The 144,179-nt window shown below is 41.1% G+C and overlaps 2 protein-coding genes and 1 pseudogene across 2 annotated transcripts; 2 read left to right on the forward strand and 1 right to left on the reverse strand.

Annotated features, from left to right (window-relative positions):
- Positions 1-5,309: 5,309 nt before the first annotated feature.
- BAZ1A (bromodomain adjacent to zinc finger domain 1A) lies at positions 5,310-95,414 on the forward strand. Its single transcript, XM_049766950.1, is given in 30 exon segments — positions 5,310-5,422; positions 24,804-25,082; positions 41,332-41,475; positions 45,364-45,465; positions 47,632-47,719; positions 51,438-51,572; positions 52,700-52,799; positions 54,216-54,382; positions 57,075-57,170; positions 59,625-59,763; positions 61,212-61,358; positions 65,888-65,983; positions 66,105-66,329; positions 66,617-66,618; positions 67,434-67,511; positions 67,513-67,563; positions 67,565-67,599; positions 67,857-67,970; positions 68,400-68,506; positions 68,509-68,523; positions 71,137-71,730; positions 76,493-76,656; positions 77,866-78,020; positions 80,210-80,358; positions 85,234-85,481; positions 85,580-85,806; positions 89,022-89,488; positions 89,934-90,073; positions 92,348-92,435; positions 94,437-95,414. Coding segments are annotated over 30 exon segments (4,662 nt in total). The 3' UTR covers positions 94,634-95,414.
- LOC125998872 (60S ribosomal protein L27-like) lies at positions 75,714-76,336 on the reverse strand (annotated as a pseudogene).
- A 19,598-nt stretch (positions 95,415-115,012) lies between the features above and the next one.
- CFL2 (cofilin 2) lies at positions 115,013-118,157 on the forward strand. The gene is made up of 4 exons (XM_049766883.1): positions 115,013-115,086; positions 116,593-116,900; positions 117,018-117,094; positions 117,185-118,157. Exons 1-4 carry the CDS (start codon positions 115,084-115,086, stop codon positions 117,295-117,297), a joined length of 501 nt encoding a protein of 166 aa, XP_049622840.1. The 5' UTR covers positions 115,013-115,083; the 3' UTR covers positions 117,298-118,157.
- Positions 118,158-144,179: the final 26,022 nt, after the last annotated feature.

Below are 144,179 nucleotides of genomic sequence, written 5' to 3' on the forward strand. Positions count from 1 at the left end.
TTTATTTAAAGAAATGTGATTTACAGGCTTTTGTTTTGTTTTGGGGCACTCAGCCGTTACTCTTGGCTCTCTGCTCAGAAATATTCCTGGCAGGTTCAGGGGACCAAATGGGATGCTGGGGATCAAATCTAGGCCGAAAATACCCTACCCATACACTAGTTCTGTGGTTACAGGTTAGATTTCATGTTTTTAGTATTATTGAGACTGTGCTTTGAATATATAGCTAAACCACTCTCCCATAGGTGGGGAGAATTTTTAATATCTACTTTCAGAAACTTTTAAATATACAATACAGTATTAATTATCTTTACATGATGTATACTAGATTCTCATGACATTTATTTTATAATGGCAAGTTTGTACCTTTTTTTTTGGGGGGGTTTTTTGGGCCACACCCGGCGGTGCTCAGGGGTTACTCCTGGCTGTCTGCTCAGAAATAGCTCCTGGCAGGCACGGGGGACCATATGGGACATCGGGATTCGAACCAACCACCTTAGGTCCTGGATCGGCTGCTTGCAAGGCAAACACTGCTGTGCTATCTCTCCGGACCCAAGTTTGTACCTTTTGACCTCTTTCACTCATGATTCTTATTTTTCCAAATGCTACATAGAGGCAAAGGAAACAAAGTATTTATATTTATTGGCTGTATTCATAATGGAAGTACAGAGAGGACTCTCAGCTGTTCCGTACAAAAATTGACATGGTTAACTCCATTATTTTCTTACATAATTCTCAAAACAAAGTTATAACTTTTGAGTAATAAATCTTATCCCCTTGTGCATTTAAGTAGTTTGGGAAGAATTTGGAATAACATTTTATCTATTTTATAGACATATTGTGAGTGGAATATACAAGGTAATTGAATATCATCTAACCAAAAAAAAAAAGAAAAAAAGAAAAGAAAATGTGGTCTATGAAGATAGAAGGCCTAGAGTCCAGCTCCTAAGCTTTAATTTCCTCAGCTACAAAATGAATGAAACCTCCAAAGATTTCTTTCAGCTCTGAGTCTCTCTTTTTTTTATCTATTCTTATTGAGGATCTATGATTTACAAAACTGTTAATGGTGTTTTCTGATGTACATCATGTATATAATACCAACACCTCCGTGACTTGTGTACTCACCATTCTCCCCCAAGGACCCTAGTGCTCCTCCCTCTCAAACACTCCAAAGGGCCTTCCCAAATTTTTTTGTGCAGATCAGTTCTTCCCACTGCTTTGCCTTTTGCTTTTTATTGCTGCCTTGCAGTATATCCATAAAGTACATTTTTAGTAAGTCAATAGGAGTCAGGAAAATTATTCCAGCTCAAGGGTTTTTGTTGTTTTGATTTGTTCGGAGTCTATATCTAGCTGTGTTCTGATCTTCTGTGTTCAGGGATCACGACTGGTGGTGCACAGGGGACTTAAGCAATGCAGAGAATGAAGCCAGTGTAGGCCTGAGTAAAGCAAGAGCCTTAATCCCCTGTACAATCTCTCTGTCCCTTTAGCTCAAACTTATGTGTATTTCATAAGATTGTTTTTGTCTTGACCTAAGATAATTGACTTCTCAACTTTGAGATTTTTAACAATCTAAAATCTTGATGACACTAGAACTAATATACGTATGTTCTACTGGCTAGTATGTTTACACTTAACACTTAAGCAGAGGTCATTAGTGACTTCACTCAGAGGTATGACTAAAGGAAGGTTAGGGAGCTGCATTCTGAGATACACAAGTGTATGTTGATATATTTTCTTAATACCCAGGGACTATTTTGATTTGAATTGATCCTTGGTTCCATCTATATTTTTTGTGTCCTGCTTTTATTTCGCATTGTGCTATAGCAATTACTACCCATATATCTCTTATTTGTTGTTATAAATAACAAAGTTAGACACTTTTGAGATTAGGATATGTGTATATGTATATACATATATATTTCAATGTGTGTGTGTATATATATATATATATATATATATATATATATATATATAGTCCTTTTAGGAGCTAGGACAGTGTCCTGGCACATAAATATAACTTCAGGGGCCAGAGCAACTGTACAGTGGGTAGGGCATTTACGTTGCATGCGGTGGACCCAGGTTCAATCCCCAACATCCCATATAGTTCCTCCAGTTCGCCAGGAATGATTCATGAGTTCAAAGTCAGGAATACCCCCTGAGCATCACTGGCGTGGCCCCAAAACAACAAATAACACTCAACTTATTAATGTTTCACAGAATTAAATTAGTAATTATTGTGTTATTCATTGTATGTCTAAAACCCAACTATGAATAATTTTGTAAATCACAGTGATTTGAATTGTAAAAAAAGAAATTATCTTGATTTCATTATTTCCTCTTCTTTGCCTGTGGTAATGGCCATAGTTTCCTTTACAATATTTACAATTTTGTGGGGGGGGCGCTCAGGGGTTGCTCCTGACTCTGTGCTCAGAAATCGCTCCTGGCAGGCATGAGATTCGAACTACTGTCTGTCCTGGATCTGCTGTGTGCAAGGCAAATGCCCTATCACTGTACTATCTCTCTGGCCCCTGAAGTTTTACGGAGTTTTTTTTTTTAAAAACAAAGTCTTATTCCATAAGAATATCCTTTAATGGACGGTGGTTCGAATCCCGGCATCCCATATGGTCCCCTGAGCCTGCCAGAAGTGATTTCTGAGCATAAAGCCAGGAGTAACCCCTGAGCGCTGTTGGGTGTGACCCAAAAAACAAAACAAAACAAAAATATCCTTTAACTACTTTTTCAATACAAAAATAAGCTTTGCACTTTCAAAAACCTTGAAGTGGTTAACAAATGAAGCAAGAAAGTAATCATGCTACCAGCATACAGAAATATTCAAAAATGTTAATTATATGTTAATGTAAATTATAATTTATTAAGCTTACCTTATACAAAGTTAAAATAAGTATCAATAAGTTAACAAATGTCATTAAAATAAGTTTTCTATGTAACTGAGATAATTATTTATGATACTACTATGATTTTAATGTGGTAGTAGAGAAACTGAGTAGAGTAGTAGTTTGATGGAGAAAATAAAACTTAAAGTTAGTACCAAAGAGCTCAACTGTTCATCATTACTTCTTTTAAACATATTAACAAATAATTTTTCCCACCCGCCCCTTAACAAATAATTTTAACAACTTATCAAATAGCTCTATATATATGAAATATAAATATTTCATAGACAGACAACTTCAATTTTTAATTTAGCAAGTTTTGTGGGATTTTGAATTTGGGTAATGTTTTGATCGGTGGAAAGTGATTCGTCCTTTTGACTCTCCCTTTGTGGCCTCCAAATTTTTCACAAGGATTATTAAACCTACTAGGTAAGGAATTATAAATTATCACTATATTTTAGCTGGAGACCAATTTAAACCACCTTTTAGGAAGCTGTCATTCAAGCTTAAGGATATACTTATGACTCAAAGCATTTCCAAGCTTTTGTGACTTCTTTTTTTTGACTTCTCTATTGGTACAGTAAGGTACACGATTTTACTAATGACTTCTTATTGCTCAAAGAATATGGCGCCTCTCCCAATATTTATCTTGCTAGTTGCATGTAAAAAATAATCTAAAAGTTTAACAGTGATAAAAGTTGAAATTTGGGTAGATTCCTCAGCTTATCGTATGACCAAGTACACACGTATTTTTGTTGGCCATAGCGTGTTACCATAAGTACATTTCACAATTTGGGTAATGAGCAATGTCCTTTGTTAAAACACGGGTCTTCAAACTGTCTTATAGGTGATTCTTACAAGTAGTCTGCAAATGAGTACACAGATGTTAAGGGCAGCAGTAAAAAGGACCATTCAAAAATAAAGGCTGGAACATTCTCCACTATCTGTAAGAATATTTTTAATTCCAAAGTCACATTCGTTTGTCCATTGAATTGAGTTTCACATATGAAAACGATCCTTTTAGGAGACATTTCCCTAGCAAATCCGTAATCCATAAAATCCTAAGCGACAAATATTGATCATTTATTTATTTTAAGCGATGATCGGGAAAAAAAATTTCTCTTTACAATGGTTATTTTAAGTTTTAAAAACGTGTGTGTGTGTGAGTGTCCCGGGGTGGAAGGGAGTCCTAAGGCATGATGGTCTCTTTTCAAACATACTCCTTTTTTTTTTTTTTGGTCCTTTTTCCTGATTTAGTCTCAGCATATAAGAGAACCGCTGTCCAAAAGGGTGTTTTATTTCCCCCCAAGCAAACTTTTAACCAAGAAGAAATTCTCATCTTGAAGAAGCACATCAAAAAACTAACAAACAAACCAACTTTTCCTTCCTGATTCCTTATTCCCAGTTCCCTTCTTGCAAATAGCCATGAAATCGTCCTTGGAACCTTTTCTCCCCCCTTGTGCTTGCAAGCTAACGATGGGTCTTAGCCTTGAAGATGCAACTTCACTCGGTGAGCCGCCGTATCTGCAAAAAACAAAAACAAACCGCACGGCTTGCCCCGGCCCCGATCTTCCTCTTTCTTGGCTTGTTTTATTTTGGCTGCCAATCTCCAACATGGAGGATGCTTCAGATCGTCGGCGAGGGGTTGCTCCATTAATTAATAATGTAGCTCGCTCTCCCAGGCTCGGCCGGCGCTTCCTGTGCCGGTGACAGGCTGTAAAAGTCACCGGGCGGCCAATGAGCTGCCGGGGGCCGGAGCAAGAGGCGCCGGCTCCGCCCGACGAGCTCTTCCTTTCTCGGGGAGCCCCAGTCGCTCGGCAAGAAACTTCCCAGGAGCTGCGGGCGGCGGGGAAGTGGCGGCGGGACGGCCGCGAGCCTTGGCCCCGAGCACCCCAGGCGGGCCGCGGAAGAGCCCGGGCAGGGATCCCGGGGCCGGGGAGGGGAAGCGGAGGACGGGGCCGGGGCCGGGGCCGGGGCCGGGGCCGGGGCCGAGCGGCCGCCTTAGGGGTTGGCAGGTGAGGCGGGGGCCCGGGGCGCGAGGCCGGCCGGCCGGGAGGGAGGGACGGACGGACGGAGGGACGTTTGCGGGGTGCTCGCGGGGGCGGAACAAAGCGGGGCGCCCGCACTCGGGGAGCGCACGCGGGCCTGGCTCGCGCCGGCGGGCGGGCGGGCGCTCGGCTCGGCTCAACGGAGCCCAACGAGGCTCCAGCGGGCGAGCACGTTGCGAGCGGCGCTGGGGGAGGGGGCGCCGGCCTCGGGGTGCAAGAGAGCCAGGCAGGGCGCCCCGGTTCTTGCACCCGGGAAGAGACGGCCGGCCGCCCCCCGCCTGAGCGGCTCCCCTGCGCTTTTCTTTCCCGCCCCGCCAGGGACTCTGCGGGGCTCGCGCGCTGCGCTGGGCCGGCCCGACCCGACCCGGAGATGCCGCTGCTGCACCGAAAGCCGTTCGAGCGCCGGGCGCCGCCGGCCGACCTGCGGCCCGAAGAGGAAGTTTTCTACTGTCGAGTCACCCGCGAGATCTTCCGCCGCTACGAGTGAGGAGGAAGGGCGGGCGGGCGGGCGCGGTGCGGTGCGGTGGATGGGGTGGGGCCCCCCGTGGGGGTGCGGGGGGCGCGGGGCTTCTTTCCCTCCTTTTGTCCCTTACGGCTGCGCTGCTGGGCCCGGCTGGGAAGTGGACGGCCGGCGCGACCCCGGCGCGCCTTGAGAGCCCCCCCGCCCCAGCCCACGCCGCCGGCTGTCCGGTGCGGTGCGCTGCGCGTCGGTTCGGGCCGCCCCGAGTTAGCTGCGGCGCCGGGCGGGAGGCGCCCGGGATGGATGCGGTGGGGCTGTGGGGGGGCTCTCCGGCGGAAACTTCCCGTCCGCCCGCCCGCCCGCCCGCCTCCCCTCTCCCGCCCCGCCCGCCGCCGCGGCCACACGCGCGCTCCGGGAGCAGTTCCGGGATCCCCGCCCGGCGGCTCCGGGGATCCCCTCCTGGCCGCGCGCTCGGCCGCCCCCCGGGCCTCGGAGGGAATCCCCGCCCGGAGACGGCCACGGCCGCCCGGCCGGCCGGACGCACGCGCGCGCTGGGGGAGCCCGGGCTGGGCCACTCGGGCCGAGCGGAGGACACTCGGGGGACGGAGTTCGGGGCTCCCGGGGACCCGGGTTGGTCTCTCGCTCTCCAGCACATTTCTCTTTCTCTCTCTCGCTGTAACTCTGTCTCTCTTCCCTCTCCTCTTCTCTCCTCTCTCTTTCTCTTCTCTTCTCTCCTCTCTTCTTTCTCTTCTCTTTCTCTCTCCTGTCTCTCCTCTTTCTCCTTTCCTTTTTCCTCTCTTCTCTCTCTCCTCCTTTTTCTCTTCTCTCTCCTCTCTCCCCCTTTCTCCTTTGCTCTCTCTGTCTCTTTCTGTCTCTGTCTCTCTTCTTTCTTCTCTCTCCTTTTTTCTTTTCTCCCCTTTCCTCTCTCCTCTTTCCTTCCTCTCTCTTCCCTCTCCTCCTCTCTCTCTCTGTCTCTCTCTGTCTCTCTCTCTCTCTGTCTCTCTCTGTCTCTCTCTGTCTCTGTCTGTCTCTGTCTCTCTCTCTGTCTCTCTCTCTCTCTCTCTCTCTCTCTCTCTCTCTCTCTCTCTCTCTCTCTCTCTCTCTCTCTCTCTCTCTTCCTTTCTCTTCCCCCCCTCCACCCTCCCGGGTGTTTAGGCCCCGCGCGCGCGCTCTGTCACCGCCTCTTCTCTTCTCGGTGACTAACTCCGGGCCCTGGGGAACTCGGCGTCTCCGCCCCCGGGAGAGGAGAGGAGGGCGAGGCAGAAGCCGGGGATGGGGGGTGGGGAGAAGCGAGTGAAAGGTGGGGGGGGGGGGTTCATGTGCACCCGGGATTTCACTTTCAGGTCCCCCGGGCGGACGGGCAGGCGGGGTGTGGGGTTCAGGCAAGTTCAACTCCAGCGGCCGCTCGGCTCTTTATCCCCCGGTGCACGGGGGCCGCCTGACATGTGCCACTCGCTTTTGTTTTGATAAGGAGGAGGCGGCGCGGCTTGCGGGTGCACTTTTCCACCCCTTGTATTTCCTCCCCGCACCCGGGTTGATCCCCTCCTGGAGATCACTCAGTCCCCGCACTCCCAAATGAGCGGGTTTGGAGATCTGTAGGGAAACAGCTCTATCTCCTCTGGGGGTGATCTGAATCCTTCCCCCTGAAACACACCCGAGCCTGGCTTTTTCTTCTCCTGCTTCATTCATCCTCTGGGGATGTTCTCCGAGGGGGACTCCCTTTGTGAACCAGATCTGTCAGACTGGAGGCACCTCTTCTCAGCGGGGGCCTTGGAGGAAGGGAGGCCCTCAGCCAACTGCACCTGTCCGAGAAACTGGGCAGTGTTACCAGAAGAGGCAGTCGTTTTGGGCTTTTGTTTTAAATCAGCCTCCCCTTTGCTTCAGCTCTTGGGAAACTTAACGCACGAACATGTTATATCTCGAGAAGTTTTTTTTTTTTTTTTTTTTCCTTCCAGCAGGCAGTACTTTTTAAAATAGGATTGCACATCTTACTCGGTTCCTGTACAGACTTGTTTTGTTACTCAAAATTGAGTTCACTCTTGTAACAGTTTAAGAGAATCTGGATTAGGTAATTTAGCAAGGATAGTAACCCCCCCTTTTCTTCGCTACTTAAGCTAAAATTCTTGGCATTTCTGAAACTTAAAATTGTGTATGCGAGAATGCCAACACGCTTGAATTGCAAATGTGTGTTCTCCTTTGATAGAAGCGATCTTATTTTTATTTCCAGTTTTTATGGGTGCACTGGGGTTTACTATACTGTTAATGATAGTTTTGCGCATATGTTAAATGTAAGTAGCCTTTGAAAGAGGCTCTTCTCACTTTTGAAGGGATATGAAGGGATAATGAAAGATTTGTTACATTTTTTTGAATCAAACACTTCAGATACTTTGTTGCATTATTCCAGTGGAAAAGTCGGAAGTTCTTTTTTTTTTTTTTTTTTTTTTTTTTTTTTTTTTTTTTTTTTTTTTTTGGTTTTTGGGCCACACCCGGCGGTGCTCAGGGGTTACTCCTGGCTGTCTGCTCAGAAATAGCTCCTGGCAGGCACGGGGGACCATATGGGACACCGGGATTCGAACCAACCACCTTTGGTCCTGGATTGGCTGCTTGCAAGGCAAACACCGCTGTGCTATCTCTCCGGGCCCGGAAGTTCTGAAATATTTGCTATTCCACACTGCCATTGCACATAGTGAGGAACTGCATGTTTTGAAATAGTGTGTCCTTTAAAAGAGACTTTAAGGGGCCGTTGCAATAGCACAGTGAGTAGGGCCTTTGCCTTGCATACATCCGACCTGGGATCAATTCCTGGCATCTCACGTGGTTCCCAGAGCTGCCAGCAGTAATTTCAAAGCCCGAGTGCCACTGAATGTGGCCCAGAAACCAAAAAAAGAAGAAAAGACTACCGTATTTTCCGGCGTATAAGACAACTTTTTAAATTAAAAAAAAAAAAAGTCAACCGAAAATCGGGGGTCGTCTTATACGCCGAGTATATCCCGAAAAATGTTTCAATATGCCGCTAAACGAAAATTGTCTGAATATTGCCACAAACGAATTTTCCCACTCGATCCTGCACCAATCACTGCAAGGTTGCTCCAACCGCCTCTCTAACTCAGCCAATCCAAGCAGGATTAGACATGCATGCAAATTAGACAATGTTGGACCCGAATCTACACTGTCAAAAGCCTGCTGAGATTGGCCAGAGTCAGAGAGGAAGTCTGTTACAGTATAACCTTTGAACCTTTGCTTGTGATTGGCTCACTGTGCTACATACAGTTGCAGCACAGGAATGTTCTGTCTGATACAGTGAATATAGGCCTAAACCTATGTTTTAACTGTAAAATTAGGGGGTTTTCTTATATGCCCAGTCGTTTTATACGCCGGAAAATACGGTAGTAACTAGGATTTTTGTTTTTGTTTTCCCATGCTGTTGTGTTTAGGTTTTGGAAATCACAAGCAGTTCAAGAGTTGATTGCTTTGGGAGTAAGATGGAGATTATTGACCCCCAAAACCACAACAACTGGGGCCTGAGATTATTGAACCCCAAAAACACAACAAGTGGGGCTGAAGAGATAGCACAGTAGTAGGACATTTGCCTTGCACGCAGCCAACCCAAGATAGTGGTTCAAATTCTGGCATCCCATATGGTCCTCCAAGCCTGCCAGGAGCAAATTCTGAGCCAGGAGCCAGGAGCAACTCCTGAGCACCGCTGGGTGTGACCTAGAAACCAAAAACCAAAAAAAGAAAAAGAAAAGTAAAAAAAAAAAGGGGGGGGGGGGGGGAAGGTGGCACTAGAGGTAAGGTGCCTGCCTTGCAAGCGCTAGCATAGGACGGACCGAGGTTCGATTCCCCCCCCCCCCCCGCCGTCCCATATGGTCCCCCCAAGCCAGGGGCGATTTCTGAGCTCATAGCCAGGAGTAACCCCTGAGTGTCAAACGGGTGTGGCAAAAAAAAAAAGAAAGAAAGAAAAGAAAGGAAAAACATAACTACTGGGATTCTTAGGTATTATTTACTATATCACTTTGAATTGACAGTATTGGAAATAGACTATCATTTAGTTGTTAAATTTTTATTACTTTGAGAATGACAGAAGGATCATTAATGACTGTCTATAATGAATATGGTGGTCTGCAGTATCATGATAATGTCCTGGCACACTGGAGATGCTATTAGGAAAAACCTGTTCTTATTCATTAAATCCCTATTGGCTTTGTAAATTTGTTTGAAAACTATGCTTCAGTTGCCTTGTTTTAAACACTTTCATGTTTATCTGAAGGCCACAATGCTTACCTATTTGCTCCAACTTAAATTTTTTTCTGTTTAGTCTCAAAGAGATTTCCTTTTTTGTTCACTTTTCCAACTTAATACTAAGTAACTTTGTTTCTGAACTGTTTAGTATAGGGTTGCGGGGGATCTTTTTTTCTAGAGGTAAGGGTATACCTAATAGTGCTCTAGACTTACTCCTAGTTCAATGCTCAGGGATAACCCTGACAGTGCTCAGTGCACCGTATGGGATGAAGGGAATCAAATCCCGGTCAGCTGTGTGCAAGCCAAGTACCTTACTGCTGTACTCTCTGACCCCAAGCAGGGTATCTTTGACTATTTTGGTTTATGTCCATCTTACTTAATAGTATAACCTAACACTTCCTCCTTTGTCTAATGATCAGTGCTAATCTCTCCATATTAGGTAGTACAACATGTTATACTGTATTGCAATGGATCTGTTGCCTCACATCTTCTCTTTTCTAAGGCCTTGGATTATTTGATATAGGTCCCAAGACCAATGTGAATCCTTAGTGATTCTATGGTACAAAAATCTTTATTTTGTTTGAATTACATACTCTTAAATGCTATAACTCTTTTGAATTGCTTTAAAAAATAAGACTCATTAAAATAGCACCCTGTCTAAAATTGCATAAGCTAAAGGTATATTGTTAATTTCTTAAAATTATTGTTTTTTGGCTAGCTGACAAATTTGATTTTTAGTTTGATTGTTCACAATGATAGTGTGAACAAATCAAATTGGATTGTTCATAATAAACGTGTCAGGTCTGACTACCAGGAGTTCTAGAGATGTGTGGCTAGGAAAATAATTTAATGTGATGTCCTCTTCTAATTTTTTTTCTTTTGGTTTTTGTTTTCTGGGCCAAATCCGGCAGCGCTAAAGGTTCCTCCTGGCTCTACGCTCAGAAATCGCTCCTGGCAGGCTCGTGGGAACATATGAGATGCCGGGATTCAAACCCACCGCGTCCTTCTTCATGCAAGGCAAATGCCTTACTTCCATGCTATTTCTCCAGCCCCTATGTCCTCTTCTAAATAAAATTATTTTTGTAGCCATTTAAATTTTTTAATTCTTGACATTGGAGTATATTTACCTTTTTTTTTTTTTTTTTTTTTTTTGGTTTTTGGGCCACACCCAGCGGTGCTCAGGGGTTACTCCTGGCTGTCTGCTCAGAAATAGCTCCTGGCAGGTATGGGGGACCATATGGGACACCAGGATTCGAACTAACCACCTTTGGTCCTGGATCGGCTGCTTGCAAAGCAAACGCCGCTGTGCTATCTCTCCGGGCTCATATTTACCATTTTTAATTAAAACCTTTCATTCAGGATCTGGGAATCTTTTTCACATACTTAATGTTTAATCTTGTCATTTCAGTGAAAGGGCTTTAATTTATAAGATATTTATTATCATTGTTTAACTCATCACTTGTTATTTTAATCTTCTCAACAGCCTGTTTTAAAATTTAACAGATAAGGAAACTGGTATAGGATAAATTCCAAAATGAATATCCAAATCTACATTATCTAGTAATTTAGTGAATACTCATGAGTCAAAGAGTCTAGAGATAAAAAAAAATATCACAAAGTGCTTATAAGAAAGAATTCTTGGGGCCTGAGAGATAGCATGGAGGTAAGGCATTGCCTTTCATGCAAAAGGTCCTTAGTTCGAATCCTGGCATCCCATATGGTCCCCTGAGCCTGCCAGGAGCGATTTCTGAGCATGGAGCCAAGAGTGGCCCCTTAGCGTTGCCGGGTGTGACCCAAAAACCCAAAAAAAAAAACAAAAAATTCTTAGTATATATTTATTTTGAATTTGGAGCCTCTCCTGGCAGTGCTCAGGGCTTACTCTATTCAACACTGAGGAATCATTCCGGGAGTTTGGGGGGGCTCAGATGTAGTTTCAGAGATCAAACCAGCATAACATACTTGCAAGGCAATCTTCCCAGCCTTTCTTAGTATTTAATGAAATTTGTAGGGGCATATACCAAACACCAAGGATTTTGCTTGGAATTCAGGCTGACTGTGTAGGTCTTTGTTTTGGCATTATGTTCTACTACCTGATTTCTTTACTATATCTTGAAATTATTAAACTCTCTATAATAAATGTACAAATTAAAATGCTATTTGTTTAGAATGAGGAAAAGTACCTTTCATAATGTTCCCATATTATTAGTTATAAGGAATATAATTATTATCAAATGTCATTTGTTGAGTGTTGAATTTTCAAGGAACATTGGATAATTTTGGTGGTGTCAATCTGCCACTTAGCCCAGAATTTTTGTTTTACCTTTTTTTTTTTTTTTTTTTGGTTTTTGGGTCACACCCGGCATCACTCAGGGGTTACTCCTGGCTCCATGCTCAGAAATTGCTCCTGGCAGGCTCAGGGGACCATATGGGACTCTGGAATTCGAACTGATGACCTTCTGCATGAAATGCAAATGCTTTACCTCCATGCTATCTCTCCAGGCCCTTTGTTTTACCTTTTTTATATTTTTTGTAAGTTAATCTTGTTTTTTTCTTTTTGTTTTTTTGTTTTGTTTTGTTTTGTTTTTTTGTTTTTTGGGCCACACGCTCAGGGGTTATTCCTGTGGCACACCAGGTGATCGAACCACGGTCCGTCCTAGGCTAGCACTGTCAAGGCAGACACCTTACCTCTAGCACCACTGCGCCGGCCCCATTAATCTTGTTTTTAATTTATTCTTAAGACAATATAGGGGCCGGGCGGTGGCGCTAAAGGTAAGGTGCCTGCCTGCGCTAGCCTTGGACGGACCGCGGTTCGATCCCCCGGTGTCCCATATGGCCCCCCAAGCCAGGAGCAACTTCTGAGCACATAGCCAGGAGTAACCCCTGAGCGTTACCGGGTGTGGCCCAAAAACAAAAACAAAACAAAAACAAACAAACAAAAAAAAGACAATATAGATACGTATGTGTGGATGTGTGGTATTATAATGTAACAAGTCTTAAAAATTCACTGCCCCATAAATTGCATATTTAGTTAGTCTAGCCTCATGTCAGCAATGAGTGTCAACTAATTTAGTTGCAGTCCACTGAAGGTGGGTAGGTACGGGCAGGATGGAATTAAGGTGGCCTCAGTCATGTGAAGGACATAGGTGGGATAGTTTTTCTCTCTGTATATATGTTTATTTTTTCCAACCTGTTGAAGTATTGACAAATCTCTAAGTGTAAACATGATTCAGAATACTGAAATGACTTTTCTTTTTTTTTTTTTTGGCCACACCCGTTTGATGCTCAGGGGTTATTCCTGAAGCTCTCAAAAATTGCCCCTGGCTTGGGGGACCATATGGGACACTGTGGGATCGAACCGAGGTCCTTCCTTGGCTAGCGCTTGCAAGGCAGACACCTTACCTCTAGTGCCACCTCACCGGCCCCAAGAAATAGCTCCTGGCAGGCACAGGGGGACCATATGGAATACCAGGATTCAAACCAACCACCTTAGGTCCTAGATTGGCTCCTTGCAAGGCAGACGCTGCTGTGCTATCTCTCGGGCCTGAAATGACTTTTCTAACAGTGTATTCTTTCATCCTTAGGAAGTTAGCATGGATCACATGTTGGTTCTAAGATTAAAATGGAAGTATTTTTGTATTACATTTTTGTATTACACTGACCAAAGCAAATTTCAAAGCCATTTCAGATACAAGAGGTGGTAATATACTTTGTGAGATTATTATGTTCATATTTATTTTATTACTTTTATTCTTTTTGTTTTGTTTTGGTTTTTTTTTGGGGGGGGGGTCACACCTGGCAGCGCTCAGGGGTTACTCCTGGCTTTAGGCTCAGAAATCGCTCCTGGCAGGCTCAGGGGACCATATAGGATGCTGGGATTCGTCCTTCTGTATGCAAGGCAAACACCCTACCTCCATGCTATCTTTCCCGTCCCTTTTTTCTATATTTTGATGGGTACTTCCTATGTAGGATTCAGGAAGCTGAGGGACCCCTCAGTAATTCTCAGAGATTGGGCCAGCAATTCAGTGAGAGAGCCAGGTACTGCTGCTTGTCCCATAAATATCACGTGGTCCATCTTCAGTGCTTTAGGATGGGGTCCTCTAGGGCCACATTCTTCAATGCTCAGGGGTCTCCAGGGTTATACCTAGCTGTGCTCGGGGCACTCTGCAGTCCCATTCAGGGATTGAATTGGCATGAATATTAAGCATGGCATGTACTTTATCTTTGTATTTTTTTCTAGTCCCCATAGTCTTATTTCTGGTTTTTATTTTAATTCTTCTTTGTGTGTTTGTGTATATGGAAGGGGGTGAGGGTGGGGAAGACTCAAACAATCCTCAGAAGACCTGGAGGGGCCTTGTTGGGGATTCAAATAGTGAAGCTGGATTCATACAGATTCTTTTCTATTTTCTTCCTATTCATGTGTATACTTTATCTTAGATAATATGTTCTGTCAAAGAGTATACTTGTACATTCTTTTTGATTTTGTTTTGGGAGGGCACACCTCAGGGCTTACTTTTGCCTCTGTACTTGGGTGACTCCTGATGAGGTTAGGGGAGTGGTGGGTATCAAAGGTCAGCTATGTGTAAGTCAAGTATCCTACCTGCTATACTATCATTCTGACTTTTTTTAAAATTCTTTTTGGGAGGGGCTTTGGGTCACACCTGGTGGTGCTCAGGGGTTACTCCTGGCTCTGCACTTGAAGTCACTCCTGGCAGCCTCAGGGGACCATATTGGATGCTGGGAATCAAAATAGGGTCCATCCTGTATTGGCCGAGTGCATAGTAAACATCCTACCACTGTGCTATTTCTCTGGCCCCTGTTTGTTTATTCTTAGCATCTTACTTTGGAGAATTCTTGAAGACGCTGAGGTGATTTGTTTTTTTAGTAAGAATTGAATGTATGTTCCCAACATTAGTGACTTAAGCCTCATTTGTGTTACAAGAGCCTAGAAAAGTGGAGTTGATAACTCTTAGGCAAATGAGAAAATTGCCAAATAGGAAATAGTATCTGAGGTGTAGCGTGAAAGATGAGGAAAAGGGGACATTATACTAAAGGACATTAAAGGACGTTCTAAATACTGTTGAGCAGGGGAAACTACATAAAAGTACAAAGATGTGGGGCTGGAGAGATAGCACAGTGGTAGGGCATTTGCCTTGCATGCGGCCCACCCGGCAGAGACCCGGTTCAATTCCCAGCATCCCAATGGTCCCCCAGCCTGCCAGGGGCGATTTCTGAGTGCAGAGCCAGGAGTAACCCCTAGCGCTGCTGTATATGACCCCCCCCCAAAAAAAAAGTATACAGTAACAGAAATATACATTAGTTTTTAAAGTATATAAAATATATATTATGGGGCCAGAGCGAGATAAGTGTGCAAAGCTGATAGGCATTTGCCTTGCAATCAGTGGAACTGGGTTCTATCTCTGGCACCCCATATGGTCCCCTGTGCACCACCAGGAGTAATTCCTAAGTTCATACTCAGGAGTAAACCCTGTGACCACCTGGTGTGACCAGAAAACCAAACCAAAACAAAAAATATATACATTATAATTTAAAGGTATATAAATGGATACATTATATTCTTTGTAACCCAAACTGTTTTTTCAGTTACTTGAAATTTTCTCCTGGTTACTTAGAAGTGTGATTCTCATCTTGCTGTTATTTTTTTTTCTATAATATAAGGCCTATACATCAGTCTTGTTCATAATTGCCTCTTTTACTGCTTTTGTGCCCCTGTCAATAAAGGAAATGCTTAGAACATGTCTTAGTCTTCCATCTTTGCTTCCTTCCTTCCTTCCTTCCTTCCTTCCTTCCTTCCTTCCTTCCTTCCTTCCTTCCTTCCTTCCTTCCTTCCTTCCTTCCTTCCTTCCTTCCTTCCTTCCTTCCTTCCTTCCTTCCTTCCTTCCTTCCTTCCTTTTCTCCCTCCCTCCTTCCCTTCTTAAATTAGTTATCTATGGGGCCAGAGAGATAGCATGGAGGTAAGGCATTTGCCTTTCATACAGGAGGTCATCGGTTCGAATCCCGGTGTCCCATATGGTCCCCCATGCCTGCCAGGAGCAATTTCTGAGCCTGGAGCCAGGAATAACCCCTGAGCACTGCCGGGTGTGACCCAAAAACCACACACACACACACACACAAATTAGTTATCTACAATTGAAATTTAGGAAGATGTGAGTAGAGAAAGAGGAGAGATGTATTCAAGAGAGAATACAGGCAGCCAAAAAACTGAGACATGCAAGTGAAATACATGTTCAAGGGACAATGCAGGCTTGAACAGTAAACTCCAAATGGCTTTCAGAAGAAACTTTTACACATTTTTTTCAAATAGGTTGTTCTGGAGTTTTGTATACATAAAAGTTAATCTGTATGTTACAGGAGAGCCTTGCACTGTTGATGGCCTTATCTCTTGTAGGGTTAATGGTCTTTTCAATGAATTCCTCTGAAAGCTTTTCTAAATTTCTGAGTCATACATCCATCTCTCTTTTTTTTTTTTTTTTTTTGGGCTACACCCGGCATTGCTCAGGGGTTACTCCTGGCTGTCTGCTCAGAAATAGCTCCTGGCAGGCATGGGGGACCATATGGGACACCGGGATTCGAACCAACCACCTTTGGTCCTTGGATCGGCTGCTTGCAAGGCAAACGCCGCTATGCTATCTCTCCGGGCCCATACAGCCATCTCTTGCATACATTTGATATGTCTCTGTTTAGGTGATAAATTGTTAGGTTTTGTTTTGTTTTTGGATTTTGGGCCATTCCTGGTGATGCTCAGGGCTTACTCCTGGCTATGCGCTCAGAAATTGCTCTTGGCTTGGGGAAACCATATGGGAGGCCAGGGGATCGAACTGTAGCCCGTCCTGATTCAGCCGCGTGCAGCCCTACTGCTGCGCCATCACTTCAGCCCCTAAATCATTAGTTTTTAACCAACAACTTAATTTCTCAGAACTCTGATGTGTGATGAGTATTTTCTGTCCCCTCATCTTTTTTGATGAATTGTTCTGTTTCTTGGAGCATGGTGAGCCACACTGGTGGTACTCAGGGATTACTTCTAGCTCTTCAGTTAGAAATTACTCCTGGCAGGCTCAGGGAACCTGATGAAACAGGGAATCGAATGTGGGTCTGCTGAATGCAAGGCAAATTGCCCTAGCTCTGGCCCCGACACTGTTTCTTATACCTAGAGTTTTGGATAATAAAGTATAATACACTTTGTGTTTATCTTTTCTTTTGTGGGGGGTTGGGACCACACTGGTGATGCTCAGGGGTTACTCCTAGCTATGTGCTCAGAAATCACTCCTGGCTTGGGGGGGACCATATGGGATGCCAGGGGATTGAACCACTGCCCATGCTGGATCAGCCATATGCAAGGCAAATGCCCTTTCTGATTTTTTATTGTTTATATTCTGATAGTTTATTTTCTCTTTTTTTTTTTTGTGGTTTTTGGGTCACACCCGGCAGTGCTCAGGGGTTACTCCTGGCTCCATGCTCAGAAATTGCTCCTAGCAGGCACAGGGGACCATATGGGACGCTGGGATTCGAACCGATGACCTCTTGCATGAAAGGCAAACGCCTTACCTCCATGCTATCTCTCCAGCCCCTATTTTCTCATTTTTATATCTTTTGTTCTTTTTTTTTTTTTTTGGGGGGGGGGTCACACCTGGCGGTGCTCAGGGGTTACTCCTGGCTGTCTGCTCAGAAATAGCTCCTGGCAGGCACGGGGAACCATATGGGACACCGGGATTCGAACCAACCACCTTTGGTCCTAGATCAGCTGCTTGCAAGGCAAACGCTGCTGTGCTATCTCTCCGGGCCCATATCTTTTGTTCTTAATTTTATTCTGGAGGCTTTAAAAAATTTTTTTTATGGTAGTCACCTCAAGTGACAGTGTTTGGGAAGACCCAGAGATCATACCCTTAGTGCTTGATTACTGGTGTGGGCCTTGATAATTTGAGCTTAGAAGGGAAGGGTCACCAGGGCCACTTCTGGCAGGGCCCAGAGATTTTATGAGGTAACTCAGATTTTGGCTTTTAGTTTCTCCAGTACTCAGCATCATGTTGCTTTTAGTTCCCCAGTTTGTTCACCAGAGGTTGCCTTTATATTAGAGTTGTGTTCTCATTAGTATTCAACCTACTACTTTGAAGTTGTTTTTCCTCAAAAAGAAGTAGCACAACAAACTAAGTGCTTGTTTTGCTTCAGGTTCAATTCCCAGCAACTTAATACTATCCAAGTAGTCCCTGAGCCCAGAGCTGGAATAGGTCCTGCACACTATTGGATGTACCTTATCTGAAAAAAAATTACAAAAGAAATAAAAGTAAGAAAAAAGAAAAAAGAGAGAAAAAAAAAAAAAAAAAAGCAAAAGAAATAAAAGTAATTAATAATATAAGTCTCAAACTTTTTTCAATATTTTAGGCTTTGGAGAACCAGAGGGTCTGTTGTACCTACTCAATTCTGCAGAGGTAGTGAGAAAGGAGTCTCTAATAATATGTAAAGATATGGGTGCAAACATGATATAGCAAAACTACCAGACTCTATTGAATCTCTGTCTGAGACTATTACCCATCTCTGGTAAAGAAGATTGTTATTGAAGACAATCATAAATTGTAGACATAATCTATATTAGCTTCTTTATAAACTTGACTTTATATGAAATATTTTATATTTTATAATTTTTAAATGGGTCATACCCATTTTACCTTTTATTTTATTTTATTTTATTTTTGTTTTTTGGGTCACACTCGGCAGTGCTCAGGGGTTATTCCTGGCTCTATGTTCAGAAATCGCTCCTGGCAGGCTCAGGGGATCACATGGGATGCTGGGATTCGAACCACCGATCTTCTGCATGAAAGGCAAATGCCTTACCTCATTGCTATCTCTCCGACCCCTACCTTTTATTTTTTACCAGATTACCATTACCAATACATAGAAGTGCTTGGGAATCATGCAGTACCCAGGATCAAACTTGCCCTCACACATAAAAGATTCGTGTTCTGCCACTTAAGCTACATCTCTAGCCACTGTACTCTAAAGATTTTTACTCAAAATAGGGAAATGTATCTCTTAACAATGTCAGCATTTTATTTCTTATAAAATAGCACTAATCCACACCTTAGAGTTTAGTTTTTGTACAATTCTGTACATTTAAATGTGTGTGATGAAAGGTGAGAACAGAATTACAGCTAGAGGAGAAAGTGAAAATGTCTAAAGAGATGGCAACCCGCTGGGTGCTAAGTGTAGAGAAATTGCCCTTGGCCTTTCCCCCTCGCTTGAAATGGTCCCTGTGGTGGGGTGCCCCGCCCCCTTCCTCCTGGGGCTAGATCTCGGTACCCAGCAGGACTATAATGTAACAATCTCTTTGTAGAGCTCACAGACACAAAGGAAACAGCGCCCTAGAGTTGTAGGCTTAGAAACCTGGCCTGGAAGAACTAAATGTTATTCCTTGCTGTTTGTGCTCGCTCTCCCTACCCCTCCCCTGAACTATCTTCCTCCCTTAGCACCAAACACTTCCATTTTGAACACTTAACTCCCCAAATAGAAAAGATGATTAATGTACAACCTATCTGGGTTTGAAATATTTTTTTAAATACTGGGCATAATTTAAATTACTAGAACTATTACTCATTTATATTATGTGTTATGTTAGGTGAGCTTGAGAAGTTCAATCTTATAAAATGTTTTTTTGGGAAAATGTAAACTTTATAAAACTATAGATTTAGGCAGTAAATATTATATATAATTTTTAAACTCTATCCGCTTGTTTATTCATTATTTTCTGTACAATTGATAACCACCTGTTTTGTATATTTGTTGCCTCTCAAATAATAATTTATTTTATTTTTGCTTTATTTTTTTTTTTTTGTTTTTTTCGGGCCACACCCATTAGATGCTCAGGGGTTACTCCTGGCTACGCGCTCAGAAATTGCCCCTGGCTTGGGGGGACCATATGGGACGCCGGGGGATCGAACCGTGGTCCTTTCCTTGGCTAGCGCTTGCAAGGCAGACACCTTACCTCTAGCGCCACCTCGCTGGCCCCTATTTTTGCTTTATTTTGTTTTGTTTTTGGGCCATACCTGGTGATGTTCAGGGGTTATTCTACTCCTACTAGATGCTCAGAAATTGCTCCTGGCTTGGGGGACCACGTGGATGCTGGAGGATCGAACTGCAGTCCATCCTAGGTTAGGGCATGCAAGGCACACGCCCTACCGCTTGCACCACTGCACCAGCTATTTGATAAATTTTTCTTCAAAGAACCACATTATATTTATCTTCTCTCTCTCTTTGGTTTAACTTTTGGGGGGGGGGGTTGGGGCCACACCGGTGATGCTCAGGGGTTACTCTTGGCTATGTACTCAGAAATCGCTCCTGGCTTGTGGAGACCATATGGGATGCCAGGGGATTGAACCGTTGTCCATCCTGGATCAGCCACGTGCAAGGCAAATGCCTTATCGCTATGCCATTGCTCCGGCCCCCTTTTATTTTTTAATAGGAGGCATGACTAGCAATGCTTAGGGAAGGCCGTGTAATGTCAGTGATCAAATTCAAGGCTGTATACATGTTAAGTGTGTACTCTATAAAATGCAATATAGAGTCTAAAATCAATTAAGTACAATATGGAATGCCGGGAGATTGAACCGTGGTCCGTCCTAGATCAGCTGTGTGCAAGGCAAATGCCCTACTGCTGTGCCAGCACTCTGGCCCCTTCTCTGGCTTAACTTTTAAGGCCACTTTCTAACAAACTACTGTTCGCTAATCTTTTCCCCTTTATATTATGAGTTCCCAAAGGTTTTCTGCCTCTATCTTAAAATTATTTGTACCTTAATGTTATATATATATATACGATCTATTTAAAGATTGCATACTTCAAAAGATCATCTTTATATGGAATTTGAGTTGTGTAACATAACAACTTTTTAGATTTTATTTATGTCAAAGTACAGTTAATTTTTCTTTATTCATATTCTTAGAGTACATTTCTTGGCACAATTCTTTTTTTATTTTATTTATTGATTGATTGGTTGGTTGGTTGGTTTTGGGGGTCACACCTGGCGGTGCTCAGTGGTTACTCCTGGTTCTGCACTCTGAAATCACCCCTGGTAGGCTGAGGGACCAGATGAGATGCCTAGAACCCAACCAGGTCCCTCCTGGGTCAACTGCATGCAAGGCAAAAGCCCCACCATTGTGCTATATCTCTGGCCCAATTCTTTGGCAGAATTCTATAAATGAATATATAAATAAAATAAATGTAATAGAATTATCCTAATTCATCCTATGACCAGACTATTATGGCAATAACCTAGACAGATTTATAAACCGGGAAATTTACACACTGCAGCTTTAATACTTTTGAGAAGGATGAAAAAAGGAAGGAGAGCTTTCAGGAGAGAAACTTTTTTTTTTTTTTTTTTTTTTTAGGAGGGAAACTTTCTAACAGTAAGCATTATATGTGGCCAGTTTCATCCTCAGCACTTCAAATGGTTCCCTTAAGTACAGCCATGACTTACTCCTACTCATAGATCAAAGTACATCCCCAGAGCACTATAAGTATTGCTAAACAACCCCCTTAAGTGTAAATTGATTACATATAGTTATTGAAAAGTAGACCAAAGTAATAGAAAATATCTGCCCTATCTTTACACTGTGAAACAACTAATGGTAATATGTGGAACTTTTTGATTTAAAAAAAATATATATATTTTTTTTTTGGTTTTTGGGCCACACCCGGTGATGCTCAGGGGTTACTCCTGGCTGTCTGCTCAGAAATAGCTCCTGGCAGGCACGGGGGACCATATGGGACACCGGGATTTGAACCAACCACCTTAGGTCCTGGATTGGCTGCTTGCAAGGCAAACACCGCTGTGCTATCTCTCCGGGCCCTGATTTAAAAAATTTATAGATGGGACCGGTGATGTGGCTCTAGAGGTAAGGTGTCTGTCTGCCTTGTAAGCGCTAGCCAAGGAAAGACCGCGTTTCGATCCCCCAGCATCCCATATGGTCACCCCAAGCCAGGGGCGATTTCTGAGCGCTTAGCCAGGAGTAACCCCTGAGCATCAAACGGGTGTGGCCCCAAAAACCAAAAAAAAATTATAGAGGGGCCGGAGAGATAACTCAGTGGTAAAGCGTTTGTCTTGTACCCAGCTGACTCAGGACCAATGGTGTTGTAAGAAGGGCCGCAAACAGCCTGCGGGCCACGAGTTTGAGACCCCTGAGTTAGAGGGAAACAAAGACATAGAATGATTGCATTTGTTTGTGGGATATATAAAAAATATGGTAAAAATATCCAGAGACATAGAAATGAGGCCAGGACGACCAGTCCATGGTCCAAAGCTTGCCACACATAGTGGGGAGTGCAGTTAAGGCAGAGAAGGGGCCTCTGTGTCAGTGATAGTTGGAAATGATCACTCTGGGCAAAATTTTTATTTTATTAGTATGGAATTTCAGGCTAACATCATACCCCTTTCGGAAGGGATGGGGTATCAATCAACCGTATTTGGGCTACTCCCAGTTCAGTGTCTGAGGATTGCTTCTGCTAATTCTTATGAGACCATGTTATACTAGATATAGGTGCTAGTGATCAGTTTTGGGCATCAAACCCAGGCTTCTTGATGCAAAACAAGTATGCCAATCTGTTAAGATCTCCCTGTCCCTTGCTTCACACCCCTAACTATGTGTGATTTTCATGATGCCCAAACCAAAATGACACCTTCCTCTTCCTTTTCCTTTTTGGTAGCCATAATAGTTTTTTGTTTGTTTCGTTTTAATTTTTTTTTTTCCAAGTTTAGAAGTTACTTTTTTTTTTTTTTGGTTTTTGGGCCACACCCGGTGACGCTCAGGGGTTACTCCTGGCTATGTGCTCAGAAGTCACTCCTGGCTTGGGGGACCATATGGGACGCTGGGGGAATCCAAGTGCGGTCCGTCTTAGGCTATCGCTCGCAAGGCAGACACCTTACCTCTAGCGCCACCATCCCGGCCCCAGAAGTTACTTTTATTATTTGCCAGCTCACTTCGTATCATATAAGTGAAACCATATCATTGTCTTTTACTTATTTTGCTTAGCATTGTCAACTCAAGGTTCAGTCAGTTTTTTCTACAGGGCATAACTTTTTAAATAGCAGAACATTATGAAATTGATTTCTCACGGTCGGAGCGTTGGTGCTAGTGGTAAGGCATCTGCCTAATCCCCGCTAGCCTAGGACAGACAGCCGTTTGATCCCTCAGTGCCCCATATGGTCCCCCAAGCCAGGAGTAATCGATTTCTGAGCACATAGGAGTGATTTCTGAGCGTCGCCAGGTGTGACCCCAAAACCAAAAAAAAACCAAACTTGAGTTCTCACTTTATAGATTGTAGAATTTAAAAATGTTAATTGTTGGGGCCGGGAAGGTGGCGCTAGAGGTAAGGTGTCTGCCTTACAAGCGCTAGCCAAGGAACGGACCGCGGTTCGATCCCCCGGTGTCCCATATGGTCCCCCCAAGCCAGGGGCGATTTCTGAGCACATAGCCAGGAGTAACCCCTGAGCGTCAAACGGGTGTGACCCAAAAACCAAAAAAAAAAAAAATGTTAATTGTTGCTAAGATAAGGAAATTACAGCCCTGCAGAAAAGCACTGAGTAGAATGATCCTTCAGATGTGTCTGTACATTGTAACTATTAATCTTTGTCAGAGGGTGAGGGATAGACATAGGGATAGACATAGAATAATCTCACTCATTTGTGGGATATAAGAAAAAAGAGAGATAATATGGCAATAATATCCAGAAACAATAGAGAAAATTCAAAGTTAAGATATCAGCAAGGGGACTTCTGAGAATTCTGTTTATGGTCCTTCCACTGTAACTTTACCTTGTCCTCTTTCTTTGCATCTTTGTTCTCATAATTAAAATAAAAATTTAAAAAAAAAGACAATTATAGTTGGAACTGATCACTCTGGACAAAAAATGGGGTACTAAAAGTAGATAGTGATGTGCATGCTACACACCTCTTTATTAACAGTTATTAAACCACAGTGTCATAAATGGAGAGACAGAGAAGTAAAATGTCTGCCAAGAGGCAAGGGAAAGAGTGGGAGGGAAACTGGGGACCTGGGTGGCAGGAAATCTGCACGGGTGAAGGGTGCTGCTGTACATGTATGACTGAATTCAGTCATGAACAGTTTTGTAACCAAGGTACTTAAGTAAAGTATTCAAAAAAGTTAAACTAAACAATTACTGCAGTCTGTAGTTTAACTTTATTCCTTAATAAAATATATGAAAAAAATATATTGAAAAAAAAAAAGAAAATATAGAATAAAATTGGTATTTGGTTAGTTAGTTTGGCCACATCTGGCAGTGTTCAGAGGTAGCTCTTTGCTCTGACCTCAGAAATCACTCCTATCATTCTCTGGGAACCGACCATATGAGATGCCTGGGATTAAACCTTGGTCAACCAATGCAAGGCAAGCACCCTACCTGCTGTACTATTGCTCTGGCCCAAATTGACAATTCTTTAAAATTAGTATTAATATATTATTTATGGAGCTGGAACAATAATAGTACAGTAGTTAAGGTGCTTGCCTTGCATGCGACTGAGTCAGATTCGATCCCAGCATCCCATTTGATCTCTGAATACCGGTAGGAGTGATTCCTGTGTGCACAGCTAAGAGTAATTCCTGAGCAATGCTGGGTGGGACCCAAAAGCAAAAAATAATTTAGTATTAACATATTATTTAAGAAGACCTATACTGTTTAATGTATGATTTTTGTTCATTTTGTGAAATACTGTTATTTATTTTAACATTCTTCTGTTGGTGCTTTGTTGTCCCTGTTTTTCATTATGTTAAAAAACTTTTCCTTTAATATATAAGCTCTTAAATTAACTCCAATATTTTGATTCCTTTGAAATAAAAAAACTTAAGAATTAGGAAACAAATGAAAGGTTGAGTTTATTTTCAGTAGACAACCTATTTCAAAAGTAAAAAGAGATTAGAGTCCAATTTTGGCTGAACATACCCTTGAAATTACAAAGCACTAAATGCTTAGTCTAAAAGTATTTTTGTAGTTTTATATTATGTAAAGTGACTAGTAAAAAAATCTTAGATAATTTTATGATAATTTGTAAAATTTTTCAATAAAGGCACAATCCCTTTATCAACTATTGAAATGATAGATAATGAATTTTTGTTTTTTTTTGTTTTTTTTTTAATCAGTGACTTTTTTGAACGAACCATACTGTGCAACAGTCTTGTGTGGAGTTGTGCCGTGACGGGTAGACCTGGACTGACTTATCAGGAAGCACTTGAGTCAGAAAAAAAAGCAAGACAGAATCTTCAGAGTTTTCCAGAACCACTAATTATTCCAGTTTTATACTTGACCAACCTTACCCATCGTTCACGCTTGCATGAAATTTGTGATGATATTTTTGCATATATCAAGGACCGATATTTTGTTGAAGAAATTGTGGAAGTCATTAGGAACAATGGTGCAAGGTAAAGTACTTTTAATTTTTCTTTCATAAGTATCTTTATAGAGTTTTCAAAATTTAGAATGCACAAAATGGTAGACAGAAGAGTTTAACCTTTTTTTAGCCAACCTGTTACCCTTCCCACAGAGTGTTTGTATTTTTTATGTATTTTTCCAAAGTTTATTTTTATATAAACCACCAAATACATATACATAATTATACATTTCACACACACACACACATTTCTCTTAACTCTTGGAATGCAAAAGATGGCAAGTTGTGTATCATGCCTTTCAGACCTAAAATATCTTGAAGAGCAATCTTTTATTATATAAATCACCTCATAATAGTCTGAATATATGTTTTTCTTGCTGTGTTATAGTAATTCCCTTGATAAAATAAGATTGAGTTTTATATAATATGCTAGGTTTTTTTCTATTTTACCCTGATCATTAAAAAAATGGACTTTTAGGGGCCGGAGAGATAGCATGGAGGTAAGATGTTTGCCTTGTATGCAGAAGGATGATGGTTCGAATCCCGGCATCCCATATGGTCCCCTGAGTCTGCCAGGAGCGATTTCTGAGCATAGAGCCAGGAGTAACCCCTGAGCACTGCCGGGTGTGACTCAAAAACTTAAAAAAAAAAGGACTTTTATATATGAAAATATGAAAACTTTAACATGCATTGAACACTGCTGGGATAGCTAAAAGGGGAGGTTCAGGGGCATAAGGCGTCTTCTGCCTTGCAAGCGCTAGCCTAGGACGGACTGCGGTTCTATCCCCCAGCCGTCCCATATGGTCCCCCAAGCCAGGAGTGATTTCTGAGCACATAGCCAGGAGTAACCCCTGAGCATCACAGGGTGTGGCCCCAAAACAAAACAAAAAAAAAAGATTTACTAAGTATAGTATCATGTCATCTGCAAAGAATGAGAGCTTGACTTCTTTGTTTCCTATCTAAATACCCTTGATATTTTTTTGTTGCCTAATTGCTATGGCAAATACTTCTAGTACTATATTGAATAGAAGTGATGAGAGGGGGAAATTTTGTCTTTGTCAGGTACCAGTTTTGAGAGGAAAGGCTTTTAGTTTTTTCTCATTATGTTTGCCATGGGCTTGTGGTAAATGGCTTGGACTATATTGAAGAAAGTTCTTTCAATTCCCATGTTGTTGATTTTTTATCATGAATGGGTGTGGGACCTTGTCAGCTGCTTTCTATGCATCTATTGTTATCATATAATTTTTATATTTTCTTTTATTGATATGGCATATTATATTGATTGACTTGCATATGCTTGTATGTTTGGAATAAATCCTACTTGGTCATGGTGTATGACCTTCTTGATGAATTGTTGGATTCTATTTGCTCGTATTTTGTTGAGGATATTTGCATCTTTATTCATAAAGGAGATCAGCCTATAATTCTTGAAATACCATCTCATACCACAGAAACTGGGACACATCACAAAGAACAAGAACAAGCAGTGCTGACACTGATTCAGGGAGAAATTCATTGAATTCACTTATTCACTGCTGATATAAATGCAGATTGGTCCAGCCCTTTTGGAAAACAATATGAATATTTCTCAGAAAACTAGAAATTGAGCTTCCATGTAATCCAGCAATACCACTCCTAGGGATATATCCTACAATACTCCTGGGAGCAGTATATCCCTACAATACACAACACAATACAGAAATTCCCTCTGCATTCCTATGTTCATTGTGGCACTATTTACAATAGCAAAAATCTGGAACCAACCCAAGTGCCTAAGAACAGAAGCGTGGCTAAAGAAACTGGTACATCTATGCAATGAAATATTACACAGCTGTTAGGAAAAATGAAGTAATGAACTTTGCTTGTACATGGAGGGATATGGAGACTATGCTGTGTGTAGTGAGTCAGAGAGAGGGATAGGCATAGAATAATCTCCCTCATTTATGGGGTATTTTAAAAAAAACTGTTTGGTAACAATGTCCAGAGATGATAGAGAGGAGGGTCAGGAGGACCAGTCCATAATTGGAAGCTTGCCACAAATAGTAGAGTAGCGCATTTAGGCCAGAGAAGGGAACACTATTACAATGATAGTCAGAATTGATCACTCTGGACAATAACTGGGTGTTGGACAATGGACAATGTGATATGCACAGTACCCCTTCATTAACAATAGTGCAAACCACGGTGTCTAAAAGAAAAATAAGAGAAAGAGAGGATTTAAATTCCTTCTCAGGCAGTCAGGAGCAGGGTGGGAGGTAAATTGAGGGCATTGGTGGTGAGAAATGTTTATGGGTGAAAGGTAGTGTATATTATAAGATTGAAACTCAATCATGAACAAGTTTGCGATCATTGTGTTTAAATAAAAGGGAGAAAAAGAAAATCATCATAGATTTTTAAAAAAGAGAAATATTTGTATTAAAATCTAAATACCTGGGCCAAGGGCCAGACCAATAGTATAGTGGATAGGGCATTTGCCTTGTATATGGATTACTGGAGTTTGATCCCTGGTTTCCCATAAGGTTTCTCAAGCCGCCTAAGAGTTATTTCTGAGCACAGGGCCAAGAGTAAGTTCTGAGTACTACTGTGTCCCAAAAACAACAAAAATGAGTAAGTAAATAAATATCTGGGCCTGGGAGATAAATTATGGTATAGAACATGCCTTGCATATGTGAAGGCCCACTTTGAAGCTTGGCTCTGTATGCATTCCTGCTTCTACACTGCTGTATATAAGCTCTGATGGTTTCCAAACAGCACTGGTGGTAACTTAAAGTTTTTTAATTATATTTTAAAGAGTTTATGGTTTGGGGGCCATACCCAGAAGTGTTCTGGATTTAATCCTGTCAAGAATTACCCCTGACAAGATCAGGGGACCATCTGGGGTGTCTGTCATGCTTCAAACCTGGTTTAGCGGGTCCCTCTTCGTTGGGTTCAAAATCACTCACTTTGAAAATTACCAGTATAGGGCCTGGAGAGATAGCACAGCAGCATTTGCCTTGCAAGCAGCTGATCCAGGACCAAAGGTGATTGGTTCGAATCCCGGTGTCCTATATGGTCCCCCGTGCCTGCCAGGAGCTATTTCTGAGCAGACAGCCAGGAGTAACCCCTGAGCACCGTTGGGTGTGGCCCAAAAACAAAACAAAAAAACAAAAACTAAACAAAACAAAAATTAAACCTGGTTTAGCTATGTGCAAGGTTAGCACCATATAAACCATATTCTCTTCAGTTCCAGTTTCAGTATTTTTTGCATGCTTTTTCTGTTGTATCTTAAAAATGTACTTCAGATATCTGTAGTTGTTGGTTAAGATTAAGTGTAGAAATAGAAGTCTGACAATACCCTGGGCATTTCTGAGTCTGACCTCCAAGCCAATAAAATAGTAAAAAATAAATGAAGTATAGAATTTAGTGAGTTTGAATATATTCACAAGGTTATGCTACTGTCACCACTATCTACAGGGTTTTTTTTCACCCCAGTTCTCCATAATCATTCACTCCCATGTCACTTTTCTTTGCCACTTTCAATTATTAATTTATTTTCTGTCTCTGAATTTCTGTATGAACATTTTATATAAATGGAGTCATGTAATATATAACCGTTGCATTTTAATGTTTTACTTACTATAAGGTTTTTAGCATTGATACATGTTGTAACATGCATCAATACCTTTTTTCACTCGTGTTTTGGGCCACACTCAGCAGTATGGGGACTGCTGTGGGTGGATGGTTCTTGGTGCATCATGTGTTGCCAGGGATTGAACTGGGGCTTCTGCATGCAAAATTTGTGCTCCAGTCCATTGAGCTATCTCTTCAGCCTAGATATTAAATCAGTTATTTTTTCAAATAAATGTTGAGTGAATCGATCATATTATCTATGTGCTCTTTACTTGATGAACATTTGAGTTGTTTCCATTTTGAGACTGTCATACATGGTATTACAAAACCTGTTTAAAAAGGTTTGGTTTTGTCTCTTTATGTTTGTGCATAGTTTTCAGTTCTCGATATAAATCTAGATCTAAAATAGTTTGTTTCTCTTTTGGGGCCACACATGGTGCTCAGGGCTCAGTTCTTGTTCTATCCTCAGAAATCATTCCTGGCAGTGTTTGGAGGACCTTATGAAGTGCCAGGGATCAAACTAGGGTCAGCAGCATATAAAGCAAATGCCTTATACAGGAGTGATTCCTGAACACAGAGCTAGGAGGATGACTTTGAGTACTTCTGCATGTGACTTCAACCCTCTTTCCTCCTCCATTAAAAATAAAAAGAGGTTTATAATTTAAAAAAATGATTTTGCAGGCCCGGAGAGATAGCACAGTGGCTTTTGCCTTGCAAGCAGCCGATCCAGGACCAAAGGTGGTTGGTTCTAATCCCGGTGTCCCATATGGTCCCCCGTGCCTGCCAGGAGCTATTTCTGAGCAGACAGGCAGGAGTAACCCCTGAGCACCGCCGGGTGTGGCCCAAAAACAAAACAAAAAACAAAAAATGATTTTGCTTTTCTCTAAAAGTTAAAGAGTGGTATTAGAGAAAGCAGGAAAGGTAAATTCTGGAGTCCAAAATGATTTCCACTGTTAAAAAAAATTTAGTGCCTGGGCTGGGCCTGAGAAGATTGTAACTTAGAGGACATTGAATGCACTAGACCTTAAGTTCATACCCTGAAATATGTGGCCTTTTGGGCATCACCAGGGATAGGCCTGGTAGTCCCTCAGCACCAGTGAGCCCAAATAGTACTGCATCACTGGACCTGACCATTGGCTGGTCAGCCACACATAGCTGTCCAAGTATGGTTGGGAAACCTCCAAAAGTAGCAGCAGAAAAAGAAAAAAAAATCACATAGTTTTTTTTTCAGTTTCCCCATGTTAAAAAAAAACTTGTGACAGAAATTGTATAGAGGTTAAGGTTAATCCCTAGCTTAATCCAAACTACCACATATGGTCTCCTGAGCCCCACTGGGAGTGGCTCAAAGCCTTTCTCCCTAAAAAATAAATTGTATGCAGTCTTTTCATTTAGTTAATTGTTTGGTTTCTTTTTTTTTTTTTTTCTTTTGGTTTTTGGGTCATATCTGGTGGCACTTAGTGTGACTCCTGGCTCTGCACTCAGAAACTGCCCCTGGCAGGCTCAGGGTTTCATATGGGATGCCAGGAATCAAAGCACCTTTGGTCCTGAGTCAGCTGTGTGCAAGGCATACATCCTAATGCTGTGCTATCTCTCCTGCCCCTATTTGGTTTCCTTTTAAATAACAAATCACATAAATATGTACCATTTTATTTTAAATATATATATTTATTTAAAGAAAATGTATCACTGGTTGACATAACTGACCATAATACATTTGATTCAAGATGACAGAAAGCAAAGTTATTAAAAAAAGATAGAGGGGTCTCAGTGTAATTGAGAACAATAAGAGAATTGAATTTGTACCAGGGCTTCATTTTTAGCTAGTTTTCTTTTTTCTAAATATTCCCATATTATTTAGGTTTAAAGTTCACAAAATCGGGACCAGAGAATACCGAGTATAGGGTGCTTACTTGCACTTAGCCAACCAGGTTTGATTTAGCAGCACCACAAATGGTCCCATGAGCCCTGCCAGGAGTGATCTCAGAGCAGAACCAGAAGTAAGCCCTGAGTACTGCTGGGTATGGCCCTCAAATATAAATAATAAATTTTTTTTTTTTTTTTTAGTTTTTGGGTCATACCCGACATTGCTCAGGGGTTACTCCTGGCTGTCTGCTCAGAAATAGCTCCGGGCAGGCACGGGGGACCATATGGGACACCGGGATTCGAACCAACCACCTTTGGTCCTGGATCAGCTGCTTGCAAGGCAAACACCGCTGAGCTATCTCTCCGGGCCCATAAATAATAAAATTTATAAAATATTAACAAAAAGTAAAGAAACTAGTTGAAATTGTTTTTTTAAATTGTCTAGTTAAGTAAAGATCAGTCTTATTTTTCATCTTAAAAGCAAATATCAGGGGCCAAAGAGATAGCATGGAGGCAAGGTGTTTGCCTTTCATGCAGAAGGTCAGTGGTTCGAATTCCGGAATCCCCTATGGTCCCCTGAGCCTGCCAGGAGCGATTTCTGAGTCTAGAGCCAGGAGTGACCCCTGAGCACTGCCGGGTGTGACACAAAAACAAATAAAAAAAGCAAATATCAATCTGAATATCAAATAATGTGCAACTAACCAGGACTTCTGTTTATTAAAATATATTCCCTGAAGGTTTCTGTTTCATTGGAGGAATACTTTAAATACTTGATCTAGTGAAGAGTGTAGGAACTTTATATATATTAGGATTAGAATGAGAACATAAGGCCATCTCTCTTCAAGCCTATAGTTCTCCCTTGAACATTTATCTCATTTACTTGTCTTTTTTTAAAACTTCATTTATTGATTGATTGATTGATTGATTGGTTTTGGGGCCACACCTGGCTCTGCACTCAGAAATCGATCCTGGCAGGCTCTGATGACCATTTGGGATGCCAGGAAACAAAAGTGGGACCCTCCCGGTTTGGCCGCATGCAATGCGGCAAATGTCCTACCGCTGTGCTATCTCTCCGGACCCTCATTTACTTATCTTGATGTCTTTTTGCTTGCTTGTTTGTACTTTGGAGAAGCCTGTGTTCTCTTTCAAACAATACTTCTCCTTTCTTTCTCACATCCTTTTAAATAAGTTTTGATAAAAGTTTTGCTTCACTTAAAAAAAAAACGAGAACATAAACTTTCAGTATTGCTAGCCTATATGGTATTAGTGAATCATATCTGAAATGCATCAATTTTGAGAGCAATAGGGGAATAATTAATTAAGAAAGATAAAATAGACATAAATGATACACGGGAGAAACTTATTGTTATTTAACTACATGAGTATGTGAATGGGTGTGTGTGTTGGTGACTGGGTTTAGTAAGAGTTTTTACAAAAAAGTTACTTGAGGGGTTGGAGTGATAGCATAGTTGTAGGATGTTTGCCTTGCATTCGGCCAACCGTGAAGGACTCTAGTTTGATTCCTGGCATCCCATATAGTTATCCAAGCCGGCCAGGAGTGACTTCTGAGCAGGAGTAGGAGTAGGAGCAGGAGTAGCCCCTGAGCACCGCAGGGTGTGTCCCCAAAACAAAAAAAAAAAAATTACTTTAATAGAAATTTGAAATCAGGGGCTGGAGAGATAGCATGGAGGTAGGGCATTTGCCTCACATGCAGAAGGACGGTGGTTCGAATCCCGGCATCCCATATGGTCCCTGAGCCTGCCAGGAACAATTTCTGAGCGTAGAGCCAGGAGGAACCCCTGAGCGCTGCTGGGTGTGACCCAAACACCTCCCCCCCCCCAAAAAAAAATTGAAGGCAATAAAAATATAGATAAGCTGAATGGCATTGAGGATGAAGTTTTAGTTAGGTCCAAAGATGGATTTTTAGCAACAATTAATAGCACCTTTTCAGAAAGGCCTTCATTTAGTCGGTTACTCTATTTATCTTAGTAGCTTTAAAGTTTTATTTTCAGTCAAGGAAATCGCTCAGTTTCATCTCCCAATTACTTTTTTATTTTATTCTTGGTGAGTCTAATATATTGATATAGATATAGATATTTGATATAGATATAGATAATATATTGAAAAGAAAGTAGGAGGCTATTTGGAATATTTCTTGCTTTTTGAAAATTTCAGAGTGGAACCATGCTCTGAGATATATATTGGTTTTTGACTGGAATGTTCATAAACTAGATTCAGTCTGGTATAACTATATTCAGAGGATTGTCTTCCGTCTCTAACTCATACATACATCCTAAACCTCAGGCTTGGGTGACTTTTCACTGACCTCTCTCACTTCTCAGGGTTCTTATCCACACATCATCCCAGAATCTAGTAGGGTTCCCAGCAGCAAGAGAGGGCAAGCTCCAACCAGTGTGTGAACACCCTTTTCAAGCCTTAGCATGCTCTCTGCTGGCTAGTATTGCATTGGTCAAAGCAAGTCACAGGAACAAAACCAGGCAGTATGGGAGGGGATAAGAAGGGTGTTGTTCAGTCAGGGCTGTAACTGTAGCAATTTACCACAGTGATTATTTGTTTAGGAACCCAAAGCTCTGCCAGGCACATATAGTACTTAGCAGATATTAAATCTTTCCTGACATGTCAGAAGCAAGTGAAGGGTCAGACAGCTGTGTTTAGTTATCTGTTTTGTAATCCGTTCCTAATTTTTTAATTTCATAATATTGTTCTTGGGAGTATGCTATACATTATTTTAGATGATGGCAGTATTGGTTTTAAAAGTTTTTCTTTATGCTAGAAACATTTCTGGCTTTTTATGTTACTATTTTATTCAGTCACTGGCAATAACCATATGTGATAGGAACTCACATATTCATTGTACCTTTAAAGAATTTCTACACCGAGGTTAAATTAATTAGAATTTTCACAAGGTCACACAAACAGATGGTGAAGCTTTAGAGAAGAAATCTGCATGTGAAAGGAAATACTAAAAGTGTAATTGAGAGAGTACTGGATAATGATTACCCTCTATTTACTTTTTACTTGAGCATTTTATAGATTCTGATAAGTATCAAGACAGAGGACTATTGTGTACATGTGGTTAAATTTAAATGAGCTGGGTCATATTTAGAGGTTAGCATCTTCTGGAGGGAAATGGCGCTAGTATTTAAATAGGTTCCCCTTTTACTTAAGTTCTTAACCATTGTACTTATCAGAGGGTGACATAATTCTTTTGCTTCTGTACTTGATTTAAGATTTCCTTTTATATATTTTGTAGATGAAAGTATGCTATCTAGTGGCTACGAAAGGTGAATGCAGGCACGGAGCAAGGAGGGTAAAGAAGTTTTGGTTTTGTTTGTTTTTAATTTGGTCTATTTTTTCAGAATACTTCAAAGAATGAAAAGAAAATGTTTTTCCTTGCAGGTGCTAGGATATATTGACTTAATAATTGAAATAAATGTATACTAAACTATTTTTTTTTGTTTTTTGTTTTTTTACTAAATCAAATTTTGTGATTGCTTCAGTATGATTAGATACTCAGTATTCTTGTACTTGTTGGGAAGTGATTAGAGACTACAGAAGGAGAAACAGTGATAGAAAATTTCTAGATATTCAACAGTGCTATAAAAACAAATTTTTTGGGACCGGAGAGACAGCAGAACGGTAGGGCATTTGCCTTGCATGCTACTGACTCTGGACAGACCGTGGTTCGACTCCCGGCATTCCATATGGTCCCCCGAGCCTGCCAGAACCGATTTCTGAGCACAGAGCCAGGAATACTTCTGAGTGCCACCCGGTGTGGCCCCCCCCAAAAAAAAACAAACAACTTTTTGTTTTTGGGAGGATTGGGACTACACCAAGCAGTAGTCAGGTTACTCCTAGCTCTGCACTCAGAAATCTCTCCTGGCAAGCTTTGGGGGGGGACCATATGTGATCCTGAGGATTGAACCTGGATGGGCCACATATGAGGCAAGCACCCTACACACTGTATTATTGCTCCAGCCCACAAAACTCTTTTGTTTAGTTTATTTTATCACCATGCATTACCAAATTACAAAGTTATTCATGATTGTTTCAGGTATACAATGTACTCAGTGATCAAGCACCAGTGTCTCCTGCCCTCCATCAATTCCCCAGTTTCCCTCCCATCCCATTTCTGCCTCTATGGCAGGCACCCTTTTTGGGCCACACCCAGTGACACTCAAGGGTAATTCCTGGCTGTGAGCTCAGAAATCGCTCCTGGCTTGGGGAACCATTTGGGATGCTGGGGGATTGAACCCTGGTTTATCCTAAGTCAGCGTGTGCAAGGCAAACACCCTACCACTTGCGCCACCACTCCGGCCACATCCATCCTCTTTTTTTTTTTTTTTCTTTCCCGGCGGTGCTCAGGGGTTACTCCTGGCTCTACGTTCAGAAATAGCTCCTGGCAGGCACGGGGGACCATATGGGACACCGGGATTCGAACCAACCACCTTTGGTCCTGGATCGGCTGCTTGCAAGGCAAACGCCGCTGTGCTATCTCTCCGGGCCCAATCATCCTCTTTTTTCTAACTCCCACTCCCTCCTCCTTGAATTCTTTCTTTACCTGTCCTTTCTGTGCTCAGTATCAAAGGTAATCTAGGTATCCCCCTTTAATACCTTGTATAACCTCATTCTATTATTCTGTATGTCACAAATAAGTGAGGTCATCTTATTTGTCCATCTACTGCTGATTTTCTCACTCAATATGGTGTCCTCCAGTTCTATCCAAGCTGCAGTGCACTACATAATTTTATTGTTCCTTGTAGTGTCATAGTATTGCATTGTGTGTGTATATACACACCTTCATCATCCATTCTTCTGTTGATTCCATAGCCTAACTATTGTGCTGAGGGCTACAATGAATAATGGTGTACACATGTCCTTTAGAAGGAATGTTTTTGTGTCCTGGGGATACTCAGAAGTGGGATTGCTCTGTTGTATGGAATCTCATTTCTTACTTTCTTGATAAGTATATAGTTTTCAAATGGGTTGAACCAAACAAGACTCCAACCACCAGTGATTGAGAGTTCCTTTTTTACCACATCCTCACCAACATAGATTGGTTCGAATCCTCAAATCCCCTATGGTCCCCTGAGACTGCCAGAGAGATTTCTGAGCATAAAGTCAGGAGTAACCCCTGAGCACTGCCGGGTGTGACCCAAAAACCAAAAATAAATAAATAAATAATAAATAAAAAGAAACTTATTTTTTGTTGTGTTTTGTTTTTTTGTTTTGATGAGTGGAGGCCTCACCTAGCAATGTTTTTGTTTGTTTGTTTGTTTGTTTGGGTTTTTTGTTGTTCTTGTTGTTTTGCCACACCAGGTGATGCTCAGGGATTAACTCCTGACTGTGTGCTCAGAAATCACTCCTGGCTTGGGGGACCATATGGGATGCCGGGGGATCGAACTAAGGTTAGCGTGTGCAAGACAAATGCCCTACCGCTTGTGCCACCGCTCCACCCCCATCCTAGCAGTGTTTTAGGTCAGCCACTGGAATGTGGCTCAGTGTTAAGGAGCAGCATCAGATTCTCAGTGTGAGCTCTGGCACCCAAAAAGAACAAAATGAAACATCATATAAACCAAATACTAATGGCAAATATTCTATGACTCTATTTATGTGGAATGTCTAGAACAGAAAAATTCAGAGACAGAAAGTAAAATAAAGGTTACCAGGGGCTGGAGAAAGTAAAGGAAAAATAATGAGTTAAAGCCTAATGAGTACAGAGTTTCTATTTAAGATGATGAAAGAGTTTTAGAAATAGCAGTGATGATTACACAATATTGTGAATGTATTTAATGGCAATAAAGTCAATATTTGAAAATGATTGAAATAGTATAATGTGTCGTGTTTACCATAATCAAAGGTTTTTGTGCTGTAATCATGAAGTTTAAGAAAATTCAATAACCAAATAAAAACTGTGTTGAAAACACAGCAGACTTTCACCACTGGCTGACAGAAACCAACCTGTATTTCTAAAGAGGAACAGCTACAGGAGTCATATTGAAGCCTATTAGATAATAATGTATTCTAGTGATAAAAAGATACTATAATTTAGTGCTATGAACTAAAAAATAGAAGAGGAATAATAAAATGAACTCAACTTGAAGGGCCTAGATATGAATTCCGGGGATTATATTTCTTGGGATTTCATGAGGTTAGGAAGGAAGCTCTTCAGTGAATCTATGACAAAGTTTTCACATTAGAAAAGGATGGATTAGAAGCTGGACTGGAAAAATATTTTGCTTTTGTTTTTTAGTAAATCCTCTTGATGCTCAGTATTTCTCCTAGTTCTGCACTCAGGGATCACACCTGTCAGGGAGAAAGATAATATTTTGACTAACAAAATAAGAATCTTTCTAAGGGTTTGTATGATTATAGCAGTGCTACCAATTTAGGTGAAAAAGTGGAGTCTGGGAAGAATGAAGTTCTTTATTATTTTTTTATTTTTGGGCCACACCTGTGCATGCTCAGGGATTACTCCTGGCTCTACACTAAGAAAACAGTCTCCGGGGCCATATGGAGTGCAGGGGATCAAACACAGGTCGACCACATGCAAGGTAAATCTGTACTTTCCCTCCAGCCCCCACAATTAAGTTATTTTGAAGAATGGGGCTGGTGAACAGACAGGGAATTTTGTGATACCCACAATATGTCAGAACTTGTTTATGGTATGGAATGACCATTTGAATGATGTCTTAAACATATTGGGCAGGACTCAGGACTTACTCTTGACACTTGCTCACAAACCATTTTTGGAACTCTAAATATATGGCTGTTTTGATCAAAGTTGTTTAATTTTTTGTGTAGCAGTGATTATCATACTTTAATAACCTTTTGAATTTCTATAGAATCAGTTACAACTTCACTATAATTTCTGATTCTTTTCATCAGTTTTTCCTCTTTTTTGTGAGTTCAGTGAGGCATTTCACAATTTATTATTATTACTTTTAAATGACCTCCCAAACTCTCATTTACTGCTGATGGAAATACAGACTGGTCCAGCCATTTTGGAAAACAGTATGAATATTCCTTAAAAAGCTAGAAATTGAGCTCATATATGATTCAGCAATACCACTCTTTGGGATATACCTTAGGAAAACACACACACACACACAATACAAAGATGCCCTCTGCATCCTCTTGTTTATCACAGCACTACATACAACAGCTAGAATTGGAAAACAGCCCAGGTGCCTGACAACCGATGAGTAGCTAAAGAAATTGTGATACAGCTATGCAATAGAATACTATGCAGCTGTTAGGAAAAATTAAGTAATGAAATTTTCTTATACATGGATGGATATGGAGATTATTATTATTATTATTATTATTATTATGCTGAGTGAAATGAGTCAGAGTGAGAGGGATAGACATAGAATAATCTCATTCATTTGTGAAATATAAGAAAAATGAAAGACAGTGTGGTAATAAAATCCAGAGACAATAAAGATGAGGGTCAGGACTTCCAGTCCATGATATTAAGCTTGACGCAAAGAGCAGTGTATACAGTTAGAGAAAAGAAGGGTCCACTGTGACAATGATAGTTGGAACTGATCACTCTGGACAAGAAATGGGTGCTGAAAGGAGATAGAGTGACATGCATGGCACTCCATCATTAACAGTAGTGCAAACCACAGTCCCAAAAAAGGTGGGGAGAGGAGAGAGAGGCTCAAAATGCCCGCCCCAGAGACTGGCGGAGGTGGGTGGTTAAGCGGGAAATGGAGGACATTGATGTCAGGAAAGGTGCACTGGTGAGAAGGGGTGTGTACATTGTATGACAAAAGCCAAACTATGAACAATTCTGTAACCACAGTTCTTAAATAAAGCAATATAAATAAACAAGCAAATAAATATATAAACAAACAAATAAATGACCTCCCAAGCAGTGCTCAGGACCTTAAGGACCAAAAACAGAGATGCTCAGAAGGCCAGTGGTGCCAGGGATCAAACACTCATGTTGGGTGCATACTGTAAAACATATGCCCTTTATTGTCTCAACACTTCAATTTCATTGTTCATTTTTAAAGAGTCAGTTCTTCCTTTTATTAACCCTACATATTGAATTTTTGATTTCAGCTTATTTCTTCTGTATTTTATGTTATTTTCTATTTGTTATGCTATTTGTTGTCCTAATTTCTTTAGATATTGGGTTAAGTTTGTGAGACTTTTATTCTATTCATGTGAGTTTAATTGCTATAAACTTACCTTTGATTTTGTTATTCACTTAGAAACTTTTGATATGATCAAAATCAAACATGACTTTCGCAGTGCTAGATCATTATGAGAGAAAGACTATTCCTGATGGTGCTAGAAAGCTGGAGATGATGTAAAAAAAACTTTCTAGGACACTGAATAGCGTGTCTTTTTTTTTTTTAAATACATATCTTTAAGAACCATGATTACAAACATGTTTGTAGTTGAGTTTCAGTTATATATAAAAAAGAACACCTCCCCCCTTACTAGTGCAACATTTCCACTACCAATGCCCTCCACCTCCCTTCTCCCCCATCCCTTGCCTGCATTCAAGATAGCATTCTGGGGGCCGGAGAGATAGCATGGAGGTAAGGCGTTTGCCTTTCATGCAGAAGGTCATCGGTTCGAATCCCGGCGTCCCATATGGTCCCCCGTGCCTGCCAGGAGCAATTTCTGAGCATGGAGCCAGGAATAACCCCTGAGCACTGCCGGGTGTCACCCAAAAAAAAAAAAAACCCACAAAAAAGATAGCATTCTGTTTCTCACAATACCATTGTCATGGTAGTTGTCAGTGTAGTTATTTCTCCAACTGAACTCACCAGTCTTTGTGGCAAGCTTCATATCGTGGGCTGGACCTTCCAGCCCTCATTTCTATTGTCTCTGTGTATTATTCCAATAATACACATAGATGAGAGAGACTATTCTTTGTCTATCTGTCTCCTTCTTACTTATTTCAGTCAGCATAATAGATTCCATGTACAACCATGTATACGAAAATTTCATGACCTTGTTTCTTGCTGCATAGTATTCCATTGTATGTATGTACCACAATTTCTTTAGCCACTTATCTGTTGTCGGGCATCTGGATTGTTTCTAGATTTTGGCTATTGTAAATAGTGCTGCAATGAATAATGTGCAGAAGGCATTTTTGTGTTGTGTTTTTGTGTTCCAAGGGTATATACCTAGGAGTGGTATAGATTGTGTGGCAGCTCAATTTCCAGTTTTTTTGAGAAATCTCCATATTGTTTTCCATAAGGGCTGAACTAGATGGCATTCCTGCAGCAGTGGATGAGAGTTCATTTCTCCCAACATCCCGCCAACATTGATTGTTCTTGTTCTTTGTGATATATGCCAGTCTCTGTGGTGTGAGATGGTACCTGATTGTTGTTTTGATTTGCATCTCCATGATGGTTAATGATGTGGAGCAATTTTTCATGTGTCTTTTGGCCATTTGTATTTTTCTTTGAGGAATTGTCTGTTCATTTCTTCTCCATTTTTTGTTTTTGTTTTTGTTTTTGGGACACACCCAGCAATGCTCAGGGGTTACTCCTGGCTCTACACTCAGAAATTGCTCCTGGCAGGCTCGGGGGTGGGGACGGACCCCATACAGGATGGTGGGATTTGAACCACCAACTTATTCCATTCAAGGCAAATGCCTTACCTGCATCCTATTTCTCCGGCCCCTTCTCCCTATTTTTTAATGGGGTTAGATTTTTAATGAGGTTATTCTTGTTAAGTTCTGTCAGTACTTTGTATATCTAGATATTAGCCCCTAATTGCATGCATCTTAATAGAAGATGACAGAAGCCACCTAATGAAAAGATGAAACAGGATAAAAAAAAAAGGAGGGTTATGAGCCATTTTTGCAAAATTTGTTGGTAAAAGGAAATTAGAGACCTAAATTGGTATCCTTTCATAAATTCATACATTATTCATAGTCCCCTGAGCATCTGGAGACTCCTGGAAAGGCCTTGGTAGGCCTCTGTCAAACAGCCTCTGGCCTATTGAGCCACCAGCCAGGATGACCCAAGATTCAAGAGTGGGACCCCTAGACCACCTGAACACTACATGGGAAGCCTCTCCACCAAAAAATAAGTAATTTCTTGGAGCTGAGAATATGGCCTGAAGGGCTGGAGCTCATGTTTTGCATCTTTATGTTCTGCAATACTAAGTACTCCCTGACCATTATCAGGAGTGTTCTATGTCCTCAAAATAAACCAAAACATAAGTTACTTTTGATAAATTTACCTTTAAAATAATTTTGTAAAGGCAGAGAGATAGTATAGAAGGTAAGGCACTTTCCTTATGTCTGTAACATCTAACTCTGACTCAGTCCCTGACATTGCATATGGTCCCCCAACATTGCCAGGACTAATCACTCCCTGAGCACAGAGCCAGGAAAAGCTCCCAAGCATCTTAAGGTTCAGCTCTCAAACTCCAAAATTAAAAAAAAATTAATCTTTTGTTACTTTAAATTATAGCTAAGTTTTACTTTAATTGACTATTACATGTTTTCTTCCTGATTAAATTCTCTCAATAGTTTTTATCAATAGCTTTTCGCTGAAAATTGATTGTTCTGAAATGTTTGATAATAAAGTATTAAAGGATTTGTACATTTAAATGTGCTGTTTGGAAGCAAGAATAAACCACACCCAGCAGTGGTCAAGAAATATTCCTGGCTGCTCAACAGTGATCCCTGGCAGTGCTTAGGTGACAATATGCAATGCTCAGGATCAACCAGTGTCGACTGCATCTAAGGCAGTCACCTCATTCCCTGAACTATTTCTGCAGCGTCTCAATGTGCCATTTTATTTCAGGTTACAGTGTAGGATTTTGGAAGTCCTTCCTCCATCACATCAAAATGGTTTTGCTAATGGACATGCCAGCAGTACAGATGGAGAAACTATTATTATAAGTGATAGTGATGATTCAGAAACACAAAGCAGTTCTTTTCAAAATGGGTGAGTAATTTTAATTTATTTTTTCAATATTTACCAGGTTGAATAATTAAATACTACTGATTTAGTCCCTTATATTCTGGAATTAGCTGTGGTACAAACAGTATGATTCAACATGTATTAGAATTCAAAAATTGAAACATGTTTAGATAACTCTAGGTTGCTAAAGGACAACCGAAGCTTTCTTCATCTACTTAAATTATTCCAGATATAGTTACTTGGAGAAATTTATTTATTTACTTATTTATTTATTTTGGTTTTTGGGTTATACCCAGCAGCACTCAGGGGTTACTCCTGTCTATGCTCAGAAATCATCCCTGGCAGGCTCAGGGGACCATATGGGACGCCGGGATTCGAACCACCAACCTTCTGCATGCAAGGCAAATGCCTTACCTCCATGCTATGTCTCCCGTCCCTATTTATTTTTTGTTTTGTTTTGTTGTTGTTGTTGTTGTTATTGTTTTGGTTTTGGGTCACACCCGGCAGCACTCATTCCTGGCTCTATGCTCAGAAGTCGTTCCTATCAGGCACGGGGTACCATATGGGATTTCGGGATTTGAACCACCGTCCTTCTGCATGCAAGGCAAACTCCCTACCTCCAGACTATCTCTCTGGCCCCTACTTGGAAAAATTTATACTGTTCTGTTTTGTTTTAGTTTTTGAGCCACACACCTGGTGATGCTTAGGGTCATTCCTTCTGGAAGTGCTCAGGGTACCATATAGGATACTGGGTCAGCTGTGTGCAAGACAAGTGCCCTACCCACTTTATATCTCTCTAATACAAAAATTAATTTTGAGGGGCCAGAGAGATAGCATAGCAGTAGGGCTTTTGCCTTGCATGCAGCCAACCCAGGTCTGATGGTGGTTCGAGTCCTGGTATCCCATATGGTCTCCTGAGTCTGCCAGGTGTGACCCAAAAATAAAAAAAAATTTTTTTAATTTTGTACTGTAAATGAATTCACCTATGATTACCATGTTTAAAAAATAACCTGTAGGGGCTTAAGAGATATCATGGAGGTAGGGTGTTTGCCTTAAAATCAGAAGGACAGCGGTTCGAATCTCAGCATCCTATATGGGCCTGCCAGGAGTGATTTCTGAGTGTAGCCCCTAAGTGCTGTGTGGGTACGACCCAAAAAATAAATAAATAACCTGTAACCTGAAATTAAGAAGCCTAAATTAGCTATGCTCTTGGAGAAAAGTCACATAAAACTAAGGAGGTTGACACAGATACTTTTGTTTGGGGGGTCACACCCAGCAGTGCTCAGGGGTTACTCCTGTTCTGGCTCTGCTTTTAGGCACCTTAAATATAAAAAAAATTTTTTCCTAGCCTGTCTTGCCTTTCTCTTTAACTTTATTTGTGTCTAATTAAATATAATAAAGCTTGGTGTAAAAATCAATGGATATTTTTAAAATTAGTGGCTAATGAATATTCATTAGTCTCTGACAGTAGTTAATTTTTGTTTGGATTTTATTAAAGATTGCCATCCTTAAATAAGTGTAGTTATATATCATATGAATCTTGAAGGATTAAATAACAGATTTTATACTTAAAAAATCATTATCAGCCCATTCAAAATCCTCAAGTACCAGAAAAAAAATCCTCAAGTACATCCTTTTTTTGTTTTGTTTGGGGGCCACAGTGCTCCTAACTCTGCATTTAGAAATTACTTCTGCACTGTTCAGGGGACCATATGGGATACAGAGGACTAAAACTAAGTCAGCCATGTCCAAAGCAAGTCCCCTACCCACTGTCCTATCACTCTGGCTCTAGTACAGTCTTTTTTTTTTTTTTTTTTTTGAGGTGGGGGTTGTTTATTTGTTTTTGGGCCATGCCCAGTGACACTCGGGTTACTCCTTGTTCTGCACTCAGAAATCACTCCTGGCAGGCTCAGGGGACCATATAGGATGTCACAATTCAAACCAGGGCTTGGCCTGTATAGGCCATGTGCAAGGCAAATGCCTTACCACTATGCTATCACTCCAGCCCCTCTAGTGCAGTCTTCATCTTGTTCTGTCTCTGATTTAATCTTCTTATCTTCTGCTGCTTTTTATGCAAACCAAGCATAGTTTCATCCAGGGCCTTAAATACCCTTTTCTCTGTATTTAAACTATTTTCCTTAAGATTTCTTCATGGTCTGCTCCTCCATTCCCCTCTTCATCTTGAAAGGCCTGTTTGGCCAACTTCTCACACTCTCTATAATGTATACTCTTTAGGGACAGGAGAGATAGTACAGCAGGTAGGGTCCTTCCCTTACATATGGATGACCTATGTTCAGTCTCTGGCACCTCATTATGGTACCCTAAGCCCTGCCAGGATAATACCTGAGCACTATTGTGGTATGCCCTGAGCACTATTAGATTCACAAAGTCAATAAAATAAAATGCATACTCTTTACCAAGCATTTTATTTTTTTCATGGTTCTTACCATTTACCCTGTTGTTTTCTTTTTCTTTTTTTTCTTTTTTTTTGGATTTTGGGCCACACCTGATATTGCTCAGGGGCTACTCCCAGCTTTGTGCTCAGAAATCACTCCTGGCTTGGGGGACCTTGGGGGACACCAAGATCGAACCCAGGTTTGTCCTAGGTCAGCCACTTGCCAGGCAAACACCCTACTGCTGCGCTATTGCTCAGGCCCCTCTACTGTTTTTTTTTGTTTGATATTTAATACACTTTTAGCTATTAACTATACATTGACTAAACAGATGATTGGATGGATGGATGAAGAGTGAATAAATGCAGGTAAAGGGCAGAAAAGATGAAAAGTTGAGTAGGGGGAAAAGGAGATTTTAATGTGTAACCACTACCAATTCTTAAAACATGGAGGTGCTGCTTTCACTCTTAGATTAGATAACTGAAGAAAATAAGCATAAAAGCAAATCCAAGAATTGTTTGTTTGGTTTAATGTAAATTAAGTCATCTGTGCTTATAATATCTTTTTTGTTGTTATTTTTTGTTTTTGTTTCTGGCCCACACACAGTGGTGTTAACTAGTAACTAGTAGTTACTCCTGGCTATGTGCTCAGAAATCACTCCTGGCAGGCTTGAGGGACCATATGGAATGCTGGGGATCAAACCCGAGTAGGCTGCACTGAAGGCAAACGTACTACCTGCTCTGTGCTATCGCTCTGACCCCTGTGCTTATAATAAATTTCTTTACCCAAAGAAAAAAATTTTTGTTTTTGTTTTTGGGTCACACCCGGTGATGCTTAGGGATTACTCCTGCTGTCTGCTCAGAAATAGCTCCTGGCAGGCACGGGGGACCATATGGGACACCGGGATTCGAACCAACCACCTTTGGTCCTGGATCGGCTGCTTGCAAGGCAAACGCCACTGTGTTATCTCTCCGGGCCCCAAAGAAAATATTTTGAGGGGCCGGGAAAGTGGCGCTAGAGGTAAGGTGTCTGCCTTGCAAGCGCTAGCTTAGGACAGACCATGGTTTGATTCCCCGGCGTCCCATATGGTTCCCCCAAGCCAGGGGCGATTTCTGAGCGCATAGCCAGGAGTAACCCCTGAGCGTCAAACGGGTGTGGCCCAAAAATCAAAAAAAAAAAAAGAAAGAAAGAAAATATTTTGAATTAGTGTATATGCAAAATAAAATAAATGCATTGGGTTTCATAACAGCCTATTTTTAGAAACTACATTTTCATTTTAAACGCATACATTTTGGCCCAACTATAGTACAGTGGTTAGGGTGTTTGTGTTGTATGTGGCCAACCAGTTTTGATCCCCAGCATTTCATATGGTCCCAGAGCCCTGTCAATAGTGATCCCTGTGCACAGAGCCAGGAGTTAGTCCTGAACACTGCTAGATAGATGTGATCCAAAATCCATAAAACAAAATGTCTCTATTTCCAATAAAAATTTTATTGACTTATGTCTTTGGTGTTTTCAGGAAGAAAAAAGATGCACTTGATCCTTTATTATTCAAGTACAAGGTACAACCCACTAAAAAAGAATTATATGAATGTGCTGTCGTTAAAGCAACACAAATAAGGTAAAGCTTGGTATCTTCTCAATGGTGGTTTATAGTAGAATAAGTGTATATATATATATATAACTTTCATATGTCTCAGCAAGTTAATTTTCTGGCATTTGTCCTAGTAACACAAAAGTATGAATATGTAAACATACATGCACACCTGTTAGTTGCCACTGTATTTGCAATACTCAGGAAGAACAAGAAATCACCCAAAAGCCCAAGATGAGTGGATAAAAGAGGTTGTTGTAGCATATATACACAGTGAAATATTTCTCAGCTCTGAGCAAAAATAAAATATACTGTTCTGCTTTAACTTGGTTGGAATTGGACATTGTTTTGCTCAGTGATCAAATGGAGAAAGATAAATAATCTGATCTTGCTTACATATGGAGTATCAAGAAACAAAGCAAAGGAATTGACAACATCTGATAGAAACACATCATGAGATGTTCCAACAGAAAATTGAGAATTGGGGCCAGAGAGATAGCATGGAGGTAAGGCGTTTGCCTTTCATGCAGAAGGTCGGTGGCTCAAATCCCAGCATCCCATATGGTCCCCTGAGCCTGCCAGGAGTGATTTCTGAGCATAGAGCCAGGAGTAACCCCTGAGTACTGTCAGGTGTGACCCAAAAACAAAAAAAAATAGAAAATTGAGAATTGAGGCTGCCAAGTTGGGATGGGATATCTGGGGGAAGGAATCTAGAGATGGTGGTTTAAGAGATACTGACTCTAGGGTCAGGTATGGTATAGAAGCATTATAAACAAATAATATAAACCATGGTATCACAATTAAGAAGAAAAAGACAAGAGAAAGATGTGTTGTACAATGAAATACTCAGCTATAAAAAGATTTTAAAAAATCACCATTTGCAACAAAAACTGAGGGAATTATGTGAAAGAAAATAAGCCAGAAGGATATAGTGTTTGTTTTATTTCAGCCATGGGTATATTATAAGGATATAAAATTGATGAACAAACAATAAAATAAAGACAAACCAATGGTCATTAACATTAGAACTGTTACCTAAGGAGCAGGAATAGGGTTGGATTGGAGAAAAGGTAAATGAGGTATAAGGAAGATGATGGGCTTTGTATTAATTTAATTTTTATTTTTAAAAATACTTAAATAAAATTTAAATATATATGACTTCTTAGGATCACACAGTTCTCAAGAACTACTTATATTTAGTAGTCAATGGATAATGACCTTCTCTACTTATTTTGATAGCTGGTTTTCTTTTATAGGAAGAAAGAGCCACAGCCAATAGTACTGGGGGTCACAGGGTACTTGGTAGGCTTTGCAGTGATTGAGTTCTATGACTGAGTTCCATCTGTGGGTTCCCATATGCAGTGCATTTACTCCCTGAGACATCTCCCTGGTTCTTGTATATACTGGGATATAGCAGTCCCCTTCTCTCAGATGTTCCTTTCAACAGACTGAAAAAGAGTAATCATTTTGGGGAAGACTATTATGTAAAGTACATTTGTTTTTCATGCTTGAAAACTTTTTTCATTTTTTGTTTGATTTTGGGGGACACCCATTAATTCTCAGGGGTTACCCCAGCTCTGCATTTCGGAATTACTCCCAGTAGTGCTCGGGAGACCATATGGGATGCTTGGGATTGAACTTGGATTAGCTGCATACAAAGTAAACACCTTACCATCTCTTCGGCCCTATTTTGTATAATTTTATAAGATGATTTTCTCTGGTGTATTTTCCTTGCAGTTTATTTAGATTTTTAGCAGTTTCTAAGCAATAAATCTAATAATAATTAATAATAAATTTTAATGAACTTTCATAATGGAAAAAAATCAAATAGATCTTAAAAAATATTCTGCAGGGCTGGAGAGATAGCACTTTGGTAGGGCGTTTGCCTTGCACACAGCCAATCCTGGACAGACAGTGGTTTGAATCCCTGCATTCCACCCATATGGTCCCCTGAGCCTGACAGGAGCAATTTCTGTGCATAGAACCAGGAGTAACCCCTGAGCGCCACCGGGTGTGACCCCCCCCAAAAGAAATTCTACATAAATATTTGTAAGTGCAACTTCTTGCATATAAATGATATTGGAGAATAAGAAATTTTTTGGTTTTGGAATTTAGGTGCTAAGTTTACAGAGATTATGGGTTTGGGTTAAATTCATTGACAATAAGAACTTCTTTCTAATCTTCCCCTTTTAGCCGGAGAAAACACCTATTTTCCCGTGATAAACTAAAACTTTTTCTGAAACAACACTGTGAACCACAAGATGGAGTTATTAAAATTAAGGTATGAACAGAACAGTGAGTTTAATTGTTTAGAAAGAATGGAAACATCACAGAAATAATAGTTAAACCTGGTTTAAATAGGTGAGGGGTTTTTTGTTTGTTTTGGTTTTGTGGCCTCAGCCACTGGTTCCTTGGTTCTTCACTCATGATCATTCCTGGTGGGATTCAGAGGACCATATGCGGGTCTAACCTGATTAGGCCATTATCATTCTAAAAAAAAAAAAAGCCCTTTCTTCAGCTTTTCTTTTTATTTTGTGGTCACACTGAGCAGTGCTCAGAGTTTAATTCTTTTTTGTTTTTTTTTGGGCCACACCCAGTAATGCTCGGGCTACTCCTGGCTATGCGCTCAGAGATTGCTTCTGGCTTGGAGGGGGACAATATGGGATGCCCGGAGTTAGAACCTTGGTCCGGTCCATTCTAGGCTAGCACAGGCAAGGCAGACACCTTAACACTTTTGCCACCACTCTGGCCTCAGGGTTCACTTCTGTCTCTATACTCAGAGATCATTTTTGGTGATGTTGGGGTCCATGTGGGATGCCAAGAATTGAAGCCAGATTGGCCATGAGCAAAGCGAGCACCCCACCTGGAAAACAGTTGTCTTTTTCACTGGAGCCAATTTTCAGGGGTTTTTTCCTTTACTGAAAGAGCAGTTAAATACTGCTTTTTGCAATTGTTGAAATTGCCAATGATTCTGTTATTAATGATCAACTAGGGGGCTGGAGAGATAGCATGGAGGCAGGGTGTTTAACTTAGATGCAGAAGGACGGTGGTTTGAATCCCGGCATCCCATATGGTCCCCCTAGCCTGCCAGGAGCTATTTCTGAGCATAGAGCCAGGAGGAACCCCTGAGCGCTGCTGGGTGTGACCCAAAAACAAAAACAAACAAAAAAAGATCAACTAGAAAAGATAACAATTAGATGGAAAACATGGAAAAAGAAATGTTATAGAGAGTAATACAAAGGTTAAGTGGCCATGTAGTACCATGGTTTGAACTTTTTGTGTCACATATACTCTTGACCTGAGCTATCTCCCCAGACCCCCATAAAATAATTATTTTGGGGGGCCACACCTTGTGACACTCAGATTACTCCTTGCTCTGCACTCAGAAATTACTCCTGACAGGCTTGGGAGACCATATTGGATGCCTGGGATCAAACCCAGGACAGCTGTATGCAAGGCAAATGCCCTTCCCAATGTGCTATTGCTCAGGCCCCAGAAAAATAATTTTTTAATGTGGATAACATACCTCACGCTGGGAAAGAAAACAATTCTAGAAGGGATTAAAAAACTATCTGCTCGGGCCCGGAGAGATAGTAATGCGGTGTTTGCCTTACAAGCAGCCAATCCAGGACCTAAGGTGGTTGGTTCGAATCCCAGTGTCCCATATGGTCCCCCGTGCCTGCCAGGAGCTATTTCTGAACAGACAACCAGGAGTGACCCCTGAGCACTGCCGGGTGTGGCCCCCCAAAACAAAACAAACAAAACAAAAAACTATCTGCTTGTGGCAAAATTTAGATACTGTATGCTTAAAATTGATTGCTTCCATATATAAATTATGATATAAAATGAAAATATAAATACATATGAATATATTTGAAAAAGCATTTTAAGTCTAGAGGCAATGGTTATTTGATAAAACTGCTGGGAACTTTGATTCTTTGGTAAAATTAACTCAAAAAAGAAAAGTCTATTACATACTAACTAGAGAAGATCTACCAAAGATAGTATTGATTTGGTGATATAAACATACTTAATTTAAATCTTTCTGAATTTCATTTTATTTTAGGTAACTGTGGTTTACATTATTGTTAATGGTAACATTTCTTGCATAAAACATTCCACCACCGCACCCTCACCCAAAGTGTCCACTTCCCTCCAAAATTGTCTCACTGTCTCAGCCATTCTGCCCTATAGTTAGCTTCCTTCTGAAGACCATTTCTCAGTTTCTGATGCCTTTGTGCATCCCCAGCTATGCTTCTTGATATTCCACAGATGAGAGATGTCATTCTGATTTTAAAATATTTTAGGATTAGGGGGCCGGAGCTATAGCACAGCAGAGGGGCATTTGCCTTGCACGCGGCCAACCCGGGTTAGATTCTCGGCATCCCATATGGTCCTCGGAGCCTGCCAGGAGTGATTTCTGAGTGCAGAGCCAGGAATAATCCCTGAGCGCCACTGGGGATGGCTCAAAAAACAAAACAAAACAAAACAAACAAAAAAAAATTTTAGGATTAGATTTCAAGAACAAATATTAGAGGAAAATTACTTCCTAGTCATACAATGAGAAGCTCAAGTAAAGAAGAAAAACATAAGCATGGACAAATAGGGGGCTGGAGAGATAGCACAATGGTAGAGTGTTTGCCTTGTACGCAGCTGATTCAGGATGGACAGTGGTTCGATCCAGACATCCCATATGGTCTCTCGAGCCTGCCGGGATCAATTTCTGAGCTCAGTCAGAGCCAGCATTAACCCCTAAGCACCACCAGGTATGACCCAAAAACCAAAAAAAAAAAAAAAAAAAAAGTTAAATAGACATAACCAGAATTCACTAAGTTAAAACTTGGAAACATAAGATACAATTATCTGCTAATGTAGACCAGTGATGGAGCATTTATGTGAGGCTTAAGTAACACCCTCATTAAGTTCCTAGTACTGAAAAAGAATTAAAAGCATAGAAAATATTTTTTTGTTTGTTTTTGGGGCCACATCTGTTTGATGCTTAGGGGTTACTCCTGACTAAGCACTCAGAAATTGCCCCTGGCTTGGGGGGAACCATATGGGATGCTGGGGGATCGAACCGCGATCATTCCTTGGCTAGCGCTTGCAAGGCAGACACCTTACCTCTAGCGCCACCTCTCTGGCCCCAGAAAAGAAATTTTTTAAATAAAACAATTTATGTATTTGTCTTAAAAGAGAAATGTCCAAATTAGACTACATTGACTAAAATAGTCTTATAAAATGATGCTTACTCAGAGTCAATATATGACACTTTGACTAGAACAGTACCTGACATTTGACTGGCAGTCATAAGTATATGAATAGTTTTATATGTGTTTTGTAAATATCCAGTTTTTGCCAGTTCTGATTTATAAAGAAATTTTGCACAAACTACCCAACAAGAGGCCAGGGGTGTGGCTCATTGGTAGAGTTCATATTTCACCTATAAGAGACCCTGATTTTGATCCCTATACTGCAGATAAAAACAAGCGGAGGAAAACCTTATATCTCTGGGGGGAAATAGTGAAGGGACATCATCAGTTATTTATGAGGGAAAATAGTCAAAAAATATGAAATGGGGGTGGAGCAGTGGTGCAAGCAGTAGGGTGTTTGCCTTGCATGCTCTAACCTAGGACAGACCTTGTTTGATCCCCTGGCGTCCTATATAGTCCTCCAAGCCAGGAATGATTTCTGAGCGCATAGCCAGGAGTAACCCCTGAGTGTCACTGTGTGTGGCCCAAAAACAAACAAAAAAAAATGATGTCCAGCTTCCCTTAACAAATGAAAATCACTGTGATTTAAACATTTTTTAGTATGTGGTAAAACATGTTAGTATTCTAGTGAACATGCACACATATGCATGCACATATTCATGCTTACACACCAAGACAACAATCCCAATTATGATTCATTTAGACCAGCATTTTTCAACAGAGTTAGAGTTAAATGACTGGATATGGATGACTAATGTGCTATTGCTTTATTTTATTTCATTTATCAAGGCATCATCTCTTTCAACATACAAAATAGCAGAACAAGATTTTTCTTATTTTTTCCCTGATGATCCACCTACGTTTATCTTCAGTCCTGCCAACAGAAGAAGAGGGAGACCTCCCAAACGAATGTCCATTAGTCAGGTAATATAGAACAGGTCGTTTACTTACCAATGTACCGACCTAAATAAAATAGTATTTAAAATCAAAAACAGTGTTGACTCTCCTCTAGCCTGTAGTCAGGAATGCATTTCTTGAAAGACACAGTATTTGTATAATCTATGTGAATAACTGCTCTGATATTGATACTTTCAAATATGAATTGGCATGACTCATTTCACACAGATTTTATACACCAAGATGAAAGGAAGTATAGAGAAAAACTTTTTTAAATGTTAATAGGATAAAATACATGCAATCAATTATGAATGAAAATGAAAAGTATCAGGGGCCGAAGAGATAGCATGGAGGTAAGGCATTTGCCTTTCATGCAGAAGGTCATCGGTTTGAAACCCGGCGTCCCATATGGTCCCCCGTGCCTGCCAGGAGCAATTTCTGAGCATGAAGCCAGGAATAACCCCTGAGAACTGCCGGGTGTGACCCAAAAACCACAAAAAAAAAAAAAAAAAAAAGAAAATGAAAGTATCTAAAACATAAACTTGTAAGATTTTTCTTAATTGGGGGCAGAGCGGTGGCACAAACAGTAAGGCAAATCTGCCTTGCCTATCTAGCCTAGGATGGACTGTGCGCATTTCGATCCCCCAGAGTCCCATATCGTAATCCCTGAGCACCACTGGGTGTGGCCGAAAAACAAAAACAAAAAAGATTGTTCTGCATTGTAAGACTCATTCTCACAAGAAATAAAGTAAAAATAAATTGGGGGATTAACATTGACAGCAAAAATTTCATGACTTGTCCTTTTTCTACTTTTATATTTGATATCCAAACCAGTTTTTTCTAGAACTTTTTTTTAATACAAATCAGCTTCAAAATTAACTCATATTTTCTATTACTATGATAAAGTTTTTGGGCTTGTTTTCTTTGTTTTTTTGTTTTGTTTTTTAATTTTTTTGGACCACATTCGTTGACACTCAGGGGTTACCAAAAATTAAAAATTCAGAAAAAAAATTCAGCATGCCTTAGAATAAAACTTCACTTCAGTATGAAGAAAATGTAATTAATGAGGGCTTTTTAAATGGTTTTTCATTCTTAAATCTAAGAACAATATAAATGTTGTGGTACTATAACTAGTTTCTTGATTTGTTTTTTAGGATGACAACATTATTAATAAACAGACTATTACAGGCTATAGGAACAAAATTACTAAGGAAAGAGACAAACTTTTAAAACAAGAAGAAATGAAGTCAATAGGTGAGTTTTAATACTTTGTCCAAAAACTTTAGAGACCAGAAAGGAGGGTATGCTCATCTGGGAAGATGGGAAATGTTTCTCTTTTTTGGGGGGGGGCGGGGGAGAGATGTTTCTCAAATGGTATATTTCTGGGTTATTTATAGGTAATTCCTTCCCCTGGGTTATATTTATTGTTAATTATGAATACTATCTCAAATAATCTCTAGCATGTTATTTAAATCATATCATAGCCCCTGTTCAACTGACCAAATGCTATTTTGAGTACAAGATAGAGATTCTACAACTTACAAGCTATTTGTGACCTTTTTGTTTAATTTACCCTGTCTTATGAAATAAGTTTGCTTTCTAAACTTGATTATGCTATGAATCTTTTGTAAATCTTATTAAAATAAAGATTCTAGGAGCCGGAGAGATAGCATGGAGGTAAAGCATTTGCCTTGCATGCAGAAGAATGGTGGTTTGAATCCGGGCATCCCATATGGTCCCCTGAGCCTGCCAGGAGCGATTTCTGAGCATAGAGCCAGGAGGAACCCCTGAGCGCTGCTGGGTGTGACCAAAAAAAAAAAAAAAAAAAAAAGAACAAAACAAGAAGATCTTAAAAATAAAAAAATAAATAAAATAAAGATACTAGGGACTGGAGTAGTGGCACAAGCAGTAAGATGTCTGCCTTGCCCACACTAGCCTAGGATGTATTGCGGTTCGATCCTCTGGCATCCCATATGGTCCCCCAAGCCAGGAGCGATTTCTGAGTGCATAGCCAGTAGTAACCTGAATGTCACCGGGTGTGGCCCCCCCCAAAACAAACAATAAAAATAAAACAGATTCTAAATTAGTAGGTCTAACTGAAAAAAGAGTTCTGCATTTTAATTTTATTTATGTATTTATTTATTGGTTTGGAAGCCACACCCCTTGGCGTTCAGGGGTTACTTCTGTGTTTGCACCAAGAAATCATTCCTGGCAGGCCAGGGATGCCAGGTATTGAAACTGTGTTGGTCTCGGGTCAACCACATGCAAGGCAAACACCCTACCCACTGTGCTATTGCTCAGGCCCTGAATTCTGCATTTTTAACATAGTGCTACATATTGAAACCGTGCTCCTGGTCTCTTAACAAGTTTCCCAAAAGGTAGGTATATTTTTGTCCTACTGTAGTTCATCTTGAACCCAGCCTACTGCTTTTCCATTTTATCACCTGCTCATTCTCTTCTAGAGTTTATATTCATGTATGTCTCAGTTGATATCATTCAACCTTAAATGATCTTATTGCATTAAAAGTTTTGAGGCGTGTCAATTGAACTCCAGGCTACACCTCATACAAACAGGGAAAATGCTCTACTACCTAGCTGTATTATGCCCAGTTCAAAAAATATGTATTTATTTCTATTTGTATCTAATACTAAGTTTGACCTTCTCCACAGCTTTTGAAAAGGCTAAATTAAAAAGAGAAAAAGCAGATGCACTAGAAGCAAAGAAAAAAGAAAAGGAAGACAAAGAGAAGAAGAAAGAAGAGTTGAAGAAAATTGTTGAAGAAGAAAGACTGAAGAAGAAAGAAGAAAAAGAGAGGCTTAAAATAGAAAGAGAAAAGGTATTTATTAGCTGCATATTTAAATTCATTAACTTTTTTAGGTACTTTTGTTAATTTCTTTCACATTTATATCTGTGCCCAGACAGATAAATCGGGGACCAAAGAGGTAGCACAGAGGACAAGGCACTTGCCTTCGTGCTGCCAATCCCTTCCAATATCTGGCACTCCATTATGTTCCCTGAGAACTACTAGAAGTGATCCCTTAGTACAGAAAATTAATTAATAATTACCCTTCCCCCAACTTCCTGGCTATCCCACCTGGAGAAGGAGACCTTCCCATAGCTGGGAGGGGTCTGGTTGGTAATTTAAGAGGTTGCCTGGGGGAGGGGTTATCTGTCTTTTGCTTTGGAAAGTTTGGTGAATATTTTAAATGATTATTATAAGGGGAATAAGGGAAATGGTTCAAAAGCTTGGAGCACATATTTTAGGTTCCTGGACCACAGCTTCAAACCCTAGCACTACATTGTCCCCCAGGTTGTCCACCACACCTGTGTCACTGCCAGGTGAGGTCATACACAGCAAAAGTGATTGTCATGGCTTCCAAATTTGAGGAATATTAGATATAAAGGAATCAAAATACATAGTTATATAAATATAGTAAAATCTATAATAGTAATTGCTTTATTGTTCTTTATTGTCCCCCACCACTGCCAGGAATGATCCCTAAGTACAGTCAGGAAATCAGTCATTATCATATGGTTCTTTAATATTTACAAGTAGCCTTCAGACTGATGTTATTCACTGTGCCCATTTAAATTGCCTCTAGCATTTTGAATTGTATCAAATAGGTCATTTTGGGGGTGGAGACGGGAATGTCTAATACATATTCACTAATGAAAATGGGAAGAACCATTTACAGTCCAAATAGTAAGATTTAGAGATGACATCAGTGCTAAAAATAACCTTGCTAATTTTAACTGTCTTTATTCTGACCCTTTAAAAAGATCCTTTAGCACTGAAAATTTTATATACTTTTTTGTTTGTTAATATAAGTGTATTTTTTCATATTATTAAATAAAGTATAATTTTTAGTACTACTTAATAGTTCATTAATTAAATGCAGGTAAATACGTTTTTGCTCATAAAAGTATACAATGTTCAGAGGCCGAAGAGATAGCATGGTGGTAGTGCATTTGCCTTGCATGCAGGACAGTGGTTCAGTGGTTCGAATCCCGGTATCCCATTTGGTACCCCGAGCCTGCCAGGGGCTATTTCTGAGCGTAGAGCCAGGAGTAACCCCTGAGCACTGCCGGGTGTGACCCAAAAAACAAACAAACAAACATAAACAAAAAGTATACAATGTTCAAACTTGTAAGTAAATGTCATCCTATTTGGGAATTATATTCTTGAATGGATTATCAGGAATAGAATAAGTCAAAGGATAAAGAACATTTTTTAAGATTTTCAAAAAATAAATAGGTATTTGTTACAGTATTTGTTAGTTTGCAGGGATGGAAAATGGTAATTTCAGCATACTAAACAAAGTAATTTCAATATTTGGTCATTTTATACTTAAATTTTTATAAGTACACATTAGCTTTTATAAATTTCTAGAAAACAAAATACTGTTAACCAATTAAATATATTTATTGGGAAATAATTATAGTATTTTAACTCAGTTTTTTTTTTTTTTTTTTTTTTTTGGTGGGTGGTACTCAGAGGTTATTCCTGGCTCTCTACTCAGGAATTATGCCTTCATTGTTCAGGGGACCACATGGGAAATGTAGCTCAGGTCAGCCACTTGCAAGGCATACTATCATTGCACTATCACTCCAGCCCACAACTCAGACTTTCTAAATAAATATTTATCTTGCAGTTTCAAATTTCAGGATTAAAAAATAAAAGCTTCAAAAGTAGTACAAGAGAAATTTAGCAAGAGAAATGGCCTCCTAGAAGGAGAACTCTATAATTAACATTAATATAACCTATAATTTTTACTGCTGTTTCTCTTATGTGTGCCTAGCACACTATGTGATTTTCAGTTTTAAACACATATTGAAAACAGTAAATTCATTATAATTATAAGGGATTTTATTTTAAAGACACTAAGAATTTTATTATCCTTTTTTTGTCAGGATCTAATAGGGTAGGACTTTGAAAATTGCTGTAGACAAGTTAATAGAAGTAATTTATCCGAGTTACTGTGTTGTACATTTAAAACTCTATGGGGTCGGAATGATAGTACAGGTAGGATACTTGCCTTGAATACAGCCAACCCAAGTTCGATTTCCAGCACTGCACATGGTTCCTCAAGCCCTTCCAGAAGTGATTCCTGAGTGCAGAGCCAGGAGTAAACCCTAAATACCTCTGGGCTTTGCCCAAAGAACCCAATTAAAAAGCAAATAATATTATAATAGTTTTGATAGGTATGCTTTGTTTCAATCAGTGAATTTTTTTTCTTTTTTTCTTTTTTTCTTTTTTTTTTTTTTTTTTATGGTTTTTGGGTCACACCCAGCGTTGCTCAAGGGTTACTCCTGGCTGTCTGCTCAGAAATAGCCGCTGTGCTATCTCTCCGGGCCCCAGTGAATTATTTTTTAAACTGCATCAAAACCATGAGAATGGTTTGTTTCTTTTTCCCATCCCAGAATTTTTGATTCAGTAAGCTTGGGGTAGGGTTCAAGTGTTTGTATTTCTTACAGGTTCCCAGCTGACTTAGAAATTTATTAAGGATTTTTTTAAACTGTCATTTAAGGAAAGAGAGAAATTACGAGAAGAAAAGCGAAAATATATGGAATACTTAAAACAGTGGAGTAAACCTCGAGAAGATATGGAATGTGATGATCTTAAGGTATAAGCATGTTATGTGATGTTTAACACAACCATCTTCTATGTATCCTATTTGACTTTGCTGATAAGTCTAATCCTTTTAATAATGATCTCAATATTTAACGAAAGGAAAACATCAGTTGAGTGATCGATATATTTTAATTGTGACATTCTTAATATTTTATAACAAACTTTGATTGTGATTCTTAACTTGAAGAAATGAGGTCTTTTGTGTGATCCTTGGTAATCTTATTAACTGTTGGGAGCAGACACTCTTGACTTGATTTCTATGTAAAAATTCTGCCCATCTCCAGGAATGACCAAAATATCCAAACCAGACTCATTAATCTCACTTTATAAGGAACCATTTCTATGTCAATAGATGATGTGTTAATTCTCTACATATATTTAGGATATAATGTGCTGGTGTTAATATTGACATAGCTAATGCCTTAACCTCAGATTCAAGTTAAAAGTCCCATTTAGGGCCCAGAGAGATAGCACAGCGGTGTTTGCCTTGCAAGCAGCTGATCCAGGACCAAAGGTGGTTGGTTCGAATCCTGGTGTCCCATATCATCCCCAGTGCCTGCCAGGAGCTATTTCTGAGCAGACAGCCAGGAGTAATCCCTGAGCACCGCCAGGTGTGCCCCCCCCCAAAAAAAAGTCCCATTTAGCTAAGAAATATACTTTATTTGTCCCAAAATAGATAAGCTGGGGCCGTAGCAATAACACAACAGGTAGGGTGCCAGCCTTGCACACAGTGATCCAGGTTTAATCCCCGGCATCCCATATGGTCCCCTGAACCTGCCAGAAGTGATTTCCAGTGCAGAGCAAGGAGTAACCCCTGAGCACCACTAGGTGTGATCCCAAAATCCAAAAAAAACAACAACAACAACAACAAAAAACACACACACACAATTGATAAACCTTGAAGGCATTATGAAATAATCAGAAGTATTGCATAATCTCACTTATTTATAGAATCTTAAAAATAAAATACAGATACAGAAAAAGATTGGTAGTCTTCAGGGGCTTGAACTTAGATGAAAAGGATGAAGAAGTCAATTAAAAACTTTCAGTTATCAATTATGGGGATGTAATATATATATTTGTGTGAATTTAGTTCAGTAATACTGCATTGCAGGCAACAGAAATAGTTCAAGGGATTGATTCATGCTTTTCATGCAGGTGGCCCTGGTTCAATACCCTGCACTGCATGGCTCCTCAAGGTCAGAGCCTTGAGTAGCACGCTAAGCATCATTACCATTATTATAATAACTGAGTGAGTAGAGCTTGAATTTTCCCCATCAAAATTAATTTTTCTCTGAGGTTAATAAAAGTAAAACAGATTGTCCTGAAGCCTGTAAATTAGACAGTGTGACAACCTCTCTCTTGGAGAAGTCACCTTGCTACATTCTTTTGGCTCTAACTTGGCCAAGAATAGAATCTTAATATTTTTGGACAGATAAATATTCCAACCCCCGGCAAGAGAGTACCAGTCAATATAGACACTGCAGTGAAGCGCTCCTCCATCTCTAATCTTTCTCATTATTGCTGTTCTAAAAGACACATATACCATAATGTTTCATTACTGTTTTCTGTGCACTTTATATTTACACATCTTATTTTCCTCATCTGTACAAACTTACCTTTCCCCCTCATGAATATGCATTTGTTTCATGAAAATTACTATGGTATATATAAATGCTACCTAATCTTACTTCTGCTGGGCATAAAATCAGATCTCTACTTCTTTTGAAGCTTGTTGTGATTATTCTTTCAATTTAAGTTTCTTACACTCACTCCAATAATTTCCTTCTTTTCTATTCAGTTGCCTCGGTGCCCTTTCACATGACATTTTTAAATAAATTTGTATTTTTAAAATGAAAAACAAATTTTTTGTAACCATATGGTCAAGGATGTTAACCAAAAGCATTACTGTAGTGATTTTTTTTACATTTTATACTAATATATAGTCATTATGCTTTATTTCTGAAACTAATATGAGATTATATATCAAGTATGCTATAATTAAAAAAGCATTATACTTCATTCTAATGTTCTTGGTTTAGTGAAGAAAAGGAGCACCTAAGGATATAGATTTAGTAAAATCAGAATAAGACCTTTCTGTAATTTTAAAAGTTTTAAAGGGGGGCCCGGAGAGGTAGCACAGCAGCATTTGCCTTGCAAGTAGCCGATCCAGGACCTAAGGTGGTTGGTTCGAATCCTGGTGTCCCATATGGTCCCCCGTGCCTGCCAGGAGCTATTTCTGAGCAGACAGCAGGAGTAACCTCTGAGCTCTGCCGGGTGTGCCCCAAAAAACAAAAAACAAAAAAAAGTTTTAAAGGGAAGTATAATATCTTAGATTGAGAACTACTATTGTACTTGAAATAAATCATTAGGTAAGGAGTTTATCACATCTACTTTTTATACTATACTTGACCCAAATAGTGATATCAACTGTTCACTCTTGTAGGAACTTCCAGAACCAACTCCAGTGAAAACTAGACTACCTCCTGAAATCTTTGGTGATGCCCTGATGGTTTTAGAGTTCCTTAATGCATTTGGAGAACTTTTTGATCTTCAAGATGAGTTTCCTGAGGGAGTAACCCTAGGCAAGTACTATTGTTATAGTTTGCCCTAAAATTAGTGAATAAAAAGAGCCAATATCTCTCAAAGTACTATATGTCCACCAATACCCAGTCCTCTCCAGGCACCTGAGGTGGTTCACTAGTGACAGCTGCTGGGACTGGAGTCATCTGAAGGTTTACAGGGTTGAACGTTTAAAATGGCTCTTTAACACACAGGCCTGTTGGCATCTATTTTTCTCCACATGACCTTCTAGTACAACAGAGTACTTTGTATTTATTTCTTACTGATCATCTGTGAGCTCCCAGAGGCAGAATCTTGATAGCTAGCAATGTGTATGTGAGGACATCCACTCATACCCAGAATTGACACATAATTGGGGAAAGGAAATATTTAGAGATTAGGTAGTACCGATCTCAATCTTTAATTAGTGATTCTGTTTCACCCTTTCTTACATAATATTACATTGTGTAAGCATTAGCTATATATGTATATAAGCTAAATTAGTCTTAGAATCCTATTTTGAATTTTTAGCTGTCAGAAAACAAAATGATTTTATGATCCCAGTAAAGACCAGCAAAGACCAATTATAATACCACTCTAGTTACAGTGCATTCTAGGCCACAGGAATCTGGGGACTTGGCGTACAGCTCAGTGGTAGAATGAATTCATGCTTTATCCATGTGAAGCTTTAGGTTTGATCATTGGAACAAAAAAAATGGGGAAGTGTGTTATTCAGAAGGACTTTCATATTCTCACAATTTTATATTTAGCTTTTATTTTTACTTTATTGTAATTGAAGTAATATGGTCCCTCAATTTTTCTTTGAGGTGGGAGAGGCATGAAGACAGTCTAAAGAAGTTTAGCTAGAGTGCTAGTACAGCAGGTAGGGCACTTGCTTTGCATACTGTTGAACCAGGTTTAATCCCTAGCATCACATATTATGCCCCAAGCCCCACCAGAAATGATCCTTGAACAGAGAGCTAGTAAGTCCTGATCACCACCAGGTGTGAGCAAAAAAACTATCAAAAGTTTAGGTATGATGAACTTGATAAGAGACATAAATATTTATTGTATAACTATATATTTAATAAAATATAGAAAAATATGAATCATAAATGACTTTAGACACAATATTAGTATTAAGGCTAATGATGATGATTACCTATTTGGTTAATTAATGTTGTACTGTTGTACATTAAGAACAGTGGAACACTAAACATATTTTGCATTGTAATTCAAATTAATCTATTAAGTGTTGAGATTTTGACTTACAATTTTATTGAACTTTATTATGACCATTAAAATAGTTTTTCATTATATCTTGGATAATAGTTGGTTCTACTTTGTCATAGACATTTGAGAAAATAATTACACAGGCTATTGTTAATTGAAATGTTTATTATTCCAATGGAGTTGTTTTTTTCAGTATCTGAACAGAACTTTAAATTCATTTTAAACATTTTATTCACAGAAGTATTAGAGGAAGCTCTTGTAGGAAATGACAGTGAAGGCCCACTATGTGAATTGCTTTTTTTCTTCCTGACTGCCATCTTCCAGGCGATAGCTGAAGAAGAAGAAGAGGTAGCCAAAGAGCAAATAGCTGATGCTGGTACCAAAGGTCAGAGTTCAATATTATTGCTGATTGATAATAAATTAACAAGGAGACTAGTTGTTTGAAGGTTATTTTTAAATTATTTTTAAATTAAACTGACTTATACTAACATGCTGTTTTATAAATGCTATTTTTAAAATGTTTATGCACATTCATTCCCCAATTATCTTGCTTATTTATTTAGGTTTCTCCTGTAAGTTAATGTTATTATGGTTTTTATTGACCAATATTTGTAATTTCAATAACTTTTGCTAAGTAGCATGATATTTTTTTTTGGTGCTCACCTAAGTAAATACTGTCAGTAGTACTTCAAATTTAATGTACCGTAATATCCGGCGTATAAGATGACTTTTGAAACAAAAAAAAAGTCAACCGAAAAGCGGTATATCCCGAAAAATGTTTCAATATGCTGCTAAACGAAAATTGTCTGAATATTGCCACAAAACGAATTTTCCAACTCGATCCTGCACCAATCACTGCAAGGCTGCTCGGACCACTTCTCTAACTCAGCCAATCCAAGCAGGCTTTTGATGCATGCAAATTAGACAATGTTCTGGACCCAAATCTACACTGTTAAAAAGCCTGCTCAGATTGGCCAGAGTCAGAGAGGATGTCTATTACAGTAGAATCTTTGAACCTTTGCTTGTTGTGATTGGCTCACTGTGGTACATAGAGTTGCAGCACAGGAACGGTCTGTCTGATACAGTGAATATAGGCCTAAACCTATGTTTTAACTGCAAAATTAGGGGGTCGTCTTATACGCCGGCAAATACGGTACTACTGTTAGTTTCATTTTAAATCTAATCAGATTTAGACAAAACTACACTTTTCTCTGAATTTGAACTACGCCTTTTGCTGTTTAAATTCTAATGACTTAAATAGTTGAAGTCAGTGTACAGCACATATTAATGAAAGAATAATACTTAGGACAATCTTTTAAAGTTTATTTTTGTTGTTGTTTTGAACCATATCCAGCTGCACTCAAGGCTTACTCCTGGCTCTCTACACAGGGATTACTTCTGGGCAGATTTTAGGGGAACAAACAGATTGATCTGGAATCAAACCTCAGTTGGTTTTATGCAAACTCTTTATCTGCTGTTTTATCTTTATGACCCTAAACCTTTATTTTTTTATTTATTTTGTTTTTGGGTTACAACGTAGCAGTGCTCAGGGGTTACTCCAGGCTCTATGTTCAGAAATCACTCCTGGCAGGCTCAGGAGACCGTATGGGATGCTGGGATTCGAACCACCATCCTTCTGCATGCAAGGCCTTGCCTCCATGCTATCTCTACAGCCCCATAACCTTTATTTTTCTAAAACAGAACATTGCGCCATTTTTTAGATTTATCTCTAAAAGTATTGAACATTTATAATAACCTTTGAGAGATATCTTGAGAACAGTCTTATTACAAAAAATTGGTATCATTCACATGATATTGTAGTCCTTGACTAATTTGAACTCTTCTTCCTTTATACCTACTCCCTGAATTAATAGGATAGTAGATGAGGATAAATCTAATGTTGATTGCTTTTTAATGCTGTGGCGCCTGAGTTTGAACGGAATAAATTCTTTTACATGGATCCTCATCAAAAATTGACCCTTGGGGTCGGAGAGATAGCATGGAGGTAAGGCGATTGCCTTTCATGCAGAAGGTCATCTGTTCGAATCCCGATGTCCCATATGGTCCCCCATGCCTGCCAGGAGCAATTTCTGAGCATGGAGCCAGGAGTAACCTCTGAGCACTGCTGGGTGTGACCCATAAACCACAAAAAAAAAAAAAAAAAAGACCACATTTTTTTTTAAGCTTTGCATTAAATACATCTTTTTTTTTTTTAAGTAGTATATCATAAACTAAGAAGTTCTTTGTTAGGGTTTTTTTATTTGTTTTTGTTTTTTAGTTTTGGAGCCACACCCAGCGATGCTCAGGGGTTACTCCTGCTTCTGCACTCAGAAATCATGTGTGGCAGGTTCGGGGGACAATAAGGGATGCCAAGGATCGAACCTGGGTCCATCCTGGGTCAGCCATGTACAGGGCAGCAAATACCATAGTACTGTGCTATCACTCCGGCCCCATAAACTAAGAAGTCCTTGATAGTATGGGAACAAGAACATTCTCTCTATATAGAGTTTTTTATTTACTTAATCAGATATCATTGTTTAGGGTTGGAATTGTATGTACCTAATTCTAAATCATAATGATAAATGTATCTGTTTAAGATAGTTATGATAATCATATATAATTATATATTATTGGTTAATTAATTATTAATATATTTTATATATTATAATATAATTATAATCATATATTCTCTTGGCACAATATACCCAAGATATACTTCTAAGCAAATGATAAAATAAGTATAGTTTCTTGAGATTTCCCTTTGTTAGATAAATAAAAGAATGAATACTACGCAGGGCTGGAATAATATTACAGAAAATAGGGTGCTTAACTTACACACTGCTAACCTGAGTCCAATCTCTGTCGTTCCATATGGTCCCCTGAGACCCACCAAGAGTGATTCCTGAGTGCAGAGCCAGGAGGAAGGCCTGAGCACCTCTGGGTATGGCCAAACACAGAAAAAAAGAATGAATATTTTGATGTGGTTTTTCGACCCTTTTTGTTTTGATTTTGGGCCACATCTGGTGGCGCTCAGGGATCACTCCTCGCTCTGCTCAGAAATTACTCCTGGCAAGCTTGGGGGATCATAATGGATACTGAGGATCCAACTCAAGCCAGCTGCATAAAAGGCAAATGCCCTACCTCTTGTGCTATTGCTCAGGACCCTTGATACGTTGCTTTATCAGAAGTAAGTTCTCATTTTGATCGTTGATATGTCCTATGACTTTTTTAGCCTGTATTCTCAGACTTAAAAATTTCCAAAGAAAAAAATTGGCTGACTGTGGTAATTGCTACAATGGGGAAAAGCCAATATGATTTTACAGCTCTGTTAATTGTATAGTGCCTATATCCTAGCATTTGTTTAGCTTTATATTTAAAAAAATTTTTGAGAAAATGATTAGACAGAATTTCCTGGGGAAATTTGAGGCTATATTTGTGCCCTAGTAGGAGTAATTTCATAGATGCAAAGTATGATTAGAAACCTTTTCTTTTGAGGCCTTCTTTATTTTTTAAATATCATGAAATTGTCAGTTAGTATCCTGGAGCTTCCTTTTTTCTTTAGTAAAGGACAGTGGTTCTGTCACTTTTCAGCTTAAGAAATCTCTAGGAAGAAAGTAATAATAGCTAAGAAACCACAAAATCAATTTGCTGTGCAGTGCAGTGATTTTTCCAACTCTGATCCATGAGATCCTTTGTACCACTGAAAGAGTCATGCAAGGATGAGTGAACAGAATTGTCATTTCCATATCACACTTCGCTTTTTCAAACTGAGCTTATTAGAAATTGAAGAATTTTAATACTGTTTATATAAACTGAACCATTTATAGAAAATGTAATATTTAAGTGACTTGTCTGAAGTCTGTATAATTAAACACCTAGGTTCTGGAAGAGCTAAGACTAGAAGAATATACATTCTCACTCAGTCTAAATCTGTGTCTACTGTACATGTACATGTAAGAAAAGAGGATTTTGTAAACTGAATATTTTTATATTGAATTTTTTCAATTTAAAACTTTTAACTGTGTTATAACTATAAATAATTGTAGAAACTATTACTTTAAAAAATATTGGTGCCAGGAGATTTGCTCTGTGACCCTACTTGTAAGTCAAATGATGTTTTGTTTTGTTTTTTTTTTAAGTCAAAGCAAATTACTTTGAAAATACAGGAAAATTGCCCTGTGTTTGTTGGATTGGTTTTTGAAAAATAGAAATAGCACATTTAAATGAAGATGATAAGTTAGTGATTGACAGCAGTGCTCTTTTAAGTTCTTATAGTTGGTTTTGCTATTTTTGTGATGATTGCAACCAGAATTTTGTCATAATTCAGTCTTAAAATATGTATTAAAAATTAATGTCCTCAAGTAGATTCTGATTTTCAAAATAGATTTTTTTTTGTTATGCTGCATGAGATTTGTTTTAAAATCTAAAGTGCATTTTACCACTTTTTGAATGTGTGTATATCTTAGAAATTAGATTAGAAATTGTTGGCTTAAAAATTGTCTTATCGGACCCGGAGAGATAGTACAGCAGCGTTTGCCTTGCAAGCAGCTGATCCAGAACCAAAGGTGGTTGGTTCAAATCCCGGTGTCCCATATGGTCCTCCATGCCTGCCAGGAGCTATTTTTGAGCAGACAGCCAGGAGTAACCCCTGAGCACTGCCGGGTGTGGCCCAAAAAAAAAATTGTCTTATCTATGATAAGAGGAAAACATTTTTTTTAGTGAATGCCTTGGGATTTATAGTTTCAGGGCAGAGATTTGGCAGGTTATGAATGTTTGCTGTTTACTGAGTGTTGGTTATTTTGAGGCTCCTTAATGTTAAGCTGTTTGTTATTTCTTTCATCATTTTAAAAGGACATTTTCCCCAAATATTCAAACTTTGATTTGCACTAGAATAAAGTTTTTATTTCCTTAAAGATTTAACAGAGGCTTTGGATGAAGATGCAGACCCCACAAAATCTGCACTGTCTGCAGTTGCATCTTTGGCAGCTGCATGGCCACAGTTACATCAGGGTATGTGTGGGTTTTGTTTTGTTTTTTTTAATTGGCTTTTCATATTTAATTTTATAAAGGTACATTTTATATTGCTGATTTGTCTGTATTCTTAATCCCTGTTTTACTTTTAAAACTATAGGCTGCAGTTTGAAAAGCTTGGATCTTGATAGCTGCACTCTTTCTGAAATCCTCAGACTACACATCTTAGCTTCAGGTGCTGATGTAACATCAGCAAATGCAAAGTACAGATATCAAAAACGAGGAGGCTTTGATGCTACAGATGATGCTTGTATGGAACTTCGTTTGAGTAATCCTAGCCTTGTGAAGAAACTGTCAAGCACTTCAGTGTATGACTTGACACCAGGTAAACATTGCATATTAGAGACACAAAATAAAATATACAAATACCGTATTTTTCACTCTATAAGATGCACATAGTTTTTAGATGCTCTCCTTCCCTGCACTCAGGCTTCAGCACCAAGAGGCATTTGCTCCGTAAGACACATGGTGGGGGGTGGGGGTGGTGACTTATGGTTTTGAAAAATATGGTATGTTTAATATATTTTAAATTAATGTAGTTGTACTTTTGACTTGAATTTTTTTTTTTTGTTTTTTGTTTTTTGTTTTTGGGCCACACCCGGCAGTGCTCAGGGGTTACTTCCTGGCTGTCTGCTCAGAAATAGCTTCTGGCAGGCACGGGGGACCATATGGGACACCGGGATTCGAACCAACCACCTTTGGTCCTGGATTGGCTGCTTGCAAGGCAAACACCGCTGTGCTATCTCTCCGGCTCCCTGACTTGAAATTATTAAATGAGGGCCCGGAGAGATAGCCCAGCGGTGTTTGCCTTGCAAGCAGCCAATCCAGGGACCAAAGGTGGTTGGTTCGAATCCCGGCGTCCCATATGGTTCCCGTGCCCTGCCAGGAACTATTTCTGAGTAGACAGCCAGGAGTAACCCCAGAGCAACGCCGGGTGTGACCCAAAAACAAAACAAAAACAAAACAAAAAAATTATTAAGTGAATCTGAACAATGTATTGCTTATGTTTTTGTGATTATGTTTTTACATTTGTTTAACAAATAAATATGTTGTAATTATTTGAAATAATATATGATATTAGTCAATTTGGATCTAGAGTTGGTTTTTCTAAAGAAATGGAGTTGGGAGCTGGAGTACTCTCCAACTCTCACTGAGAGTACAGTGAATAAGGCACTTGCCTGTGCATGCAGCTGACCCTGATTCTGTCCTTTATGGACTCCTGAGCATGCAAAATCAATAGTAACTCGCACATCCCTGGATATGACCAAAAACAAAAAACAAAAAAACAAAAAGAAAAAGCCACTCACTAGTATGTTTTATCTTGAGAGACTTCCCTGTACTTTATTAAACATTTCAAAAGGTTAAGCCACAGATAAAAATTTTTCAAACATGATTTTTTTTGTTATTGATAATAAATCTTTGACAGGAGAAAAAAATGAAGATACTTCATGCCCTTTGTGGGAAACTACTGACCCTAGTTTCTACTCGGGATTTCATTGAAGATTATGGTTGATATATTAAGGCAAGCAAAGCAGGAATTTAGAGAGTTAAAAGCAGAAACAACATAGAAAAGAAAGGGAAGAAGCAGCTGCTAGGTAAGAGCTAACTATCATCCATATGCTATTGAAAACTGTTTTCTCTGCACCTAAAACTAGTTTTCTGTTGTTCTATATAATAAGACATTCATTAAGATATTTGATAATATACTAAGAGGTGGTGTATAGAATTACTATTGTATGATTTGTGATGATGTGGAACACTTCCCATAATTTTGGTGATTTAAAGGCAAGATAGTAAAAGTTCAAAGTATCTTTGCATGAGATGGACTATAATATCTTATTTTAACTTTCAGAATTCGTAAAAGAAAGGAAGAAAAACTTAAGGAGCAAGAACAGAAAATGAAAGAGAAACAAGAAAAACTAAAGGAAGATGAGCAAAGAATTTCAGCTGCAGATATATCTGTTGGGTATGATTTGTATTACACTGCTCCCCTGAATTTATATAAAGAATAAAATTTTGAGGGCCAGAGAGATAGTACAAGTTGTCAAGGTATTTGCCTTGCCTATGGCTTGTGTTAACTGAGACTGTAGTTTGAATCCCTCCCACTATAAATGATCGTTCCCTTGGTCACTCCCCAAGTCCAGAGCCAAGAATAGCCCTGATCGCTATTGAGCATGACTAAGTCTTCCTAAGAATAACTCCAGAAAAGCTAGTTACTATTTACTCATAGAATTAATGTTATAACTGCGAGTTGCCTAGAAATTTTAATAAGTTTATATGATTAAGTGTTATCTCATCTTGTCCATCTAACTATTAAACATAGTGCCTAGGGTACTTTATTATCATCTAACAAATGTTATATATTCATTAATTAATACTTGTTTTTAACCTCTAGGGAAGAAGAAAGGGAAGATTTTGATACTAGCACTGAGAGCAAAGAAATAGAACAAAAGGAACTTGATCAAGATACAGTGACTGAGGATGAAGATGATCCAGGATCACATAAAGAGGAAGAAGGGGTAATATAGGAATCTTTAAAGACTTTTGGCTTTTAAAAATTAATAATATATTTCATTACTTCAGTTATTCTGAAGTATATATATTTGGGGGGGCACATTCTGAGCTATGCGCCTCAGAAATAGCTCCGTAGGGGGGATATATGGGGAGGGACTATATATATATATATATAGGGACTATATGGGATGCTAGGGGGATCGAACCACACAAGGCAAATTTGCTCAACCACTTGCGCTATCTCTCCGGCCCCAATACAGTTGTTTCTGACATTCAGTGTTATAACATGAATCCTAACACCACTCTAATGTTTCCTTCATCATTGTCCCCAGTTTCCCATCCACCCCATCTTATTACAACTAAATGGTTACATTATTATTCATTTTAATTACAAGGTTTTTGTTCTGGTTTGGTCTTTTGGATTTTGAGCCACATGTAGAGAACTCATTGATACTCTCAGCTCATTCCTTGAGATCTCTTTCAGTATGCTGTGCCAGGGACCAAATCCAGACCTTAGTACAAAGCATGAGCTTATATTTTAGTGATCTCTTCAATATTTTTCTAACTATCATAGCTCGTACCTGTGGTGACTTTTAGGGTTTGGAGGAAGAACAGTGGAAGAGGAAATTGCCACATCCAGTGATGCTCAGGGCTTACTGCTGGCTTTGTACTCAGGGTTTACTCCTGGCTCTGTGCTTATGGTGCATGCCTGGCAGGCTCTATAAATATGGGGTGTCAAAGATTGAACACATTCAGCTAAACGCAAGGCAAGCATCCTGCCCACTGTACTAAAGCAATAGCTCCATCCCTATGTGATGAGTTCTCCCCCTACCCCCAATCCCGCCTGTGATGAGTATTTTAAATAATGGTTTTTTAGTATAAAATGATGTTTGAAATTTTATATATTCATGAATTTTTTTGTTCGTGTTATTTATATTTTAGGGAGAGTGACAAAAGATTTTTAGCAAATAACCTACTCAAAATTTTTGTTAGGAATTTTTGGGCTTTTCAGGGGATCTCTCAAGCAAACCAAAGTGTCCTTCCTAGTGATTCTTGGTCAACTGGTTCAATGCAAAAATTTGAGGGTGTGGTACTGCAAGGGCCCTGAAGTGCTGAAGTTATCCAGGTCACACCAGTGCCCAGGGACCTCCAGGTCATACGCAGCAATATTTCAGTTGTCATGTGATGCCTGGAGTGAACTATGACTAGCCACATACGAGCTGTGTTCCATGCCTTCTTTCCTAGCTAGCTGGAAGAGAAACAGAACACAAGGTTGCATATGATGCTTCTGCTCGAATCTCTTTCATCAGAAGTCTTTTTGTTTTGTTTTGTTTTGTTTTGTTTTGGGGTCTCACCCAGTGGCTCAGGAGTTACTCCTGGCTCTGCACTCAGAACTCACTCCTGGCAGGCTTGGGGGACCATATGGGATGCTGGGATTCGAACCACCGTCCCTCCTAGATCGACTGCATGCAAGGCAAACGCCCTACCGCTATGCTATCTCTCCGGCCCCCAGAAGTTTCTTGTGTTGGGAAAAGTATCTGTGAAATACTGTGCTCTGCTTGAATTGCTAGGTTCCCAACAAAAAAATTATAGGTTCTGTTACCTTAAAGTAGTGGTTAGTTAACGTAAGCCCAATGAATCACATCTCTCCTCTCTTTTTCGTTCAGTTTAAAAGCTAAAAGTGAATTTTTGCATTTTAAATGATTGAAAAATATGTATGTTATAGTTATATTTATTAATAAGTGAAAATTATTTGAATTCTAATTTTAATGACCATAATAAGTTTTTTTAAATACTGCCTTGCTTATTCTTTTACATGTCTGTGGCTACTTTCATGCTACAACAGCAGACTTGAGCAGCTCTGATAGAGTCCATATGACTCACAAAGCTAAAATAGCTCCTTGCTAGCCCTTTATAAAAGTTGTTTTGCCAAGATCAGAAAGATCATACACACGATAAAGCACTTACCTTGCATGTAGCTTCATTCACAATGATTTGAATCCCAGCACCACCGGGTATGACCCATCCCCCCAAAATGATTAGCTGAAAAAGTGACTACCATAGAGGAATGGTTGAATGTACATTGAAGAATAAGTAACTTATATATATTCTTTTTATGTAGAGACCACAGATTTTTTTTTAGTTTCTTTAAATCTAGGCATACCAGTTTTTTTTTTATTAACATAATCTGATCATGCTGCTTTAACAAAATATCAGTGTCTGGGTGGCTTAACAACAAATTCATTTTCTTATTGTTTTGAAGTATACAAGTCCAAGATTAAGGTGCCAGCAGGGTTGCTATTTGGCAAGGCTTTTGTCAAGCACTTTCTTATTGAGTCCTCATCTGACATTTTGACTTACCCATAAGTAGAGTGAAATGTCTAATCTCTATTCCTCTTACATGGACAGTAGTGCTATTAGAACCCTGTCCTTAGGACTTTAACTGACTTTGCCCTGATAAAGAAAGACCTGTCTTCAGATGTAGTCAGGTTAGGGTTCAGGATTTTAACCTATGATAGGATACACAAGTCAATCTATTACACATAGTAATTTTGGATGGCATTATATCACTTTTTAAATTAAAATGTGATGGAGATCAAATGTTTTTTCAACCATAGGGAAACGGGAACAAAATGGATTTAAGGAATTTACAAGGCAAGAAGTCAGTTGTGTCACAAGAGGAACTATCACTGCTGACGAGGAAGACTCTTCAAAGCAGGAACACCAACAGAAAGAGAAAGAACTCCTAGAAAAAATTCAAAGTGCCATAGCATGTACCAATATCTTTCCTTTGGGCCGTGACCGTCTGTATAGGCGATACTGGATTTTCCCTTCTATTCCTGGATTGTTTATTGAAGAGGATTACTCAGGTCTCACTGAAGACATGTTGTTGCCTAGACCTTCATCATTTCAGAATAATGCACAGTCTCTAGATCCTCAGGTATCTACCAAAGCTGATGAGTCTTTAAAGTCGGAATCTACCTCCATCATTGACCAAGGTCCCTGTGATGATTCTCTGCAGCTGCCAAAACCAGTGCATAAGCCAAATCGGTGGTGCTTTTACAGTTCTTGTGAACAACTAGACCAGCTTATCGAAGCTCTTAATTCTAGAGGACATAGAGAAAGTGCCTTAAAAGAGACTTTGTTGCAAGAGAAAAGCAGAATATGTGCACAGCTAGCCCATTTTTCTGAGGAGAAATTTCATTTTTCAGGTAAATTTTCAGTATAAGCTTAATTTTCCCTTCGTATAGTCTCTTGCTCAGGATTAAATATGTTCAGATAATTAAGCCTATGTTTTAGTCCTTACTTTTTATTTGGATCATATTCTCAGTTTGAGCAAAAAGTCTAGTACCTAAAAAACCAGGATTCTCAGATTCTACTACTTTCCATTTGGATTAGAAGGAACATATTAGCAATATGAGAAAATACATGCTCTTCCTGATCTAATTCATTGAATCAGTAGACTACAAATGATATCTATTTATGGTTGATCTATTTATGACAGATAAAGAGGTAAAGCGGTTTTTGTAGGTCTAAACTGTTTTTATTATTGTTACAAAATTAGATTATTATTACAAAATGAGATTTTCTAAATAAAGACCCCTTAAATTTAGGGAAATATTACCATGACTTCTCTGTTTCAGGACTAAACATAGTACAATATTTTGTTATTTTTGTTTGTTTTTTGGGGGAGATACCCAGCTGTGCTCTGAGATCACTACTAAATAAATGCTCAGCAGACTGTATGGGGTTTCAGAGATTGAACATGGGTCAGCTTCATATAAGACAAGTGTCCTATATGCTATACTATCTCTTCAGCTCCCAATACTTTAATGACTTTTGAGATCTAATCCACAAGTCAGAATGTTTACCTATGTAAACTATACTTCCTGTTTAGTGGACTTTTTTCCCTCTCTCTCTTTTATTGTTTTTGGTTTACACCCAGCAGCACTCAGTGGGGACCATATGGGATGCCAGAATTCAAACCATCGTTTGTCCTGGGTCAGCCATGTGCAAGACAAAAGCCTTACTGCTGTGCTATCACTCCAATCCCATGAGACAATGTAATTTTCTTCTTTTTGTTTTTGGTTTTTGGTTTTTGGGTCACACCCAGCAGTGCTCAGGGGTTACTCCTGGCTCTATACTCAGAAATCGCCCCTGGCAGGTTTGGGGGAGAATATGGGATGCCAGGATTCGAACCACTGTCATTCTGCATGCAAAGCAAACATTCTACCTCCATGCTATCTCTCCAGCCTTTTTTTGTTTTGGGGTGGGGGACACCTGGCAGCACTCGGGTTACTCCTGGCTCTGCACTCAGCAATCGCTTCTAACAGGCTCGGCGGACCATGTGGGATGCCAGGAATTGAACCCAGGTCCATCCTGAGTTGGCTACGCTCAAGGCAAACACTCTACCCCTGTGCTATCTCTCTGGCCCCATGTTTAGTGGACTTTTAAAAAATATTCACGGACACATGCAACCGTTACAGTAAATTTTAGTTTTTTTTATTTTTGTTTTTGGCCATAAGCTGTTATGCTTAAGGATTATTCCTGGTTCTGCACTTAGGAATCATTCCTGGCAGGGCTCAGGGAACCAAATGGGGTGCTGGGGATCAAACCTGAGTCTGCCATATGCAAATCAAGTGCCCTGCCTGCTGCACTATTATTTGGGCCCCCAGAATTTATTTTTGGTTTTTGGGCCACACCCAGCGGTGCTCAGGGGTTACTCCTTGCTGTCTGCTCAGAAATAGCTCCTGGCAGGCACAGGGGACCATATGGGACACCGGGATTTGAACCAACCACCTTTGGTCCTGGATCAGCTACTTGCAAGGCAAACACTGCTGTGCTATCTCTCTGCCCCCCCCCCAGAATATTTTTATCTTAAAAAGAAGCCCTTACCTTTTAGCTGTCATTTTTTGTATCCCTTCCCTACTTCCCTAACTCTTCTATTAATCTTTCTCTAAGACACAAATCTATTTTGTGTGTGTGTGTCTCTCTCTCTCTATAGATATAGATATAGATATATAGATATAGATTTTTTTTATGGTTTTTGGGTCACATCCGGCAGCATTCAGGGGTTACTCCTGGCTCCACACTCAGAAATCGCTCCTGGCAGGCTCGGGGGACCATATGGGATGCCAGGATTCGAACCAATGATCTCCTGCATGCAAGGCAAACACCTTACCTCCATGCTCTCTCTTCGGCCCCTTGTCTTTATATTTCTTTTCTTTTTTGTTTTGGGGTCACACCTGGCAGCACTCAGGGGTTACTCCTGGCTCTACACTCAGAAATCGCCCCTGGCAGACACGGGGAACCATATGGGGTGCCGGGATTTGAACCACCTTCCTTCTGCATGGAAGGCAAACTTACCTCCATGCTATCTCACTGGCCCCTGTCTCTATATTTCTCTCAGAACTTTTTACAAATGTTATTGTATAATATGTGGTCTTTTTGTGACTGACTTATTTTCTCTTACTCTAATATTTTTAAGAGTTGTGCAAGTTGTAACATATACTAGTTCATTTCCTTTCTATGGCCAAGTAATGTTTTATTACATAGACAACATTTTATTTGTCTGTTAGTTGATGAACAGGCAATTCTGTTTTCCTTTGTTATCAATTATTAATACTTTTAAAAAGCATTCACAGACAGATATTTTGTTATTGTTGGGTTTGTTTGTTTGTTTGGATTATACCTGACAGTTCTCAGAAAGCCATATTTTATGCCAGGCACCAAACCCAGGTCAGGTACTTTCTTTTTTTTTTTTTTTTTTTTTTTTTTTTGGTTTTTGGGTCACACCCAGCAGTGCTCAGGGGTTACTCCTGGCTCCATGCTCAGAAATTGCTCCTGGCAGGCACGGGGGACCATATGGGACGTCAGGATTTGAACCGATGACCTTCTGCATGAAAGGTGAATGCCTTTCCTCCATGCTATCTCTCTGGCCCCAGGTCAGGTACTTTCAAAGCACTGTACTATATCACTCTGACCCCCATCACATAAAAGATATATAGATATAGATATATCAGCATATATTTCTCTTGAAATAACCAAAGCATGAAATTGAAATAACCAGAGTGGGGGCCGGGTAGGTGGCGCTGGAGGGAAGGTGTCTGCCTTGCAAGCGCTAGCCAAGGAAGGACCGCGGTTCGATCCCCCGGCGTCCCATATGGTCCCCCCAAGCCAGGGGCGATTTCTGAGCACATAGCCAGGAGTAACCCCTGAGCGTCAAACGGGTGTGGCCCAAAAACCAAAAAAAAAAAAAAAAAAAAAAAAAAAAAAAAAAAAAAAAAAAAAGAAATAACCAGAGTGAAATTGCTCAGTTGTATGATTATTTTGTTTTATTATTTAAAGAACTGCCAGGCTGCCAAAACATCAATTCCATTTTTATATTCCTACTTATGAGGATTAAAATTTCTCTGTGCCAACATTTAACTGTTATCTAACATTTTGATTCTAGGCATCATACATATGTAAAGTATGTATGATTGTGTTTTTGGGTGAGAGCATACAGAAGGTGGACCTCCCAAGCATTGCATAAGCCCCTTTTGGTGATTCTTGTCTAGCAGGACCATTGGCTCAATGCATGGGCTGGAGAACATCTTTTCATGGGCTTATTTGTCCTTTTTATATCTCAAGACAACTTCTATTCAGACTCTTTGCCCATTTTTAGTGTATTATTTGTCATTTATTGAATAACATACTCTAGATAAACTCCCTTTTTAAATAGATGATGTGCAAATATTATCTTTTTTCTTCTCTTTTTATTTTTTTATTTGTTTAGGTTTTTTGGGGGGCCACACCCATTTGATGCTCAGGGGCTACTCCTGACTAACCGCTCAGAAATTGCCCCTGGCTTGTAGGGACCATATGGGACTCTGGGGTATCGAACCGCGGTCCTTCCTTGGCTAGCGCTTGCAAGGCGGACACCTTACCTCTACCGCCACCTCACCGGCCCCTATTTGTTTAGTTTTTAATGATTGTTTTTTTTGTTTTTGTTTTGTTTTTGGGCCACACCCAGCGGTGCTCAGGGATTACTTCTGGCTGTCTGCTCAGAAATAGCTCCTGGCAGGCATGGGGGACCATATGGGACACCGGGATTCGAACCAACCACCTTTGGTCCTGGATCGGTTGCTTGCAAGGCAAACACCGCTGTGCTATCTCTCCGGGCCCAGTTTTTAATGATTGAAACAAAACAGATTTAAAACCACAGCATCTGGAAGAACCACTTGTTCTTGCCAGTCTTGTATTTCTTCTCTCCTCAAACTTAACCTTGGCCTCTCTGTGGCCCTAACGCTTAAGAACAGGGTCTCTGAAGACATCCTTATTGATGATGGTGTTGTCCAAAGGAATGTCCGCAGAGTTCCTTGTGGGCATAAAGTGATTATATTTATATACTTTCACAAAAGAATCTTTGACCTTTGGTGATTTTCTTCTTTCCCATGGTGGCTATCACTTTGTGTGGATAACGTTTCATCCCAGCCACTAGGCCCGCAGTGATGGCTAACCTTTTTGAGCCCGAGTGCCCAAACTGCCGCACAATGCCCAGTCCTCCCAATGGTCAGTCCGGCCCTGTTGCCAGGTGAGCTGCAAAGCAGACACCGGCACACTCGCCTCCTGCCGAGCCGCATATCTTAATTGCAGACCTCTTCCCACATGCCACCCCTGGCACGCATGCCATAGGTTCACCATCAAGGCACTAGAGATGGCTATAGGAGCGATCTGAGGTGCCATCATCAATGTTCCTTACAGTGTTGCTTTGAGTCCCAAGTAGCATCCAGCTAGGATTAGAACCACCTTCCCAGGTTTCATGAATTTGCCCATTTCAACGGTAACCCTTCCGCCCTGCAGCAGAAAGCTGTTTTCTCTTTTTTAAGTTGAGGAATAATTTAACGTTTATAAAATTTCACACAATCACAATGATTACATGGATTAATTATTTTATAAGGAAATAATAAAACCATCTGATAAATATTTCAGACAAACCACAAACTGATAACAAACCTACATTTATTCGGGGAAGATCTTTCAACACATATGATCCATCACAGATGTCTGCAGAAAGGCAGCTTGAATTGAGACTGAGAGATTTTCTTTTAGATATTGAAGACAGAATCTATCAAGGGACATTAGGAGCAATCAAGGTTTGTATCTGTTTTCATTTTAGAGCACATTATCAGAATTTTGGTTATATTTGTCTGTTTAATAAAAGCAAAATTTGTGTGCTTTAAATAACAAGTATTAATATATTTTAATAAGCTGTAAGTGTATTATCCTATATTACATTTATATACAAATAAAAGTTTTCTTAACTATGTTATTTGATTGCACCAAATTTAATTAACAACTTTTCTAATATCAATTTTTAGTATTTTAATGGTAACTTTTGTTTGTTTGGGTTTCATATCCTGCAGTGCTCAAGTGTGTTCCTAACTCTGCACTCAGGAATTATTCCTGGTTAGCTCAAAGTAATATTTGGGTTGCTGGGAATCAAACCTTCATTGGCTGTATGCAAGGCAAGCACCCTACTCAATATACTGTTCCTTCAACCCTTGAAAACCTTTAATGATATTTTTATCCACAATGTTCTAGTGCTTAAGTATATTTTTTTCCTTATTAGCTCCTGCCTTCTCTACCTGTTGGTTTCTTTTTTATTATTAATTTTTTTTTGTTTTTGTTTTTGAGGCCACACCCATTTGATGCTCAGGGGTTACTCCTGGCTAAGCGCTCAGAAATTGCCCCTGGCTTGGGGCGACCAGATGGGACGCCTGGGGATTGAACCGCGATCCTTCCTTGGCTAGCGCTTGCAAGGCAGACACCTTACCTCTAGCGCCACCTCACCGGCCCCCCCCCTTTTTTTTTTTTATTGGTTTCTTTTTTACCTTTTGGGGAGGCACACCTAGCGGTTACTCCTGACTCTGCGTGCAGAAATCACTCTTGGCAGGTTCAGGTGACCATATGGGATGTTGAAGATTGAACGCAGGTCCATTCTGGGTAGCCGCATGTAAGGCAAACACCCTACCACTGTGCTATTGTTCCAGCCCCTCTTTGCTACTTTTTAAAGCATATAATTCTTACTTAACATGTTCTAGTCATACCCTCTGTCATATGTCACTCTTTTTCTACTCTCAGGTAACCAATCTTAGAATTGTTTGCAATTTCCTAAATAGAGAATAAGATCTTAAAGATTTTATCTATGAAAAAAATTTCATTTTGGCCAGTTATTTTCAAATTTGCTTTTATTCACAATCTATTCTATAATATTCAAGAATTTTCTCTACATATATTGAACTTCATCCTTCTTAGCAATGTATACCAGTTTTCAGGTATAGTACATTTGATTTTTGTTGCAGGTTATAGATCGACACATCTGGAGATCAGCATTAGAAAGTGGACGGTATGAACTAATAAGTGAAGAAAACAAGGAAAATGGAATAGATAAAACTGTGAATGAAAATGTTGAAGAGATGGAAATTGATGATCAAGCAAAGGTCATAGTAAAAGACAGGTACTAAAAGGCTATTTCTAAAGTAATCATCACTTTTCTTGATATTTTTTGTTTTTTAAAGTAAATGCTTCATTTTCTTCAAAATTCCTTTCTGATATTATTACAGGAATTTTAATATTTGTTTTTGTTTGTTTTGGACCACAGCTGGTGGTGCTCAAGGCTTCCTTCTGGATTTGTGTTCAGTCTCTTCCCGTTGTAATATCCAGCTCCAAAGATTTTAAAATAGTAACTTCTTGAATTATTTTTCTAAATTTAGGTTCTCTGATGCTGGAGAGATGGTATAGCAAGTAGGGCATTTGCACCCCATGTGACCTCCTATGCCCCGCCAGCTGTAGCCAAAATATAACAGAACCAAAAAATTTAAGTTTAGGGGCCAGAGCAATAACACAGCAGTAAGGCATTTGCCTTGCACATGGCAAATACAGGACGGACCCTGGTTTGAATCCCAGCATCCCATATGGTTCCCTGAGCCTGCTAGGAGTGACTTCTGGGTGCAGAGCCAGGAGTAACCCCCCAGTGCCACTGAGTGTGACACCCCCCCCAAATTAAGTTTAAGTTCTCTGCTATTCTACTTTGTACCAATTCAGCCAAAAGAAAACTTGTTAAGATAATAGTTTCCTAAGTTGGGAGTCAGAAGGATAGTACATAATGTATTACCATTTATCTACACACAGTTGACCCAGATTTTTTTTTTTTTTTTTTTTTTTTTGGTTTTTGGGCCACACCCGGTGGTGCTCAGGGGTTACTCCTGTCTGCTCAGAAATAGCTCCTGGCAGGCACGGGGGACCATATGGGACACCGGGATTCGAACCAACCACCTTTGGTCCTGGATTGGCTGCTTGCAAGGCAAACGCCGCTGTGCTATCTCTCCGGGCCTCAGCTGACCCAGATTTGATACCTGACATCCCATATGGTCCCCCAAGCAGGATGGCCAGTAGTAAAGTAATCCCTGAGTACCATCAGATATGGCCCAAACCTCCTCTAAAAAAATTTCCAAGTTTAAAAAAAAGAATCTGAATTTAATGTCTTCATAATTTCAGAAAGTAGTGCTATACTTATTGATCAGTTTTCTGTAGGCAAACTTAATTGTGAAAGACTTAAATGTTATTGGAACTATTAGTTTATTTGAGTAAACAAACTTTTCAGAATTAATCAGCAATTATAAAATAAGGAAGCAATATTAGTAGAAGTATCTGCTACAAACATACATTGGGAGGGCTGTTTTTCTTGTAAGAACATGAAAAGAGACCATGGAGATTGTACAGGGATTAGGAATTAGGGCCAGAAGTATCCCTGGAAGTACCCTTCCCATAGTACCCCCAAGGTGGCTTTAGGTAAGCAGAACTGAACAGCATCACATCCTCAAGCTCTAGCACTGAACAGCCTGTTCATTTGGCTAACTGTCAGTATTACTGAGAGTAACCCCCAGACCCACTGATCACTGCTTGAGAGACCCAAAAGCAAAAAAAATAAAGAAACAAACGAACACATACAAGACAGAGGCCTGGAGATGGCTCACTGAGAGCCTTACAGGTGAGTTCAATTTCTGGCACCACCTCACAAGCCAAGTGATTCTCAGCACAACAAAAAATGAAATCTCTAGTGTACTGTAAATCTGGATGAATATTGCAACCAATGTGTGAACAGATACCATCTTCTGGTGCATTACAGCAGCAGCAGTGGCAGCCACAAAGTAAGGGAACAGAGAGAAAATAGCTGTTCAAAAAGTTAAAAATGTGTTGGGGCCAGAACAGTGAAGCTAGCCGTAAGGTATCTGCCTTGCAAGCGCTAACCTAGGACGGACCAAGGTTCGATTCCCCGGTGTCCCGTATGGTCCCCCAAGCCAGGAATGATTCCTGAGCTCATAGCCAGGAGTAACCCCTGAGCGTCACTGGGTGTGGCCCCCCCCAAAAAAAAAAGAAGTTATTGCCAGAGCAATAGCATAGCAGGTAGGCTAAATCTAAAATCTTTTCTCTGATAATTGTCTCATTCACATTCCCTCCTCCAAATACTTGCCCTTCTGACCCTGTTTAAATGATTTGGCATTAGTTTAATTCTTGATTGATTTTGCTTTCTTCCTGCTAGTTTATAGAGCACGAGTTAAACAAGTGAGCACTAAATGAATTAAGTGAACTCAAATTACCTCTGATAGTTTTTTAACTCATAACTCTTTACTGTTTTAATTGTAGACTTTTGGGCATAAAAACAGAAACTCCAAGTACTGTCTCAACTAACGCAAGTACTCCACAATCAGTGAGCAATGTGGTTCATTATTTGGCAACAGCTCTTTTTCAAATAGAGCAGGGCATTGAGCGGCGGTTTCTCAAAGCTCCACTCGGTAGGTATCTTTTTATTTAAGAGATCTAATTATATTGTAAATGTGAAATTTTCCTTGACTAGCACTTGCAAGGCAGACACCTTACCTCTAGCGCCACCTCTCCGCCACTTCGCCGGCCCCTATTCCTTTTAGTTAGTTATTTATTCATTTTTCTTCTATTTCTTTTCATAATGACATATCTTTCGATTTATAATTCTTTGTTGAATTTTAATAGATTCTCAATAAATATTTTCAAAAATAATTTTATAGTTAATCACTGAAATTGCAAAGTTATTCATGATTGGATATTATGCATACAATGTTTCAATACTAATCACTTCACCGGTATGAACTTCCCTCCATCAATGCTGCCACAGGGGTAACTGTTTGCCTTCCACCTACCAGTCTACCTCTATGAGAAGTACTTTTTTTTTTTTTTTTTTTTTTGGTTTTTGGGTCACGCCCAAGTGACACTCAGGAGTTACTCCTGGCTCTGCACTCAGAAATCGCTCCTGGCAGGCTCCAGGGGCCATATCAGATGCCGGGAATTGAATCACCATCTGTCCTGGATCAGTCGCATGCAAGGCAGATGCTCTATCACTGTGCTATCTCTCCGGCCCCTGAGAAGTACTTTTTCATAAGTTTTTGCACTGTGGTTTTCAATATTGTTAGTGATAGGGTTTCATGCATGACATTTTTATCACCTGGTTTATTTCTTTGTTTGTTTATTTCTTTGTTGTTTGCATATAGGAATGTTTGATTTGGACAAAAAGATATTAAATATCAGGAAAGAGTTGTGACCTTTTTTTTAATAAAACCATACAAACTGGGGCCAGAGCTGTGGTGCAAGCGATAAAGCGTCTGCCTTGCCTGTGCTTGCCTAGGATGGACTGTGGTTCAATCCCCCGGCGTCCCATATGGTCCCCCATAGGATCGATTTGAGTGCATAGCCAGGAGTAACTAACCCCTGAGTGTCACCGAGTGTGGCCCAAACCCCCCCTCCCAAAAAAAACATACAAACTTTTATATTTTTTTCTACGGTTTTTTTTTTTTTTACTTTTTCAAATTTCATAGTTTGACATTTTACTTCCACTCTTCCCCCATTGACTTCTGCAATCCTATTTCTTGCCATTATCAACAAGATTGCCCTCTGTTTTATCCAGAAAGATTTCCTGATGATCTTTGAACTACACTTGATCTTAGCCAAAAGGCCAAGAAACGATGATGATCTTTGAACTAACAGAGTTTGAGGATTGAGAGAGGCCTCTGGGGCCCTCCTCCCAACAATTCTCAGTCAACCAGGCAAATAATTGCAGTCTGTATGTGAAGGTCTGGAAGTGTAGTGCTAGCCAGGCATGTGGTACCAGGGTAGCTCAGGGGCCTCCAGGGCTGCATCTACAATGCTTTTGATTGAACCATGGTTAGCCACATGCCAGGTATACATGTCATAACCTTTGTATTATCTCTCTGTACTAGCGATTCTAATTGCCTTTTAGAAGTCACAATTAGGCAAGAATTTTTTGTGAAAACTTGTGTCAAAAAGATAAAATACCCCTGAAGTTTCCTGGCACAGGACTGGCTCTAGGCTCCAGGCAAACTAGTTTGTCCAATTCAAGTCATAGTCTGTAGTGGCAATACACCTCCATTCCTCACATAGTCTCTGTTGTTGGTATCATTCTTCTGTATTAAAGATCCTGGAGTCTGCATATCCCATATTGCAGTCAGGATGGTGCAGAGCATCCTCTCGTTTCACCTCACACTTAAGGGGCAATAGAGAGAACCATGTCCTGTAGAGCAGGTCATCGTTGTTGTCATGTCTTCTCGCAGGTCATTGTTGTTGTCACGTCTTCTCAGTGTAAACGGAAGTGTCTTATTAGGAGGTCGATGTCACACCCTTGGTAGTGTCTTTCCTGGTAGAGGACTGCTTCCAACTGTTGCTATAAAAGACCTTGGATGTTTCGTAGATAGCTTGCCTGGTTCCAGCGTGAATGGAGAATGCCCATTCAACTGAGGCCTATGCCAGGTCATTATATCAATATTCAGGGTGTAAGGTACATTGTAATGAGATTTATTAGATAATAACTAATCTGTATGTATAGTGTTTTCCCATTTTAATGTGTCTATGCAAACAAGGATCAATGCCACGAAGCGTTATTGGTGCATCTGGACGCAATAGGAACAAGACCAGCAATTTCCATGACATAGTTCAATCATAGGCATCAAACTGAGGGATAGTTCCACCACAATCTTGAATTGGACAAACTAGTTTGCCTGGAGCCTAGAGCCAGTCCTGTGCCAGGAAACTTCAGGGGTAGGGTCTCCATGTATTTAGACCATAATTTGTCTTTCCATGTCCCTTATGTTTTGGTGGGCCTATGCAAACAAATGCCACTTTAATATCGTTTTTTACTATGTTCTCTTGACTCCAATCCTTAAGAAAAACAACCCATTAAAACTTTTGAGGTTAACTTAAACTAGTAAGCATGTGCATGGAACTAGATAAATGTACTTTGCCCTCAATGTTTAAAGAGTTACATAAGTCTAATATCTTTAGATTATATGGTGTGCTGCTAAGAAACAATATGTACTACAACTGGGGATTTGAGGGACAAAGTAATTGTATTGTACATGGGTTCAGTTTTGTTTTTCTTAATGTTCTTTGACTGAAAGTTCAAGGCTGGGATATCATCGATGGAACTACTGAGAATCCTGTTTATGGGTGATTGGGCTTCCACTGTAACTTTACCCTGTCCTCTTTCTTTGCATCTTTGTTGTCATAATTAAAATAATAAAAAAAATAATTAATAAAAAAAAAAAAAAAAAAAAAGATAAAATAAGGGGCCAGAGAGATAAAATGGAGGTAAGGTGTTTGCCTTGCATGCAGAAGGACGGTGGTTCAAATCCCAGTATCACATATGGTCCCCCGTGCCTGCCAGGAGTGATTTCTGAGCGTAGAGCCAAGGGTAGCCCCTGAGTGCTGCCGGGTATGACCCAAAAATCAAAAGAAAAAAAAAGGATAAAATGAATAGAAAGTAAAATATATAAAAGGAGAAATAATTTTTTTTGTTTTGGTTTTGGTTTTGGTTTTTGGGTCACACCTGGCAGCGCTCAGGGGTTACTCCTGGCTCTACACTCAGAAATCGCTCCTGGCAGGCTCAGGGGACCATATGGGATGCTGGGACTCGAACCACCGACCTTCTACATGTAAGACAAATGCCTTACCTCTGTGCTATCTCTCTGGTCCCGGAAATAAATTATTTAAGTGCGGGGTCAGAGAGATAGCACAGCGGTGTTTGCCCTGCAAGCAGCCAATGCAGGACCTAAGGTGCTTGGTTCAAATCCCGGCGTCCCATATGGTCCCCATGCTTGCCAGGAGCTATTTCTGAGCAGATAGCCAGGAGTAACCCCTAAGCACAGCTGGGTGTGGCCCAAAACAAAAAAAAAAATTATTTAAGTGCTCTATTTTTGCTTCCTGTTAGCTTTGTCTGATGAGACATTGACCTATCCATGTTTTACTCTCATACATTGAGTTATTAAATAATTTTAAAGTTTAAAGTTTAGATCTGTTTTCAATGTACTTTGTTACTCATTTTCTTTTTTTTTGTTTTGTTTTGTTTTGTTTTTGGGTCATACCCGGCAGTACTCAGGAGTTACACTTGGCTCTGCGCTCAGAAATCACCCCTGGCAGACATGGGGGACCATATGGGATGCCGGAATTTGAACTATAATCTGTCCGCTGTGATATCACTCCAGCCCTCCTTTTTTTTTGTTTTGTTTTACTCATATTTTCAAAGGATATTTTTTTATTTAAGAGGAGCTGAGTGTTATTACAGTGGGTGTAGCACCTTATACACAACCAACTCAAATTTGATCCCTAGTATTACATATATATATGGTCCCCTTAGCCCCAGCAAGAGAGCCTGCTGTATGCCCCCAAAAGTAAAAGCAAAAATTTATTTATTTATTTATTTTTTTTTTTGGTTTTTTGGGTCACACCCAGCAGCACTCAGGTTACTCCTGTCTCTACGCTTAGAACTTGCTCCTGGCAGGCTCAGGGGACCACCATATGGGATGCTGGGATTCGAACCACCATCCTTCTGCATGCAAGGCAAACGGCCTTAATCTCCATGCTATCTCTAGGCCCCTTTACATATATTTATAACATTTCTTAAACAATGTAGTTGTTTTCTGTTTTATGGCTAATTAAAATATTTGTCAGATTCTAGTGGTTTGCAATTAGTATTTTCACATGCAGAATATGTGCACCAGTCATAGACCTCTTTCCCCTGCCATATTCTTCTCTTTTGATGCTTAAAATCCCCAAGTGTTTGATTGATGAATTTAAATAGTCTTACATAAAAATGTGAGACATCGAATATTTAACAAATTTATCCTCCTCTTTTTGTTAAGTGTTATAAAAAAACTGTAAAGTCTAACTTAAATTACCAGGATAGAGGTGTGGAGAGGAAGAGGCTGACTGAATGGCAAAAACAACAGTGGTGGAGAACCTTGAAAATTCTGGGGGTAGTAACTTAGTAACTTAGAACACCATAGCATGAACATAAACACTATTATAACTGTTATCTCAGTTGCAATTTAAAAAAAAGTAAAAAGAAAGTAGTGTTAGAAAAATGTCTAGGGTTTGCCTTAGATCTCAAACTCACTTTACCTGGGGGCCACAGGAGGCAAAGTCGGGGTGATCCTTGAGTGCAAAGTCAGTAGTAAGCCTTGAACATTGAGGGGTGTGACCCAAACAACTAAAACAAAACAAAACAAAAAAAGATTCCTCTAGGGCAGGGCCACAAAATGTTGTACGGAGGGCCGCAAACGGCCTGCAGGCCGCGAGTTTGAGACCCCTGCCTTAGAAACTTGTATCACTTTTTCTTTCTATTTAAGATGCCAGTGACAACAGCCGTTCCTACAAAACTGTTTTGGACCGATGGAGAGAGTCTCTTCTTTCTTCTGCTAGTCTATCCCAAGTCTTTCTTCATCTGTCCACCTTGGATCGTAGTGTGATATGGTCTAAATCTATATTGAATGCTCGTTGCAAGATGTGCCGAAAGAAAGGTGATGCTGAAAACATGGTGCTTTGTGATGGCTGTGATCGGGGTCATCATACCTACTGTGTTCGCCCAAAACTGAAGGTATCTTCTACTCAGATTAAGATTGATTGAGATTTTTAATAACAGATTATTATTTTTGAGTAATGAATTATTATTGATCATTCATTGTAACTTGTTAGACTGTGCCTGAAGGAGATTGGTTTTGTCCCGAGTGTCGGCCTAAACAACGTTCTAGAAGACTCTCATCTAGACAGAGACCATCTTTGGAAAGTGATGAAGAAGTGGAAGACAATTTGGAAGGTGAGGATGATGAAGGTGATGATGGTGAGGAAGAGAGTCAAAGTGAGGAAGAAGAGTATGAGATTGACCAAGATGAAGATGACTCTCAGGAAGAGGAAGAAGTCAGGTAAGTTCCAACATGCAATAAAATGAGTCATTTCCCTTTATCTGAACAGTCTTTTGAGCCATTCCATCTTGAATGGAATGATTAGCCGGGTGGTCAGTGTAATTTCTTTTCTTAACTAGTAGGTAATAGACTACCTGAAATTACCCTTGCTCTTTTTGTGTATTTGAAAATACTCCCTAAGGAATATAGTACATGTAGGAGCTTAGCCAATTGACAGAATCAAGTATGAATTCATAGGAATGCTATGCCCAAAGAGTATCTTGTAGAAAGAGAAAAAGAGAATGAGGAGAAGAGGGAGAGGAAAAGACAAAGGAGAAGTTAGAAAGAGAGAGACAGAGAATGTCAAGAAGCACATTGTTATTGTTTTTGTAGGGGCACTTTTGGCTGTAGTTATGGTTTTTCTACAGTTCTTCAAGGCCAGCCAGGCCTCCTCTGTAGGAGCTCAGAGGGCAATGAAGTGCAATGACTCAAACTCAAGCCTCACAGATATCTTCCTAGACCCCAGCACAGTTATTGTGGAGGCTGTGCTCCTGCCTGTGTTTGGGATGTCTTCAATGATGTTTGGATTGAATTTGGGGCTCTAGAATGCAAAGCTTGAACTTCAGCCCTTTGAACCATCTGCCTATTCAGTGCATTGTGTTTTGATATTTCTACCACATCAACATTATCATAACCGAATATTCTACAACCTAACAAGCTAGATCTTTTTTTTTTTTTTTTTTATTTAAAACAGTTAATTTACTGATTCATTGATATTTGGGCCACACCTAGTGGCGCTCAAGGGCCACTCCTCGCTCTGTGCCTGGCAGGCACAGGGACCATATGGGATGCCGGGATTCGAACCAATGTTGGTCTTGGGTCGGCTGCTTGCAAGGCAAATGCTGTACCACTGTGCTAGCTCTCCGGCCCTGTTTTTGTTTTGGGTTTTTGTGGGGGTTTTTTTGTTTTTGTTTTTTTGTTTTTGGGTCACACCCAGCAGTGCTCCATGCTCAGAAATTGCTCCTGGCAGGCACGGGGGACCATATGGGACACCAGGATTCGAACCGATGACCTTCTGCATGAAAGGCAAATGCCTTACCTCCATGCTATCTCTTCGGCCCCTTTCTTACTTCTTAAAGGCAATTAAAGACTGAATTTAATAAGAATCAGAAGAAACAGATGAGCCAGAGCGGTGGCACAAGCCATAGGGTGTTTGCCTTGCACACACTAACCTAGAACAGACTGTGGTTCGATCTCCTGGTGTCCCATATGGTCCCCCAAACCAGGAGTGATTTCTGAGCGCGTAGCCAGAAGTAATCCCTGAATGTCACCAGGTGTAGCCCAAAAACAAAAAACAACAAGAGAATGTCTTAGGGGCCGGAGCGATAGCACAGTGGGAAGGGTGTTTGCCATGCATGCACTAACCTAGTACGGACCGCGGTTCCATTCCCGTCCCCCAAGCCAGGAAGCCAGGAACGATTTCTGAATGCATAACCAGGAGTAACTCCTGAGCGTAATCAGGTGTGGCCCAAAAACAAAAAAAAGAAAAGAAGAAGAAACAGATGTTTGTTGGTATTCAAAATGCATAGGTCAAGCCCATGATATGAAGCTTACCACAAAAAGTGGTGAATGCAGTTAGAGAAATAACTATACACCAACAATTATCATGACAATGATAGAGAGAGAAATAGAATGCCAGTCTTGAAAACAGGCAGGGTATGGGAGAGGAGGGGAAGCGGAAGGAGACATTGGTGGCAGGAAAGTTACACTGGTAAAGGGAGATCTACATTTTATGATTGAAAATCAACTACAAATATGTTTGTAATCATGGTGCTTAAATTAAAATGTTTTAAAAATGTCCAGGTTTAAGCCAACTTTAGTAGCCAGAACTGTAGGTTACCTCAGTATCAATAGTAATATATTGATCTTGAGACTCAATATAAAAATTGAGTCTCCTATAGCCTATAAAGACAAAAGAATTGTATTTTCTGATTAATTTATCACACTTTGGCATTTCAGCATGATTCACTTGTATATGATTATTCTGAGGATTTTATTAGTATACCATAATTTTGGATTTGATTTTTAATGTCCTTAGAATTTTTTGCCCCCCCCAAAAAAAAAACATGAAAATACACTTTAGTATTTTGGGTTTTTTTTTTTTTGTTTTTTGTTTTTTGTTTTGTTTTTGGGTTATACCCTGCAGCATTCAGGGGCCACTCCTGGCTCTGTGCTCAGAAATCGCCCCTGGCAGGCACGGGGGACCATATGGGATGCTGGGATTTGAACTTTCTGCATGAGAGGCAAACACTAGAGCTCCATGCTATCTCTCTGGCCCCTACACTTTAGATTTTTATGGAAATATGTTAACTTTAAAGAATTAGGGGCCGGGAAGGTGGCGCTAGAGGTAAGGTGTCAGCCTTACAAGCGCTAGCCAAGGAACGGACCGTGGTTTGATCCCCCGGCATCCCATATGGTCCCCCCAAGCCAGGGGCGATTTCTGAGCATATAGCCAGGAGTAACCCCTGAGCGTCAAACGGGTGTGGCCCAAAAACAAAAAAAAAAAAAAAAAAAAGAATTAATTATAGAGCCAGAGCTATAGGACTATAGGTATGCTTGCCTTGCAAGCAGTATAGCATTTGCCTTGCAAGCAGTTGACTCTGGTTCAATCCCCAGCATCCCATATGGTCCTCTAAGCCTACCAGGGATAATTTCTGATAGCAGAGCCAGAAATATCTCCTGAGTGCTGCCAAGTGTGGCCAAAAAAAAAAAAAAAAAAAAATTAGGGGCCGGAGAAATAGCATGGAGGTAAGGCGTTTGTCTTTCATGCAGAAGGATGGTGGTTCGAATCTCAGCATCCCATATGGTCCCCCGAGCCTGCCAGGATCGATTTCTGAGCATAGAGCCAGGAGTAACACCTAAGCACTGGCAGGTGTGACCCAAAAATCAAAAAAAAAAAAAAAAAATTACTTATAGGGGCTGGCATATAGCACAGCACTTTGGGTATTTGCCTTTCGTGCTGCTGACTCAGGTTTGATCCCTGGCATCTCCCATAGTCCCCTGGTTTGGGCCCCAAAACAAAAAGCAAACCAAAAAAATGAATTAATTATAGAATAAATCCCAGTAATACAGAAAAGTACTTCATGTAGGATTTATTGACTGAATAAAACAAGAATAGAAGTAACCATCTGTTCTCTGCTCTGTGCAATAATTGTTTTTCCCACTAATATTTACAGCCCACCCAAACGAGGAAGACCACAAGTTAGATTGTCAATTAAAACAAGAGGGAAACTTAGCTCTTCTTTCTCAAGTCGTGGCCAACGACAAGACTCTGGAAGATACTCTTCAAGAAGTCAGCAAAGTACACCAAAATCTACTGCTTCTAAAACTCCTAGTAGAAGCCTAAGAAAGATAAAATCTGCTCCTCCTACAGAAACTAAATCTTTAAGAATTGCCAGTCGTTCTACTCGCCAGAGTCACATCCCACTGCAAGCAGATGTATTTGTAGAACTACTTAGTCCTCATAGAAAGCGCAGAGGCAAGAAATGTGCTCAAAGCACACCAGAAAACAGTCCCAGCCTCCCTAACTTTAGAATCATTGGAACAACATCGAGTGAGCAGTCACAATCTCTTAATGTTGCTTCAAAGCTTACTCTCCAAGATAGTGATTCCAAGAGAAAATGCAGGAAAAGACAAACTACAGGTATGAACTCCAACTTGAAATTATCCTTATAAAAAATATTGAGGGGCCGGAGAGATAGCATGGAGGTAGGGCATTTGCCTTGCATGCAGAATAACAATGCTTTGAATCCCGGCATTCCACATGGTCCCCTGGGCCTGCCAGGAGCGATTTCTGAACGTAGAGCCAGAAGTAACCCTCGAGTGCTGCAGGGTGTGACCCAAAAACCAAAAATATAAATATTGAGAGGCTGGAGCTATATATATATATATATATATATATATATATATATATAGTAGAGTGGGTAGGACACTTGCCTTGCACGCACCTGCCAGGGATGATCCCTGAATCCGGTACTTTTACTCTGACTCCAAGTGTCAGTTTATTTTATTTGTGTGTTATGCCCTATTTAGCTTATGGTGATCAAATATTTTTCTTTATCATAACTTTAAATGTTCTCATTTTTCAGAATCACCTCCTGTAATAAATAGAAGGAGTTCAGGCCGACAAGGAGGAGTTCATGAACTGTCTGCTTTTGAACAGCTTATTGTGGAGTTAGTACGGCATGATGACAGTTGGCCTTTTTTGAAACTTGTTTCTAAAATTCAGGTATTATTAGATTCATGAAACTTATTTGTGTATATATCTAACGTATTGATCTATAAGGCATCTTTGAGGTAATTGTAATAGTAGTTAGACTTTGTTTATTATAACACCATGACTTGGTAAATCATGTTGTTTCTGGTATTAAATGTTCAAGCACCAATTCCACCACCAATATGATCTTTCTTTCACCGGCATCTCTAATTTCCCACACACCGCCCAAGCCTACCCCCCTTGCAAGCGTAAACAAATTTACTTCACATTTTTGTTACGACATAAAGGCAAATTGAATTATCAACACAGATCAATGAGGAGCTACTTTGAAATAGTTGTTATATTTCTCCATTGTGTTACTGAAGTCAGTGTCTAAAGATTTACCAGGCTGTGGTTGGTGCCAGTTGAGCCTTCTGTGTTACTATTTAGGCTCACTGAGCTTGGTAAATTTTTATTTTCTCATCAAATGTCCTATGATACTTCTGGGCTGACACTACTTTAAAAGTTTGAGATGTTGGCACCGGAGATATAGCATGGAGGTAAGGCATTTGCCTCGCATGCAGGTCAGTGGTTCGAATCCCGGCATCCCATATGGTCCCCGAGCCTGCCAGGAATGATTTCTGAGCACAGAGCCACGAGTAACCCCTGAGCGCTGCCGGGTGTGACCCAAAAAAAAAAAGTTTGAGATGTCAGACAGCCACATGTCCATTATCTGTAACCTGAAACAAATGTGGTGGCTTGGCAATTTGATTAGGTAAAGTTGTGGAACTGGGCCATTTCTACATGTAGAAGGTAAGCTGTGTGTGGTTTCATGCAGAAAGGGGAAACTTGCTCTTCCAATTCTGAAAATGCCACAAAGGCAACTGCCTCAGTCAGTCTGTCTGGAAAGATTCAGCTGCCATCCATCCACCATCTCTCCATCCAATCTACCTATCTATTTGTCTATCTCTATCATCTATCTTTTCTTTCTCATTATCTTTTCAATTGGAAAAGTTATTTAAAAATTTGGAAGTATAGCTCCCTCAATCTCTTTTAATCTCATCACTAAATCTTCTGATGAGTATATTGAAATAATCTCAGTGTTCTTATTCTTTGTAGCATCTAATATGATTAATGTTATAAATTCAACATATCGTTCTATTTTTTTTTTTAATTTTTGGGGCAAACACAGAGGTGCTCAGGATTACTCCTGGCAGGCTTGGGTACTATATGGAATGCCAGAGATTGAACCTGGGTCAGCCATGTGCAAGGCAAATGTCCTACCTGCTGTGCTGTAATTCCAGCCCCAGCCATTCATTTTTTTATTTTCACAATTGTTTTTTGTTTGTTTGTTTGTTTGTTTGTTTTTGGGGGGCCACACCCGGTGTTGCTCAGGGTTACTCCTGGCTGTCTGCTCAGAAACAGCTCCTGGCAGGCACGGGGAACCATATGGGACACCGGGATTCGAACCAACCACCTTAGGTCCTGGATTCGAACCAACCACCTTAGGTCCTGGATCGGCTGCTTGCAAGGCAAACACCGCTGTGCTATCTCTCTGGGCCCTATTTTCACAATTGTTAACAATCAGTTGTTAACTTTTGAGCTGCATCTGTGATCAGGAGTAATTCCTGCTGGTATTTAGGAGAATGTTTGTAGTGCCAAAATCAAACCAGTCACCACATTGCAAGTAAAGCACCTTAACATCCCTTCCCTATACTATCTCTCAGACTACAAATTGTTAACTTTTTTTGGTGGAATGGGGATGAGGGAGTGTCTGTCTGGTCCACACAAAGCAGTGCTCCAGGTTTACTTTTTTTGGGGGGGGGGGGGAGGGGTCACACTCAGCAGTGCTCAGGGGTTACTCCTGGCTCTACGCTCAGAAATCGCTCCTGGCAGGCTCAGGGGACCATATGGGATGCCGGGATTCAAACCACTGACCTTCTGCATGAGAGGCAAACGCCTTACCTCCATGCTAACTCTCCGGCCCCTCCAGGTTTACTCTTAGCTCTGCATTCAGGAATCGCTCACTGTTAGCCGGGGAGACAATATGTGCTACCTGGTATTGAACCTGAGTTGGCCACATGCAAGGCCAACTCTACCTGCTTACCCACTGTACTATCACTCTGATCCAAAATTGCTAACATTTTTAGTACGATCAAGTAGACTTATAACTTTACAGTGATATATATCTTATGTTCATTTTAGTAATATTAAAAGTTAATTATTTCTAAAAATAAGATCTTCATGTATTTGACTACTTGTTATTGATAAATTTTCTAATAGAGAAATATACTAATTATCTTACAGGTCCCAGACTATTATGATATTATCAAAAAGCCCATCGCCTTAAATATAATTCGTGAAAAAGTGAACAAATGTGAATATAAGTTAGCATGTGAGTAATTATATTTTGTTTTTATTTTCTGATAAAGACATTTTTTTAGTCCTTTTTGTAATGTTTTGGTTTTGTTCGTAGTTGGTGTTGTTTAGTTTGGGGATCATAAGCAATGCAAGGTTGCTCTACACTCAGGATTTTCTCCTGGCAGTATTCACACGGAGCCAGGGATGGAACCTTAGTTAGCTAAGTGCAAGGCAAATTTCCTACCTGCTACACTATTGCTCAGGTCCAACTTTCATTTATTTAAAGAAAATGTATCTCATAGTTGACATAGTTGATCATAATACATTTATTTGCAGATAAGTGAAAGTGGGAAAAGGAAGAGAAGAAAGAAATTTTTTAAAATAGAAAAACTGGGGCCAGAGAGGTAGCATGGAGGTAAAGTGTTTGCCTTGCATGCAGAAGGTCGGTGGTTCAAATCCCAACATCCCATATGGTCCCCTGAGCCTGCCAGGAGTAACCCCTGAGCACTGCCAGGTGCTATTACAGATACTGTGACTTTTAGGGGCATGTACTCAGCTGCCAGGCCTCCTGGAAGAAGGGAGATATGGGAGGAGGGTGCCCCCACTTGCTCCAAAAAGCCCTGGAGATATCAGCCTCCAAACTGGGATACCTGAAGTTTGGTCAGATTGGTGTCCCTGAAGGGAATTATAGAGGATCAGTGATGAGGCAGGGCCATCAGAAAAATGCTGATAGAGTCAGTAAATGTGGGGGCTTGGTCTGCCCTCTCCTCCTCACATTGACCCAACATTGTTTTAATGATGAATCTTGTTTTGGGGGTTTGTTTGGTTTGGTTTTTGGGCCACACCCAATAGTGCTTACAAGTTACTCCTGGCTCTGCACTCAGAAATTACTACTGGTGGACTCAAGGAACCATGTGGGATGCCAGGGATCAAACCTGAGTCAGCCACATGCAAGGCAAACGCGTTACTTGTTATGCTATCACTTCAGCACTTTATTTTTTTTTATTTTTTTTTTTTGGTTTTTGGGCCACACCCAGTAACGCTCAGGGGTTACTCCTGGCTATGTGCTCAGAAGTTGCTCCTGGCTTGGGGGACCATATGGGACACCGGAGGATCGAACCGCGGTCCGTCCAAGGCTAGCGCAGGCAAGGCAGGCACCTTACCTTTAGCGCCACCGCCCGGCCCCCACTTCAGCACTTTAATGATGAGTCTCAATGAAATTTTGTAGGTGGCATCCCAGTGATTCCCTGAAGTGCTTATGTATATGGGATAAAGATCAGTGGAGATATAGTGAATTAGTATATTTTACAGAGTCCATTTTAATAGTACTTCTTTATAATTATATCATACTTAATTACATAATAATATTGTTTGGGGGGACTTTTTGTTTGTTTTCTGGGCCACACTCGGCAGTACTCAGGTTACTTCTGGCTCTGCACTTAGGAATCACTCCTGGTGGGTTCAAGGGGGCCAGGTTCAACCCAGGTGGTCAAACCCAGGTTGGCCGCATTTAAAACAAATGCCCACCTGCTATGCTCCAACCCCAATAATATCATTTTAATGAGACAGTTTAGGGCTTGGAGAGATAGTCATAGGGTTACGACACTTGTTCTTCATGCAAGGAGACCTATGCTACATTCCTAGCATCACATGGTCCCCTGAGCACTGTTAGATGTGAAAAAAGAAACACAACATTTTAAGTATTCGTACTTAAATAATACAATGGGTAGGGCACTTGGCTTGGACACAGCCAACCCAGTCCGATACCCAGAATTTCATATGGTGCCTGAGCCCCTCCAGGAGTAATCCCTTAGTGCAGAGCCAATTAGTAAACCTTGAGTACTGCAGGTATGGCCCAAAAACAAACGAAAGATGCTCCCAACATTTCAGCTTTCATTCTGCCACTTTGTTTATCGATTTTTAGTTTCTAAGGAGAAAAAGTCGGTTTCTGTTTCTTTAAAGATATTTGCATATATGAATCAAACTACAACTTATGTATGTATATTCTGATTTCATTTGCTTTTTTTCTTTCTAGCTGAGTTTATTGATGATATCGAATTAATGTTTTCGAACTGCTTTGAGTACAATCCTCGTAACACAAGTGAAGCAAAAGCTGGAACTAGACTGCAAGCATTTTTTCACATTCAGGCTCAAAAGCTTGGACTCCGTGTCTCACCTGCAAATGTGGATCAAGTTAATGCACCTCCAGCTGCAAAAAAGTCACGAATCTGATTGTGTCCTTCTAAAGGATATTTGAGGAAAAAATATTGTTCATGAAATGGAACGTTAAATCATGCTCAAAGCAGATATATGTGTATAAAGCAATAACAACTGATTGACCACACTGAAGTGTGGCCTGCACTATATTCTCAATTTTAATATTAAGCACTCAGGAGAATGTAGGAAAGATTTCCTTTGCTACAGTTTTATTCAGTATCTAATAAATTTAATAGATGTTATTGGATACAGTACTGGTTTACAGATGGTTTTGTACATTTTGAGATCATTCATGTGCCCCAATATCTTAGAAAATATTTTTCACCATGACTATTTTTGTCATTGGTGATATTTTTTTTGAAAGTGTGATATTAATGAACTTATTCATTGAAATAAACCTCTATGATAGCACAATTTAGGGGGAAAGTGTATATGTCTAAAAATTGAGTACATTCTTTTAACACTACACATGAGTGAATTCAATTTTATATTCTTGAAGTGCTGTACCAGTGCTTGCTGGAGGTATTAAGTTTGAGTTTATTAACTAGCTATTTATTTAGCATTCAGAGTAATTTGTGAATTTGTTTTGTATTTATAAAATTTGTACCTGGAAAATGTTCTTTAATTTTTTAAGCATATTACTGTGTTTTATTTTATTTCTCTAACTTCCTTAATCAGTCAATAAAAGATAACACCCTCCCTTTCCCCTGGCATTTCTTTTGGTTTTTCAAACTGTAATATAAATTTCTAAGTACATTTTTTTAAGTGTACAAATAAAAAGATACTTTTTTTGCAAGTGTCTGAATTTTTATTATCTACATATCAACATTGTACTTCTACCTATAAAGGATATAGATAGTTGGAATTATTCTCATTCTTTTATTGTACCCGAGTCTAACTCTATATAGGAAGACAGAGTCTCAGTTTTGTAGGAATAGCTGGATTTTTTTTTTTTTTTTTTTTTGGTTTTTTGGGCCACACCCGTTTAACGCTCAGGGGTTACTCCTGGCTATGTGCTCAGAAATCGCCCCTGGCTTGGGGGGACCATATGGGACGCCGGGGGATCGAACCGCGGTCCTTCCTTGGCTAGCGCTTGCAAGGCAGACACCTTACCTCCAGCGCCACCTACCCGGCCCCTTTTTTTTTTTTTTTTGATTTGGGACCAAATGCTCAGAGCTCAAGTGCTCAGAGCTTGCTCCTTACAGGGATCACTCCTAGTGGGACTTTGGGAACCATGTTTTCCATATCCAAGACAAATACCCTCCCTTTTGCACTATCAGTGCGCGTGTGTGTGTGTGTGTTTTGTTTTGTTTTGGGGGCCATACCAAGTGGTACTCAGGGTTTACTCCTGGCTCTACACTTAGAAATTACTTGTAACAGGCTCAGAGGACCATATGGGGTGACAGATTGAAGCCATGTCAGCTGTATGCAAGGCAAATGCCCTATCCACTGTGCTATCCCTCCAGCCCCCGGTCCCAATAGATTTTTTTGGTTTATTGTTTTTTGGGTCACACCCAGCAGCTCTCAGGGGTTACTCCTGGCTCTATGCTCAGAAATCGCTCCTGGCAGGCTCAGGGGACAATATAGGATGCTGGGATTTGAACCACCGACCTTCTGATTGCAAGGCAAACGCCTTACCTCCATGCTATCTCTCCGGCCCCAGTTCCATAGATTTTTAAGGTAGCAGCAGCATTGTCCTCTCTAGGACATTTAAGGAAACAGGAAGAGAGAATTATCCTTTTGTTTTGTCCTATAAAAGCCTGAGAATACTATATTCTCATTTAGCTCACTTGTATATATTTGAAAATTAGTCCTCTTTTTCATATATTCCGAAATTTCTGCATTATTTGCATGAGTGTGTTCATATCTGTAACTTAGAAAATTAGTAATTATCTCATGCCAATTTCTTAGAAAATTTTAATTTATCTTAGAATATAAGAATAAAATGCATCTATTTTTTTTTTTTTTTTTTTTGGTTTTTGGGCCACACCCGTTTGATGCTCAGGGGTTACTCCTGGCTATGTGCTCAGAAATCGCCCCTGGCTTGGGGGAACCATATGGGACGCCGGGGGATCGAACCGCGGTCCTTCCTTGGCTAGCGCTTGCAAGGCAGACACCTTACCTCCAGCGCCACCTACCCGGCCCCAAAATGCATCTATTTTATAGTAAATTATTTGGTTACGGATTCTGCTGGCTATGCGCTCAGAAATCGCTCCTGGCTTGGGGAACCATATGGGACACTGGGGACTGAACCGAGGTTCGTCCTGAATCAGCCACGTGAAAGGCAAATGCCTTACCGCTACACTATTGCTCCAGCCCCACAAATAATTTTTTATATATATATATATATATATATATATATATATATATTTTTTTTTTTTTTTTTGTTTTTGGGCCACACCCGTTTGACGCTCAGGGGTTACTCCTGGCTATGTGCTCAGAAATCACCCCTGGCTTGGGGGACCATATGGGACACCGGGGGATCGAACCGCGGTCCATCCGCTTGCAAGGCAGACACCTAACCTGTAGCGCCACCTTCCCGGCCCTATATATATTTTCTAGAGCTACAGAAGCTCCCAAATTTAGTTGTTCTGCTACCACTTCCTTCTCAGTGAAAAAATAATCTTTCAACATTCTGCTGGAAACCTGCCCTCTTTAAGCCAGCAAAGCGCCCTTCATGGTTCCCAAGACTATTTCCTATTTGGATCAACTAATTCTTTTTTTTTTTGTTTGTTTTTTGTTTTTTGTTTTTTGGGCCACACCCGGTAACGCTCAGGGGTTACTCCTGGCTATGCGCTCAGAAGTCGCTCCTGGCTTGGGGGACCATATGGGACGCCGGGGGATCGAACCGCCGTCCGTCTCCTAGGCTAGCGCAGGTAAGGCAGGCACCTTACCTCCAGCGCCACCGCCCGGCCCCTCAACTAATTCTTGAACTAGTTATTCTGAAAGTGAATCTTAGTCTCTTTTATAGCGGTCACTTCGGATTCACTTTATTTCAGTAGTAGAGACCCAAATGACTACCACCAGGATCATGCTTAGCATTTGCAGTAGTGCTGGTCATCAGTCTCAAAAACTCATGTCTATGAGGTGGGCACTCAGCTGTCCCTCAGCTTCTGAAAGTCTATTAAATTTATATTAAACTTGCTTTTCTTTTCAAATTTCATTAAAATAAAATTTTTGAATTCTAGTTATGTTATCTTACTTTATAAAAATCATTTATTTTAACCCAGATTGTTTTATTTTATAAAAATTATTTTTAATAGCCCAAACCTGTCTGGTCACAGATTTTATATAGCAACAAGGTGTTAACATGCAAGGGAATATGGTAGTGATTGGAATGGAATGATGGCTGAAATAGCTGGTGCACAAGTTTTGCAAACACTACATAGTCCACTGAGCACAGAGCAGCACCTAGCACAACTAGGTTTGGCCCCCACAGAACAAAAATACATAGTAGGAGACAGAGCAATAGCACAGCAATAGGGTGGGTGTTTGCCTTGCACGAGGCTGATTCAGGACTGACCTTGGTTTGATTCCCGCCATCCCATATGGTCCCCCAAGCCAGGAGCAATTTCTGAGCACATAGCCAGGAGTAACCCTTGAGCGTCACTCGGTGTGGTCCAAAAACAAAAAAAAAAAAACAACAACATAGTAGTGTTCGAGAATGTAATGTTGGCATTCACCAAGAGAGAAGCCTTATTTGGCTTCTATTTTGTTTTCAAGAAGGCACTGGCCAGTGAAATGAGTGAAGTGAAAACATGATTGAGAAGAACTGAAGTTCCAGATAGTGAAGGAAGGGCCCGGGAGATAACTCAAAGGAATGGAGTACATGTATTCCAATCCCCCATTTAATTCATACATGCTAACATCATGTGGTCCCCTAAACTAGGAAAGACAATCCCCAAATACTAACCTGGAAGTTAATAAGTATGAGCTAATAAGTATGACCATTTAAAAGGGAGGCAGAGACATAGCACAACAGATAAGGCACTTACCTTACATGCAGCCATTCCAAGTTCAATCCCTGGCATCTCATATGATCCCCAAGTATCACCTGGAATAATTAATTCCTGAGTGCAGAGCCAGAAGTAGCCCCTGGGTTACTCTGGGTATAGCCCAAAAGAAAAAAGTGAACGAGATGTTTCAGTACTTGTAAAGTATTAATTTTTTTGTTTTGTTTTGTTTTTGTTTTTAGGTCACTCCTGGCTCTACACTCAGAAATTGTTCCTGGCAGGCTCGGGGGACCATATGGGATGCCGGGAGTCGAACCACCGTCCTTCTGATCGCAAGGCAAAATGCCCTACCTCCATGCTATCTCCGGCCCCCCTTCTTTCTCTTTCTTTTATTTTTTTATTTTTATTTTTTTATGGAACACAATTGAAGGTGCTGGGGGCTACCACAGGTTCTGTTGTCAGGGTCATTTCTGGCAGTGCTCTGAGGACCATGGAGTGCCCAGGAGGGTCAAAGGAGAGCCAGCTACCCAAGTATTAATTTATTTAACTTACTAGATTACCTAGTGTGGGGGGAGGTCAAACCCCTTGTTGATGGTCTCCAAGTCTAAGAATGACTCCCAGAATGATAAATTGAATCCCATTCTTCCGTCCCCCCTTTTGAGGGAGACTTTGATAATAATATCCGACGTGAATAATCAACGAATGCAAAAGATTAGGGGACCAAAGGTTCAGCAAAGAAAGTCTTTTGTCAGTTGCAACCAGCTCCAAAAAGCAAACCGAACCAGCAGTCAGTTCTGGCAAAAGAGCTCCCTATGCCTCCCCAACAAGCTATTTATTTGTTTCCTTAATCACCCCCACCTGGAAGATCCAGGTGGGATGACAGGCAAAAACATTATTACAACAATCACACAACAACCTAGCAATGACATCACTTTAAAAAATATATATTTTGGGTTTTGTGGGGAGGGACCAAACCCGGTGATGCTCAGGGGTTATTATTTCTGGCTATGAGCTCAAAAATCACTCCTGGCTTGGGGGACCATATGGGACTCTGGGGATGGAACCCAGGTCCATCCTGGGACAGCCAAGTGCAAAGCAAATGCCCTAACGCTGCACTGTCGCTCTGGCCTCTAAAACTAGATTTCTTAAACTTTATTGATTGATTGATTGTTGGTTGATTGGTTGGTTGGTTGTTGGGCCACACCCAGCAGTGCTCAGGGGTCACTCCAGGCTCTACACTGAGAAAACGCCTCTGGCAGGCTGGGGCATTATATAGGATGCCAGGAATCAAATCGGGTCCCCTCCTGGGTCAGCCACATGCAATCTAATGCCCTACCGCTGTGCTAGCTCTCTGGCCCCAATGACATCACATATGAGAAAGGGCCCGCCAGAGCAGACTTTCTTAATAGCTTCTTGGGGGGAAAAATGGACAAATTACAAATCAAAAGAACATCTGGAAGTCCATCTTATATAATAAAAAAGTTTTTAGTTGGTGGGCTCATTCTTACTCATTCGTCACATCTGGTAGAATTACAGAATTAAAGAAAGTGTACTGAGAGTTCACATGTGTCAGAAACTTTGGGGCTTATATGCAAGTTCACATTTAGAACTATGGGCCCGTGATTATCGAACTGGAATCTCTTGCTCCTGGAGCTGTTCCGCCAAGCAGGAAATGAACAGACACTACTCTGAGGAAGACCAACAGATGGCCAACAGACATATGAAAAAATGCTTATAATCACTTATTAGGGAAATCCAAATCAAGACAATGAGATATCATCTTACACCAGTGAGGATGGCACATATCAAAAACACTGGGAACGATCTGTTGGCGGAGTTGTGGTAAGAAAAAAACTCTCCTCCACTGCTGGTGGGAATGCTGCCTGCCTGGCTCAGCCTCTATAGAAAACAGTTTGGAGTGTTCTCAGTAAGCTCAAAATTGAGCTGCCATATGACCCAGCAATTTCTTTTTGGATATCTATTCCAGCACAGAAAGCATCCATCCAAAAAGATGTATGCACACCACTATTTATTGTAGCACTCGGTATAATAGCCAAGACTTGAAATCAACCTAGATGTCCGACATCAGATCATGAAGATGTGGTACATATATACAGTGGAATTCTACATAACTGTAAGAAATAATGCAATCATGCAATTTGCAGCTACATGGATGGAACTGGAAAATTTTGTTTTGTTTTGTTTTTGGGTCACACTCGGCAGTGCTCAGGGGTTACTCCTGGCTCTATACTCGCTCCTAGCAGGCTCGGAGCACCATTTGGGATGCTGGGATTCGAACCACCATCCTTCTACATGCAAGGCAAATGTCCTACCTCCATGCTATCTAATCCGGCCCCATCTTTTTTTTTTTGGAAGATATTATGTTAAATAAAATAAGCCTAAAGAAGGATAAATACAGAATATCAGTTATATGTTGCATTTAGAATAATGGTATGAAAAAATGCAATAGTATAAATGGGAGTTGCCTTGAACACCTTTATAGTATAGTGAGTATAGTGAGGAGAAGGAAAGAAACTGAGTAAAAGAGGAGAAACACAAATATGAAAGGATGGAGGCTAGGGACTAGGCGGTCTCAGGTACATTAATAGTGTTAAAAGGACAGAACTGGGGGGGGGGAATGCTGGAGGGGAGAAAAGGACAGAACTAAATATCCAAGCCAAAGGCAACAACAATGGAATCGAGACACAAAACAACAACAAAAGTGTTAAACAATATTGTAATCCATGTTGCTTAAACTTTATTTCTTTTGTTTTAGTTTTGGGGTCACACTGACAGCACTCAGGGGCCACTCCTGGCTCTGTACTCAGAAATCGCTCCTGGCAGGCACGGGGGACCATATGGGATGCCGGGATTCAAACCACCATCTTGCCTGCGTGCAAGGCAAACACCCTACCTCTATGCTATCTCTCCAGCCCAAACTTTATTTCTTAATTATCTCTTTAACGTTCCAATGCCACCTACCTTCAAAGAGACTCCTTTACACATTCCTATCCCTCCTCTTCTTTCAGCATCGAGTCTAGGAGCTAGTGTTTTTTCCAGTTCATTTGCTTCAATTCATATTCATATGTATGAAACCATCTGGTTATTGTCTCATTTTCTTCCTTCAATTATGAGCTTTTCATTTTATAGAAAGTAATATACAAAGAAACAAAGGGGGGATGTACTGCCTGTATCTTTTTAGTTAACTAAAACCACTTGGGAATTGTTTCTGAACTTGTGGGATAATTAATAAATGAGTTTCCAGTCTTTTCTATTAAAACTATTCAATCGTCTTCCTCACAGAATTGAAAGGCAAACCAACACATTGAGCTAGTTACACTATGGAAACTGTTTCTAGAGCAATGCTTATTAGCTAGTTGACTCTCACTAAGCCATTACGGAGCAAATGAATAAATGAACACAACTAAGAAAGTTTGTGTAAAATACATATACACACATATTTGGGGCCGGAGAAATACACAGTGGTAGGGCATTTGCCTTGCATGCAGCTGACCCAGGACAGTCGGTGGCTTGAATCCCAGCATCCCATATGGTCCCCTGTGCCTGCCAGGAGTGTCTTCTAAGCACAGAGCCAGTAGTAATCCCTGACCGCTGCCGGGTGTGACCCAAAATAAAGCAAAAAACAAAAATCCACAGTTAATCTATTACATGAGTATTGTCACAAGCGACAATAATACAGAGGGTAGGCCACTTGCCTTAAACATGGCAGACCAAGGTTCAATCTCCAGCATCCCATATGTCTCCTGAGTATGCCAATGGTAATCCCTAAGTACAGAACCAAGCGAAAGCTCTGAGCACCTCCTGGTGTGGTCCAAAAACCAAAAACAACCAAAGAAAAAAATTTCACAAGGTAAAGAAGCTTATGATCTAAAGTAATTTAATGTATATATGTATATTTGTAAAATATGTTAAGCTTATACATATAAAGTATTTACTTTCTCATTTAAAAAAAAAATTGGTAAAGAGGGGCCAGAGAGAGAGAACAGAGATAGGGTGTTTGCCTTGCACGCAGCCGACCCAGGGAGGACAGAGGTTCGAATCTCGGCATCCCATATGGTCCCCCGAGCCTGTCAGGAGTAATTTTTTTGTTTTGTTTATTTTTGTTTTGTTTTGGGGTGGGGTGGGTCACACCCGGCAGCGCTCAGGGGTTCCTCCTGGCTCTATGCTCAGAAATCGCTCCTGGCAGGCTCAGGGGACCATATGGGATGCCCGTCGGGATTCAAACCACCGACCTTCTGCATGCAAAGCAAACGCACTACCTCCATGCTATCTTTCGGGCCCAGGAGTGATTTCTGAGCATAGAGCCAGGAGGAACCCCTGAGCGCCACCAGATGTGACCCCAAAACCCAACCCCCCAAAAAAATTAGCTAAAGAAATACTCCTGAAGAAACTTGGGGGACCTTGTGTTGCCAGCGATTAAGTCTGGGCCTTCTGTCTCATGCACTCATCTCTTTGAACTATCTCTCCATATTTAGAACATGTAAAATGTAAATTTTGGGGGCCGGAGTGATGGCATAGCGGCAGGGCGTTTGCCTTGCGCTCGCTAGCTAGGACGGACAACGGTTACACACACACACACACACACACACACACACACACACACACACACACACACCACGTCCCATATGGTCCCCCAAGCCAGGGACAGTTTCTGACCGCATAGCCAGGAGTAACCCCTGAGCGTCACCGGGTGTGTCCCAAAAACCGAAAGAAAAAAAAAATAGTAGTACTTCGACAATAATTATTTGTAGACATAAAATTTGTTAAGAGAGTAAACTTTCTTTCTGCTTAGGGTTTTTGAGGGGCAGGATTGACCTGCGCTCCTGTGGTGCTCTGGAGACCATCTGGGGAGCTGGAGATTGTGGTGCCAGTAACAACCCCGAGTCGGCCGCGTCGGAGGCAGACTCGCTGTCCCCTGTACGATCGTTGCGCCTCCAAAATTTCTCATGTCGTCCAATAGGATTCCTGCTAAATTAAGTTGTCTTCAAGAACTTGTTTTTCATCGGAGCAAAAGTGGAAAACCCTTCCGAAGGAACGTAGTGAATCTATGTAAAGTTGAACCTGTCGTCAGCTGGAAGTAGTCGTTCCCATGGTGTCCGACAGGTGTCGCTGAGCTTCCCTTAAAAATTTAAAAAGACCCGGGCCCGGAGAGATAGCACAGCGGTGTTTGCCTTGCAAGCAGCCGATCCAGGACCAAAGGTGGTTGGTTCGAATCCCGGTGTCCCATATGGTCCCCCGTGCCTGCCAGGAGCTATTTCTGAGCAGACAGCCAGGAGTAACCCCTGAGCACCGCCGGGTGTGGCCCAAAAACCAAAAAAAAAAAAAAAAAAAAAAAAAAAAAATTAAAAAGACCCAATGTGCAGCAAGGTAGTTCCTGACACACAGGTTATTCAATATAAAAAAATAAAAAATAATAAAAAATAAATAAAAAATAAAAACACTTAAAAATTGGGCCCGGAGAGATAGCACAGTGGTGTTTGCCTTGCAAGCAGCCGATCCAGGACCAAAGATGGTTGGTTCGAATCCCGGTGTCCCATATGGTCCCCGTGCCTGCCAGGAGCTATTTCTGAGCAGACAGCCAGGAGTAACCCCTGAGCATCACCAGGTGTGGCCCAAAAACAAAAAGAAAAAAGAAAAATTGGGGCCGGAGAAATAACACAGCAATAGGGTGTTTGCCTTGCATGCAGCCAATCCAGAACAGACGGTGGTTCGAATCCGGGCATCCCATCTGGTCCCCCGAGCCTGCCAGGAGCGATTTCTGAGTGCAGAGCCAGGAGTAACCCGTGAGCTGCCGTGTGTGACCCAAAAATTCACATTTAAAATATATTTAAATGCTAAGTCTCTGTCATATTTATTAAAAATTGATTTTTATACAAGTAAGTGATTAAGTTGTTAAATACAACTTAAATATAATGGAACCTAGAAGATACCTAAAAACAAGAAAATCTAACAAGTTTGAGGGAAATAATAATCATTTCAGTAATTGATGTTGGAACAACTGGATACCCATATACTAAAAGAAATTTGAGCTGAAATTTAAACTGAAAAAGTAAATCAAATTAGATCATTAACCTACATGTAAAAGTAGGATTATAAAACTCTGAGCCAGAGTCAGAGCACGATGGGTAGAGCATTTGCCTTGCATGCAGCCAACCAGGTTTTGATCCCCAGTAACCCATATGGTCCCCTGAGCCTGCAAGGAATAATTTCTTTCTAAGCACAGAGCCAGAGTAACCCCTGAGGGCCACAGGATGTGGCCCAAAACAAGGAAGGAAGGAAGGAAGGAAGGAAGGAAGGAAGGAAGGAAGGAAGGAAGGAAGGAAGGAAGGAAGGAAGGAAGGAAGGAAGGAAGGAAGGAAGGAAGGAAGGAAGGAAGGAAGGAAGGAAGGAAGGAAGCAGGGAGGGAGGGAAGAAAGATAGAAAGCGAGAGAGAAAGAAAGAAGAAAGAAAGAAAGAAGAAAAAGGAAAGAAAGAAGGAAGGAAGAAGAAAGGAAGGAATGAAGGAAGAAGGAAGGAAGAAGAAAGGAAGGAAGGAAGGAAAAAGGAAGGAGGGGAGGAGGGAGGGAGGGAGGGAAGGAAGGAAGAAGGAAGGAAGGAAGGAAGGAAGGAAGGAAGGAAGGAAGGAAGGAAGGAAGGAAAAAGGAAGGAGGGGAGGAGGGAGGGAGGGAAGGAAGGAAGAAGGAAGGAAGGAAGGAGGAAGGAGGGAGGGAAGGAAGGAGGAAGGAAAACTCACACAAAAAGGTATTTTATAACTCCTCATAAGCACAGATTTGGCAATGGTTTCTTAAAAATAGTGCCAAAAGCAAAGTAAACAAACTGCATTAAATTTTCAGGGTTTTGGGGCCAGAGAGATAGCACAGTGGTGGGGCATTTGCCTTGCATTCAGCAGACTCAGGAGGGACCCAGTTCGATTCTTGGCATGCCATGTGGGCCCCCAGCCTGTCAGGAGCAATTTCTGAGTGCAGAGCCAAGAGTAATCCCTGATTGCCATGATGTGGCCCAAAAAAACAATAAATCAAACAATCAATAAATAAAGTTTTTTAAAAAAATAATTTTGAGTTTTGTTCTTCAAAAAACACCATTAAAAAATTAGAAAGGGGGGCCCGGAGAGATAGCACAGCGGCGTTTGCCTTGCAAGCAGCCGATCCAGGACCAAAGGTGGTTGGTTCGAATCCCGGTGTCCCATATGGTCCCCCGTGCCTGCCAGGAGCTATTTCTGAGCAGACAGCCAGGAGTCACCCCTGAGCACCGCCGGGTGTGGCCCAAAAAACAAAAACAAAAACAAACAAAAAAAAATTAGAAAGGGGCCGGAGTGGTGGCGCTAGAGGTAAGGTGTCTGCCTTGCCAGCTCTAGCCTAGGACTCGGTTCGATCCCCGGCGTCCCATATGGTCCCCCAAGCCAGGAGCGACTTCTGAGCGCATAGCCAGCAGTAACCCCTGAGAGTCACTGGGTGTGGCCTAAAAACCAAAAAAAAAACAAAACAAAAAAAAAAATTAGAAAGAGGACCAGAGAGTACAGTAGGTAGAGTATTTGCCTTGCATGTGGCCAACCAGGGTTCTGTCAATAGCATCTCAAATGGTCCCCGAGCCCCACCAGAAGTGATCCCTGGACATAGAGCCAGGAGTAAACTCTGAGAATGGCAAGGTGTGTCCAAAAACCAAAAGGGGGAAAATAAGAAGAAAAATAATCTATATCTCTCCTTGCAAAGCAGACCAACCCCTGACCCCCAGTCTTTACATTCTTAGGTTATGCATGATCTCTCTCTTACACTTATTTGTCTGCTAGCATATAATTTTCATAGCTTAGCTTTTTTTTGGGGGGGGGGAATTGGGGGGACCACACCCTGTGATGCTCAGGAGTTACTCCTGGCTATGCACTCAGAAATCACTCCTCGCTTGGGGGACCATATAGGACACTGGGGGATTGAACTGTGGTCCATCCTAGGCTAGCGCTTGCAAGGCAGATGCCTTACCGCTTACGCCACCGCTCCAGCCCCCACAGTTGCTTCATCCTATTTACTATATCTTATATCAACAAATAATATAAATGGAGCTCCTGGGGCATGTAAAAGTGTCATTTCCCCCTCAAGACTTATCTAAAACAATAAATCTGGAAGATTATACTAAATAGTTCTGTCTGGGTTTTACTCTCTGTCAAGGATCATCATTCTCAGCTCCCACAGTCCCTTCCAGACAAAGGCAGATGTAAGCATGGGAATGCTCACTACTTTAAAGATATCATTCTATTCTATCTGCGGACCTTCTTTACTTTCTTTATAACCCAAGTTGTGAAACTTGGGCAGGAAACAAGTCACATTTCTCTACCCTTAGTAGTGAAAAAGAAAAACCATAATAAGAACACCTCTGAGGTAGCTGCCTTCTCTGAGGATTACAGTTGTGTCTAGTCTAAGGTTAAGTTTAGGGCTAAGTGTATTGAGAACACTTCAGGTTTGTGTTAGGATTAGGTTTATAGCTAGAGGCACAATCTGAGGCTGTGGATTTTGAGACTAAATTTTTGGGTTAGGGTCAGTATTAGGGCTAAGGTTAGGGTTAGAGCAAGTATTAGTGCTTGAAGTAGGTCTAGAGTGGTTGTTATAGTTAGGGTTATGGTTAGGGACAGGACAAGGACTAGTTTTGGGTATAAGAGTGAGTTTTGAGGGTCCAGAAGATTGAGTGCAGCTGACCCAGGTTTAATCCTATGTATTGTCCCCCAAAACTCACTTGGAATGATTTCTGAACACAAAACCAGGAGTAAGATTTAAGCACAGCCAAGTGTGGCCCTCAATCCAAAAAAAAACCAACAACAACAAAAAAACAAAAAAAAACAAAAAACAAAAAAACCCTAGTTCCTCAGGGTTAGAGTCAGGGTTCAGATTAGGTATAGCTGTCTTGGAATTTTGACTAAACAAACTGAACCTGATGCATCAATATTTGAGGTTCACTTGACTGACTCCAATAGTTAGATAAAAATCATGCTCACCTTCACTTTACAATAGGGGCAACAATTTCCCAGGGGTTCCTTTCCTTGTGCTGGCAGGAACATTATATACATTATTTTACTTGATCTTCTCAACATTATCCTCTATGGGGAAAGGAACTATAATCCCCATTTTATGAGAAGAAACAATTTGAGAGCAATTAGGTAAGCCTCCCAAGACCACACAACTACTATGGCAGAACAGTACTCTGTAAACCATCTCCTTTGAGTTAGATCCTCCATGTTATTTTTTGCTACTGTCCATGTATGGTCCAGCATATAGTTTAGTTAGAATATATAGTTTAGATGTCCAGTCTAGCACCTGTTATAAGGTGTTATAATTAGCACCGGTTAATTATTTAAGTTTGTAATTATTAAGGAGAATAGGTGTGGTATGGCAAGTGGGATAATGACTTCCAAATATGTCCCTGTGCTAAACCCTGGAATTTGTGATTGTTACTTTGCATAGCCAAAGAGAATTTTTGCAGATGAAGTTAATGATCTTTAGATGGGAGATTATTCTAAATTATCACATGGGTCCAGAGTCTTCAAGTAATCACAATGGTCCTTAGTGAAAAAGAGAGCAGGTGACAATGAGTGAGTGAAGTCATGACTGAAGCTGAGATGAGAGGGATATAGTTTCTGGCTGGAGTCATAGGCCAAGGCATGTGGATAATCTGCAGGATCTGTGAAAGCCAAAGAAACAGATTCTCCTATAGAGTCCAAAAGCAATAGAGTATAGGCAATAATTTCATGCATTTTTTTTTTTTTGGCTTTTGGCCACACCTGGTAGTGCTCAAGGCTTACTCCTGGCTCAGCACTCAGGAATCACCCTGGTTAAGCTTGGGGGGATCATATGGGGCACCAGAAATTAAAACTTAATGGACTGCAAGTCAAGAGGGCCTTATCCACTAGTCCACTATCTCTGTGTCCCTATCCAACACTTTGATTTTAGTCCCATAAAACTAAATTCTATCAGCTAGAGCTGATAGGCAGCTTAGGTTTGATTCCTAGTACCACATACAGTCCACATACAGTCCAAACCCTGCCAGGAGTGATTCCTGAGTCAAGAGAAAGCCCTGAACATGGCTAGGTGTGACCCTCATAAAACAAAATTCATTTCTGATTTCTGATCATTAGGCTGACAAGGGAGGGAGAGTGTTAAAAAATTAATCCAGCAAGGATGAGAATTTATGATACCTCCACATAGCTGATGTCCAGGCTGAAGAGAGAGTATAGAGGGTAAGGCATAATGCATGGCCAGGACTAATCCTTGAACATCTCCATTGTGACTCCTGCCCTCCACACAAAAAAAAGACATTAATTATGTGCCATGGGAAACTAATATACATAATATCTGATACTTGGAGCGGGAAAGGAGAGGAGGGGAGGAAAGAGGAGAGGATGGGGAGAGCAGGGGTGTGATGGGAAGAGAAGAGAGGGAAGGAGAGGGAAAGGGAATGGAAAAAGGGGAGGGAGGAGAGGTAAAGGGAAGGGAGAAGAAGGGAGAGGAGGAAAGGAGAAGGGAGGAGAGAGAACGAGAGGAGAAGGAAGGAGAGGAGAGGAAAAGAAAGGAGAGGAGAGAAGAGGGGAAGGGACGGGAGGGGAGAAAAGGGTAAGGGAGGAGAGAAGAGGGGAGGGGAGGAAAGAAGTGGGAAAGGGAGGGGAGGAGAAGAGGGGAAGGGAAGAGAGAAAAGGGGAATGGAGGGGGGAAGGGAAGAGAGAGGAGAGGAGATGAAAGGGAGGGGAGGAGAGGAGAGGAGATGAAAGGGAGGGGAGGGGAGGAGAGGAGAAAGGAGGGAAGGGGAGGAAGAGAGGGGAGTAGAGGAGAGGAGAGGAGAAAAGAGGAGAAAAGAGGATAGGAGAAGAGAGGAGAGGAGAGGAAGCTGTTATGATGTTGAGGTTTTAGAGTAGAGTAGAGCAAACTATTACATCCTCAGCCCGCAACTGTGTGAGCACTCTGGTGACCCTAGGAAGCACTACAACTAGAATGTGCACAAACACCACTGTTACCTGAATACAACTGCTACTGAAAACCTATGCAAGCACACCTGACTTGTGCAAGCTCCAGATAGCGCTGTCACCAAGTGTGCAACTACTGACCATGTGCCACTCTTGTCAATGACAAGATACTCAAGGACACTCATTGCAACGACAATGAGAAGGGAAAAATAAGTAAACAACATTATTATAAATCGATGAAATATGTACAGAGACAAAATATATGCAGGAAAATAATCCTGAAGAAAGCATAAGACTATGTCCAGGCAGCATGAACTCTGGAGAGGGGGAGGGGAACAGGAAGGTTTAAAGAGGACTTCGATGTCACAGCTGTTGGTGACTAATATCTTTGGAGTCCCCAGTTTTAATGGGAGAGGTTCTGACACCTACTCTTGTTTCTGGCGTCCCCAGTCTTGATCTCTCTTGGGTATTTGACCTCTAGGGAATATTTCTGAGGCAAATGTCAAGACTGACCCCATGAGCGAGAGACCCCTCCCCCCATTAAACAGTTTGAGAAACAGAGAGTTCTGATAACTCATGCATAGCTGATGGTCAGGCCTTAAGAGATTTCTTCCTCATGACTGGTTTGGATCTGCAAGAGAATAAAAGCCAATAAAAGGCTACTACATCAGGGGCCGGAGAGATAGCATGGAGGTAAGGCGTTTGCCTTGCATGCAGAAGGACAGTGGTTCGAATCCCGGCATCCAATATGGTTCCTCGAGCCTGCTAGGAGCATTTTCTGAGCATAGAGCCAGGAGTAACCCTTGAGCACTGCTAGGTGTGATAAAAAAAAAAAAAAAGGCTGCATCAGCAGGCTCAGGGGACCATATGGAATGCCGGGATTTGAACCACTGACCTTCTGCATGCAAGGCAAACGCCTTACCTCCATGCTCTCCCTGTCCCTGGTTTTTGCTTTGATCTAAATAAAAATCCCTTCCTTACACCTATATTCATTGCAGCGCTGTTTACAATAGCCAGACTCTAGAAACAACCAAGGTGCCCTTCAACAGATGAGTGGCTAAAGAAACTGTGGTACATATACACAATGGAATACTATGCAGCCGTCAGGAGAGATGAAGTCATGAAATTTTCCTATACATGTATGTACATGGAATCTATTATGCTGAGTGAAGTAAGTCAGAGGGAGAGAGAAAGACGCAGAATGGTTTCACTCATCTATGGGTTTTAAGAAAAATGAAAGACATTTTTAATAGTATCTCAGAGACAAGAGAGATGAGGGCTGGTAGGTGCAGCTCATGACATGAAGCTCATCACATAGAGTGATGAGTGCAGTTGGAGAGATGACTACACTGAAAATTATCATAACAATGTGAATGAATGAGGGAAGTAGAAAGCCTGTCTCGAGTACAGGTGTGGGTGTGGTGGGGAGGAGGGAGATCTGGGAAATTGGTGGTGGGAATGTTGCACTGGTGAAGGAGGGTGTTCTTTACATGACTGTAATCATACAACTATAATCATATTAGTAATCATGGTGTTTAAATAAAGATAATTATTTTTAAAAAAAAGAAGCTAAGACGCAGGGAAAGTTAAGGATGGCATGTGCTTAAATAGGTTTATAATATAGGCCACACATGTTGTTGGCCAGGGAAAATAAAGCTGATATTTCTTGGAAAAAATATATATAGGGTGAACTGAAACATTAATACAGCAGGTAAGATGCTTGCCTTGCATATAGTCTACTTGAGTTTGATACCCTGGCATACCATTGTCTCCTGAGCACTGCTGGAATAATTCCAGAAAGTAGAGCATTACTGGATGTGGCTCAAAAATGAAAAGAAGGGAAGAAAGAAATAAAGGAAGGAAGAAAGGAAAGAAGGAAGAAGGAAAGAAAGTGAGAGAAAGGAGAGAGGAGGAGGGAGGATGGAAGGAAGAAGGAAAGAATGAAAGAGAGGGGGAGGGAGGGAGGAAGGAAGGAAGGACAGAGATATAGTACAGTGGGTAACACACTATTTATGCAAGCAGATTTGATTTCAGGTGCCCCATATGGTCCTCCCAGGAGTGATAGTAGTGATCCCTCCTTGTAGAGCCAGAAGTAATCCCTAAGCAATCACTGGTGTGGACACTAATGTTTCCTCCACCCCCCCAAAAAAAACAACAAAGATATGGACATTAAATTGGGGGTGGAGGGGTTACTGGAGAGATGGCTCAATAAGTTGCAGAGCCTGCTCTGCCTTCAAGAGGTTTGGATTCGAACCCCCACCACTGTGGAGAACCACAAGCCAGGAGTAGCAACTTAAGCACTGCTGGATGTGCATCAAGACAAAAACATAGCCAGGTTTGGAACAAGAGCAGTAGGACAATGGTCAAGGCATTTGCCTTGCATGTGGCTAACCCGGGTTCTGTCCCAGCACCCCGTATGTCCCCCAAGCCTGCCAGGAGTGATCCTTGAGCTTAGAACCAGGAGTAAGCCCAAGCACTGGAGGGTGTGGTCTAAAAAAAAAAAAAAAAAAAAAAAAAAAAAAAGCTAGGGGCTGGAGAGGTGGCATGGAGGTTAGGTGTTTGCCTTCCATGCAGAAGGACGGTGGTTTGAATCCCGGCATCCCATATGGTCCCCCAAGCCTGCGGGGGGGGGGGGGTGCGATTTCTAAGCGTAGAGTCAGGAGTAACCCCTGAGCAAAAGCCGGGTGTGACCCAAAACAAAACAAAACAAAAACAAAAACAAAATCTAGGTCTGTGTTTTTGGACAATATCTACATGTTCCATTTAAAATAAATGTTGGAAGGGGCGGATAGCACAGTGGCAGCATGTTTGCCTTGCACGCAGTTGATCCATGACAGAAGGGTTCGAATCCCAGCATCCCATATGGTCTCCCGTGCCTGCCAGGAGCGATTTCTGGGCACAGAGCCAGGAATAATCCCTGAGCTCCACCGTGTGTGACCCCCCCAAAAAAAGCAAACAAAAAATAATAAAGAAAGGAAAGAAATGTTGGATACTAAGTATTTAGTGTACAAATAAGGGCATTACTTATTCGCTTGGATTTTCCATCCCTAAAATTATTTAATCTTATATACATATCATTTTTTTTAGAAACACACACACACACAAAAACAAATTATTTGCTTGTTTGTTTAGGAATTCAGGGGACCATATGTGGTTGGATTGAACCTGGATAAGGAGCCTTGCCTCTACTATCTCTCTGACCTACCCTAGTCTTAAAACTGGAAAGGACTCTGGGATTTTGTTTTTTTCTTTTGTTATATTTTAGTCAAGATGTACCCAAGGAAAGTGCCTTAATCTTTTCAGCCCCTGAAGACAGTTTAGTTTGGTTTACAGAGGGTAGTTCTGCGGTGTTCATGGCTTGAAATTCTTGTGGGGGAACATGCAAGACCAAATACTCAAACCTCCCAAATGCTATCCTAGGTTTCTGCTCCTATACCATACCTATGGCTTAGTTTATTTCAGGGTTATCTGGTCTTCTTTTCTTGTTCCCAGAAATTTTAGGCAGTAATGATTCCACTTTTTTAGTATGTCTTTTTTTTCTTTGGGGGGGCTGGGGTGGCACACTCTGTGACACTCAGGGGTTACCCCTGGCTATGCACTCAGAAATTGCTCCTGGTTCAGGGGGCCATATGGGACGCCGGGGGATGGAAACGTGGTCCGGTCCATCCTGGGTCAGCTGAGTGCAAGGCAAACTCCCTGCTGCTGTGCCATCGCTTCAGCCCCAATATAAGTCTTTTTCACAAATAGGTGTTTTCACTAGTTTTGAATTCATTTTATATCACAAGTGAAGAAGAGTTAGTATTGGGGTGGAGATAATCAACACATAGTTATTCAACAGCATTGAGTCTTCCTTTAATATAATACTATAAATGGATAAGCATGTAATGCTCATTTATAACACTTCAAAGTATGAGATAGTTCTGGTTGTTTGGGGGCTACACTCAGCTGAACCACGGGTGAATTTACTCAGGGCTTGTTGCTGAGGATCTAAGTAGGACTCCTACACAAAAAACATGCTTCTATCCATTGAGCCTTCTCCTGGGCACAATACCTGAACACGAAAACCTTCCTCGAAGTACACAGCGACCAATTTTTCGATGATGAATTGGATACGTGTATAAGTATTTTCAAAAAGGTTTAGAGAACCTTGGCTCAGTTCTACCATCTTTGCTAGAAGAGGTTGTGATTGCCAAGACGGTGGAATGTCTTTACACTCGGGGCTACTTTGATGTCAGTTGTCGGCAGGGCCAGCGTCCTTTCCATTCATTTCCAATGATGTCCAAGACGTAAGTGGCTATTACAAGGACGTGACGATGCATTCCCCTTCCAGCCCGCTAGGATTATTAGTTCAACTGGATTTTTGCCAGGTGGCATGACACTTTTGTGGACCACGTATTGTGCTGAGTAATTTGACCCAAGGGGGCGACACTCCTTGTAAGTATTCGCATCTAGTTGAAGAAGGTCATCCAAACCGTCCACCTCATCTCTTATGGAGTTTTCACACAGACACACACAGATACATACACACACAGACATACACACATACACACACACACACACACAAGACTCACGGTGCCAGCACTGGGTCCCTGTTCACCTCATCTCTAATGGAGGTTTCAGAAACACACACACACACAGATACACATAGACACACAGATACACAGACATACAGACATAGGCACACACACAGACACATACAGACAGACAGACAGACACACACACACACACACACACACACACACACGAGTCAAGTTGCCAGCACCGGGTCCCTGTTCACTGCATCTCCTACGGAGGTTTCATACACAGACACACACAGACACACACACACACAACACACAGATACAAACACACACACAAAGAGTCAAGTTGCCAGCACTGGATCCCTGTTTACTGCATCTCTTATGGAAGTTTCACACATATACAGAGACACACAGACACAGACACAGACACAGACACAGACACACACACACACACACGCACACGCACGCACGAGTCAAGCTGCCAGCACGGGGTTCCTGTTCAGTTCATCTCTTATGGATGTTTCACACACACACACACACACACACACACACACACACACACACACACACACACACACACAAAAGAGTCCAGTCGCCGGCACCGGGTCCCTAGGAAGGAGGCGCGGGCGAAGCAGACAGACCCCGGGAGACAGATGCAGGTGCAAAGGCGCAGACGCCGCCCGAGGCCCCGCGGCGCTCAGGTCCGGCGTCCCCGGGGAGGGCGGGGGCGGGCGGGCGCACGCGCCGGGGTCAGCTCGAGGACGCGGGCGGGCGGGGGGAGCGGAAAGGCCGGCGGGCGTGGCCACGTGACCGCCTCGCGCGGTCCCGCTCCTGCTCCAGCTCCTGCTCCTGCAGCCCCCGAGCCGCGCCGCCGCCCCCTTCCCTCCCGCGGCCCCTCCTCGCCGCAGCTCCCGGCGTGCCCCGCACTCGCCGCGCCCGCCGCGCCCCGCCCCGCCCCGCCCCGCCCCGCCCCGCCCCGCGCTCGCCCAGTGCGCCGGAGCCGCCGCCGCCGCAGCCACAGTCGCGGGCACGATGGTAAGGCGGGCGCCGCCGGGCGGGCGGGCGTCGAGGGCGCGGAGCCGAGGAGCCCCGCGGGGTCCCGGGCGCGGGCCGCCATGTTGCGCGGCTGGGCCTCCCGGGTGGGCGGGCGCCCCGCGCCCCGCGCCCTCGAGCCCGCCGCCCGGCCTGCCCGCCCCGCTCTCCCGCCTCGGCGCTGGGCGTGCCGGCGGCGGCGGGGCTCGGGGCTCGGGGTCGGGCCGCGGCCTTTGCCCTTCGCGCCGCACTTGAACTTGAGCGGGAGCCCCCGGGCTTCTGCAGCCCGCGGGCGCTGTGGGGCCTGGGCAGTGGGGGCCTCGCGGGGGCCCGACGCTTCCTCGCTGCCGCCTGCGCTTTCGCCCCGGGCCCGCTCGTGGCCGCCCGCCTCGCAGCTCTCGCAGCCCAGCCCGGCCCGGCCCGGCTTCCCTCTCGCTTCTCTTCCCTGCTGAGGACCCTGGCACCGGCGCCGGGCACTGGGGAGAAAAAGAAGATTGTCCCAGTCCTCACATTCCTCCAAAAGTGTGGCTTGGGCTTTGTCTTTTAGGTTTCTCAGGTCTGCGGGGTTGACACCACACACAAGGCATTTTGCGCCTCCCGGCCCTGCAGCTCTGACATCACCCGGCGAAATAAGGAAACGTGTCAGGGATGGGACGGGACGGGACGGGACGGGCAGCTTGTTAATCTTGTCCTGCTCGTGCCACCTTCAGGCTTCTTTAAAGAGATCACTGGGGCCGGAGGAGTTCTTTCGAAGCCAGAGGGGCCTCCGTACATGGACGCTTGAACCTGGGGCAAATCTGCTTTGACTACATGCAGAGTAATGAGCTTTTTGTTGTTGTCCTTTGGGGGCCACACCTGGCTATGCCCAAGGCTTACTCCTGGCCTCTGTGCTCAGGATGATTTTTGGCCTTGCTCAAGGACCACAGCGGATGCTAGAGATCAAATTCATGTCGAATTCAGACTTCCTATTCGCTGTACTATCCATCCAGCTCTGATGCAGTTTTTATTTATTTATTTATTTATTTACCGGTATTTTAGCTTTTGAGTCACACCCGGCTGAGCTCACGGGTTACTCCTGGCTCTACGCTCAGAAATCCCTCCTGGCAGGCTCATGGGACCATATGGGATACCGAGATTCGAACCACCCTCCTTCTGCATGCAAGGCAAACGCCCTACCTCCATGCTATCTCTCCGGCCCCTCTGATGCAAACTTTTGATATCCAGAGTAAGGTGGATCCTCTCTGGGGAAAAAACTAAGTTTGGTTAAAACTAAAAATACGGGGCCGGGCGGCCCGTGGCGCTCGAGGTAAGGTGCCTGCCTTACCTGCGCTAGCCTAGGAGACGGACCGCGGTTCGATCCCCCGGCGTCCCATATGGTCCCCCAAGCCAGGAGCGACTTCTGAGCGCATAGCCAGGAGTAACCCCTGAGCGTCACCAGGTGTGGCCCAAAAACCAAAAAAAAAAAAAAACTAAAAATACCCGATCTGATGTACTGTTCTTTATTTTCAGGCTTCTGGAGTTACAGTGAATGATGAAGTCATCAAAGTTTTTAATGATATGAAAGTAAGGAAGTCTTCCACACAAGAGGAGATCAAAAAAAGAAAGAAAGCAGTTCTCTTCTGTTTAAGCGATGACAAAAGACAGATAATTGTAGAGGAAGCAAAGCAGATCTTGGTGGGTGACATTGGTGATACTGTAGAGGACCCCTACACATCTTTTGTGAAGTTGCTACCTCTGAATGATTGCCGATATGCTTTGTACGATGCCACATACGAAACAAAAGAGTCTAAGAAAGAAGACCTAGTATTTATATTCTGGTGTGTAAAAACAAAAGAAAAAAGTACTTTTAAAATGCAAGGATTGCTATTAACACAGTCAGTTTTGCCTTTGTTTTTCTTTCTAGTGGGATTCAAAAAAATTTTTTTTCCCTTCAGGGCGCCTGAAAGTGCACCTTTAAAAAGCAAGATGATTTATGCTAGCTCTAAAGATGCCATAAAAAAGAAATTTACAGGTACAAACATTTGAGTATTTTGGCCAAATGAATTGCTTTTTCTTAATTGTAATAAGATAATAAAATGCTGTGTTTTTTTTTTCTTTATAGGTATTAAACACGAGTGGCAAGTAAATGGCTTGGATGATATTAAGGACCGCTCGACACTTGGCGAGAAATTGGGAGGCAATGTAGTCGTTTCACTTGAAGGAAAACCCTTATAAGACAATAGTCATGTGCCATCTGGATCTTAAGGAGCTTCCATTTCTCCAGCTCAGTCAATTGGAATAGTATTAGGTGTTTGTTGTTTCTTTCCCCGCCCCTCTTCCCACTGGATCTTTCCAGAACAATGAATGAAGGAAATATCATTCATGTAAGCAGCCTATCAGTGATTGCCATTAGACTGTTTGATACTGTTAATTTTGTGTAGGAACCAAGGAATGTCATATTTTAGCCAAAACAACTGGTTCTATGCCTCCCTTGCAGCAAGCACTACAATGAATGTGATTGTTAATGTGAATAGCTTAGATTACTACAAAGGATAAGCTAATTGAATGCCTTGAAAGTATTAGCCACTGGTCAGATGGTAAACTTTATTCAGTATTATTTATAGTTGCACTTGATTGCAGTTCTGTGAGGCTCGAGCGTTCATACACCTCACCTGCCTTGGCAAGCCTATTTTTGTGACCTGGCAGCACAGATGTAACACTATGCATTGAAAGCACTTTTTTTGTAATGAATTAACCCCCTCCACCCTCAAAAAGGAATGCCAATTAAGTTGCATTAACTGTGTCATCAACTTATTGTAGTACCTCTGTTCATTCCTGTTACTTGCATATCTTAAAAGGAATAGCTGTTATTGATGTCTTTTTTTTTTTTGTTTTGCATTGAATGTCCACTACTGAAGAAGTGTAGCAGTTTTATGTTTACCATGTAAGTCTCGTAACACTAAAGATACTTTGAATATCAGTCATGATGGCAATTTCTGTATAAAAAGAGCCTTAATGGAACATTGTTTTTGAGATCTAACCTCACCCTCACAAAAGTGGCCACGTTGCAATAAAAACTGTGGCATATTACAGAATGTTGCCTTGTTTTCCTTGGATATTTTGCAAAATGATAATGTGTAACTTCTAAGGGTAAACAGTTATTACTCTAAAAAAAATCAGCTATTATTTTTTATACTGGGCATTTAAGGACTTTTTGGGATAACATTGATTCATGATATTTTCCAGTTCGGTTTAAAAATATTCTGTCTTGAGTCAGCTAATATAAATGCAATCATCATAAGGAGATGCTATTCTGCATATTTCTTGTGTTAATATAGAGTAGAAATTTCGGGTGTTCTTGTTTTCAGTTTGATATACTCTTCAATGTCCAATTTATTTGCTGGATAAATTAGGTAATTTATTTAAATTAACATACATTACATTTCTAAATAGTTTTAATAGAAGCTGGGAGCTCTCTCTCATCTGGTTATAGTGACAATAATTTGAAAAATGTCCTTCAAAAGTTCAATGCATCTCATATTTCACTTTAGCTGGCATTGCAGTATAATCTGCAAATTAGAAAAAAATGACTGCAGTAGGAGACTTAAACATTAGTTGTGGTGTTTGGCTGTTGTCCAGTCTACTTTCCTTATAGAGAATTTGATCTGCTTGCTGTGAGCAGTTTGCTGTTAGCCAGAGCTATTTATGGCAAACACATGCTTTTGTATCTTGTCATAGTTATCCACAAATGGCAAAACTGGACTTGATTCTACTGGTATGCAAAACAGGCATGCTAGTGTCAATTGTGGCTAAGAAACCCAGAGCTCTGAAATAATTCCCTTACCAAAAACCGAAAATAAAAACTCCCTCTTTAAAAAAAAAAAGCAAAAGAGATTTGAGAATACTTTATTTTCCGTGTTTTAAAATTATTATCAGGTTAAAAAAAAAGTTTAAAATGTCTAAGCTTTAAATATGAATGGCTTGGCATCTTTTGCGCTAACTTTATTTCAGGCTCCCAGCTGTCCCTGTGAGTTATCCTGGATATTTTCATGGCTTTTGGGTAAGGCAGACAGAATTTCTAGATAAAGCATAAAAATACTGGCATACATCAAGCCACATGTCTAACTGACGTTTCTACTATGAAATGTTTTTATTCATTTTAAAAGATAAGGGACTCTCAAGTTACGTAATTTTTTTAGCTGTCTCAATTTTATTACATGCCTCTTTAATTCTATAATTTGGAGGTTTACTGTTGCTTTAAACTGTGGTAATTTGTTAAATTGACATAACTGATACTAATATAATTTGCACTTGAATGACATCTTTGTGCTTAAAGCCAAAAACTGATCAAATTAGTGGTTCACCTTATTGAAGCATATTTGGCATTTGAAATGACCACATTTTACACTTACAGTGAAACAACGTTCCAATTAGCTTTAAAAGGTATACGGTGCTCATTAGTAAAGTATTGAGGACACTATTTGAAAAAAAAATATTGAGAAGTAATATTTTACTTTGCTAGCTTGCAAAATGATAAGTGTTTAAAAATAAAATATGTGAAAGTAAGTGAAGCTGTTGAGATGTCTTTTCTTACAGAGCATTAAAAAATTAAACTAATTGCAGATTAGAGAGGCACCAATTATCTTTAGTTTGGCTTTTAGAAATTTAGTTTGTACATTTTCTCATTCAGAGATACCAGTCATTTTGAAAACTGGGTGTTGTAGCAATTTTAACATCTTTAAACAAATCAGAAGAGTTGGCATTTGTCCCAAACTGGCTTTCAGCTGTTGTTTTCCATCATGGTCTAAAATAATGTGGCCAGCATTGTGTATTTAGTGTGCCTCTTTGGTAGATGGGATAAAAAGACTCTAGCCATGTTCGAGTTTCTATGGTAGAGATCCTTTATAGCAGCTTATTTATGGAACTAGCAATTGAGTTTTGGGAGAAGATTCTTAAAATATTTCCTAATTAAGGAATAATCTCAATCATAAATCATGAAGGGATGGGAAAGTTTTTATTGGGTTCACTACTGTGGAAAATTGTCTGGCTCTGTTCTTCATAGTTCTTTTTCTTGCAAATTTAACAATAGTGGAAGTCTAAAACATGGAGTTTTATTTTTTCAAGAATATTAAGGCCACCAGTGCAAGAAGAACTTTTTTAAACAAACAGTGCTTTTCAGGAACTGGAGGGACGGTACAACAGGTTCTGGGTGTGCCTTGCATGCAACTGACCAAGGTTTGATCTTCAGCATCCCATAGATCTCCCAGTCTGCAAGGAGTGATCCCTGAACACTGCCATGTGTGTCTCAAAAACAAAAACAGGCTGGAGAGATAGCATGGAGGTAGGGCGTTTGCCTTGCATGCAGAAGGATGGTGGTTTGAATTCCGGCATCCCATATGGTCTCCTGATCCTGCCAGGAGCCATTTCTGAGCACAGAGTCAGGAGTAATCCCTGAGTGCTGCCGGGTGTGACCCCCCCCCCAAAAAAAAAAAAAACCCAAAACTGCTTTCAGACATCATGGATGTCCTATCTCAGTAAAGGGGTCTAAAGCTCCTCTGTTGCTCCAGACCATCCAAATAATTACTTAATTTTTCTGTAGAATTGGGAGCCATTCCTCCACTTCATTTTTATGTCATAAAGCAATTGGGCAATTTAATCTCAGTCTCAATTTTTAAATTCACTATATGACTATAATAACTATTATACAGTTTTGCATAGTTTAAACTACAGAAACACCTTATGAAAAAACAAACTATTGAAACTATTCTTAATAGCATAATTAGATAATAGACAAGTTAAAAATAATACTGTGATGGGCCAGAGTGACAGTCCAGTGAGTAGGTAATTTGCCTTGTATGTGGCTGACCTGGGTTCAATCCCATTTGGTCCCCCTGGGCACCATAAGGAGTAATTCCCAAGTTCAGAGCCAGGGTTAAAAAAGTATTGTGAGTGTTTGAACATCTTTTTCTAACTTCTCAGTAATTTCAATTTAAGGACTCATTAGTAGTTGATGTAAAGGAATTTTTTTAGAATGAAATGTAGTAGTAGCCTTTATGGCTTGGTCTAATTTTCTTTTTTACTGTGTAGTTAATCATTGGCACCAAAATAATTTCAAAGAAACAAGAAATAGAAGAATAATTGTTTTAAATAATTGCCATAAACTAATCATAGATGTTGAAGATCTATGACTAGTTATTAATACTCTAAAATTTGTAGTCCTATATTATCAAGGCACTTGAAATTCATCTGATCTCTGTAGGTCCTCTGGCAGCTAACCATATTTCTCTGCTACGCAAGTGGAAACTGAAGTTTGGAGAGGTTAAGGGACATCATCAAAGCTATTGAGTAGCAAAGCTGATTCCAGTTCAGTATACTTTCACTCTTTATTGTAACATGTGGTGAGTTACTAATTTTCATTTTGAAAATATGTAAATATTATTTTTGTCATAACTGCTAATTATAGTGGTTTCTTATTTTTCTTGTTTTGGTGTGGGAGACCAAACCCAGGTACTCAAGCCTACAAGACTTTGAAAGCAGTGTCTAAAGAACAGTCGAGGGTCTGGGAGGGTCTGCTTCATGTGTCTATGACCCTGGATTCTAATCCCTTCCCCCAGCCTCTCCCTAAAAAGAGTATTTTTAGTCAGAGAGATAGTATATTAGGTAGGGAGCTTGCCTTGCATGTAGCCCACTCAGGTTCAGTCCTTAGCACCACTTCTAATCCCCTCGATCCTGCCAGGAGTAAGCTCTGAGTACAGCTCTATATAGTACTTTGGTCCATACTGAGTATAGTATGGCCTAAAACTAAATGAACAAAAAAATTTGTTCCTTAGAAAATCCATGCTCATAAAAATCAGCAATGTTTTATGCTTTAAAAGAGTGTTTTATGGGCCCAGAGAAATAGCTCAGGCGTTTGCCTTGCAAGCAGCCAATCCAGGACCAAAGGTGGTTGGTTCGAATCCCGGTGTCCCATATGGTCCCCCGTGCCTGCCAGGAGCTATTTCTGAGCAGATAGTCAGGAGTAACCCCTGAGCATCGCCGGGTGTGGCCCAAAAACCAAAAACCAAAAAAAAAAAAAAAAAAAAAAAAAAAGTGTTTTATGGGCCCGGAGAGATAGCACAGCAGTGTTTGCCTTGAAAGCAGCCGATCCAGGACCTAAGGTGGTTGGTTCGAATCCTGGTGTCCATATGGTCCCCTGTGCCTGCCAGGAGCTATTTCTGAGCAGACAGCCAGGAGTAACCCCTGAGCACCGCCGGGTGTGGCCCAAAAACAAACAAACAACAAAAAAAATAGAGTGTCTTAGGAAACAAAAAAAAAATCCTGTTTGGAGCCGGAGAGATAGCATGGAGTAGGGCATTTGCCTTGCATACAGAAGATCAGTGGTTCAAATCCCGGCATCCCATATGGTCCCCTGAGCCTGCCAGGAGCGATTTCTGAGCATGACGTTTGAGGACTTTTTTTTTTTTTTTGTGAAATCCCTTATGCGGCCTTGCCTCACCCCAACTTTGCCTCCTGCGACCCCCAGGTAATTGAGTTTGAGACCCCTGCCATGGATACTACTGTAATTTATTGCTTGCATTCATATTAAAATGGAACCAGGGGCTGGAGCAGTGACGTTAGAGGTAAGGCATCTGCCTTGCAAGCGCTAGCCTAGGATGGACCACGGTTTGATCCCCTGGTGTCCCATATGGTCCCCCCAAGTAGTAGGTAAATATTTTTTGGAAGAGAGGTATTTTGGGCACATCCTTGATGCTCAGGTCTTACTTTTTTGCTCTGTGCTCCTAAATCACTACTGGTTGGATGCTAGGGATCAAACCAGGGTCAACTGCATGTACCTTACATACTGTACTATCTCTTCAGCCTCAAACAAAGATGTGTTTTTTTCATATGTCATCAGAATTTTCTCCATACATTTTTAGGGTCCCACAGATCCCAGGTAAGCCCTGTGTTTTATTTTTATTTATTTTGGTTTAAGATCATGCCCAGCAGTACTCTGGAGGTCACTCTTGGCGAGCTCAGAAAATTAAATGGGGTGCCAGGGATCAAACCAGATTGGCCGGGCCAGAGAGATAACATGGAAGTAGGGCATTTGCCTTGTATGCAGAAGGACGGTGGTTTGAATCCTGGCATCCCGTATGGTTCCCCCGAGCCTGCCAGGTGCGATTTCTGAGCATAGAGCCAGGAGTAACCCTGAGCGCTGCCGGGTGTGACCCGAAAACCAAAAAACAAAAACAAAAACAAAAACAAAAAACCCAGATTGGCCATGAATATGACAAACAATCTTGCTATACTTATGCCTTATGTTTTAGTAATTATACAAGCCCCAAATAGTAAAAACCTAAATGTATAAGACACACATCCACTTTGAAGACTCTGTTTGCCTTACTTTATATATTATAATCCCATCGGATTTCATTAAGAACAAAAAATGGAGGGGTAGAGTGATGGCACAGCAATGGGGCGTTTGCCTTGCACACTGCTGACCCAGGACAGATCTCAGTTCGATCCCCCAGCGTCCCATATGTTCCCCAACCCAAGAGTGATTTCTGAGCTCATAGCCAGAAGTAACCCCTGAGTGTCACCGGGTGTGGCCCAAATATTAAAAAAAGAAGAAGAAATGGTTTCTCTGGGCTGGAGAAATAACATGGAGGTAGGGCATTTGCCTTGTATGCAGAAGGATGGTGATTCAAATCCCAGCATCCCATATGGTCCCCCGAGCCTTCCAGGAGCAATTTCTGAGCATAGTGCGCTGCCGGGTGTGACACCCCCCCCCCAAAAAAAAAAAAAGGTTTCTCTTGTTTTTTCTATTTAAGACTGATTATTTTGGGGGGGTGGGCCACATCCAGCAGCACTTGAGTTACTCTTGTTTCTGTGCTCAGAAATTACTCTGGCAGGCTAGGGGGACCATCAGGGATGCTAAGATCGAACCTGCCAGCCTCATGTAAGGCAAAGGCAAATACCCTACAAACTGTGTCCTGATTTGTAAGTTTTAAGAACTTTAGTAGAAGCAGAATTGTGAGAGGAAAATGGGAAGGCATTAATGGATAAAAGCGGACATTGGTGAAGAGATCAGTGTTGAAAAATTGTGTGCGAAAACCCAGTCATGATTTACTTTGTAATTTCACAGTTATAAGAAAATAAATTTTTTTCTAAAGGAACATTAGTATACCATCAAGTTTATAACCCAGAAAATAAAGTTTTCTGACTATACAGTATATATTCAAAACTATGGGACGACAGTAAGATTGCTAAGCAAGCATCTGCATGTGGCAGAAGTAAAATAGACCAAGGGGCTAGAAAAATAAATCATTCGATAGATTGAAAGCACATGCTCTGCATGCAGAAGACCCATCTATTGCCATCACTGTATGGTTCACTGAGTACTTCCAGAAGCAACTCCTGAGTACCACTAGGTACTAAAAACACACAAAGTCCACTAAGGTGTAAGAGAAGCTTGGAACAGGTGTGATAGGGTGTTTGCCTTGTATGCAACCAACCTTAGTCTGATCCCTATCATCCCAGATTGTCCCTTGTGCCCTGCCATGAGTAATTCCTGAGTTTAGAACCAGAAGTAACTCCTGAGCACTGCCTGGTGTCAAAACAAAACAAAGGTATAAGAAAAGTCCGAAATACAGAAGGAAATTGTCAGAGAGCAATGAGGAGAATCAACTGCAATGGTAGACAGGTACAGTATCGAATCCACAGTGGAATTCACTGAAACTTGCATAGAGAGGTCAGGGATCTTCCTATAGCATCTTTAGCAGTGACAGGGCAATGTCAGGTTGATGGCTGGAAAAGTGAGGAAGGGATGAAATGGAAACTGTAATATAGAGGAGGGCTTTTCAAATGCACAGTGTGAAAATTCCCCACCTGCTGCATTTGGGAACTCAACAACAGTCCTGCTGTGCATAACTTGTATTCTGCTCATACCAGGTGCAAGATGTCCTGAGAGCTCAGTTGGCCTTTGTTCCATAGCATAAATCCACCAAAGTTGGACTTGACTGTCATATCCATGTCAAACTGTGATAAGGTCTCCAAATGCTTATTCTTCTGTATAATAGCAGATTGTGTACAGATCAGAGGCCCCCCCCCCCCGTCTCATCATTTAATTATCTCCTTTTCAGGGAAAAAATTCCCTCAGTCCCCCCCCCCAGAAAACTTTCTTTTTGGGGGGGTGGATTATGGTGGGGAGAACCACACCCAATAGTTTTTGGGGCCATATCTGGTGATGCTGAGGGAAATGTATGTAGTGTTAGAATTTAGACCAGTGTTCTGGCTACAGCTACATATAAAACAAGTACCTTAACCTCTGTACTATCTCTCCAGTTCCAGAATTATTTTGTTTTGTTTGCAGGGCACACCCAGCAGTGCCCAGGGCTTACTTCCTGGCTCTGCATTCAGGAATCACTTCTGGTGGGACTCGAGACCATATGGGACGCCAGGGATTGAACCGGTTGACCATCTACAAGGCAAACAACTTACCCACTTTATTATATCTCTGGCCCCTGACCCCCAAAACTAAAAATACTGAAAGCACTCTTCAGTTGAAACCAATCCCTCTTTTTTTTTTTTTTTTGGTTTTTGGGCCACACCCGGTGACGCTCAGGGGTTACTCCTGGCTATGTGCTCAGAAGTCGCTCCTGGCTTGGGGGACCATATGGGACACTGGGGATCGAATCACGGTCCATCCAAGGCTAGCGCAGGCAAGGCAGGCACCTTACCTCTAGCGCCACCGCCCAGCCCCGAAACCAATCCCTCTTACCCCATCAGTCCCTCTTCGTTAGGGTTCAAAATCACTCACTTTGAAAATGACCGGTATATTGGGGCCGGAGAGATAGCATGGAGGTAAGGCGTTTGCCTTTCATGCAGGAGGTCATCGGTTCGAATCCCGGCGCCCCATATGGTCCCCTGTGCCTGCCAGGAGCAATTTCTGAGCCTGGAGCCAGGAATAACCCCTGAGCACTGCCAGGTGTGACCCAAAAACCAAAAAAAAAAAGAAAAAAAAAAAGAAAATGACCGGTATAAACTACTTTCAAGCAGTTTCCCTGTCAATGAAGATAGTAACCATTTACTCATTTACCACTTAAAACCTGGTTTACAGGATTGAGAAAGTTTATATAATTTCTCCTCTGAATATCTTTTAATGTTCATATATATGCACATATATTATTTTCGACCTCCAATTTGGCCCTCTAGCACTTAAAATAGTTTTTGATGTATAGTTTTGATGCTAAGGGTATCAGGAATGTTACCTAGTGTAAAATACATGAGCTGTGTATTCTATCTTCGGTACCTACAAATAAATATGTTGCGTGAAATGAATAAAATTTCATATGAATAGTGGAAAGGATCTAAACGGTTTTAATTTCAGATTTTACAGTAGAATGGCCTGATTTATTTGACATCTCAGTGTTTGTTTTGCTTATTCAGGGGGTACCATAACCTTCTGCTCTCTGAATGCATTACAGTGCATTACCTATGTTTTAAAAAATGACATTACTAATGGTTATCTGTATTGTTTTTATTCTCAAAATTCTCAGTGGATTTGGTTCTTGCTTCAGCACCTCTCTCTTTTGTATATATGACTAAAGATTGGTCAAGTTTGAGATCATACATACACAGCTAAAGTGTAAAGAACTGAATTGAACTACATACAATTCACATTTGCCCAAAGTATTTAAAAACAAACACTGGTTTGTTTGGGGTTTGGTTTTTTTAATACATACGAAGCCCTCTGGGGCCTGAGCAATAATAGCATAGTGCATAAGGCGCTTGCCTTGCACAGGGCTGACCCAGATTTGATCCCGGCATCCCATGTAGTCCCCTGAGCCTGCCAGGAGTGCTGCTAGGTGTGACCATAAAAGCAAAAACAAACATATGAAGTTCTCACCCTTTTTTCTTTTGTTTGTTTGATGTGGGCCACACTTCATCCCCAATGGTGTTTTGGAACTGTATGATTTGAACCCGACTTAACTACATCCAATACATGTGCTCTTCCCACTGAAAGCATTGACCCTTAGCAAACACTGAACCTGGAAGAATGAGGATTATAAAATATTTGAACAAGAAACACAATCAGAAAATGTCAGTGATTCATGCAGTAGTTACTGAAGGCATAGTATATGCCAGATCCAGCACTTGAGCTGCCAGGTGTGTCATTTCCCTCTGGGAGCTTGGAAATTCAGAGGCTCAGTTGGGTGTAACAAGCTTTACTGTGTTGTGTGTATCCAACCAGACTATTATGACAGCTTCAAGACTTTCATAGTACATACCTCTTACACAGTTAAAGGCTGTGCTCCCTCAGATCATTACCTGTAATTTTATTTAACAGATGTAAAAAAAGGAGCAGGAGGGGCTGGAGAGATAGCATGGAGGTAGGGTGTTTGCCTTGCTGCAGGACAGTGGTTCAAATCCCAGTATCCCATATGGTCCCCCGAGCCTGCCAGAAACAGCTTCTGAGCATGGAGCCAGGAGTAACCCCTGAGCGCTGCCAAGTGTGACCCAAAAAAAAAACAAAACAAAAAAAAAAAGTGGGGGAGCAGGAAACTCCCAGATATGTATGTGTGCATGATTTAGGGGAATGGTTGAGAGGCTATTTCCTAGGAACTTCAAATATGTTTTTGAAAGTAAGTGATAACTGAATTTATAGTTTAATCAATAAGGGATGCTGATTTGAGTTTAATCAATAAAGGATATTGTTTTAGGGACACACCCAGTGGTGCTTAAGATTTATTACTTATCTCTGTTTAGGGATCACTCATGGTGGTGCTCAGGGAACAGTATGGTGCTGAGGATCAGACCCAGGTCAAGATGTACAAGATGTGTACAAGACAAGCACCTTCCCTGCTCTATTAGTGCATTGTTTTTCTGTTCTTTGCCTTTGTTTGGATTTTGGTTTGCTTAGGGCCCTACCAACAGTGCTTAGAGGGTCTAGGGGACACGGTCCATAATACTTGGATATCTGAGCCAAGAAGTTCAGTTCTGTGGCTCCAGGGTGTGGTGCTTCTCAGACCTTATAGTGCTAGGGACCACCAAGTCCATCCTGGCAGCATTTGGAGACCACAAGGGCCACACTTCTTTTTTTTTTTTTTTTTTTTTTTTTTTTTTTTGTGGTTTTTGGGTCACGCCCGGCAGTGCTCAGAGGTTATTCCTGGCTCCAGGCTCAGAAATTGCTCCTGGCAGGCACAGGGGACCATATGGGGCGCCGGGATTCAAACCGATGACCTGCATGAAAGGCAAATGCCTTACCTCCATACTATCTCTCCGGCCCCTAGGGGCCACACTTCTGATGCTCGGGTGGGGGGAAACCCTGCAGTACCTGGGATTGAATTAGGGTTCTGTGCATGTGGAGCATGCACCCCAACTCCTGTACTATTTCCCCAGCCCCTGCTTTTTGTTTTGTTTTATTTTGGGGGGAGGGGGGGTCACACCAGCAATGCTCAGGGGTTACTTATGGCTCTGTGCTCAGAAATCGCTTCTGGCAGACTCGGAGACCATATGGGATGCCAGGAATTGAACTGGGGTATGCTCTGTTGGCTGCATACAAAGCAAATGCCCAACCACTGTGCTATTGCTTTGGCCCTTGTTTTTATTCTTGTAATCCAAGTCTTTGTTTTTATTTTTGGGCTACACCCAATGGTACTCAAGGATTACTCCTGGCCCTTTGCTTAGGGATTAATCCTGTGAAGGACCATATGGGTGCTTGGGATCAAACCTGGGTTGGCTGCATGCAAGGCAAGTACCTAACCTGCTATACTATCCTGCTCCTAAGATATTTTTGTTGTTTTCAAATTTAAGTGCAATGACTTACAGTGCTGATACTGGTAGGGTTTTGTGAGTGTAATGTTCTAACACCCCACCCTTCAACTTATTTCTGCATATAATAATTTATAGACAAACCCAGTAGAAGTACTTTCCCCCCTTTCTTTTTCCTTTTGTTGTCATAGTGTTGTCCTGGAGCACACTTCTTTTCTTTTGGTGGGGGGGCCACACCTGGCAGCACTCAGGTTACTCCAGGCTTTGCGCTCAGAAATCACTCCTGGCTTGAGGGACCAATGGGACACTGGGGATCGAACTCAGGTCCATCTTGGGTCAGCCGTGTGCAAGGCAAAAGCCCTACCGCTATCGCTGTGCTATCACTCCGACCCCATGATGCTGGGGGATGCAGGGTAGTCAGAAAGTCAGTGGTTCTCTGCAGGTCAAAAGATCTTCGGCTGAAGAGATAGCACAGTGGGCGTTTGCCTTGTATGTGGCTGACCCAGGACTAATGATGGTTCGATTCCCAGCATTTCATATGGTCCCCCGAGCCTGCCAGGAGTTATTTCTGAGTACAGAGCCAGGAGTAACCCCTGAGTATCGCAGGGTGTGACCTAAAAATCAAAAACCAAAAAAAAAAAAAAAAGATTATTCCTCAAACCAGGATCCCAGTCAAAAAAGAATGGTTGCAAGCAGTTCTTTTACTCCTACTTGGGGACTCGGGGGGGGGGGGGGGTGTTGGTGCTCCTGGGCCAAGGGAATAAAAAAAAGAAAAAGAAACTATCTAGAAACTGTATAAAGAGCAACATATTGAACTTACTGGAATACAATTTACTAACATGCTATCAGAGACATAGAACAAAAAAAAAGGTACTTAATGTCTATAGATATAGAGTCAACCAAACAATTAGGATCAGGAAATAGCCTAAGGAGCCCAATAGCACAGTGATAAGGCATTTGCACAGTGGTAAGGCATTTGCCTGGCACCAGCCAACACAGGATGGACCCCTGGTTTGAATCCCAGTATCTCATATGGTTCCCACCCCCCCCCCCCAAGTGTGCCAGTAATGACTTCTGAGTGCAGTCAGGAGTAGTGCGTGAATGCCACCAGGTGTGACAGAAAAACAAAAATAAACAAAAAAATATATAGCCTAGAGAATTTTTCTCTAAAAGAGAGAAAAATTGAAACATCAAGGGACTAATATAACAAAAACTTATTTTAAAGGTGACCCACATGCAGGAGGTTGTTAAAACCTTTACAAAAAGCTAAGCTTGGCTGGAGTGGTGGCACAAGAGGTAAGGCATCTCTGCCTTGCCCACACTTGCCTAGGATGGACCTAGGATTGATCCCCCCTTCCCCAGCGTCCAATATAGTTCCCCAAGCCAGGAGCGATTTTTGAGCACAAAGCCAGGAGTAACCCGTGAGCATCACCAGGTGTGGCCCAAAACAACAACAAAAAGCTAAACTTACCGTTATCTTCCTTCAAGAAGTATAAACTCTAATAAAAAGAAAAAGAAGTATAAACTCTGATCTTTTAGGTGCTAAGGCAACAAAATCAACGGACTATCTCCTGCTGACCCAGGGCATTGTAGGGTTGCCAGAATTTCCACTTTTTGATACCTACCTAAAAGAGGATAAGGAAAAATGGCAAAATTGGATTCATATAGGGTCAAAGAGATAAATAACTACATATGTTTCCTGTGTTAAAGTATAAATACAGCTGAACTGCTTGAAAACAAGAGGATCCTTCACCTGGTTTCCTTTTTTTTTTTTTTTTTTTAATGGGTCATACTCCGCAGTGCTTAGGGGTTACTTCTGGCTCTGTGCTCAGAAGTTGCTCCAGGCAGGCTCAGGGACCATATGGGATGCCGGGATTCAAACTCAGGTTTGTCCTTTGTTGACCATGTGCAAGGCAAACGCCTTACACTGTGCTATCACTCAGGCCCCTTTGACCTGGTTTCTTTTTTTTTTTTTTTTATTTTTTTGGGCCACACCCGGTAATGCTCAGGGGTTACTCCTGGCTATGTGCTCAGAAGTTGCTCCTGGCTTGGGGGACCATATGGGACACCGGGGGATCGAACCGCGGTCCGTCCAAGACTAGCGCAGGCAAGGCAGGCACCTTACCTTTAGCGCCACCGCCCGGCCCTTGACCTGGTTTCTTAAAGTAATAAAAAAGCTAAAAGCCTTTCTGAGTCTCAGAGATGTCTACAGATGAGGCATAATGAAACCAGAGGTTTTTTTTTTGGAACTGTCCTCTGTAGAAGTATAAGCATAGGCTTTCCTTCAGTTGATTAGGTTTCCTGCTACCTAAACTTTTTCAATTCTCACCCACATAGGAGAGTTGTTTTCTGAGCCTGTACATCTTGGAAGCATCTTTGAGCAGTTGTGTGGGGTTCTTTTTGTGGCAAATCTTTAAAAATTAATGTTAAGAATAAGAAATCCACAGAAGCATACCCCCTTTTCTGTTTGTTTGTTTGTTTGGTGATATCTATTTAAGCATCATGATCACAAACATGTTTGTAGTTGGGTTGTAGTCATTAAAAAAAAAAAAGAACACCCCCCTTCACTTGTGCAACATCCCCACTACCAATGCCCCTACCCTTTTCTGTTTTTAAATAATTGTGTTTTGAGAATCCTATAAGCACATTCAACAATGGCTTGCCCATGTAGATTATAGAGGACACTAGTGATCTGTTTTATTTGCAGAACAACTGAAAAGTTTTACTAGTATAGGCTGGACCATTATTGGTTTTTATGGTATTGGGAACACCCATAACAGAAAAGCATTGTAAAAAAAATGAACGAAGAGCTATAGCTCTTTTTGAAGTCGTAGGAACAGCCTATATAAAATGAGAATAACTATCCATAACTACATGTAGAAATGGTTTGTTTGGGAAGAGGTTAACATGAATGATATTCATTTGCCATAATTCATTTGTCTGCACACCTCAGGGGTTAGCTCTGGCCACATTGAGTGCAGTGTAAAGGGGCACAGGTTGTAAAGTACAAACAATTTGTCTGGCTTGTCTTAGTGGGATGAAATAGCATACATGAAGGTGACAGGCATTTGTGTGTATAGCATTATACGAGTAACTTTAAATATTGGCATTGCTAAGTGATCAGCTGATTCATTTCCTAAAGCCATTGAACTGGGGACACCAGAATGAGATCTTCTATGAGTGATGAAAATAGGCTTAGAGCACTTTTATAAAATAGCTTGCAGATGTTGAAGCAAATCCTGAACCACGGGATTCTGATCATTTATAGAATCAGTGACAATTCCAGGAAAAAGACCAACTACATAAGCTGAGTTGCTTACTATATTACATGGGCCTGATACATGGGAGAGCAAATAAATCAAAGTGGCAAGTTCCACATGTTGGGCTGAGTTATAATTAGTACACACTGTTGTGGTGAGGAGTGTGCCAATGACCCCACCTTTCCCTGAGGATGAACCATCAATATAAAATGCCAGCACATTGGGAATAGGAGAGGAGTGAATAATGGAAGAGATTACAAAGAGAATCCTGAAAATGTCCCAAGTTTTTCCCACCTGCTAGTGGGAGGAAAGTTCGCTTGAGAAATCAGCTAAAGCTCATTGAAGAACATCACTGAGAAGTAATATTAAGTCAATTTCCTTTTTAGGGATTGGTAGCACAATGATAAGGGATTCATATCCTAGTAAAGCATGTGTTTGCAATCTCCCTTAATTATTAGTGCAGCTATTCCAAATATGGCACAGTAGTGCAAGTTCTTTTTATTATGTAAATAAATCCATTCTAACAGACCTGATAATTGGACAGTCACTGCCGTTGGTGACTGAGATATGGCAAAAAGTAGTAACCATACTTTTTAGCCATACTTTTTCTCTAGGGTTGAACCAAGAAAAATAGGACGTCTGGAGGCAGTCTATAAAAACTCCAATTTCTTCTGAGCCTTGAATTTAATTGTCTTGGACTATCCAGGGCACATTCTTCTTCTAGAGTGAAGAACAAGTTGCTAAGCTCTGAGTTAGGAATACCAAGAGAGGGGTGAGCCCAATTAATGACTCTCAGCAGTTTCTGAAAATCCTCTAGTGTTTTGAGGTCTTTCCGGTAGATGGAAATTTTCTGAGATGTGCTGTTGTGTTGTTTAACTTAAGAAGGCCCTTAGGAAGGGCTTGGATGGTGGATGGATGGATGAAGGGACCTTTCTCCGCAGTCCCAGGCCACATGGCTCCAACTCCATTAGCCGGCGGGTCTGCAAGTTTAAGGTGGTCGCGGCAGGTAGAAAACTCATCCAGAGACAGGCATCAGGAAATAACAGTTTTATTTGCTCTGGCCATCAAGTGTGGCCTATATTATAAACCTATTTAAGCACATGCCATTCTTAGCTTGCCCTGCGTCTTAACTCCTTTCATTCAGCCATCTCTCCTCTGACCTCCATCCAGATAAATCCTCTTTTGCCCCTTAGATAAAACCTTTTATAATCTTCCCAAGACCCCTCCTAGGAATGAGAGGGTCTTGCAGGTAGTTACACGTAAATTCGGGGTGGAGTCACACTGTAGTGTGCTCAAGAACATAACCCAAATATTCATATGGGGGCAGCATTTGAATTTTTTTGTTGCAACTGTTGGACAGAGGAATGGTATGCACAACTAATGAAGAAGAAACAAACCCTCACACAATGCTGAGGTTCTCCTAGTTTTGAATTCCAAATGCAAATGAACTCTCTTGCCCAGGTCAGAAAAGTGACACTGGGAGCTGCCAGCTGTAGTCATATCAGGTGACCTCCTAAATGGGGAGGCAGAGGCAGGGTAGAGATGCAGAATCTCAGATCTCAGATCCCTGGAGGAAAACTCCTTGGGGAAGGAAACCAGAGAATCCCATAATTATCCTGAGAAGTTGCCCAAGAGACTGTAAAAGGACAAGTTGGAGGATAATGGCAATTCACATGGGATGACCAGGGAACAAGTGAAAAGAATCTGTGCCCTTGACAACTTTGAGCCACTGAATTTCAAATCCAAAATTGGGGCCAGAGAGATAGTACAGTGGGTAAGGTGCTTACCTTGAACACACAGACCTGGTTCCATCACTGGCATCCCATATGGCCTCCTAAGCCCCACCAGGAAATATTCCTTAGTACAGAACAAGGAGTAAGCCCCTGAGCACCAATCATGTATGGCCCCAAAACAAAACAAAAAGCAAAGATGTCCCACTTTCTATGATTGTGAAATTATTTTTAAAAAATTTTACGGGGCCGGAGAGATAGCATGGAGGTAAGGTGTTTGCCTTTCATGCAGGAGGTCATCTGTTCGAATCCCGGCGTCCCATATGGTCCCCTGTGCCTGCCAGGAGCAATTTCTGAGCCTGGAGCCAGGAATAACCCCTGAGCACTGCCGGGTGTGACCCAAAAACCACACACACACACACACACACACACACAAATTTTACACTTAAGATAAAAAAAAAAAAAAAAAAAAAAAAAACAGAAAAATAGGGCCAGAGAGAGTATAGTGGGTAAGGGGTTTGAACCCTGAAACACATATGGTCCCCTGAGCATTGCTAGGATTTCTGATCATAGAGATAAACTAAGCTCTGAGCACTTCCAGGTATATTCTCAAACAAAAGCAAAAACACCTCATACCCTGAAAAGAATTTTTACTAAGCAGTCTTAGAGAGGACGGGAGAGATAGCATGGAGGTAGGGCATTGCCTTGCATGCAAAAGACTGGTGGTTCGAATCCCATATGGTCCCCTGAGCCTGCCAGGGGCTATTTCTGAGCGTAGAGCCAGGAGTAACCCCTGAGCACTGCCAGGTGTGACCAAAAATCAAAAACAACAACAACAACAACAACAACAACAAAAGTCTTAGCAAGAAAATGAAATGTCAAACGGGAACGTAACACCATCACAGTACCTACAGCAAATCTCAGTTTATCCAATAGACCAAACCCAGATTTTTCTATCTAGAAGTGTGTGAGTAATAAAGCCTTCAGGGCCAGAGAGATAATATAGGGGGTAAGAATCTTGCCTTGCACTATGCTGTCAGTCTACAGCAATGCACATAATCCTCTGAGTACCACCAACAGTGATCCCTGAGCAATTCTGGATGTGGCCCAAAGGAAAAACAAGCCTGTAACTGTGATTATAAAAAGATAAAAAGAACCCCAGAAAGTCAGGGAAAAGAAAAATCTAACTGCATACGTCCACTTTATCTTTAGACATTTGACTTTATTAAAACACATACACTTGGGGCCAGAGAGATAGCACAGCATTGTTTGCCTTGCAAGCAGCCTATCCAGGACCTAAGGTGGTTAGTTCGAATCCCCGCATCCCATATGGTCCCCCGTGCCTGCCAGGAGCTATTTCTGAGCAGATAGCCAGGAGTAACCCCTGAGCACCACCAGGTATGGCCCAAAAACCAAAAACAAACAAAACAAAAACAAAAATAAAAAACACTGGGAATACATTAAGCTGAGAGGATTCTGCACCTCAAAAGAAATAGTTCCCAGGATACAAGAGCCACCCACCGAGTGGGAGAAACTATTCACCCAACACCCATCAGATAAGGGGCTAATATCCAAAATATACAGGGCACTGACAGAACTTTACAAGAAAAAAACATCTAATCCCATCAAAAAATGGGGAGAAGAATAGACACTTTGATAAAAAAAGAAATACAAATGGCCAAAAGGCACATGAAAAAATGTTCCTCATCACTGATCATCAGGGAGATGCAAATCAAAACAACACTGAGATACCATCTCACACCACAGAGATTGGCATACATCACAAAGAATGAGAACAATCAGTGCTGGGTGGGATGTGGAGAGAAAGGAACTCTTATCCACTGCTGGTGGGAATGCCGTCTAGTCCAACCTCTATGGAAAGCGATATGGAGATTCCTCCAAAATCTGGAAATTGAGCTCCCATTCGACCCAGCTATTCCACTCCTAGGGATATACCCTAAGAACACAAGAATACAACACAAAAACCCCTTCCTCACACCTTTTTTATTGCAGCACTATTCACAATAGCCAGGTTCTGGAAACAACCAAGATACACTTCAACAGACAAATGGCTAAAGAAACTGTGGCACATATACACAATGGAATATTATGCCACCTTCAGGAGAGATGAAGTCATGAAATTTTCCTATAGATGGATGTACATGGAATCTATCATGCTGAGTGAAAAAAGTCAGAGGGAGAGAGAGAGAGACGCAGAATAGTCTCACTCATCTATGGGTTTTAAAAATAAAAGTCATTTTTGTAACAATCCTCAGAGACAATGAGAGGAGGGCTGGAACTTCCAGCTCACTTCATGAAGCTCACCACAAAGAGTGGTGAGTGCAGCTATAGAAATAACTACACAGAGAACTACCATAGTCATGTGAATGAATGAGGGAACTGGAAAGCCTGTCTGGAGTACAGGTGGGGGTGGGGTGGGATGGAGGGAGATTTGGGACATTGGTGGTGGGAATGTTGCACTGGTGAAGGGGGTGTTCTTTACATGACTGAAAGCTAATCACAATCAAGTTTGTAATCAAGATGTTTAAATAAAAAAAGTTAAAAAAAATAAAAAACACATACACTTACTTATATAAAATATATGATATATCTACCATACAGATCACATATATGTCTTTGTATATGTATACACACAAAATGTGTTCACACTAGCAGCACTGATGAGCAAGTAGGTAATCTGATTACTTGAGTGGTGTGAAGAAGGGAGAGCAAAGTACTGACTGCTGGGGGCTAAGAACAAATTTGATCTGCTCTTACAACCTAATGGAAATTATTTTTTGCCCCAAGAGCTGGAATAAATCGACCTTTCACAACACACTGGTTTTAATGAGGTTTCAAAACAAGTGGCAGGGGTGGGAAGGGTGTCATGACACTCTTCCTTTGTCATGTTTCTCTGAAGGAGATTTCTCCAAGGAGACTGAATCATCAAGGAAATTATTACACACCTCAATCTAAGAAATTAGCCCCATAACACTTGTGTTTACCCCTACATATCTTTCTTTAGAATATTTACTAGCCCATGAATAAATGTAACAGGTGTTAGTTTGCAAATCCAGTCCTATGGTTATTTATATTTTAAAATTATCTGTTATTCCCTGCTGAGTCCTTCCCTTCATTGTCTTTGGGATGTCTGAGGATTGCTTTTCTTTCTTTCTTTTTTTTTTTTTTTTTTTAGAAAATAGGCTCATTGGGGCCCGGAGAGATAGCACAGCGGCGTTTGCCTTGCAAGCAGCCGATCCAGGACCAAAGGTGGTTGGTTCGAATCCCGGTGTCCCATATGGTCCCCCGTGCCTGCCAGGAGCTATTTCTGAGCAGACAGCCAGGAGTAACCCCTGAGCACCGCCGGGTGTGACCCAAAAACCAAAAAAAAAAAAAAAAAAAAAAAAAAAGAAAATAGGTTTATTGAAAGTAGAAGGGAAAGGCAAAGATGGAGCCAGAGATATAGTACAGCAGTTATGAAACTTGCCTTTCACATGGCCAACCAAGATTCTATACCCAGCACCCTATAGAATCCCCCAAGCCTGAGAAAACTGATCCTGCTAGGAGCAGAGAGCCAGGAGTAAATCTGTATACTGCTGGGTGTGACCCTAAAACAAATTTCCCAGCCAAGGAAGAATTTGGTATAAAACTCAATTGGTTGAACATTCTTAGATGTGGTGCACCCTGGGGGTCACACATCAGGTTGGGGTGCTCATATGGTAAACTGATGCTATCTGAGCTTTGCACCCTTAAGTTACAGTGTTTATACACATGCTCACTGGAGTCAGAACTCTTAGTCAAGTCTCACAAGTTTTGCTCACCAGGACTTACTGTCCTGCTTATGCAATGCTCCCCAGAGGTCACACTTTCTGGCACAAAAGAAATTCTTGGTGGTGATGGTGCTAACCAGGTTACACCCCTTTTTGGCTATGATAGAGCCAGAAATTGCTTGAAGGGACTAGAAAGACAGCTCAGTGGACTGCATGTTTGGGATTTTATTTTTTGTTTTTACAGATTCTGATTTATTTTTTCAGATTCTGGTTTATTTTCTTTTATTGTGTAAGAGCATTATCTCTAATATGAATGTATTTTATTTTGATGGTAATACCTGATTTGCTTAATTTTTTCTGTGTTCAACAATTGTTTTTTTTGTTTTGGGGTCACACCTGGCAGCACTCAGGGGTTACTCCTGGCTCTATGCTCAGAAATCACCCCTGGCAGGCACAGGGGACCATATGTGATGCCGGGATTCGAACCAGACCATATGGGATGCCAGGATTCGAACCACCTTCCTTCAGCATGAAAGGCAAACGCCTTACCTCCATGCTATCTCTCCAGCCCCAGTTGTTGGTTTCGTTTTGTTTTTGTTTTTGGGTCACACCCAGCAGCATTCAGGGGTTACTCCTGGCTCCACGCTCAGAAATCGCCCCTGGCAGGCACATGGGATGCCGGGATTCGAATCACCAACCTTTTGCATGCAAGGCAAATGCCTTACCTCCATGTTATCTCTCTGGCCCTGGTTGTTTTTTTTGTTTTTTTTTTTAACAAGTCTTTCACAGTTATATTTAAGATACAAGTGACAGTGAATTAGGGCAATTCCCACCATCAGTGTTGACCTTCCTCTATCCCTGTTCCCAGTATGCATCGCATACCTCCACCCTTAGCACTCTGGATTGCTAGAATAACAGGTCTGTTTTGTATAGCTTATTGTAGTTGAGTCTCTTGATTCTACTGTTGTTGACTTTGGGTTGAATATTTAGGTCTGATCATTTTTTATTTCCACTCAATGTTCATGAGACTGCTTTACCCCTGGTACTATTCACTTTCTTTTTTTCTTAATTTGTTGGAAGACATGGAAATATGAGACAGAATAAGATGATTCATGTTCTCTGGTTCTGTTTGAATGTATGTTTTGTAAGCAGATGACCCAGGTTCAATCTCTGGCACCATACGATCCCCCTAACAACACCACAAGTGACCCTGAGCACAGAAACTTGAGTAGTCATCTAGTTGGGTATGGACCCCCAAGATTTAAAAATTGCTTGAATTTCTTTTTTTTTTGGTTTTTGGGTCACACCCAGCAGCACTCAGGGGATACTCCTGGCTCTATGCTCAGAAATACCTCCATGCTATCTCTCCGGCCCCAAATTGCTTGAATTTCTAAGGAGTATTACAGACAGCAGAACTACCAATATAGTGCTTGGCACATCTGGGACATTTGAATTCATGACAATAACGACATAACATTTGCAAGGCAAATGCTCTAAGATACTGTACTATTTTTCTAAGTCCAAACCAATTTTTTATTTGCTTCTACAGTTACAGAGAAAAAATGAAGAAGCACATGTTCACTCTCAAATATCTCATATAACTGTACTTTTTCATTTTTGTTTGTTTTTGAGCCACAGATGGCAGTATTTATGTTTTGCGCTTGCTTGTGCTCAGGATTTGCTTTTCTGGCAGGGCTCAGGGTACTATATGGGATGCTAGAGATTGAATCCAGGTCACCATGTGCAAGACAGTTAGAACTTGTTGAAATCAAGTGTCCTACCTACTGAATTATCTCCTTGGCCCCTGTCATAACAGTTAAATGGAACAGCCTTATTATATGTAGAAATGATAGTTAGGTGCCTATGTGATAGTATAGTGGGTGGGGTATTTGCCTTGCACACAGCCAATCAGGGTTTGATCCTTGTCATCTCAATATGGTCCCTGGAACAAGCCAGGAGTAATCCCCTAAGTATCATCAGGTGTGATCCCAAAAACAAAAATTTGCAATGTCGTCTATACTTTCATTTCTTAAGTGTGTACTAAGGAAAGAGGTTTTGGAGATTGAGCCAGTCTTCATAGATGAGAAGCATATGATCTTTCACTGGGTAAAACCCCCAGCCCCTGAAATCCTCTAATCATAAGTGGTGGTGTTGATGGGTTTTAGACAGACTCACATTTCCAACATAGTATTCCCTAATGTGTCAAATGAGTAAAATGAAGTTTTCATGACTGGATGATTTATTCACTTAGTCGTCATTGTTCCAACAGAGGAAACAATAAGAGTCTTTTGTTTGTGTTTCTGTGTTTTGAGCATGAGAGATGAAGAAAAAAAAAAGAAACTTTGGTCCTCTATTTCTCCCTCAAAGGGTATCTTTATCTTCAAATTGATATAAATATAATCATAAAATAAAATATATACATCATTGTGACTCTTTCTATGGCTTATTATATTTGCCTAGAAGGGTTCGTTGTCTTCTTTCCATTAAAGTAATGTATGGATATGTTCTGATTCTAAAATATTCAAACATTACAGATGCACATTTAAACAGATGTACAAATAGTAAAACACAGATGCCTCATTTCACTGCCTTTACTCACTCCTCCCCTCACTACTAGGCCCCTATGAAAAAAATCTTATCTTAAAAAAAATCTGTTGCCCCAGTTTGGGGTAGTTACAAAACAACAGATGGCCTATTGCAAGGAATAGGCAGATTCCAGAATGTAGCCAGAATCTCTGAAATCCGGAGCCTTGCTGTGAAACACAGCCCAGAAAGTGCCAAGAAAAAATGTGGCGAGATGACAAAACAAATCAGGGGTGTCCCCTAGAAAAAAAAGATAGGGAATTTGAGACTAATTGGGTTTGCTTCTTCCCTTGTTACTCATTAGGTGGATATCCATGGACAATTTTTGCTCCAATTGTAACATAAGCTTAATATTAGAAGCATGAAATTGTCTGTGGAAACACCAGTCTGTGCCTGAGTTATGTCAGGTGTTCAGCAATATTAATTTTCCTCTTGCTTCCAAAAGAATTTTCTGGGGCCGGGAAGACGGCGCTAGAGGTAAGGTGTCTGCCTTGCAAGCGCTAGCATAGGACGAACTGTGGTTCGATCCCCCGGCGTCCCATATGGTCCCTCGCAAGCCAGGAGCGATTTCTGAGCTCATAGCCAGGAGTAACCCCTGAGCGTCAAACGGGTATGGCCCAAAAAACCAAAAAAAAAAAAAAAAAAAAAAAAAAAGAATTTTCTGTACCTGAAGCACATTATTGATTTATCTATTCTTTTTTTTTTTTCTTTTTGGTTTTTGGTTTTTGGGCCACACCCGGTGGTGCTCAGGGGTTACTCCTGGCTGGCTGCTCAGAAATAGCTCCTGGCAGGCACGGGGGACCATATGGGACACTGGGATTCGAACCAACCACCTTTGGTCCTGGATTGGCTGCTTGCAAGGCAAACGCCTCTGTGCTATCTCTCCGGGCCCAATTTATCTATTCTAAATGAAATTCTAGTTCTGTCTGGCAGTTTGGGGGAGTAGGGGACATATACTGTCTCATATACTGTTGATAGATTATGGAAGGGGAAATTCATACTGTGTTTTTACTGATGAGCTGCTCAGAGCAGGTCAGGGGTTTACAATACTTAAGACTGCTGTACATTCTACATTGCATTTGGGTGCATGCTATGTATGTAGACTCAAGTTAGAGTGTTCAGGATTGAGATGTTTTAATACTCATCACTAGGACTACCACCTAGAGGCATTGAGTGACTTAAGAACAGATTGAGGGAGCCGGAATGATAGCACAGTGGGTAGGTCATTTCTTTGCATACAGCCAACCTGGGTTTGATCCCTGGAATCCCATAAAGTCCCCTGAGCCACCGGGTGTGGTCCCAAGACAAACTTAAAATAAAAAAACAAAGAACAAATTGAAGGGACTCGAAAAAATAATATAGCAGGTAGGGCGTTTGCATGGCACTTAGTTGACCAAAATTTGATCCTTGGCATCCCCCATATAGTCTCAAGCCCAGCATGAGTGATTCCTAAACTCAGAGCAAGATTTCTAAACCCTAAGCATATCCCGTGTGGCCCCCCCAAAAACAAATTAAAATATGTAATATTAGCATCACACTTTGAAAGTTCAGAGGTTTTGGGGTTTGTCATAAAAAATAACTATGGGAGGGCCCGGAGAGATAGCACAGCGGTGTTTGCCTTGCAAGCAGCCGATCCAGGACCTAAGGTGGTTGGTTCGAATCCCGGTGTCCCATATGGTCCCCTGTGCCTGCCAGGAGCTATTTCTGAGCAGACAGCCAGGAGTAACCCCTGAGCACAGCCGGGTGTGGCCCAAAAAACAAAAAAACAAAAACAAAAACAAAAAAAAAATAACTATGGGGGCCAGGAAGGTGGCGCTAGAGGTAATGTGTCTGCCTTGCAAGCAGACAGACCGAGGTTCGATCCCCCGGTGTCCCATATGGTCCCCCCAAGCCAGGGGCGATTTCTGAGCGCATAGCCAGGAGTAATCCCTGAGCGTCAAATGGGTGTGGCCCAAAAACCAAAAAGAAAAAAAAATAACTATGAGGGCCTGGAGAGAGCACAGCGGCATTTGCCTTGCAAGCAGCCGATCCAGGACCAAAGGTGGTTGGTTCCAATCCCGGTGTCCCATATGGTCCCCCGTGCCTGCCAGGAGCTATTTCTGAGCAGCCAGCCAGGAGTAACCCTGAGCACCGCCGGGTATGGCCCAAAAACCAAAACAAAAAACAAAAAACAAAAACCTATGAATACTTTGTATTCATTCTACAGACTAATTTATAATCAAGTAAGAATATCTAGCAGCAAGTAATAAGACTTCTGAAACAGGGCTGGAGATAATTCCTGGTTTAAGCATTTGCCTCATATATGGCCAGCTCTGTTTCAAACTATACCACTGCATATGGTCATCCAGGGACTACCAAGAGTAATACCTGAACACAGAGCCAGGAGTAAGCCCTGAGCACTGCCAGGTATGCCCCCCCCCCAACACACACACACACACACACACACACACACACACACACAAAACGTCTGGAATCACACACACACACACACACACACACACACACACAACTTCTGGAACGATGCAATAGCATTTTCTAGTCTAGGAAGCCAAGAGTGCCCTCTGTTGGTGGCCTGCAGAAAGCCTGGCAACGAATGATTTCAGTGGATTCAAACTACCAAATCTTAGTTTGAAACTTCCCTTCACTGTAGTGATTGACCTTCTTTGAAGCTCAGAGTTTTGAAGAGGTGTAATTTTCTTATATACCACTTTTATTTCTTTTTCTTTTTTTTTTTTTTTTTTTTTTTTTTGGTTTTTGGGCCACACCCCGTGCCGCCCAGGGGTTACTCCTGGCTATGCGCTCAGAAGTTGCTCCTGGCTTCTTGGGGGACCATATGGGACACCGGGGGATCGAACCGCGGTCCGTCCTAGGCTAGCACAGGCAAGGCAGGCACCTTACCTCCAGCGCCACCGCCTGGCCCCATTTTTTTTTTTTGCCACTTTTATTTCTTTAAAAATATGTCTGAGATATCATTTTCTATTTATTTTGGTTTAGGGCCATATCCAGAAGTAGGTGGGGCCACTCCTTGCAATTGCATGCCAGCTTGGAATTGAGTCACTTCGTAGTGGTTCTCTGTTGTGTTTATGAAAGAAAATGCCTTGGCCCCATTCCTACTCACCTTAGCCTCAGGTTTTAGACCCTGAAAAGCGAATCTCTTACACTCATTTCTTTTTTTTTTTTAATTTTATTTAAACACCTTGATTACATACATGATTGTGTTTGGGTTTCAGTCATGTAAAGAACACCACCCATCACCAGTGTAACATTCCCATCACCAATGTCCCAAATCTCCCTCCTCCCCACCCTACCCCCGCCTGTACTCTAAACAGGCTTTCCATTTCCCTCATACATTCTCATTATTAGGACAGTTCAAAATGTAGTTATTTATCTAACTAAACTCATCACTCTTTGTGGTGAGCTTCCTGAGGTGAGCTGTAACTTCCAGCTCTTTTCTCTTTTGTGTCTGAAAATTATTATTGCAAGAATGTCTTTCATTTTTCTTAAAACCCATAGATGAGTGAGACCATTCTGCGTTTCTCTCTCTCTCTCTCTCTGACTTATTTCACTCAGCATAATAGATTCTGTGTACATCCATGTATAGGAAAATTTCATGACTTCATCTCTCCTGACAGCTGCATAATATTCCATTGTGTATATGTACCACAGTTTCTTTAGCCATTCGTCTGTTGAAGGGCAGCTTGGTTGTTTCCATAGTCTTGCTATGGTAAATAGTGCTGCAATGAATATAGGTGTAAGGAAGGGGTTTTTGTATTGTATTTTTGTGTTCCTAGGGTATATTCCTAGGAGTGGTATAGCTGGATCATATGGGAGCTTGATTTCCAGTTTTTGGAGGAATCTCCATATCGCTTTCCATAAAGGTTGAACTAGACGGCATTCCCACCAGCAGTAAATAAGAGTTCTTTCTCTCCACATTCCTGCCAGCACTGTTTATTCTCATTCTTTGTGATGTGTGCCATTCTCTGTGGTGTGAGGTGGTATCTCATCGTTGTTTTGATTTGCAT

Source organism: Suncus etruscus, chromosome 2, assembly GCF_024139225.1.
Source record: "Suncus etruscus isolate mSunEtr1 chromosome 2, mSunEtr1.pri.cur, whole genome shotgun sequence".
In the NCBI taxonomy this organism is placed as follows: domain Eukaryota; kingdom Metazoa; phylum Chordata; class Mammalia; order Eulipotyphla; family Soricidae; genus Suncus; species Suncus etruscus.

Coding starts and splice junctions, on each gene's coding strand:
- CFL2 (XM_049766883.1), top strand. Junction 116,901..117,017: donor GACCTAGTATTTATATTCTG/GTGTGTAAAAAC, acceptor TTTTCCCTTCAG/GGCGCCTGAAAGTGCACCTT. Junction 117,095..117,184: donor CATAAAAAAGAAATTTACAG/GTACAAACATTT, acceptor TTTTCTTTATAG/GTATTAAACACGAGTGGCAA.